General features: G+C 36.8%; 2 protein-coding genes and 2 long non-coding RNA genes across 5 annotated transcripts in view; 2 read left to right on the plus strand and 2 right to left on the minus strand.

Moving 5' to 3' along the window:
* Nucleotides 1–18853: 18853 nt before the first annotated feature.
* Nucleotides 18854–22259, plus strand: irf2bp2a (interferon regulatory factor 2 binding protein 2a). The gene is made up of 2 exons (XM_084391671.1): nucleotides 18854–20393; nucleotides 21107–22259. The coding sequence occupies exons 1-2, from the start codon at nucleotides 19604–19606 to the stop codon at nucleotides 21820–21822; spliced, it is 1506 nt and encodes a 501-aa protein (XP_084247797.1). The 5' UTR covers nucleotides 18854–19603; the 3' UTR covers nucleotides 21823–22259.
* A 31416-nt stretch (nucleotides 22260–53675) lies between these two features.
* On the plus strand, nucleotides 53676–112522 carry LOC311279658. 2 transcript variants are annotated; one of them, XR_014625574.1, is made up of 6 exons: nucleotides 53676–57706; nucleotides 76109–76203; nucleotides 77316–77405; nucleotides 79517–79641; nucleotides 91696–92728; nucleotides 111863–112522. It is a non-coding gene; the product is annotated as an uncharacterized lncRNA (long non-coding RNA). The 2 variants fall into 2 exon arrangements; XR_014625575.1 differs by lacking the exon at nucleotides 111863–112522 and having other exon boundaries at nucleotides 91696–93111.
* A 15545-nt stretch (nucleotides 112523–128067) lies between these two features.
* Nucleotides 128068–138340, minus strand: LOC311279659. The gene is made up of 3 exons (XR_014625576.1): nucleotides 137919–138340; nucleotides 137045–137223; nucleotides 128068–128403 (listed from the first exon to the last, which is right to left on the minus strand). It is a non-coding gene; the product is annotated as an uncharacterized lncRNA (long non-coding RNA).
* A 2235-nt stretch (nucleotides 138341–140575) lies between these two features.
* The window catches only part of egln1a (egl-9 family hypoxia-inducible factor 1a), a 29145-nt gene continuing 25541 nt past the window's right edge, over nucleotides 140576–144179 (minus strand). Inside the window, exons 3-5 of the mRNA XM_084391291.1 lie at nucleotides 143868–144004; nucleotides 143697–143764; nucleotides 140576–141215 (exon numbers count right to left, since the gene is read on the minus strand). Of these exons, the coding sequence (XP_084247417.1) occupies nucleotides 141160–141215; nucleotides 143697–143764; nucleotides 143868–144004 (261 nt within the window). The 3' untranslated portion in view covers nucleotides 140576–141159. The remainder of the gene's footprint in view (nucleotides 141216–143696; nucleotides 143765–143867; nucleotides 144005–144179) is intronic.

The following is a 144179-nucleotide window of genomic DNA, read 5'->3' on the forward strand; positions in this document are numbered from 1 at the left end:
TCCAAATTTTTATATAATTTTTGAGAGCCTGAATACAAAAACAAAAGTCTCACCATTAAAATTCATGTCCCAAAACACACAATTATAATGTTCTATAAAAACCGATATGACCGCACATGTTGCACTTAACCGTATTTTACTTCTTGAATCATATTTCAAGCAGTTTAAACCTATCATGTGATCAGTGCGCATCTGAAGAGGAAATAATCCATTATTTATCGGCTTTAATATATCGGCCACATTTTCTTATCGGGCCGATAACGATAACATTAAAAATGAAACGATACGGTGGCCGATATATTGTGCATCCCAAATGGCTTTATATATGATAAAAGACTTGTCATTATTCACACTTTACCAAAATCAAGCCCAAATGATGTTAGGAAGTTTTTGTCCAGTGAATGTCGTGTTTTTCCGTCAGCAGAACGGCTGCATGAGGCAGTCAGTCCAACACAATATTTTAATTTGTATTCATTTATAAAGTAATTGTCTTACATAGTTTTAGCATTAGAGTGAAATAATAATAATAATTTTTAAATATTCTTTCTCTCCATTGTATTTGGTCCCCCCCCCGGACGTGCCTATGCATAAATCCAGGCCTGATCCCGGACCAGTGCCAAATCCCACCGACTGAGTGTCATGTTCTGCTGATACTGAGGCCGTTATTTACTTTCACTTCCCGTTTCCTCTTTATCACCATGAAGCATCAGCAGAGTTTATTCCTGCCCTGCAGAGAGAGAGAGAGAGAGAGAGAGAGAGAGAGAGAGAGAGAGAGAGAGAGAGAGAGAGAGAGAGAGAGAGAGAGAGAGAGAGAGAGAGAGAGAGAGAGAGGAGAGAGAGAGAGAGGAGAGAGAGAGAGAGAGAGAGAGGAGAGAGAGAGGGAGGAGAGAGAGGCAGAGAGAGAGAGAGAGAGAGAGAGATTGTTCAGGCCAAACCTTTCAGTCTTGAACCCCTTCCTTTGTTAAATATTTAATATTAAGTTAGTATTTCAATAACTTAACATGTTCTCGGTTCTCTGATGCAGGGTTATCATAATTAACTAAAACTTAAAGCATAAAAAACATTTGTTACTCGAAATAAAATAAACTTCATCTAACATGAAATGAAATGTATATAAAAAATATTTTATTTCAGTTAGTTGCTATGGAAACCTTTCTCATTTCCATTTAGTTATTTCATTTGTGCTAAAATAACTAAACCTGAAATAATAAAATTATGATTGTAGACATTACTGTATGGACATGTTTTTAGAAAATGACAAAAAAACACAACAAAATACTAACATTTTAACTCAAATTCAAATGAAAACAGAAAGAAATGTTATATTAACAAAGATTATACTAAAATAATTGCTCTGATGTCAGTGAATTGTCACATAACATGCAGGTAAACAAATAAAATACTGCTTTCTTTAATAAGTGTTTCATTTTGATTATGATTTTAGTTAAGTGAACATGAAAGGCATTCTTTTAAATAATTGCACTATTTATTAATAGCAGATATTGTCATTTTTGTCATGCCTGTCGTGGTAATTCTAACATGAGACACTGAAAAACAAATAATTTACAACACAAAGTTTGGAATAGAGATTTTTACTGTTTTTGAAAGAAGTAAAACTACAGTAAAAACAGTGAATATTGTGAAATAATATTGAAAATTTCCCCTTTTTTAAATTCAGCCCATAATCTCTCAAACTAAATGTTTTCTTTGGATCATTACTGTAGTTTATGATCGTTTTCTAGGTTCTGTTGAAGCCAGTTTCCCTCATGACATCATCATTCTCCAGGAAGTATCTCGTTTTGCAAGGAAAACAACAGCATTGAACGTCAGGATGACTTGTACGATTGTGCTCAATGACTACTACTGTTTAAAAATCCTGAATGCAACCCTCGACTCTGCTTTCAGGTCACAAATGTGATTGTTCGAGGTAAATATTTGACATGCTCTTGCTTTAGTGTGTGTGTGTGTGTGTGTGTGTGTGTGTGTGTGTGTGTGTGTGTGTGTGTGTGTGTGTGTGTGTGTGTGTGTGTGTGTGTGTGTGTGTGTGTGTGTGTGTGTGTGTGTGTGTGGTCATTGATCTCACTGGCACAGAGCAGATGAATGTCTCTCTTTAGGCGTATTCATCTCAGATCTGGTCCACATGCTGTCAGCTGATTCAGCCTCTTGTTGACATGCTGGAAATGCTGAACGAACATTACTGACGTGAAAGAGTCCTTGAACAGCTTTGTTGAGGAAAGGTGCGGTCATTTATCTCCATGGCTTGTGTGAGATGTTACAGCTGTTCACAGATTGTCGGTCATCGGCCTTTATGAGCACACACTGTCCTCATGACACAGGATAATTAGTCTGGGACTGATAATCTAAAACAGCGTTCAATATTCAGAAGGGCGTCGCTTCCACGTTAAAGAGCAAAGCATTGAGCGTCGAAATACAATTCAGTTAAAATGCAATTTTTATCAGAAAAATCGCCATAATTGTTGTGATTATGTATCAATATGACTATAATAAAAATAATAATAATAAGAAGAAATATTACTAATACAATATTATACTGTAAAATAAAAAAATAAAGTACTGTATAAAAATTATATTTCAATATGAATATAATAACAACAAAATGCTGCTACTACTAGGCTACTACTACTACTAATTATTATTATTATTAAATAAAACATGAAACGAAATAAGAATAAATACTATTGCAATATTATTACTATTATTATTATTAAATAAAAAATGCGGTTTGATTACTAAGCCAACAATTACATATCAATATGAATATAATAACAACAATAAACATGCTACTATTACTACTACTAATTTATCTTATTTGTTTTACTATTTTATTAAATAGTAAAAAAAATAAGATAAATTACTATTGCAATATTACTATTATTATTAAATAAAATAGTAAACAAAATAAGATAAATTACTATTGCAATATTACTATTATTATTATTAAATAAAATTATTTAAACAAAATAAGAAATATTACTATTGCAATATTTCACTGTAAAATTTAAAAGTTAAGTATTTAAGACGAATTAAACTTGCAGCCTTTGCGATTTGATAGTCGCACTATTGCCATTCTGCCATATTGCAATTTCAGTTTGATTTGGATGAGTCATGCAGCCCTAATATTAAATGATGCCGAAGGGGAAACTGGTGTTGTGTTTAGTGTGTGTTCTGGCTGTGGAGGAGGACAGATCACAGCGCTAATGTCAACCTCATGACTAACCTAAAGCCGCGTTTCCATTCGGCTGCTTTAGACCCAGAGTGGAAAGCAGAGACTTCCCCTTTAAGAAGCCAGCCGTGGGGTTATGAGGTCAGGAGAGAAGGTGTTCACGCTCTGAGTCACCAGTCATCCTGTGCGTGTGTGTGTGTGTGTGTGTGTGTGTGTGTGTGTGTGTGTGTGTGTGTGTGTGATGCATGCATGCTCGCTTGACTAATGCGCTCGGGTAAAGTAAACAAGTGCATGCTTGCTGTACCGTACTGGGCTATATGAGTCTGCAGGGAGGCGTGGCTGCTATGCATGCTGAGGGTTTTCTGGCCACACTGTGAATCGATTGGGCTGCTCACTAGACTGAATGGAAATGAACCCTGAGGGGGAAGTGTGTGTGTGTGTGTTTGTGTGAGTGGGCATCAGCAGAAGGGAGAAGTCTGACGTGTTGCCAGCGGTCGGGACTGAGCATGCTCAGAAGGGCTCAGAGAAATTCAGTGGAAAACACGTCAACCTTTCCGATCCGAATGTAAATATAGACTGGTTTCACAGACAGGGCTTAGATTAAGCCAGGATTAGGCCTCAGTACAGTAGCTTTTATAAACATGCTGTGCTGTGAAAAACAATGGCACTGATATATTTTAAGATACGTTGCTTTCGTGTAAGACAGTATAAACATGCACTTTGTCTGTAAGACCGGAGGTAGACGTGCTGTTCCTCTTCTATAATGTGTTTTCATTTGCATGTTTATTGCATTGGTAACACTTTACATTAAGGTTCATTAGTTAACTACCTTAGTTAACATGAACTAAGAGTGAACAATACTGTAACAGCATTTATTAATCTTAGCAACAGCATCTATTTACTTATAATTAAATATTTAACATTTACTTATATAACATTTACTAATACATTATTAAAATCAAAGGTTGTATTTGTTAACATTAGGTAATGCACTGTGAACTAACATGAACAAACAATGAACAGCTGTGTTTTTATTAACTAACATTAACAAAGATGAATAAATACTGTAACAAATGTACTGCTCATTGTTAGTTCATGTTAGTTAGAAAGTGTTGAATTTTGCATGAGTTGCACATATAACCCATCATCTGTATAAACAAATGATCTGTATTTATATTCCGTGTCTGAAACACCGTTTTGAATGAGAATCTTGTATTCAAAAAATATATTGGAAGTACGTGGTTGCCATGGTTTCCAAACCTTTAAGGGGGTTATTTCTCCCTAAAATTAAAAATAAGTAATTTACTCACCCTAATGCGGTATGCCATTCTTTCTTATTTTTTTTTTTGGGGACTACAAAAGGATAATTAAAAAAATATTGTCCGGTTCGCGCTCCTCCATATAATGGCAGTGATTTAGCTTTTAAAAAAAGACGCAAAAGTATCACAGAATTATCCCATGCGTATGTTCCAACGATAGGGTTTGGTGAAAAGGGTCTTGCTGTAGTAAATATTTTTATCCCTTAAAACTCATGTTTGATTACCAAAATGACGATATTTAAACGTTTTTTCCTTTGCTTTAAAATATCTTGAATGTAACTCGACACCCTTGCCTCATTTAGTATGCGCGGTTCTATGAATATGCAAATGAGCCCCGCCTCCACTCACTCACTCAGCTCCGAGATCCACTGGTTGACGATCACACGTTGATCTGATTGGTTACAAGGTAGTTTGTGACGTCAGAAACACCAGCGATTTCAAAGCGTGTTTTTGAGACTGTCTTTGGTTCACTGCAGTTTTAAGGAGGAAATACTCAGCAATGGTGTCGACTTACGAACTTACACATGGTTTGTCTTAAAGCATATTAAAAACACCACATAGACACATAAACAACATTAAAAGCTGGATTTTTCACCACAGGGGGACTTCAACGAAAATCCTGACCTTGGCCGGTGGTCTTCTGTGCGTTCATTTTCGTCAAATAATACATTCAATTTCGGTTTCTTTTTGACCAAACCCTATCATAAACCCCCAGAGCACGTGGGATATATACGGCACGTGTCGCATGGGATCATTCTGTGATGCTTTTTTAAAAAGCTTGATGCTGGTCGCTATTCACTGCCATTATATGCCTTTTTTTATTTTTTATGTGGTCTGAAAAAGGAAGAACAGCATTACTAGGGTGAGTAAACGATGACTTAATTTTCATTTTAATTTCCCTTTAAGTTGTGACTTTCAAAATGCTTGGCTTAATAACAGAAGCGAAACTCTACGGCTATTAGCTGGAAAATGATGCCTTTTAAAGCGTGATATTTAGTGATGTTTTCTAAAAACAAATGACCTATGTGGCCTTCCACTTTCCACAGCCTTGGTTTTGGAAGTGTATTTCCCTTAGGGACTTTAAAGAGTCTTCGTTTAAGAGTTAAAAGCCATGAAGCAAACCAACCAGCTACGAGGTGAATCACAGCATTGCAAACTTTGTTTAGATGGAAGTATTTGAAAATTGAACAAAAAGATTAAGATTCAAGACTGTGGGCTTACTGTAAAAGCCTTAGTGAGGGAAAGAGCGCACGTATATGAAGAATTGCGGATTACATAAATTGTCAAAACAAGTTGGAGATTTATAAAACGATTGATTTAAGGATGTTTATTATGTACGTAGAAACTATATTTCACGTTTTTGGGTTAGGAACATGACTTTAATATGTCATTCGCAGTGCATCATGGGAGTTTTTTTTGCGTGTTTCAATTCTCTGATGATTTCTCTGCAGAATCATGGCTGATATAACTGTAAAAAAAAGAATCAGTTAAATTTACGGTAAAATACCGGCAGCTGTGGTTGCCAGAAATTTACCGTAAAAAATACGGTAGCAACATTTTAGATTTTACAGACTTTACTTAAATTTACAGTAATAAACCGTATTTAATTATCTGATATAATGTTAATTTACTGACCTATTGAAGTATTTATATCTGTTTTGTACCATAGTAATACACTGACAACCACCAATCACGGTGGAGATGAGAGTCACATGATGAATTAAAGATCATCACAAGCAGCTTTTCCACAAGAAAGTTAATTCTAATATATAGAAGCTGCACAGTGTCATTCATACAAACACTAAACACCATCATGGTAACACACGTGAAATTTTAAAAATGCAATAAACATTCATTTATACATAAAACCCTAATTTCATAACTGATTAGAAAAAATAAGAAAACTATGAAGAAACATAGTTATTTCAACAAAAATACATCAAATGTGAAGCGTCACGCATGGAATTGTGGGAATGTCAATTTACGTTTTTTCACTTTAAATTATACAATGACTTCCAAAAACTGTAAATTTAACGGTATTTTACAGTAAATGTACATTAAATGTACCGTTAGATCTATCACAGTTGTTTACCGTATATAGTAAGGAAACTTTCTCTTAACCAATTAACAGTTTTTTAATGTAGCATTTGACCGTTAAAATCACAATAATTTTTTACAGTGTTTTTCACCAGGAACTTTTGAGCATGATTATTTAGAAAAACAGGTTGAATTAATGCGGGCCAATGGCTGTAACAAAAGTATATACAATCGATCAACAGCCTCGTAAGCTCACAGTAGGTCTGGTTTAAAAGGTTATCGTTCAAAATCAATTCCTCTATGGAGAAAATGAATGGGATTTTTACTTCCGAAACCAGACTGGTGCACTCTATACTTAGTGCTTTAAGGGTTTGTTCAATCCATTATCCTGATTAACATGTCTGAGCTTATGAAATAGACAATGACTAGCGTATGTAAAGGGTTAATATCGAGACACAGTCAGGAAACTGAGGGTTAACATTTTTACACCAATAATAAGCACTGGTTTTCTAGGTCAGTTGTGCTTTGGGAGTGAAGGGCGTCTCCCAACATATTTCTACCACTGCTTTTATCAGATTCCCGGACTCGCTCTATTCCCGTCTAGCATCTAATGAGCTGATGGAAATATTAATCTGCATGCAGCACCACCGCTCTGTTTGAGAGACGAGAGAGAACAGCACTTAGGAGTAATTGATCATAAATTACGTTCTCTTTAACATCTCAGTTGCTTCTCAGATCAAAAGTTTCAAGAGATCTCAGAGTGTTCTCAGATTATCTACATTACACAGCAATATTAACTCAAAACAACTCTCAAAGTGCTTGACAATACAAGTTCAACCGCAACATAATATACCCAAAGTGTAACATGTAAAAAAAATTTAATCGATTCAAAAGCTAAAGAATAAAAATGTGTTTTTATAGAAGAATAACTCTCGCCAAAATGCAACCTAGGCTCTTTTTGTTAATCTACCCGAGGCAAACTTTCGTTTAAAAGCATAATTACAATGGAAACGCCACTTTTAAGTTTGACCGTATTTTCGTTTTCGGTCAAAATGCTTTGTGAATGGGAGTGCTTGGGGCACGACTATGATAGCATCAAAAATAGCTATTTTTAAAACACTAAGAAGGCTCGACACAACATGAAACTTTGCTGGAAGTATCACCAGAGGCTCGACACATGAACTCCAGCATTGAGAACATTGTGTGTGAACACAGAGCTTACTAAAAAAGAAAGATTTTGAACAACTCACTGTATCTGTGTGTCCGCCGGTGTTTTGTCAGTCAAAAGTAGTCAAACTCCGAATGCAACGTAACAGGGAGGAGAGTAAAGATGGAAAGCTCCTAAAGCTCAGTTCCATATAAATTCACGGATAATTTGTTGTTTTGTCGTTAGTGTAAAACAATATTGACCTTGTATTTGAGAAAGGATCCTCATATAAGAAGCAATACTAAAATTCAGAGTCAGTTCATTCACATTCGGAGATCGACTATTTTTGACTGTCAAAACACCGGCGGACACAGAGCTGCAGTGAGTTGATCAAAACCTTTCTTTTTAGTAAACTCTGTGTACACACACAATGTTCTCAGTGCTGGAGTTTATGTGTAGAGCCCCTGGTGATACTTCCAGCAAAGTTTTATGTTATGTCGAGCCTTCTTAGTGTTTTAAAAATAGCGATTTTTGATGCTATCATAGTCGTGCCCCAAGCACTCCCATTCAAAAGGCAATTTGACCGAAAACGAAAATACGGTGAAACTAGGTTGAAACTAAACGACCCTAGGTTGCATTTTGGCGAGAGTTACCCTTTAAACATCAAACGACGAGGCCGATCTGACATGAAACGAAAGCTTGTTCCAAAAATTTATTTTATAGCTTTATTTTCTTACTGTATGATAATCATTGACTCATTGGCTGCACAATACATCGAAATCAAAATATCGCAAATGTACATGTCGTACATATGGCTTGCGATATAATATGATTTTAATACGCCAAAAGATTACAAAAAGTCCAAGTTTTAGGTCAACACAGACAGCAGAGAGTGGACTGTTACTGGACACATGATACATGTGACACACTTAATGTTATTAAATGCAATAAGCAAAGTACTCGTGCGCACAGAAAGGACAGCGTGTGATCCCGAATTCAGTTCTCTTCCGTAGCTTATATGCACACAACATTATGTGAATATGCCCGTCTTGGTGAGTATTCGCATAAACACGGTCAGTTGTGTCTTAGACTAAACAGTTGAGAAATAAAACGCATGTGTAACGGTATATTGGATCCGTGCATCAGCTCTTAAAGTGACAGGAGCCTAATATTCCTGCAGCCGTCTGTGTCATTAATGTTAATCAACTAAAGACAAAGAGAAAATCACTCACTGCTCTCGGCCGAATAACTTTTGTAGCTTTAATAAGAATCAGTATTTAATTCATTCAGTGAAGACTAAGCAGTGTTTTGATTGTTCTGTAACACTTTACAATAAGGTTCATTAGTTAGCATTAGTTAACTACCTTAGTTAACATGAACTAAGAATGAACAATACTTCCACAGCATTTATTAATCTTAGTTAATATTAATTTCAACATGCTGTATTTTTATTATACTAACATTAACAAAGATGAATAAAAACTGTAAGAAATGTATTGCTCATTGTTAGTTATAATACATTAACTAATGTTAACTAATGAACCTTATTGTAAAGTGTTAGCGATTATTCAATTGCTGTTGTTAAATAAACCTAATGTAGGCCTACCTGAAACCCTAACCCACCCCTGGTTTACACTGAGGGTAAAATTACACTTACTTTACACCGCTGTTCACTTTCAGGAGTCGTAGGGATGCTTTCTTCTCACAAAAAGAATGTGAAACATGTATGTTCATTTTCAGTTTAAAAATTTATTTTACACACTTAAAGCATTATCGTATCGCATATTGATTTAACGCGTCATCGCATTTTCCTTCAATATTGTGCAGCCTAATGAATTTCAGGAGAACATTTGAGATGAAGTTGATGTGATGTAGAAGTGTTAAAGGCGTCTGCCATTTAAACGTGTCTTTATTGCGACCATGCATGTCTTTTGTTTATTTTCTGTTTCAACAGTCACTTGACACCCTTCGGCGGTTTGTTTGTGTGTGTGTGTGTGTGTGTGTGTTTGAGGGGGAGGGGAATGTGCTGCTTTGAATGTTTGAGCGATAACAAAGCAATGCTTCCATGAGGTCATGTGTTGCTGACAAGGCCTGTGGTTTAACTGGGTGGGGATTTTTCTTTTGGACTTCCCTTAATGTGCTCATATATCTACTGCTGGCCCAGTTTTTCTGGCTCTCTCACTTTCTCCCTTTCACAGCAACTGTAAAAGCTGTGGTTAAGCTACAACGACCAGGCGTTACTGAGACATGAATGCCGCCCATAACTGTTCCTTTATCAGAGATGAAACTGCAAAGATAAACATGTATTTATAGCACCAAAAACTTTGTGGACACTTAAAGGAATCGTTCACCCAAAAATGAAATTCCCATTATGTATATATATATATATGTGTGTGTGTGAGAGAAAGTGAATGACGCAGACATGCAAATAAACGATGCTTTCAGCAGGTGTAAAACACTCATGGTGAATTCTCTGGTTTTATTCATGTCAGAAATGTTATTTAATATTGCTGAATCAACCTAAATGCATTCATTTATACCAATAACATTATTTTAAGGGTTAAATCAAGTTTAAAAAAAAACATGCTTTTTAATGTAGGAATTGCAGGTTACCACTTTTTACAGTGTACAGTGAATGTCTAATGCAATAATGTTCATGCATTCGGCTGTGTGAGTTCCAGTAGCATCGATGCTGTTCGGGACTGAATGAACTGTGACATTTATCTCTCATAAGTCTTTTCTCTGTCAGTGTCTTCCTGTGGATTTCACACACTTTGCATTTTAACAGCTTCCTCGTGATGAGAGCTGGAGTGTTGTTACGGTGGCCAACGTGTGTTTGGGACATTTTACTATTGTATACTGCAATACTATTGTTTGTGCTTCCTTACATCCACACACATCATTTCCCTCTCCCGTAGAGATCGAGATAAGCCCCCCGTCCCACACAGAAAGTGCATGTGGGTCGCATGAATAATGGATATGCGGCTTGAACTCCCGCTGAACTCCAGCTTTGTCAAATGGAGATCTACAGCAAACCTGCAAACGCCCATCATACATCCTCGGTTGTGCTGATGTGGCCGTTCATTCATCCTCTGTTCTGCGTCTCTGTCGTGTCTGGGTGTGCCGATCCGCTGACACACTCACACAAGAGCTGCTTTGTTCAACCTCGTGGCCTTTGTGGTCAAATGACTTGCATGTATATCTAATGAGGTTAGATAAACCAACGGAGACCTGGGAGAAAGATGACTGTAGTTAATGCTTAACACGGTTAATGCTTCATGTTTACATGTTCTTTGACTTCGACCTCTGAGACCATGAGACCATTTCTTTTGGGACATGCCATGTCACATGACCTCCTCCAATGGCATACTTATTTATTTTAAGTAGGGCTGTGCAACGATAATAATAAGATCATTATTTTGTATATATAAATACACATATATGCATGTATATATTTCTGATTTTTATTTTATTTTCATATATAATATAAATTATATATAAATATATATATACATGCAAATATTTCTTAAATATATACATGCATGTGTGTGTTTTTAGATCAACAAAAAAAGTATGCACAGTACACACACATAAACACAAACTTTTATTTGGGATGCGATTAATCGTTGCACGGCCCTAATTTTAAGGTGATAGTATGACAGGACGTACATTAGACTTTGAATTGTTGCTCGAAATTAGTCTCTTCTGCTCACCAAGCTTGCATTTATTTGATCCCAAAAAAACACAGTAAAAACAGGAATAATGTGAGAAATTATTACCGTTTTAAAAAACTGTTTTCTATTTCAATTTATTTTAAAACACAATTTATTTCTGTGATGCAAAGCTGAATTTTCAGTTTCATTACTCCAGTCTTCAGTCACATGATCAGATATTATTCTAATATGCTGATTTTCTGCTCAAGAATCATTTGATTAATCACCTTCTGTTGAATGAAATTAATTTACACCTTAAGACCATAGAGTTGGATTAGAAATGACCATTGATGGTGACAGAACAGACATTTCTCCTCCCTGTTTTGCCATATACGGCTAGTTGTATTTTATCATTTGCATTCAGCGTAACTTCTCCCTAACAACGTAACAAGGAGTGTGTCTTCATCAGGTTAAAAGCAACATGATAAGTTGCGATTACGTTTATGGTTTTATTGGTAGCAATAGTCTGACTATTGCAGCACATGTAAACAGATACGCAGTGTTTTTGTGACATCAAATCATAATAACTTGATCATATTTTAGCTTCATGTAGATCATAATCGTGCATGACAGTTCTTGGCCGCAGAATACGCTCTGAAGTCTGGCTTTATATCTTTACGACTTATTGCATTCCTTATATGGCAGATTATCAAAGTTTCTCATGTGTCTGATCTTTAATCTACCATCTTACCTCACTGTCGATCAGACGATACTGTGCTGCAGGTCCAAAGTCTGACCATATAAGATCACATTTGGCATTTTAATCAAAACATTTATTACCAGCTCTTTAAAAACCCCCTTGGTAAAGTGTGTTAACGCTAGCTAGCGCCGCTAACATGGGTAATGACAGCCATGTCTGCAGATGAAAGCCATGATTCAAAGAGCTCAAGCACGTATCGTACACACCATAACATTCCCTTTCAAGTGCCTCCCTCATTTTCATTCTGTCACTCGCTTTTGAGAGGAATCTGGTTTGAGAAAATCCACACTTTGAAGTCTACATGCAAGAAGGCCGAAGCTAACAGCCGTGTATCCGCTGCGCTGCGGATGCTTCTGACATCTCAATTTCTTTCTCAAGACGTGTCAGTCATTTCGGTCGCTGGTGCCACAGTGATTTCCAGTGACCAGTGTTGGGGAAAGTTACTTTTAAAAGTAATGCATTGCAATATTGCATTAAATATTGGAATATTCCCCCAAAAAGTAACTAATAAATAACCACCATGTTTACACAGCGCACATAACACGTCCTCACTTTATTTCTCTCAACATGGGGACAGGAGAGCTGTCAGTCAATAAATGTGAAAAAGTAACTAGTGTTACTCATATGAAAAAGTAACTTGTAAATTGAAAAAGTAATGCGTTACTTTACTAGTTGCTTGAAAAAGTAATCTGATTACGTAACTCAAGTTACTTGTAATGAGTAACCCCCAACACGGCCAGTGACACAATTAAAAGGATAATCAGGAAAAAGTGGGATAATTAATGCCATACTGATGCCCTCTCACACACTCTCACTTTATGGATGATTGAAGGTAATTTTGATAATCGGCCATCCAGGAATTCAATAAGTCATAAAGATGATGATGTGTAATGTTGTAGTATGTGGTGAGATTTGTGACCTGCGGTGTAAAGTGTGTTTCCTTTTTAGCCTGTTTAAAGTTATTGACATTTCAGACTTACAAAAAAATCTTTTCACGGGTCAAAAATGACCCGAAGTGGGAATATTACACTTTCAATTTCATTTTATGGAATTTTGCAGCATTTATTATAAATGATTTATCCGTGCACATCATTATTATACTATTTAAGTTCATGTGACTCATAATCTTTCATCTTAATAACTTCCCCTCCCTCTTGCAGTGACATTTCTTCTCTGATGATGTGGGCGGGGCTGTCACTCAAATGAGATCCACCAATAGCAAATCACGTATATCCACCATCCAATCAATTCCGCAAAGACAAAATCAAGCCGTTTCACACGGATATACGTCACAATAGGGAAGAAAAGACGAGCGCAACTTCTGTCTCATGTCAACTTTAATTCTGATAAAATATAAACATATATTTATGCAATTTTTGGGGGTATTTTTTTATTTATTCACCTCTAAATTCTCGTTTTTACTAGTAATTTTAATGTAAAATAAGCACATTCCTCACATTCTTTCACTTTTGCACTGTCGGGATAAACTACTTATATCATGACTTTATGCATAAACCAAAATGTGGTCATATCATAACCGATAATGAAAGTGTTTTTCAGTAGAGGTAAATGAACATTATTCACAGCATAACAATACGCTGATAAATATCAAAAGTCAACGGAAAAGCCAGACATGAGAACAAAAACCTGTTTGCATGACCTGACACATTGTGTAAAATAAATGCACTCATTCATCCAGTAATTTGAGGCTGAGTAATTAGTAACATTTGGAAAGTGTGAGAGCTATATAAAAAAAAAAAAGCCCTGATATTATTACGACATTTACGATTATGCGAGTGCACATTACAGAATGTCCCTGCAATTTAATGGGCAAAAAACACTGAACTGGTTTCTAGTGATTCATTCGCTGAAAACAGGCTTGTTCCATTAATGCATGTGAAACCAAAAGTGTGAAGAGACGACAGCGCCCACACTTCATTTACATAGAGCTGTAGATGTCATCACACACACACACACACACACACACACACACACACACACACACACACACACACACACACACACACACACACACACACACACACACACACACACACACACACACACACACACACACACACACACACACACCTGCCAACTCACAGACCTCATGTGATGTTAGATGTGCAAGTAAGAGTCATGTGACATACAGATCAACAGTTCATGATTAGGTCTGATGCACTTCTCTAAAATGTGCGCAAAATCATATTGCTGCTTCTTGTTTCATACAAGTTTGTAAATATATGTGTGTAATTGCATATGTACACACACACATATTATATATTTACAAACTTTTATGTTAGATGCGCTTAATTAATCTGACAGCACTAAGGCTATGAATCCAAATCCGATTTGAAATCTGATCAGATTTAGCAAGTGTGAACGGACGAAAATCACATGAAATGCAATTGATATTGAAACCAACGTTACAGTGTGAACATCAATAGTTTTAGATCAGATTCCAATCGGATACACAAATAACGTTAATGGGATTTGGACCGACAGTCTGAACACGTAGCCTAATATAAAACTCACAAGAGTTTACTATCACAAAGAAATCTGAGTGGATTCATTTTAAATAGCAAATGTTATGGTTTAACAGCTGACCACCGAAATCTTGGCCTATTTCAGTCTGCGTCAATTCTAATATTCAAATGTGAGTTTTTCAGAAGGTATGTCATGCTGTATGTGCAAATGACTGGGGATTTTGACAGGAAACCACATCTCTTCTCATCTGTCAATGACAGCATGCTTTCCATGAGCTACAGCAAAGACGACGTGAGATCCTTTATTACGCTAGAGCTGTTTTTAAGAAGAAAATTCACTTACATTTTGATATTTCCCAGATAAGCTCATTTTAACGGCGTCTGCTTAAGCATGCATCACTAAAAGTAGATATTTAAATGTATCTTTTTGAGGAAAGATGTGCTGTTACAAAGTATCCAGATTTGGAATGTTCACATTCTAACTGATCCTTAAACAATGTAGCAATCGAGTTTAGTTCCGTATTCTATTTTGCTTTGATTTAACTGCATTTCCTAGCAAGCACAATTACCAGACTAGACTAGACCAGCCTTTGCTACTTCATCATGCTTTTTTTTCTTTTTTTATAACTGTTGCACATGTGGCACATCTGGCGCTCTGCCTGAATCATTACTTACTTTTTCATGTTGGGCTGGCCGTCGCCATGGAAACTGCTGCATGTTTGGCAGCGAGCCCTTTGAAGGAGCGCGAGAGGATTGCGAGCTCTCAGGAATTGGCCTACACCCAGTGTAATCATGGCGGGGAACTGAAATGAGGCTTTTGGCAGCGCACCAGGTTTCAGAGAACAAAGATGTGAGCCACTAATGTTGGCTGCAGAGCCGGCTTGGCATCCTTTACCATTTCCCAGCAGCCCCTGCCAATCCTCCCGCCCCCCACCACCCCTGCTGGGACTGCAAAGAGGATCTGAATAAAGAAAGAGACTTGTTTTTCTCCCAGATCCTCTGCTCCAATGACATCACCTCTGCAGCCTCCAGCCCCCAGATTCCAGACGCCGAGCACATTTTTTCTGCTCCTCTCTCAGGCCCTCCATTTTGACTAAATTCCTCCATTTTATAATTGCTCTTCTACCTCCCCGATGTCACGAAATGTTTGCCGTTTGCACCGACACACGGAGAGCGCTCTGGTGTTTTTTTGTCGGTATAACGTACATGGTTCATTACAACCAGATGAATATATGCCTTACTGTTTTGAGAATGTGCAGAATGTAGTCATTTATTAGTATTTAATTGGTAATTTATCAAAACAAATCAGTTTCAAGTTGGAGTATTTGTGTGTGTGTGTGTGTGTATGTGTATATATATATATATATATATATATATATATATATATATATTGTATAATAGTGCTTTCATCTAACATAAAAGTTTGTAAATATACTGTATATGTATATATACTGTATGTGTGTATGTGTGTGTATGTATATATATATATATTAGAGCTGTCGAATCGATTAATCACGATTAATCGCATAAGTTTGTACATATATAAGTGTGTATATGTGTTTGTATGTACGTGTGTGTGTTATATATATATACACACACACACACACACACACACATATATATATATATATATATATATATATAGTATATATTTACAAACTTGCGTTAGATGCAATTAATCTATTTGACAGGACTAAGATGTGTGTGTGTATATATATATATATCTCAAAATAATAAAGTACATATCAATATACAAAATATGTATGGATTGCTTTTGTTCTTCTGTTGTAAGTCACTTAAAGCATCTGCTAAATGCATGTAATACAATACACACTACAGTAGTGGTCTAGTATGCAAATAATTCAGGCTATTTCTGGCTGCTTCGTATATGCATATATATATAAACGTGTGCAATAAACACTTTATGTACAACGTGCACGGTTTGCAATCGCTAAATTGAGGTTGTTGCACAACAGACTCGCAATAAAAACATTCTCGGTTGAATTTGTGAGCTGGAGGGAAAAAATAGCAACACAGTAAACAGGATGTTGCTTGTCAGTGGGGCTATCCTGGTGAGCACAGGGGTTGCCATGGTTACCATTTCCTGAGAAATTAACAGCCAATCACGAGCAGGAACAGAGATTTTACAGACCGCCTGCACTCGGAAACGCAGGGTAGAGAATGACATTGTGTCAGTGGGTTTAGCTTGACACACTTCAGTGAACCCAAAAGCACGGCACATGTTTTAGCACGCACTCGTTTTATAGCCGAGGCCGATGTTGTTTTATGCCGTCTGCGTCTCTGTAAATGTGTCTGGGTCGACTTCCCAGAACTTGAAAATGACCACACAAGTAGCAGCTTTAATTATGCTTCAGTCATTTTATATAAGAGAACGAGAGCTTGTGATATTTGTGTTTGTGACCTTATATAACAATATCAATATTTCATTTGTGTTGTTTTCATGTACAGCACCACGTCCTTGAACATCTGTAGCAGATGTAGTTGTGTAACAGAGAAAATGGGCCATGAAAAAACCCAAAAGCACATGAGAGGTAAATGCACGACACTGATGAATAAAGCACAGACTATCTTAAACACAAACAAAACCACTGATGGGATATGATATCTGTATCAAATCTGACGTCTAAAACTCACTTGGATCACATTATTATTATTTTTTTAGCCTTGCAATGTTCCTGACGTGTTATTTTAATGAGGCATTGCTTAAGAAGTGCTGAGTCATGATCATGTAGATCAGTGTTTCTCAACTGGTTTTTGCTTCAGGACGTGGAATTTTATAGTGTGGTGAACAAAACCGCAACTCATACAAATGTGAACCAAACAATGAAATGTATTAATATCACCTGGATTATTGATGGAATCAAAAAAGGCAGATTGAAGCAAAATCATTTGCAAGAGCCTGGTCAAATTACAAAGTTTATTAGTTTTAAATGGTATATTTCATAATGGTTGTGGTGACCCAATACAACACCAAAATTGAAAGTCATATTCAGCTGTATATTTTGAATAATTCACCTCACAAAACACATTGTGGTCGACACAAACCATATTTAGCCTTGTTTGAAAAGTTGTCTTTTTTTCAGTATATTTTGCTTTCCCAACTATGCATGATTTTATATATTATAAAAAAAATTGGACTGAACCGATCTGTGTCCCATTTTTCGGTCACAACCCACTGATAAAGAAAACAAAATGACCTTGAGTGACACGTTCATGTGAAATCTGACCGGCCTGCTCAGAATGCAAAGGTTAGTGCGGGAGGAATTAGTTGTCAGGCCGGAAAGAAAAGCCGATATTTACAGTTTCTCGGGTACAAAAACACGCCCTAATGCTGCAATTCCTTTAGGAGGGTTTGATCACACGCCCTGGCTGCAGGCCAACAGATTTGATGTTCGTTGAGAAGGGCGAGGCGAGCTGTGGGTACGTGACTAAACATCTTACTTCCTCTTTCCAACGTCACGAGGGCTTGCACAAACACATCCGGCCTTGTGTCTGCAGATTTCAGACGCATTGCTTCACCCAAAGAGCCCTGAAGCTGCACTCATTTGGAACGAGTCCAAAACAAAAGGGAAGGACCTCTAAAGCTATTTGTTGGTTCTTCTCACACTGTGGACATTATGTACCCAGTGACCAGACACGATCCGATAACGTGTGCAACCATCAAAACTAGAGGGAAAAAAGTGGGATTTGAGGTCAAGTTTGTGTGTATAAATGAAAGTTTAAATCTGTCATTTCATGAGCATGACAAATATAACTAAGATTGGGAAAATCTGTAGATTGTTAATATTGTGAGTTGATGGATTGGGACTTGTTTACACAACTGAAGGCTGTAGGAAAGAGTCACGGATCAGAAGTGGAATGTAGGGGATCTCCAGAAAAAGCGGAACACCAGACATATTTTATTGCTATTTTAATGCTTAGATTCTCATTTTAGTTGCATCATCCAGCCTCTGAATTTATAAACTCAGTGTATAATAATAGTAATTTAAATAACAATAATTACAAATCTAAAATATTATTAAATTAAAAATAACATTTAATTTTATGTATGTATTCATTATACATTTTAAATGTTTTTTTAATTGAGTTATAAATTAAAATAAATCCTCAACAAGGGCTTAGTCGACAATAAAAAAAAAAAAAATAATAAAAAAAAAAATTATTACATGCCAATCAGGCAATGTATAACAAATAAATAATACATAAATAAATAAATAACCACACCTTTTCCATGTTTTTTCTCAGTCATGTGAGATTTAATGGCTATTTTTTAGAGCAGTTTCTAGCAGATAACAAAAAAAATATGCAAATCCGCTACAAACGACTCTTTAAACATTTAATTAGTTTCCACATTCGCATGCCCGTAAATCACATTTCCCTCATATTTCCATTGATCGTGGGAACCAAATTCACTTGGAAAAAAATGTAAAGGGTGACAGACAGCTCACCAGAACTTGCCAGATTAGCATATATCGTCCTCGTACGTCAGCGAGCGTAAACACACATTTCGACTTCGAATCGTTTCCAACGCGTCGATGATCTCGAAAGCGCTCTTTCGCCTATTTATTTCCTACTTCTCGTCGTCGTTCGTCGCAGATCTGGCCTCGATTCAAGTATAGTTGAATAAAGGATTCAAGGAAAAAGAAAGAAAGGGCGGGAGGAGGGGGTGCGCGAGAGAGAGCGCCGTCAGCGCGCATGCGCCGGAGGGTCTGTTCTATCGAAGAATCAAGTAAATAGAAGTGGAGAGTCAGAGCGGGGCGGTGACGTCACTGCTCCACATTGAGCTCGAGCCTGGCCGCGGTAGTAGTGAGTGAGATAGATCGCGCGCACGTCGTAGTAAAGCGCACGGCTACTATGAAGTTCTGTTTGTAACTTAATTATTACTTTGTGTGAGCGCGAGAGGAGCTTATTCCCCCCCCCCCCATCACTTCATCCGCAGACGTTTCAAAGAGGATTGTGCTCGATTTTCGGAGTGTTTTTTCCAGCTAAAAGAGCGATGTCGTCCGCGGCGGTTGCTGCTTCGAGGAGGCAGTCGTGTTATTTATGTGACTTGCCCCGCATGCCGTGGGCTATGATCTGGGATTTTACCGAACCCGTTTGCAGAGGATGTGTGAACTACGAAGGAGCAGACAGGATCGAGTTTGTAATTGAAACCGCTCGGCAGCTCAAAAGAGCTCATGGATTTCAGGACGGTAGACCGGCAGGACCGGGAAAACAACAGTTGTCGGGGAAAGACATCCAGGCGTTGAATCACACGCCCGGAGACCCAGGTTCGCGTCCGCCGCAACCCCTAGACCGTTACCCGCTCTCCTCCGAGCGTCCACCGAGGCTAGGACCCGAATATCAGTCTGCACGGCACGCCAATGGCATCCCGGTGCCGAACGGATTCTCAAAACCGGACGATCCACCGGAGCTCAACCGCCAGAGTCCGAACCCGCGGAGGACTAGTGGCGTGCCGCCCAATCTAGTGCCTTTGGTGAACGGCAGCATGGCGCATGCGATTAACGGGAGACCGGGACAACACTTGGGTCTCAGCCCTGCGGACCTCGGTGGGAATAAACGCCCAGCCTCGGTCTCCAGCACGGAGCACGACAAGGACAAACACCAGCACCGACCGGACAGCATGACGCCGGAGATCAGCGACAACCACAAGACCCGGGCGGACGACTGGATCAACAAGAACAAGACCAGTCTAATGGCGCTCAACCCGTACGACAACAGATTTAAGAAGGAGCACATGCAGCAGAGAGTCGTGTACGATACTAATGCTCCTGCATCCAAATCAGGTATGATTAATATGACCTTTTTTCAATCTTTTTGTATAGTGAAATGTGTGTATAAATGTGTAATAAACACATATGAGTATATACAATTTGAATATTTATACATATATATATAATATCTAGATGCATTCAAGAAATGTCATATTTTCAATCTTGTGTAGGAAAGTGTGTGTGTGTGTGTGTGTGTGTGTGTGTGTGTGAATATGCTGTGTTGTTTCAACACTCAAATATGGACAAACCTAACCGTTGGGTTTAAAATTTTACAGTTGAAATTAAAATTTAATTTAAAAATGAAACCAACGGTTGACATACTCAACCGTTTGGTTTAAAATTTGAATTAAAAAACTTAAACCAACAGTTAGTTTTGTCAACTGTAAAATTTTAAACCCAACGGTTAGTTTGTCCATATTTGACCGTTGAAACAACCCAGCATTTTTTATTGTGTGTGTGTGTGTGTGTGTGTAATATCTAGATGCATACAGTAGAATGCCTCTATAGTCTCTTAAATGGCCTGCTTTGAATGAGAGCACTATGGCATGAGTCAGCTGCAAGAAAATTTCCGCTGATCAAAGCTCAACGTGTATTTGCATGTGGTGCATTTGCAGTCAAGCCTCATTGTTATGTCTGGCACTACAATGCATCACCGCGTCGTTGCATAAAGCCGCTTTGTGCTAGTATAGTGCAGTCCATTCATGCACACTCATGCTTTTTTGCAGATAGAGGCAAACATCCCAAGAATCTGAAGAGAAAAGCCTCCCCGGAGCCGGAAGGGGAGGGCAGCGCCGGGAAGATCAACGGAGAAGGACAGTGGCTCCCAGCGCCGGCGGATGGTGGATTGAAGATGCCACCGGTGCAAACGTCTAGCTTCGCCTCCCCGCCATCCACGATATCCCCACACCCCCGCACGACCCCACCGGAGCCCGTCTCGGCCGCCGCCGCCTCTCAGAACGGACATTCTCCAATGGCGGCGCTCATAATGGCGGCAGACAACGCCGGCGGAAACAGCTCGCCTAAAGACGCCAACCAAGTCCACTCAACGACGCGCAGAAACAGCAGTAGCCCCCTATCGCCCAACCAACGGCGGCTGGCGCAGGGTTCGGGAACGCCTCACGTGCCGGGAATGGATCCGGTTCATCCTCAAAGCATCCCGGACTCGTCGGTTCCCAATAGCATCCCGCTGTGCTGCACGCTTTGCCACGAGAGGCTGGAGGACACACACTTTGTGCAGTGCCCTTCGGTGCCGTCACACAAGTTCTGCTTCCCGTGTTCCCGGGAAAGCATCAAACAGCAGGGCGCCACCGGAGAAGTGTACTGTCCGAGCGGAGAGAAATGCCCTCTGGTGGGATCCAACGTACCCTGGGCTTTCATGCAAGGCGAAATAGCCACCATTCTCGCCGGAGACGTCAAAGTAAAAAAGGAGAGGGACCCTTGATTTCCTTTTTTGGTTTGTTTTGTTTTTCCTTCCCCTTTTTTGAAAATATTCAAAAATATTGGTCTATATAAATATATAAATATGAATACCACATGCATACATCCAGACAGAAACTAATGGACTTGTATATAATGGACATAAGGGACATGCATACTTCGTAAACATTGCTGTACATTTTTTGATTTTTTGAATACATTGTGTTTCTATATTTTTTGAAGATAAAAGGTATGTACTCATTATTATAACGGACTACGTTCTTCTTTGTCGATGTTTAACGATTTCTTGATGTACTTTTAGGTATGGTGGCAGTTCCTGTTAAACGTAGAATGTGACTAATGCAACTCTACGAGCACTTGGCAAACATTGGAAAACGCTTCTAGCTGTACTTGTATGCACTTGTTTAAAATTGCCAAATACATTTTCTGATCTTGTATTAACGGAGAGTCTCTGCTTGCTTCTTCTGAGGATCTGAGCTTTTTTGATTTGACGAGACAACTGGGGGCAAATGTCCTCTCGGATGTGTTGATCAATTATTCATTTTGACCAGGTCGCACTTTACGTTCCGGTGTTCATGTTACAGTGCGTTTAGTAAACCAAGCACTAAAAATCAGAATGCAGCCTAGTTAATATATAAAAGTGTGTGTGAGACATGTAATACGGGCACTGACATGTAAATCATTACCTTAACCAGTTATCTGGGTCGTGTTTGGGTACGTTAGGTAGGAGGGCTTTGTGCATTGTGTGTTGCAGGAAATTGCCTTGTCAGACATGGGTGGAGTTGGATGAAAATGAGTGTGTGTGTGTGTGTGTGTGTGTGACTAATACTGAATAACCCTAACGTATGTGTACGTCACCTCAGTTCCTCATTTGACTTTTCCACTTAAATCTTCTACACTTGTTTCAGCATGCATGCATTATATTTTGCTGCGCAATATCAATGCAAAGAGTTACATAACAAGAGTATGTAACAGCATGAGCATCAACACGTGCAGAGCCTCAAAAGAAATGCGATGAATTACAGCGTGTAAAACAGCACACGGTCACATGCTCAACTGGAATTCCCGAGTCACTGTCTCTAGTTTACTCTTGTTTGTTATCTTGACTATGGCGTTTTAACATGGCATGCATGTTATGTTTAAGTTTTGCATATAGGGTGTTTATTTATTTTTTAAATCAACCAATGCAATTATTTATAGCAGTTGGCATGCATTAATTTAGCTGCAAAATATCAATGCAAACTGTTACACAACAATAGCAGTGCAACAGTGCAATGAAGGGGACACACATGCACGGAGCCTCAAGAAATGCGATGAATGCGGTAGCTTGTAAAAGCTGTTGCTTGTTATCTTGACTATAGGATTTCAACATGGCATGTATCTTATCCGTTTAAATTTTGCATTAGCATGTCAAAATATCAACCAGTGCATTCATTTATAGCAGTTTTAAATGCATGCATGCAAGCATCATATTTTAGTGTACAAAATCAATGCAAGCAGTTACATAACAGGAGCATTTTGTTGGAGTGCATGAATATAAATCTCTCCTTACACATGCACAGAGCCTCGAAAGAAACGCAATGAGCGCGGTAGCTTATTTAACCTAATGCATCATATGTTATCGAGTTAAGTTTTGCATATGGGGTGATTTATGTGTGAATTAGAAATATCCACCAATGCATTCATGCTTTTAATGCATGCACGTCATATTTTGCTGTACAACATCAATGCAAACAGTTACGCAACAATGCAATGAAGTGGGTTGCAGTGCATGAATGTAAATCTCTCCCAACATGTGCAGAGCCTAAAACGAAATGCGATGAATGCGGTAACTTGTAAAACAACACATGGTCACATGCTCAACTCTGGAATAGCCGAGTCACTGTGCTTTAGTTTGCTCTTGTGTCATGCGTGTTATCTGTAGGGTGTTTTCTGCTTGAATTAGCATCTGAGCCTTCATAGCATAAAGGGTTGCAAAAGCATATTCCTTTTAACAGCAACATCTCTCGACCCGAACCAAACCGTAAGGTTCATTCAGAGATGCATCAGCACCATTAGTGGTTTGAGCAGGGGCTGTTACTGGAAATGCACACTCGAATAACAAACCGCTCATTATTTAGAGCAGGATTATTAGGAATGCGTAGATGAAGCCACACAGTCTCCACCGCAGATGGATATTGTAATTGGAAGGCCAAAGGGAAGATCACGCAACCCTGACTCGTCGAGGCATGACAATGCCGAATTAGGAAGATGAGAAATAGGGAGCGTGAAGCATTGGGAAAGTCTCAAAATAACTTGTGGCGCTCTCAGCTGCCGTCTGGCCAACGGAAATATTTTCCACGGCTTGCGAGTTTGAAAGATAAACAGCTGGTTATGCCTTTGATCAGCGTCTTGCGTGAGTGTTGACGTGACCTTTGCCCTCCTCCCTCCCGACATCAGGCCGTGCTTTGAGTTTCCTTCCACTGATGTTGCTTCATTATTACTGCTGTTCTTTGTGTAAGTAAGCAGGGCTAAAGTGCATGCATAAATCTAATCAACTTTTAATCCAATTAGCATGTTGGGGTTGTTTCTTCTACAGTGATATTTTAATGTATTTGTTCAAAAATCTCAACTCATACATAGTTTCTTTTTTGCTTGGGCTTTTTTGGGAGTTTTACTTACTTCCAAAAAGATGATATTTTGTCAGTTTATCCTTTTCTTTTTTACATTTTCAAATGTAACTTTTTTTAATTTTTTTACATTTTCAAATGTTACTTTTTTTTTTTTTTACATTTTCAAAAGTTTTTTTTTTTTTTTACATTTTCAAATGTTACTTTTTTTTTACATTTTCAAATTTTTTGACGAATTTTTTTTTTTTTTACAATGTGCAACACAGATCTAGTTTTTTTTTATTTTTATTTTTAAATAGAAGTAGACAAACAAAACAAGCAAACTATGCCAGCTGTTAATGGCGTTTGCTTAGGCAAGCATTACTTTTACAACTGCTTTAGACAAAGCCCTGACACTATTAAATGTTGGTAAACTACCCAGAATGCCCTAGTAACTCCAAAGCAACAAAACATAATGGTGCAAAAGCAAAAAGCATCATGGTGGCCGAGTTTTGCACAAGCACATAATAATGCATTTTCTTTTAAAAACAGGTTTTGCATGAATATCTGCTGTTGAAGTCTGTTGTGTTTGCAGCGGCCTTTATGATCGTGTTTATGAGTCCTGCGTGAAACCCGGGAGCTCGTTGCTTGGTTTCACAGGCGTCTAGTAAACACAAGGTATCTTGGTGCTCTGAGGCATTTTCAAATACGGTTGAACATCAATCCTCTGAGCCTTTACTGCCTCTCGACAGAAAAAAGAAAGCCCCGCAAACACAATCATGCGAACGGATACGGCTTCAGCTCTGGGATTGCTGTATTTTTATCCAGGACCTAAAATGCTTAGCCACAGATTTCCTTGCCTAAATGTTGCACTGTAATGTTACACTGTAAAAAAAAAAAAAAAAACTTTACATTTACAGTAAAAAAACCGGGAGCTGTGGTTGCCAGAAATTTACCGTAAAATATACGGTAGCAACATTTTAGGTTTTACAGACTTAACTTAAATTTAAACTAAAAAAAAGTTCATTAATTGATATAATATTCATTTACCGACTCTGTTTTGTTCCATTGTAATACACTGACAACCACCAATCACAGTGGTGAAGAGAATCACATGATCAATCAAAGCTCATCACAAGCAGCTTTTCAAGTCAAGTCAAGTCATCTTCATTTATATAGCGCTTTTAACAATGTAGATTGTCTCAAAGCAGCTTCACAGAGATAAATGTATAATATAACGTAAGATTGTTTTGGCTTTATAGCGGTTCTTTAATAAAGTTATTTTCCAGCTAAAGTTAGTTTTGATTGATTCGCTTCCGTCGCAACGATCATTTGTTTTTAAATTAGGGCCGCCAAGACGACACCATTCTCTCTACACAGACTTTAAACGCGAACCTGTGAGAAACGCTGATGGCGTTCAGATGCGCATTAAGAACGGGTTCTATAGTTATGTGCGTTTGAATATATGTGTGCAGGTTTGGAATTCCCTACAAACCAAACCTAAACAAATTACTGGTGTTTCCTTATAGTTTTGATTCAGAATTTTATTTTATTTTATCAATTCGGGGTAGATACGCAAATTGAGTTTTCCCGACGACGCGTTATCTGTAGAGTGGGAAAGGGATCCTCCATAGGGAGAGACTAGTTGGCCCTTCAGCACTGCATTGACATCGGGTCCAGGCGAAGGTCCTTCATCAGATCTGGAAACGGCCTGGATCCGGCAAAACCTTGGGATAAACAAAGACACTAAAATTAGCGTAGATGCCATTCTTCTCATGATGTAACAAGTACATCAGGATTTATGGGAAGTGTTCCCGGTTCCAGCTGACCTAATCTATGCAGCCTAATATTGAATTATAGAAGTCTATAATGTATTATGTGAACGCTATGTCAAAGAGATGTGTCTTTAATCTAGATTTGAACTGACAGAGTGTGTCTGCTTCCCGGACAATGGTAGGAAGGCTGTTCCAAAGTTTTGGTGCTAAATAGGAAAAGGATCTACCGCCAGCAGTCGATTTAGATATTCTAGGTATTATCAACTGGCCGGAATTTTGAGATCGCAATAGACGTGAAGGAGTATAATGCGTTAAGAGCTCGCTCAAGTACCGCGGAGCTAAACCATTTAGTGCTTTGTAAGTAATCAGCAATATTTTAAAATTGATGCGATGTTTAATAGGGAGCCAGTGCAGTTTTGACAGAACCGGGCTAATATGGTCATACTTCCTGGTTCTGGTAAGAACTCGAGCTGCTGCGTTTTGGACCAGCTGTAGTTTGTTTATTAAGCGTGCAGGGCAACCACCCAGTAGAGCATTACAATAATCTAGCCTTGAGGTCATGAACGCATGGACTAATTGTTCCGCATTTGTCAATGAGAGCATATGACGTAATTTAGATATATTTTTAAGATGGAAAAATGCGGTTTTACAGATACTAGACACGTGACTTTCAAATGAAAGATTGGTATCAAAGAGCACACCCAGGTTCCTAACCGACGACGAAGACTTAACAGAGCAGCCATCAAGTGTTAGACAGTATTCTAGGTTATTACGTGAGGAAGTTTTTTGTCCAATAATTAGAATCTCTGTTTTTTCAGAATTTAGAAGTAGGAAATTACGAGTCATCCAGTTTTTTATATCAGCTATGCATTCTGTTAATTTAGTGAATTGGTAAGTTTCGTTAGGTTTTGAAGAAATATAGAGCTGAGTATCGTCGGCATAACAGTGGAAGCTAATTCCATGTTTCCTAATAATATCTCCTAATGGCAGCATGTACAGAGTGAACAGCAGCGGTCCTAGTACTGAGCCCTGTGGTACGCCATACTGAACTTGTGATTGATAAGACATCTCTTCATTTACTGCTACAAACTGATAACGGTCAGATAAGTATGATTTAAACCATGCTAGTGCAATTCCACTAATGCCAACATAGTTTTCTAGTCTATTTAAAAGAATGTCGTGGTCAATGGTGTCAAACGCAGCACTAAGATCGAGTAACACTAATAGAGAGACACAACCACGATCGGATGATAAGAGCAAATCATTTGTTACTCTAACGAGAGCAGTCTCAGTACTATGGTATGGTCTAAATCCGGACTGAAAATCCTCGCAGATATCATTTCTTTCTAGAAAGGAACATAGTTGTGAAGATACTGCCTTTTCTAGTATCTTTGACAGAAAGGGTAGATTCGAGATCGGCCTGTAATTGACTAATTCTGAAGGATCAAGTTGCATTTTTTTAACAAGCGGTTTAATCATAGCCAGCTTAAAGTTTTTTGGTACGTATCCTAGAGACAAAGAGGAATTAATGATATTAAGAAGAGGATCTATGACCTCTGGAAGCATCTCTTTCAGTAGCTTAGTCGGTATAGGGTCTAACATACATGTTGTAGATTTAGATGATTTAACGAGTTTAGTAAATTCTTCCTCTCCTATAGCAATGAATGAATCAAATTTTTCCTCAGGGAGACTACAATGCACTGCCTGATGCGATACTGTAGTAGACGGTTGCATAGTTATAATTTTCTCCCTGATATTATCAATCTTATAAGTGAAGAAGTTCATAAAGTCATTACTGCTGTGCTGCTTGGAACCTTCTGTGTTTGAAGCTTTATTTTTCGTTAGTTTAGCCACTGTTTCAAATAAATACCTAGGATTATGTTTATTTTCTTCTAATAGGTTTGAAAAATAAGCAGATCTAGCAGCTTTTAAAGCCTCTCTGTAAGCAATCGAGCTCTCTTTCCATGAAATGCGAAATACCTCTAATTTTGTTTTCTTCCAGTTGCGCTCCATTTTTCTGGCTGCTCTCTTAAGGGCCCGAGTGTGCTCGTTGTACCACGGCGTTGGATTATTTTCTTTAATCTTCTTTAAGCGCAAAGGAGCAACTGTGTCTAAAGTGCTGGAAAAGAGAGAGTTAAAAGTTTCTGTTGCAATATCAAGTTTTTCTAAGCTATCCGGGATGCTAAAATGATGAAACTGATCAGGAAGATTATTAATAAAGCAATCTTTAGTAGCAGAAGTGATAGGTCTAACATATTTGTAACACGGAGTCGGCTTTGCAGCCTTGGCTAAATGTAATTTACACGAGACTAGATAATGATCTGAGATGTCATCGCTCTGCTGCAGAATTTCAACGGCATCAACATCTATTCCATGTGATATTATTAGATCTAGAGTATGATTACGACGATGAGTAGGTCCTGACACGTGTTGTCTAACTCCAATTGAGTTTACAATGTCTTTAAATGCCAATCCCAATGCATCTTTTTCATTATCGATGTGTATATTAAAATCACCAACAATTAGTACTTTATCTGCAGCCAATACTAACTCTGATAGAAAGTCCGCAAATTCTTTGATAAAGTCTGTATGGTGCCCTGGTGGCCTGTATACAGTAGCCAGCACAAATCTCAAACGTGATTTATCATTTTTACTATATATTTTTACATTAAAGGGATACTCCACTTTTTTCGGAAATAAGCTCATTTTACATCTCCCCCAGAGTTAAACAGTTGAGTTTTACCGTTTTAGAATCCATTCAGCCGAACTCCGGGTCTGACGGTACCACTTTTAGCATAGCTTAGCACAGATCATTGATTCTGATGAGTCCAGTAGCATTTCTTTCAAAATGACCAAAGAGTTTCAATATTTTTCCTATTTAAAACTTGACTCTTCTGTAGTTAAACCGAGTACTAAGATCGACGGAAAATGAAAAGTTGCGATTTTCTAAGCCTATATGGCTAGGAACTATACTCTCATTCCAGCGTAATAATCAAGGAATCAAGGAAGTGTGCGGCTGTACCATGGGTGCAGCAGGCGTAATGATATGACGCAGCGCCTGAAAATAGTCCCCAGCTCGGTAACTTCTTCCAACGTGACCGGGACTAAGTTTGTCTAACCTATTAGACCTATTTTCAGGCGCTGCGTCATATCATTACGCCTGCTGCACCCATGGTACAGCCGCACAGTTCCTTGATTATTACGCCGGAATGAGAGTAGTTCCTAGCCATATCAGCCTAGAAAATCGCAACTTTTCATTTTCCGTCGATCTTAGTACACGGTTTAACTACAGAAGAGTCAAGTTTTAAATAGGAAAAATATTGAAACTCTTTAGTCATTTTGAAAGAAATGCTACTGGACTCATCAGAATCAATGATCTGTGCTAAGCTATGCTAAAAGTGGTACCGTCAGACCCGGAGTTCGGCTGAATGGATTCTAAAACGGTAAAACTCAACTGTTTAACTCTGGGGGAGATGTAAAATGAGCATATTTCCGAAAAAAGTGGAGTATCCCTTTAAGCACTAACACTTCAAAAGAATTATATTCGAAACTTGATTTCTTAGTGGTTTTGAAAATATTACTATAAATTACAGCAACACCACCCCCTTTGCGTTTCAGACGGGGTTCATGTTTATAACAGTAATCTTGCGGGGTGGACTCATTTAAAGTAATGTAATCGTTTGGTTTTAGCCAGGTTTCTGTCAAACACAGCACATCTAGGTTATTATCTGAAATCATATCATTAACAATGAGTGCTTTTGAAGTAAGCGATCGAATATTCAGCAACCCAAGCTTTATCATTTGCTCATCTGTATTATAGCTGTTTTTTATTTGTTGAACATCAATTAAATTTTTAACCTTAGATAGAAAGGTAATATTAATATATAGAGTCATTCACTCAAACACTGAACACCATCATGGTAACACACATGAAATTTAAAAAATGCAATAAACATTAATTTAACAATATTAAATGTAACATAAAACCCTAATGTACATAGGCCTAACTGATTAGAAAAAACTATAAAGAAACATAGTTATTTCAACAAAAATACATCAAATGTGAAGTGTCACGCAGGGAATTGTGGGAATGTCAATTTACTTTTTTTTCACTGTAAATTATACAATTTCTTGTTCTTTTTCACTTCCAAAAACTGTAAATTTAACGGTATTTTACTGTAATACTTAATGTACAGTTAAATCTATCACAGTTATTCACCGGGTTTTTTTTAACCTTAAAATCACAAACATTTTTATACAGTGTAGCTGTGAAATAAAGCAGTTCGTCAGCGCCTTGAGCTTCCTAATGGTCATTCATTAGGCAGATAAGGTTCTGTGTTCGCTGGTTAATCAGTGTCCGGTTTCCGAAAGCACGCTGTAACGAGGAAAGCACACTCATGTCTACTATTAAACCAGACTTGGCCTCTGAACCCGGATGCTGTGCTCTTATCTGCTCAGAACGGCTCTCAGATGCAATAAATCATTGATATTTTAGACGAACTCAAAGCAGTGGAAAGGTTAACCGTGAGTGACCTGATGCAACTGGTTAACACAAACATCTAAGATATAGATCTGATTGTTGACATATAACATATGATGACAGTATGTGGGTATTTTTGTCATAACAGCTTAAAAATAGTCAACTGACTAACTGTGTTTCCGTAACTGATGCATCGCCACAAATAATCGGAATGTTGTTTTCCTGAACAGCCGATGTTTTTTGTGTCACCCTGCAAGACGTATTTTACAAACCAATTTAAATTTCGCAACTCAGCACAAAAGTGACGCCCTCCTCTTTGGCCTTGTGCCCGTCACACACTCCCAGCATGCATCTGTCTGTTGTGTTGTGCAACACCTTCGCTTGCTGGCTTCAATAATCCCTGTATTGGTGCTGGTTTGGGATGTTGTTGCAATTAAACTGTGAGATTAAATCAAGACAGTGTTTATTGAGTTGCAGTTGCGTCTGCGCTGCGGTGGATGAGTGATGTTAGCATGCAAATACATTCTTTGTATGTCGAAATTGTTGTATGATGCAATTGCAAACCAATGAGATTGGCCTGGATAGGGCTGTGCAATGATTAATCGCGATTAATCGCATCCTAAAAAGTTTGTTTACATATGTGTGTGTACTGTGTATAATTATTTTGTATATATAAATACATGTATATATTTAAATATTTCTCAAATATATACATGCGTGTGTGTATTTATATATACAAAATAATTATACACAGTACACACACATATTATGTAAACACAAAGTTTTATTTTGGATGTGATTAATCGTTGCACAGCCTTATTTCAATGCATGGAAAAGAGCAGAATGGACATTTGTCAAAACATCTTTTGAGTTGTACCGGGAAAAAAAATCATATAGCTTTGGAATGAATAAGTGATCAAATTGACATTTTGGGTGAATATTCCTCTTTTGGTTTGTAGTCTCAGAAAGACCAGTGTCATGCAAAACTGCACAGTAACTCAAGAAATTGTCATTTGAACACACACAGCAAGACAAAGAAGTGCTGAGACCATCAGCAGCTTCAGCATACACACATGACGGCAGTGACGTGTGGACGAGTGCGGAGCCAATCGACAGATAAAACGCTTTAAAACTTGTCTTATCCCTCGTTTTTCCCAAACACACACACACACACACACACACGTAAGCAGCGCCCTGCCCTCCTGTCTGCACGGTTGCTGGAGATAACAAATATTCATTCTCTTATAGGAAACTGCACTCCAACCCACATTTAAAGGCCATAAAATGTTTATAGCTGTAAATGCATGTTATAGTGACGTGAGTTTAGTGCATTTATCAGGCCCATAACACCTGCACTGCACTGCTCATACTGGGAAATAAGTGGCACTTTTACTAAAGATTTGAACTGTAGAGCAAATAGAGTGTTTTATTATAATTACATTTGAAAAAATGTAAATTATTTTTAAATTAAATAAAAAAATACATATAATTAAAAATATAAATTGTACAAATGAACAGTTCAAACTGGAATTAGAATTTATATATACTGTATATACTGTATATATATGTGTGTGTGTAATCATAAATGTTTCTTGATCATCAAATCATCATATTAGAGTGATTTCTGAAGGGTCATGTGACACTGAAGAGTCATGTGACACTGAAGACTGGAGTAATGATGCTGAAAATTCAGCTTTGATCACAGGAATAAATTACACTTTACTATATATTCACATAATTTTAATAATATTTCACAATATTACTGTTTTTACTGTATTTCTGATCATAAATGCAGCCTTGATAAGCAGAAGAGACTTCTTTCAAAAACGTACAGACTTTTTGGACGGTATATAATTATTTAAATAATATAATAAAATAATCATTACAATATCAAATATATATATGTATGTGTGTGTTTGTGTGTGTGTGTGTGTGTGTAAAAGTGTACAGTCCTGGATGCTGATTGGTCAATATGGAGTTCCAGTCATAAATTACATCATATTATAAATGATTCTAGTGAAAGAATGGAACTTAATGAATACGCTTAATGAAATAATGTTGTAATGACAAATTGTGCCCTTGATATTAAGAATTATTGTTTAAAAGCACTACAGGTCGTGACAGCTTTGACTAAATTCCCAATTAGCATGGCCTTTTCTAAATTAATACTACAGATATATTATATACATTAGGGCTGTGCAACGATTAATCGCATCCTAAAAAGTTTGTGTTTACATAATATGTGTGTGCACTGTGTATAATTATTTTGTATATATAAATACACACACGTGCATGTATATATTTAAAGAAAAATGTGTTATTTATATATAAAAAAAATTTATATTTATATATAATATTAATTATATATACTGTGAAAACATGCAAATATTTCTCAAATATGCAACTTTATAGTTTCAATTATTGAAACCATAAAATCACTTTTAAACTCTAAGCATGCATAAAACTACCATAACAGTGTACAGTCAATATGACTCGTTTAACGCTTTCTGTGAGGAATAGACTGAAGTTGTTCAAATATTCTTTGAAAACATTCGTGTTCCTCCGAAGAACAAAAATGGTTTGAATCAACATGAGTGAGTAAATGACAGAATTTTAATTTTTTGCATGAACTTTTCCTTTGATATACAGTTTGCTTGTCATTAACCTTTAAATTGAGGTTATCTTTGTTTTCAGACGATAGACAGCAGGAAGCGTCTGAAGCGTTGAACTTTAGATCCTGGAAAATCCCCACAAAGTCTGTGAAACCGAACATCAGACGCATCTGATCTCAGTCCTGTTTACGCTGCTCAGGTAATGATTACAACAATCACTGCAGAAGTCCACAAACGCAGATGTGAATTCTTAGCCAGGGTGGCGCGAGTGTGTGTTTCCGTTGCATGTTTATCGTGTTCAGTGCACAAAAGAACGTTTTACACACTTTAAATTGCTCAGTGCAATTCTATTCAAAACAAATCTGATGGCAGAAGACAAACGTTTATGCAAATGCTCGCGATCTGCCTTATGTTTCAAGTCAAGCCAGCTTTATTTCTATAGCGCTTTATACAATGCAGATTGTTTCAAAGCAGTGATAACAGGAAAATAATTGAATCAATGATGCAAACTTCATCAAATATGAGAGAAATTCTAATTCTGCTGTAAAGCGTCTCAAGTCAGTTTGATATTGATTCAGTTCAGTTCAATAACTGTGTCGATGTTGCAAAGCAAGTCGATTCCTCTATAAAGCAACTGTGTGGAAAGCAATAATGTTTACTCCAAAATAAAGCATTTTCAAGAAAACTGTAACACTTTATTTTACAGTATCCTTGTTATATTACATGTACGCCTACTTACCATAGTAATAACAGTAAATTATGCAACTAACCCGCAACTAAAGTCGGTTACACTTTATTTTAAGGTGTCATTGTTACAGTGTAATTATACATTTAAGTACTGAGAAATATTAATTACCTAATAGAGTAAGGGTAGAGGGTTAGTTGCATGTAGTTATGCATAATTTACTGTTATTACTACGGTAAGTACATGTAACATATGTAACAAGGACACTGTAAAATAAAGTGTTACCCTAAAGTCTAGTCCTACCTTAACTTGTTATTAATGAATATCACTCAGTACTTAAATGTAAAATTACACTGTAACACTGACACCTTAAAATAAAGTGTAACCAAACACTATTTACCCCACAAACTAGTGTGTTTATGATTACGATAAGAAATTACGGTTACACTTTATGCATTGTTACAGTGTAATTATACATTTAAGTACTGAGTAATATTAGTTACCTAATAGAGTTAGGGTAGGATTTGGTTGAGGGTTAGTTGCATGTAATTATGCATAATTTACTGTTATTACTACGGTAAGTACATGTAACATATGTAACAAGGACACTGTAAGATAAAGTGTTACCGAAATTACGATAAGCATAGCGTTTTGTTTTTTATAAGTGTCCCTTTTGGCAATGCTGACACACACTTGCATTCTGATATTGGAAATATGTGCATTTGCAAACATGCACTTTTAGGCCTCACTGTCAAAATCAGCGCTTAAAACCGCGAGTGCATGTGAATGCATGTCTTTCTGTCTGCACTCATTCACCTACTTTCCCTGTTAACATCCATTTAGCTAATTCTAGGCCACCTATTCGGTCCAATCTAGGCCATTATAGAGTTATTTTTATATAAAAGAGAGCGCAGCTATTGCACACGTCGAGCGGCAGTCAGCGGACGTGTATGTGACAGTATGATAAATCCAACAACTGCGCCAAAAATAAAATCTGGTCCACATCCACCAAATCCCAGTATAGATGATGCATTGGTTAATTTAGGAGTGCAAGGGAAAAACAAGGTCAATCCCGAATCGAGGACACCTTGGAATCCGTCTCTTTTCATCCCTTTATGGTTCGGCCCACTTCTGCACGACGACGAGCTCCAGTGAAGTCTTTTCCTCCCGGATTTAACTGCCAATTAGGTTGTGTGGGCTGAGATCCGGGCGTATGTAAGAAATCCCGCTTTGATGGCAGGCTTGGACAGGGATATTGAGCTGGGTTGGTCCTTCCCGGGTATTTAGCCGCTCTGCCACATAAGGCGGAATAGCTGAAGCCCCAAATCAGTAATTTAGCAAAACATTAAAGAAGAGCGCAGATGAAAGAGCGCTGGGGTTTTCCTTCTCTCTTCCTAAACATACGCTGTCTGCACTCAGAGGCTGCTAGGAAAAGCTGGAATTAAACAGGCATTAAAAACAATTTTTTTTTTTTTTTTACTAATTCACAACTTTTTTTAACAGTTTTCCCGTCATTTATAAAGTTTTTATATGATTCATTAACAAAGTATATTGAAATTTCACTCAGGAGTTATAGTAAATTTCACAAATAATTACAAAGAAATGGGAAGTAACACTGAATTAAACAGACATTTTTAAATAATATTTCCTTGAAAAAAAATCTCTTATAATAATCTTTATTTACAACTTTACAGTTGTTTTTATTTACTAATTTACAATTTTTGTTTGTTTGTTGGCATTTGCTTTTGTTTGAAGACGTCAGCCCAAATTATTTCAAAAAGTTTCAAAATAATTTAAAATAACTGAATTCTTGGTGAAAACTACATTACCCATAATGCTTTACAGAGAATTTCATCAATCAGAGAGACAAAACGAGCAAAACGCGGCACCAGTGAAGCAACACAAGTGATGTTATCAAGTCGGTCTTAAAATACACTGTTTTTATATAAATAACATTTTTATTGTTTTTAATTGGATTATGCTGTTTGCAATGCTTCATGGGATTGTAGTTCTTCAGTTCTGTTATAGTTTCAGGCAGCCGAAACAGTGAAAATCTGTTTATTCTTGTCAACCTGAAGTGCTTTTACTCACTCTGTTTTACAAACGTTGATTGTAACTGTTGTGAGCCCTCAGTTGTGTTTTCTATTTCTGTAATAAGGATTGACCTCTAATGCTGTGTCAGTCCTTCTATAACCACATTAGAAAAGCAGGCCTTTAAAAATAGAAATTGGAGCTCAGTCTTCCAGCCCATCCATACACGCCACACTTCTTTTTGTGGACATCAAAAGCGCTTCCACTGTTTCCATTTTAAATCTCAAAGCTGCTGCCAAATCAAAGCCCAAACCCGTCCTGTACAGAACAGCTGTTATCAGCATCACTGCTTGATTTGAGCTGAAGTTTCATACAGACTTTGGATAAGAGAGTGCAGATGAGGATTTGCTCAAAAACTGGAAGAGGGAGAAAATGGTCCAAGTTAACTTTTTGCAACACCAGCCCCAATGGAGGGTGAATGGAGACGATTTCCAAGTGAATTTGATTTTTTTATCAGCCATATATTTTTTTTTATAATTGTATTTTTCTTATTTTTGGTAGATATAAATATGTAATAATAATAATTTAAATGTAACAATAATATATATATATATATATATATATATATATATATATATATATATATATATATATATATATATATATATATATATAAAATGCAAATAAAAATATTGTATTTGTATTATTTTTATATATATATATATATATATTGTTACAGAAATGTGGTTTTTATTGTTTGTTTTTTTAAATAAAAAATAAAGATTATTTTAATAGGCTTATTTAATTTTTTTTATATTTTAGCCTATTTTACTTTAACCATTTTGGAAAAGAATGCACAGACTTTAGATTAAAAAAAAAATTTTTTTTTTATTATTATTATTTATTTATTTATGTTTTTATTTATTTTGATTATAGACTGAATATGATTTCCAGTTCTGCTGGACCATGTGAGTACAGATCTTGGGAATGTGAGTTTTGATATGAATATACTGTTTCTGTCAGTGAAAAACAGAAATGAAAACATCTGATAATGCAAATAGCCTCTTTAATTCTGCTTATTAGTGCTTGAAATCTGACTGGTGTCACACACTCGCTCTTCTGTTAGACCAAAACTGATGTCACAAATTCTGTCTTCTCAATTTAGGACAGATTTGACAAGATAACACTTAAGAATGTGGCTTAAAATATCTGCGGGACGTTTGCAGTGGGGCGGTTGTTGATGTCAGATAACACTGCAGTGAAGGAGCCTGGGATCTGAGACGAGCTATTCCTGTCCATCAGCTCCGGGACACACTGCAACCTAAGAGAAGGTACGGATATACAGGAGAGATTATATCATGTATAATAACACTGACTTTTATTCAACCCTCCAGCCAAGTATTTCATTCTGGCACAGTGACAGCTTAAATGCTTAAAAACAGGGTTAAAAAAAAGGATCAAAAGACAAAAAAAGAATGAAATGTTGAACAAAAAAGACTCTTCTTACCAGAATTGTATTATATAAACCACTAGGATCGACTGACTAAATGTAAAAAAAAATATATATACTCTGAAGAAGACGCATGGGCGTCGAAACGTTAGTCGTTTTGTACCAGTAAAAATCATTTAAAACGTTGTGTGCTCCGGTCCTGCTCCTTGGTCCTAGCTAGACCTTGGGTCTCCTCTTTTAATTATATATATATATATATATATATATATATATATATATAAAACACACATTTGTTAAGGAGAGTTGTGCTGTTATTAAAAAAAAAAAACTGTAAAATTATATCTATTAAAATGATTTGTCATATGGATATATTTAATTTGAATAAAATAATAAGTTATGACAAAATAGCTTTAATAAATATATTAATATTAATATGATATCTTAAAAAAAAAAAAAAAAAAATCAAGTCAAATCAAATCAAGTTTTTTCCAAAATGGTTAAATTAAAATACAAGAATTTATTTTTAATTATTAAAACTATATATTTTTTAATACTATATATATATATATATATATATAATTATAATTATTTTATTATTTTGTTACAAATATGTGCTTTTTTGTTTTATTAAAATTAAATATATCCATATGACAAATAATTTTAATAGATAGAATTTTACAGGTTTTTTTATTTTTATAACAGCACAACTGTCCTTAACAAGTGTGTTGCTCAGATCAGACAATCAGGTGCAGTTATGCTTTAAAAAAGGATCAAAAGGCAGAGTAAAGAATGAAATGCAGACCAGAAAAAGACTCTTCTTGCCAGGATTGTATTATGTAACCCACTATGATCAACTGAGCAAGATATCAAAGACGTTACATCTGCGTTCCTCCCTTCAGGGTCTCCGGGGTTCGGCTGTGTGTTTCCCCTCTCTCTCTCTCTCTCTCTGTTGAACCCGGCTCAGTTTTCAGAGCAGAAATAGGCCCTCGTCGAGCTCTGTCATCACATGCCACTAACAGGTGTGCTCTCAAAAGAAGCCTCAAGAGCATTACACAACCACGAGGCGTGAGGAGAACCCGAAATAGCTTCAGCCTCGCAGGTGTTACGGGTTCAGAGACCAGAAATGCAACTCGTCAGTGGTTTCACTGGGAGGAAAGTGCATAATTGGTTGAGTCACTTCTTCAGAGTTTCGTAACTTTGAAATGAGAAAACCTAGAACAATCAGTGAGAAGCATTATTAAAGGAATGCTTTACCCAAAATTCATTTTAAACCTGTTTGCTGTTTGAATAGAGTTTTTTTTCCCTAGTGCTTTATACAGTACAGATCGTTTCAAAGCAGCTTTACTGTAATAAACCGGAAAATAACATGATGCAAAATCGATAATATTACTGAACACTACTAGAACAGGTTTTCCTGCTTCAATGTTGATTATTTCCCCCATATATTAGTTTAGTTCCTGTCTCTATGAAGCCCCTCCTTCTGAAAAGCACACTGTGCTCTGATTGGTCGGCTGGAGCAGTGAGTTGTGATTGGTCAAGCGCTTCGAGTGTGTTTGGGAAATGTCCCGCCCCTTACCGTAACCACCAGTTTCAACCAAGTGGCAATCTTCCGATCTCTCTCGTGAATCCAGCACAGAAGTGACTTAAACTGCAATTCATCGACTGGCCACTAGAGACCGGCTGCAAAAGACAGTCAGTCCCATAGACCCGCATGTTAAAATGCCCAACTTTACAGCAGAAAAAAACATGTTTACAGCCTGGTGCAAAAAGTGTTTTTGGTCTATATAGCTAATTTTGCCCTTCATGTAAACTGAGGGGGGTGATTTTTTTTTTTTTATAACTCATCCGTCTAAATTATATTAAGCCTTAAAATTCTGCATAATTAAGGGCGTGGCCACTTGAGTGACAGGTGGATTGCCGCTGATGTCACTACTAGCCGTTTATCTGCTGTCTGTTAGCGTCACGTCGCCTCAGATAATCCACATCTTTGCCCATTTTCGTTTATCCGGGAGTGACGCGCTCCCAAGATGGCGACGGCCGGCTCCGCCCACTTTGAGCTTCAAAAAAGCTCTTCAGAAACCTAGAGGTGACGCCACAGACACTGCGTCCATATTGTTTTACAGTCTATGGTTTCAACACACTACTAACTAACTCAACCAGGCCCCGCCCCTTTATTCTGCACATTAATTATTTAAATGAGGAATATTGTGACGTGTTCGTTCCCGGGAAGAAACTCAAGACTACAATGGAGGCGTTTCAGGGAGTTCAGAAACACTGACACTGATATAGAGAAGAACTTTGAAACCTTTTTCATGTTTGGAGTTTGAATTTTGAAATTAGAATCTTAAATTGAAATGTTTCCTTTAGAATTTTGGTGTTGGACAGGACAACTGCGCACAGGTTTGGAATGATGAGTCGAATGTGATGGAATTCTCCCTCCTCTCTCTCTGAGTAACATGATCTAGGCCGAGCGCTCGGGGATCAGGCGTGTTGGGTCAGATGAGGGTGTGTGTTGAGAGATGGCTGGTGTCATCGGGTCTGGACGAGTTTTGCTCTAGTAAGCCTCGGCTCAATGCCAGCAATGCAGTGGAAGAGGAGAAGAGGAGTGAGAGAATCCCAGTGTGCTGCTGCTTTCATGGAAAACTGCTCCCTGTCCCAGTGTGCATGACACGCATTACAAGAGCCGACACCACTGTATCAGACGCCGGATTTACACGCTCTCCAGTGCTGATGCCAGGGCATGCTGGGAAATTATGGGTGCATTTTTATCCCCCCCCCAAAAAAAATTTGGATGAGAATGTTTGTCCGGACAAAATTAAGTAGATTTAATAGCTTTAGGTTTTAATTTTAATAAAAAAAAATTGGTAACACTTAACAATAAGATTCACTAACATTAACTAAGCATGTGCAATCCATGTTACTGTATTTGTTCATCTTTGTTAACATTAGTTCATAAAAATACAGCTGTTCATTATTTGTTCATGTTAGTTCACAGTGCATTAACTAATGTTAACATGAATTAAATAAAGTATTAGTAAATGTTGAAATTAACATTAACAAAGATGAATAAATGCTGTATAAGTGCAGTTCATTATTAGTTCAGGCTAACTAAGGCAGTTAACTAATGTTAACTAACGAACCTTATTGTAAAGTGTTACCAGTTTTTCATATTAAAAGTTCATATTAATGTTGTGGGGGTGAAACTGTTTCTCAGCAGGTCTCATTAGATTCTCTCTGATGAAGGTTATTCTTTTCTAATTCTATAAATAACAATGTAATCCTATTCTAAGGCTCTTTTCTGGCACACCGTGTGCATTTCTCCTCTGCGTTTATTGGATTTGTAAAAATACTCCGAGCCATTTTTAACAGATCGATGTCTCCCTGAGCTGTGTCAGATGAGTCAGATGTTTGGGGATCCAGATGACCACGTTTACAGCGATTTTAGTTATTTATAGACATGCAACTTGGACACTTTGTTAGTCTAATAATGCACTTTAACCGCTGACAAACTAGTACATTTATCTGTTATGAAAAATATATTTTGTTGTGATATTCACATTCAAATGTGGATTTGGGAGTGGATTTTCTTTTTCATGTTTTAAACAACTTTATTTTATAGTTTAATATACTATACTATATTCTAAATACACATAAAAACAAAACTTCTTATCTTACATAATTTGCTTCTTGAGTAAATGCATCTTGTTTGAAGGATATGTTTTTTTAAATCGGAAAACAAGATAAACATGGTGAAGAAAAAATATATAAATTGAGGAAATATTACAATATATAACGCAAATATAACGCAAACACAAAAGCATTGAAATATATTCCTCCCATCTCATACTTTTTCCATCATCGTGTCTCTTTAAGGGCTCTGTAATATTCTGACAGTTACACATCCTACATGATTTAAGTTTATGAGGTCATATCCAGGTTCATCTGAGGGAGAAACTCTAGACGAGAGCTGCTTTACCGCGGTAACTGTGGTATTTTCCAGCCTGCGAGTGAAGCAACAGCTGCTGTGATGTCTAAACTTGCCAAGCGACTCGGATAAACTGCTGATGCGGCCTGAAATCTGAAAGGAGGAGGATCGTGAACAGAATATTGGCCCTGAGATGCTCTTTACTCCTGGATTACCAGATCTGTGTCTCTGTCTGAATTCCTCTCGGCATTCTCGGAGCGGTGGGAATACTTTCCATGTCAGTCTGTGGGATGGATCGGCATGCTGGAAAACTGACGCCATGGCAGGGAAAGAGATCAGCGTTGGGTCATGGATGCCAAGAAATACTCGAGTTGAGCTTTGGAAATGTCACTGTGTTTAGTAGAAGGGTTGTGCAAAATTCAGATTAGAAGAATTGGCTCCTTTTCAGTTCATCAGAGTGAGTTCGAGTTGAATTGGTCACAATCCACAGGAAGTTGGATTGGAGTTTGAATCAAAATGACAGGAAGTGGGATTTACTCAATAGCATTTCTATCTATATATCTATCTATCCATCCATTCATCCATCCGTCAGTCTATCTGTCAGTCTATCCATCCATCCATCCATCCATCCATCCATCCATCCATCCATCCATCTGTCAGTCTATCTGTCAGTCTATCTGTCAGTCTATCCATCAGTCCATCCATCTGTCAGTCTATCTATCTATCTATCTATCTATCTATCTATCTATCTATCTATCTATCTATCTATCTATCTATCTATCTATCTATCTATCTATCTATCTATCCATCAATCCATCCATCTGTCAGTCTATCCATCCATCCATCCATCTGTCAGTCTATCTGTCAGTCTATCCATCAGTCCATCCATCTGTCAGTCTATCTATCCATCCATCCATCCATCCATCCATCCATCCATCCATCCATCCATCCATCCATCCATCCATCCATCCATCCATCCATCCATCCATCCATCCATCCATCCATCCATCCATCCATCCATCCATCCATCCATCCATCCATCCATTCATTGCTTAAAATTCTGAATGGCACACAACTAAGTTGAGTAATACTGAAATCTAGGATATTTTAATTAAAGATGCGGATTCTTGACTGCATAATCACACCTGTGCAAAACCACAGCATTATATAGTGACAGAAACTAACTTTTTATGTACATATGACAGAAATCTCTCATTGTTGGTTAGCAGAAACTCATCATCATCCATTAATTTGTCATCTGAGAAATTATCTCACCCGCATTCTTATGTGAGCAGGGCGTGACGTTAAATAATTAATAAAAATGATTGAGTTCCACCGTTAATTATTTTCCTGCGCTTTGTTATTCATGGTCTGAATAACAATGTTTTGTCTTATAAGCTTCTCAATTACAAGTAATCAACCCTGAAGCCTGGGAAAGCTTGCTGGAGATGACATGTTCAGCCTTGTTGTCGTATCATTCTCTCGAGGTGTTCAGACAACTTTGTTCATTACTGAAATCGGTGAGTCTTGAGTTCAGTAAAGTGGTGTCATTGATTTAGTTAACACCCAAAACCCTGGAGTGCTTGACATTGTGTAAGAAATGCAAATGCAATCAGCCAGATTTAATTAAAAGGAATGGTGTGTGTGTGGCGGGGAAGGTGATGCAACTATATGCTTTTGTTATTTTATGCATGTTATGCAATTAGATATTGGTTTGGTCAAATGTAGCATTTCCCCCACTCATAACTGAACAGAGATGGGTTGTTTACTGCGAAACAAAGAGCGGTTTTGAATTACAAATGCACAAACACGCACACAAAAAACAACCCCCTTTGTTCGGGGCAGGACAGAACGCTGTTGTTCTGAAACTCATCATGGTGATGTCAGCACAAGCGTGACCATGTTTTTGCCATCATCGGTCTAATCTTGAGGGTTTAGAGTAGTTTAGTATTGGTACGGATGCTGTTGTTGATCTGAACGTGTGTCAGTCGCATTGAAGGGTCGAAGGCCGAATGCAACAGATTGAGGTTCTCAGTTCAGAGGAGGATCACCTGTTCATAATAATGATGATATCCAGCCTGATCTCATGAATATACATCTCTATAGCACGCGTTTTTTATCGTGCAATTTATACGCGGAAATTAGTGATATGCAGGTTTGGCATGCATATGATACGCACTTTATTGCATGTAACCACACCACTACTAAACCTACCCATGCATGTCATATGCACGTAAAAACTAATTTTCGCATATAAATTGCATAATAAACACATTGCATGCCATAGAGACGCATTTAGTGTGACCGGTTTGTGATATCAGTGTAATGATGCAGCCAAACTATTCCCACCAAACAACTCTATCAGTGAAGAGCAGTGAGAGACAGATTTCCATCCATCCATCCATCCATCCATCCATCCATCCATCCATCCATCCATCCATCCATCCATCCATCCATCCATCCATCCATCCATCCATCCATCCATCCATCCATCCATCCATCCATCCATCCATCCATCCATCCATCCATCCATCCATCCTACTTTAATTCTACTTTCTCTCTTACTTGCTTCCTGTTTGCAACAGACATTCATTTTGACATTTCACGATTTCATTTTGACTGTCATTTGACCCTGATATGTATATGCTTTTCCATATTTTTCTATTTGGTGAATATTTTTGTCTAAATCCGCATGTAGTCGGCAGTGTTTACATTTTTTTATTTTGGCACAATCATTGATCGACAAAGTCTAAAAACGTGCTATGAATCTGAAGCATCTTTCCTGTTATCTGATAGTCCAGTTTGGATGGTTTTAAGATTGAAATACTGTCTGAGCTCCACAACCACCTCCAGAATTACACAAATAGATGCTCAAAATGATGCTGAAGGTCTGGCAGGGGTCGTTTATGTGGGCAGCGTGTCAGGAGGAGATTGTGGAGGTGTGACACTGTCAGAACATTACCCAGAATACACCACTGTGAGTGGCAGAGACAGATACTACAGAAGAGCTTCTGGATTTCCTGAGAGCATCGCTTCTACACTGCAAAAAGCATTTTCTTCCTCAGTGTTTTAGTCCTGTTTTCCTGTAGAAATATCTAAATGTTCTTAAATCAAGATGCATTTACAAGTCTTGTTTTCTGATAAACTGATCAAAATGAAGTGAGTTTATGCTTAAAACGAGAAAAAATATCTGCCAGTTTGATCAGAAAAATAAACTTAAAGGGGTGATTGAATATGATTTGACTTTTCTAACTTTAGTTAGTGTGTAATGTTGCTGTTTGAGCATAAACAACATCTGCAAAGTTACAGCGCTCAAAGCTCAAAGCAAAGGGGATATTTGCTTTTAAAGAAATCGCTTTTTAAGGACTACAACAAACGGCTGGTAGAGACTACACCACATTCCTCCTGGGTTAGTGACATCACCAACCCTAGAATTTACATAAACCCCGCCCCCTGAATACGATTTATAGATTATCAAGACAGAATATGCTAATCAATGACTAGAAGATACTAAACATAAACTACATAAATTCATCAACTAACCATTCAGAAATGTCCTGTTGCTTCTACATGTTGTCACTTCTTCCTGAGTCTCATCTTTCTGACTCCGGTTTGAACATAAAAGGCTAAACGTTTTTTAAATTTCCAGTGCACGTCTGTGTGAGGTAAAAGGACACAAGCTGTTGAAGCTCCGCCCCCTGTGCCGGGAGCAGCAGCTCATTTGCATTTAAAGGAACAGACACAAAACTATTTCAACATGCTAAAAAAATATCTGTGGGGTATTTTGATCTAAAACTTCACACACACACTGAGGACATCAGAGACTTATTTTACATCTTGTGAAAATGGCATTATACCACCCCTTTAAAGCAAGTGTAGACTAGTTTCACAGAAAACAACACTTGTTATCTAATGTCATTTTGTTTCTAATGCAAACATATCTTGATTTAAGAGGGTTTACTGTAAAATGAGACAAAAATACTGAGGAAGAACATCATTTTTTTGCAATGTAAAATGTGTTATATACGTGTATATGAAGTATATGACTGGCCTTACAGCAAGAATCTGGTGTAAGTCCGTTTCCTCTTGTGTTTATCTCACTCGCAGGCTTTCAGCTGAGCTCTTGGTATGTGGGATATGATTTATCGCTGACAGAAGCTTCAAAGGAAACAACAAACGCCAGGTTGCTTTGAAACGAAGGTGTCGTCTACCAGAAATAGCGCAGAGCTTCACTTCAGTGTGTTTTAGCAACCTCGCTCTGTGTCAGACCAGCTCCGTGTGTTTTAGCAACCTTGTTTTGTTGTTTGTAATGCGCTGGTTGCTCAGAGACCTTTATTCTCTCGTGTCTCGCTGTTTGAGACACACATACGCCACGCAAACACTCATACCATGCCTTTATGTCACTGTCCCTGAATTTAATAAGCCACATGAGAACCAGCAAAATCAGATTCATATGAGTGAAGCCAGATACTGTAACGGGACGTGAGATCTTTGTCGAATTAAATCACAGTTGTGTCCTGACAGATCCAATGAATCGCTTTCCGATGTCCTGATGTTATGAGGAATCACGCTTTCCTCATCTTTTGAGATGAAAGAGACTCGTGATCATATCCGTCTGATCTGTGAGCATTTGCAGCATCTCTGCAGACAATTTGCTATCAGATGCATGACTTTTCGAAGTTGTAAATAAAAGATTTTTTGAGTGCGTTTTACATGAAAATATAATCATTGACTTAAAGCCTTTATGTATAATGCATTCATGATGTATGTTATAATGCATTATATCATTTCAAATTATATCATTCTAACAAATAGTTGTAACCAAAGTTATGAATGAATAGATAAGTATTATAATGGTGGTTACAATTACTCATGAGACCATACAATGCATTACATAGAAGGTGCATTACAAGGCATAATTAATGCATTAAATATATAATTTAGTATTAGATTCTGATTGGTTGAGGCGCGTTCATACGCCTGTGACCTCATGACATCAGAATTGTGTGGCTTGACAACCCTTCTGTAAAAAATGCAGTATTACTTTGTTTAAAAATGTCTGACAGAGAAATAAGATGAAAAAACAAAGCAGACACACTGAAACTGATGAGAGAGACACCGAAGAGCTGGGAAAGTGAAGAAATGAAGCCGGGACTGTTAAACCGGGGAGTGTTTTCTTTGCCGTTTCTTTGTAATTATTCATCAGAATGACTGTGTGAGTGTGTGATACTGTGATTTCAGTAGTATAGTCAGGAAAGGAGGTGTAAAAGAATCACAGATGGGTGAATTGTGTGATAAATCTGCAGGATTCACATGAGATGTCGTAACTGATAGATGATTCATCCAAACGCAACATATGTGCGGCCGATGAAGCAGAAACACTTCGAGGAGGATTGGGTTTGTCTGGATCAGCTCACGCTCGGAGAGATTTCTTTCATCCCAGCGCTCTGGTCAAGGTTATCATGGTTATGCATCTTCAGTTTTAATGCTATTTTTAAATGTTGCTACTTTTAATTTGCAAAGGTCATGGGTTTAATTCCCAGGCAATGCATGCATTTGGAAAACAAAAAAATGTATGCAATGTTCGTAGGCATCAAAAATCACAGCAAAGTCGTTGATCATATCATTTCCCAGGGAATGCATGAACACAAATACATTCAATGCGAGTCGCTTTGTATAAAAGTATGTTGTCGGTTTCCTTGGTTACTGATTATGTTCCGCACCTGTTTCCGTTTCTGTTGATTAGCTTCCCTGTGTTAAGCCTTCAGTTCTCACAGTTCTTGGTTCGCTCGTCAATACATTGGATTTATTAAAAACTGTTTGTGTGTTTGATACTCTCCTGCGTTGTGCGATTACTACAACAATGTTGTGACACATTTAGTTGATTTTGCATTAATTTATTCATCCCTGCTAGCATTTTAAGGTTTATTTTTACAATAATATTTACCTTTAACAAAGGATTTGACACTTATAGTTTAGTTAAATTATAAACTATTTATTTATTAGCCACTCTTAATTTTTTGTTTGTTTTGCATTCATATATTTATGCCAGCTAGCATTTTTTTTAGGTTTATTTAACAATAATGTTTACGTTTACCAAAGGAATTGATACTTATAGTTTCGTAAACTATTTATTTATTTAGCCACTCTTAATTTTTTTTTTACATTTTGCATTCATTTATTTATGCAAGCTAGCTTTTCTTTTTATTTCTTTTAGATTTATTAATATTTTACAATAACAGTTACTTTTACCAAAGGATTTGTTAAAGTTCAGGTAAATTTTAAACTATTTATTTATTTATTCAACCACTCTTCATTTTGTTTATTTTGCATTCATTTATTTATGCCAGCCCAAAAAAATAAAAAAATAATAATTTTACAATAATAACCCTTGTACTGATGACATCTAGCATCATAGTTTTTCTTTTCATTTAGTCAACAATTCCCCCTGTTTCAGTTATTAATAATCTCACAAAACCTCAGATGATGTTTGGGCGTCTTTCTTGGCTTGTCTGGTGGGAATGTTTAGTATTCTTACAGTAGATTTAATTTGATGTCTTCAATCACTTAATTTCTTGTTTATTTTGCATTCATTTATTTATTCCAGCATGTTTTTGATGTATTCTACAATAATAACCCTTGTGCTGATGACATCAAGCAGTTATTTCAGACACGCATTGCAACATCTTCTGTTTTCTTCAGATATATGAGTGTGAATATGACAGTATTATTCTGAAAGACTGCATGTGGAGAGACTGTCAGTGTGGAGGGGAAGAGATTCATCTTGACCTAAAATAAGGACATGAAACAGTCGCGACATCGCCTAAATAATTTACCGCCCGATAAAGTCTCACTTTAAAGCAGAAGCAGGAGCTAAAAAGTTGTTCTGAATGCTGTTTTATGTGGTGGCGGTGAACTCACTTACTCAACAGTGTGTGTGTGTGTGTGTGTGTGTTTGTTTATTCACCAGATTTCTCTGAACTCTTCCAGCCCGTCCTCAGAGTCTCACACATCTGATAGACTGAGCAGAGTCATTTAACGCTTGAAGGATACAGACAGCTCCTTTAAACAGCAAACCTCTTCAGGGACACACACACACACACACACACACACACACACACACACACACACACACACACACACACACACACACACACACACACACACACACACACACACACACACACACACACACACACACACACACAAGCATGTGAGTATGAAGTGTCCCAAAATCTCCCTCTTTGCATTTTAATGGAAATGCATGTTTGAAAAACTAGTTTGTGTTAGTCAATACATTAACTAATGCTTAATAAATTAACCTTATTGTACCAAAAAAAAAAAATATATATATATATATTCTGTTTTTTTATTTGGAATAATATGCACTGCATGGTGAGATTCACTCTCAGATCAGAAGCATGTATAAGAAGGTAAACAGAGTCAGTTGTTTCAGGTCATGTTGATTTCTCTGTTTTTAATCTGTCTCTGAGAGGCCGTCCGGTGGGCTGAGGTCAAAGGTCATCCCTCTCTTCTCTCCGTCGTTTACATGCATCCGCTTCCTCAGCTTTACTCGACCCATCAGACGGTCTCTAATCTGCTGATCTGGAGCTTCGAGAAGAGACGGATAAGCCGTGATCGGACCCTGACAGCGCCTGAAATAACTGCTGTTAACACACTGTGACACGCCAGCACTACCTTTAATCTGTGTGTGTGTGTGTGTGTGTGTGTGTGTGTGTCCGTTTCTAATGGCTTCTTGACTCCCAGCAGGGTTGTGCACCATTCAAAACACAATTGAAGATGCGTTTTAATTTCTGATTCAGTTCCAGAAGTTGCAGACAGGATTCTGAATTGTCATTTGAAATCAAGAAATCAACAAATTAAGTATTTCCAGAAATAGTCAATTCAATTAAATGCACAAATTAATTTGTTTGTTAGTTAGTTAGTTTGTTTATTATAATAATATCTAATTCAATTATTTAATTTAAAAATTAAGTTAAATATATAAATGTATTTCTTTTTAAATATACAATTGTATTTATTTATTTATTTATTTAAATAATTGGAATAATAATATTGAATCTAATTTTAAAATTAAGTTAAATATACAAATATACAATTGTATTGTGTTTATTTATTTATTTAAATAATTAGAATAATATTTAATCAAATTTAATGTAGGTATTAAAAGTTATTGTTGTTAGTGTAATAATTATAATTATAATTAATTCATTACAAGTTGTTGTTGTTGATTAAAAAAGAACAACAACAGCAATAATTGAAATGGCTCCTACACACATTTGTGTTTAAATTATAAAATAAAATATAGAGTAACAAAATATTTCATAATAATCCCTAAATTAACCTTTGTTTTATGGAATGTGGCAACTCATCTTTTATTAGTAATACACCTGTGTGGTGATGTCATTATATTACATCATCAACAGATTCATATTATTATAATTGTTGATATATACACTCTACAAACATTCTGGTGCTGTTTGTCAAAATGTAAAGGTTTTGATTGGTTAACTTTGTATAATTAGGCATGATTAATGATTGAGTTGAATTTCATTGTCTTGCAATTCAGTAAATTCCTCTTCCTGTCATTCCAATTCAAATTCAACATCCCGTTTGGCCGATTCACTTCAGATTCACACTCGCGTGCGTAACATCCGGGTTAAAGGTCGCGTGAGGTAATGTTCTCGGGAGCGAGCGTTTACACGTGATTTCTGCTGAAGGCTTACGTTTAAGCCATAGGTGGATTAACCATATGGGCAATTGGGCAAGTGCCATGGGGCAACACGCAAAGATTTTTGGTCCCACTTTATATTAAGTGTCTTTAAGTACTATGTACTTATTGTGTTCATGTTGTACTGTAAAACACTTGTGCTGCTATTGAGGTGTGATACGGGTAAGGTTAGGGACAGGTGTGGTGGATGGGGTGGGTTTAAGGTGTAAAGGAAGGGTCAACAGTGTAATTACTTAAGTGAATTACAGCTGTAATTACTGCTGTACATGGAGGTATTTTTAAATATAAGTACAATGTAAAAACATGTATGTACACTAAGTCCATTGTATCAAATTATTAATTTCAATGTAAGTACATAGTACTTTAAGCCACTTAATATAAAGTGGGACCATATTTTTTCTCTTTTAAAACAAGCAATTGATTCTCAAACGTATTTCTAGCCTATAGGCCTATACAGTATATAACCTTTCATCAGAACGTTCTAAATTCCCTAAATGTTTTGTTGAAAGTTTATTATTTTCATTATTTTCTAAGTAGCACGTCCACTGGGAAGTTGAGCGTGAAGCTAAACTTCTGTCTGAACTGAAAACGCTCGCTGTGCTGCGCGCTAGGCTAGTGGAAACGCACCGTACAGACTCTGGGAGTGCGCTGTGCGGTTTCACGCCCTTTCAATCGGAACGAAACCGCCCGGCGACGCTCATGTATGTGTGAATCCACTACAGAGCATCAGTCTTGCACTTTCATGTTGTACTTTGCAAAAAACGTTGTGAATGTGTAAACGTTTTTAAATTCTATTTTCAGATCAAAACCTCACACAACCATGTAGCTATAGAGATGTTATTGCAAGACCGGTCTAAAACCTTGACATGTTTGCATTTCATTTTTCAATTGTCTAGATTTAGTTTAGTTTAGTTTTTTTTAAATAATATTTTGCAGCATGCTTTGTTCAAATTTATATCATATCTTAAAGTGAAACAGAAACTGACACTCTAGGTGTCAGTGCCGAAAGTTGGGTTGACATCAGAACCCAACAAGATGTTGGATTTTGGTTGGAAATTAAAGTTGTAATAATAATAGTAATAATAATAATAATAACTGAATGTATTATAGGCACTCTAGGGGCCCTATCTTGCACCCAGCGCAATTGCCTTTGTACACCGACGCATGTATCATTCCTATTTTGCACCCGACACACAGCGGACTTTTCCCTCCACAGACGCACGTCGGTAAATTAGGGAATGAACTTTCGCTCCCGGGGGCGGTTCAGCGAAAAGAGGAGGCGTGTTCCGGCGCAAACGTTCCCTGGTGCTATTTTGCAGTTCCAGAAAACAATTCCTCCACAGACCAGGAGAAACCTCGTCTAAAGTCAGTGGCACGTTATTCTGATGCTATTTTACGGGCGCATGCTTGGCCATAATCAATGTAGTGTGTTCACAACGCGCATACACTTTGCTTCTCTCATCTACACAGACAGTCGCCATTTTTGCAAACCATACATAATTACAAGGAAAAATATTACCACACGAGGGAAATCATTGTGGTGTCCATGAAGATGTGAAAAAATAGGCATTAATCTAGTTTACCCAAATTATCATACGCCTGTTTAACCAAAGCTAATTTGGGTGTGTTTCTCCAATCCCCAATGTCACTTCTCTGTGTTTTACGGCCCTGACGAGAACGTCGGTCTCCTCGGCTGTGAACCGCTCCTGCAAATCCGCCGTTATAATAGCAATCCGCCATGGAACAAGCGTGCCTGCTTTTAAAGGGAATGTGAGATGTCGCTCTGATTGGTTTATTTCACGTTACGGCCAAACCACACCTATGAGTAATGAAGCTGCTTCAGACCAACACATTTTAGATTTGCGTCGGGAGCAAGAGTCATTTATCCCGCCGGGATCCGCCCACAAAGTTACTTGCGTTTCGCGCTTGACACTTGCGTTTCAGATCGTTAAAATAGGGCCCTAGGTGTCAGTGCCCATGGACACCAAAGAGTCTTAATCCACCACTGTTTTTTTAAACCTCGTCTATTATGATGGAGTGTTCTTCTCTTTTCTGCGCTGATTACTTTGCTCTGAACCTCATTGAGATAAGAGGACAGTAAACCGGCATTTGTTCCTGCAAAGGATCAAACCGATTGAACACGGGAGACTTTGAGCCAGAAGTCGTTCCCGCAATCAAATCCTATTGACTTTCCTCCCTCTAAAAACAGAACAGGGAGATAAACGAGAGAGAGATTACGGGAGCGAGCCATTGCAGAGAGTGTGTTTATCGCCGTTTCCTGGTAATGTGTGTGTGTGTGTGTGTAATCATTGGCCAGGACTTATCAGTAACGCCTCACGTTAGTCTCCGTCTCCTTCTGTTGAACACACTCTGGACTTTGACCAGATCAATGCCTCTAAACGCTTGTCTCATTGAGTTTAGCTAGAATGCAACTTTTACTTTCTCAGTTTCTTGGCCGAACCCTCACTCCTGAATGATGTGCCGAGAAGAACAAACATAAAACGGCTTGTAATGCAAGTCTGTTTTCCCCAGATTATTCTCCTGCCATATGTTTTCTTCAACTTCTCAGCTTCCTTGACAAACTAATGCAAAGCTTCTTGGCCTTCGTTCCTTCTGTTTTCATTTTTAAGTCTAGTGTTACTCTTGCATCTTAAACCCCCCCCCCCCCCCCCATGAGACAAAAAAACAGGCTTCCCACAATGCAACTGGCTACAAAAACACAGTGAGCTCCACTTTTCTCATCTTGAGTTTTTTTGGTTGCATGCATTGAAGTCCTCTGTTCTTCTCTCCAGTCTTGGGAGTTTAATTAAAGAAGAGAAGGACCCGCTGTGGATATTCAGGGTATTTTTGCGTGACACCATTATGTCAAACTGTCACTATTTAGCATGTGGACATACTGAATTTAGCTCTATATTAAAAAAAGAGTTTGTGGTAAATGAATATATATATATATATTCGTGCTGTGCAATCGATTAATCATGATTAATCGCATCTAACATAAAAGTTTATATATATATATATATATATATATATATATATACACACACATACATGTATATACACACACATATATATACACACACATACATATATTCACACATACACATATATATATATATATATATATATATATATATACACACATATATATACACACACATACATATATTCACACATACACATATATATATATATATATATATATATACACACATATATATACACACACATACATATATTCACACATATATAAACACAAAGTTTTATGTTAGATGTCATTAATCACGATTAATTAATTTAACAGAACTAATATATATACACACATTTTATTTTATTTTAAATTTGTATATATAACAATATAATAAAATAATATTATGTATATAAAATATGATATATATATAAAATAAAATGGCTGTCACTCCAATAAACCATGTGTTATTTTAGTATCATTAATGCGCTATTATATATATATATTTTTAAATAGTTTTTATTTTTATATTTCCTGATTTAATTTTAATAAAAAAACAAACATATTTTTGGTTTTAGAAATTTCGTGGTATGATATTTTTAAAATATGTCTTTATAGTGTTTATTATTTTGATTTCCATTCCATTTTTTTTTTGTACGGTAAGTACAGTTTAATTTTTTGTAAAGATTTTAGTACGTCTAAAAATAAAAGAAACTAACTGTATATAACTGAATTAAAATAAGTTTTTGTTTTAAGTTTTTATTGTTAAATTGTTTTACAATTAAAAAGAAAGTTTTTGTGTATTTAATTTAATATTTTTTTTTAGATTCTAGTACGTCTACTTAAACTAAATGAACATTTCAAATGAATCTAACTGAATTAAAATAAGTTTTTGTTTAAAGTCTTTAGTTTTAAATTGTTTAAAGATTTTATTTCAATTACCGTTTATGTTATTTTAAGTAACAAAAATGTTTGTTTTAGTTGTAGTTGACAATACAAACCCTGCCGTAAACAAACTAACTCTGTAAACAGACGGAATAGGAGACATAATATTAACTCTGTTCTTAGTAAGTTCATCGTCTTTACTTTCTCCAGAAAAAGTTGTGCAAATACGCTGCCAAAGTCTGTTGTGAAAAACTGTAAGAGTTGCTCTCAATGGGACACGCGGTGATATGATGAAATGGTTTCCACAGATCTGTTTTCTTTTCCAGCGGGGATGCTTATCTGTAATGGAGAGTGAGATATGGCTGGAGTCCCGCTGAGCACAAACTCACATTACAGAAGCAAAGCAGCGTGGGAAACCTGGGGTTAAGCGTTGCACAATGCAATGTGGGACGTCGTCCATCTGTTTTGTGTCAACTCGCCCCAACGGTATACACACTGTAGGCCAAAACATTTACATTGAGAAAAATATGACGGGATTAAACATGTCATTGTAATAATACTTGGCACTTCAGATTTGATTCAGCCACATTTAACATTTGAAATGACTTTGCATTTTCTGATTTAAAAATATACAATTCGTTACAACCTGTTCACACATTGGCAATACAAAAAGCGATTAATACATGAAAATTATTACATATAGCTTTAAATGTATGCAGGCTTTGGGTTTAGGTTTGGATTCGCTTCCTAACACATTATATGTTCCCCTGTAGTGAAAATCCAGCTTTTAATGTTGTTTATGTGTCTATGTGGTGTTTTTAATATACTTTAACACAAACCATGTGTAAGTTCATAAGTCGACTCCATTGCTGAGTATTTCCTCCTTAAAACTGCAGTGAACCAAAGACAGTCTCAAACACACGCTTTGAAATCGCTGGTGTTTCTGACGTCACAAACTACCTTGTAACCAATCAGATCAACGTGTGATCGTCAACGAGTGGCTCTCTGAGCTGAGTGAGTGAGTGGAGGCGGGGCTCATTTGCATATTCATAGAACCGCGTATACTAAATGAGGCAAGGGTGTCGAGTTACATTCAAGATATTTTAAGGCATGAAGAACATTTTTTTCAAGGAAAAAACTTTTAAATATGTCATTGTGGTGATCAAAGATGAGTTTTAAGGGATAAAATTATTAACTACAAGGAGATTTTAAATGTATTCCAACTTTGAGCATTTGATGTGTCTCAGGGCTAAATTAATTTTCAAAGTCAAGGTTCACAAGTGACTGATTCTGCTGAAAGCAGAGCGAATTACATATTCATCAGAGAAGTGGGTTTCAGTTCGTTTGGTTTTCATGCCCAACAGAAGTCAACATGTGGATTAATGATGTGCACTAGATGGAGGCTCCCATTAGACAAATAATGGCTCTGTAGTGTGCAGTATGCAGTCAAACAAGTGATCTCACCATTTATATTTGTTATGCTAAACAATTCCTCGGTACAGGGCCGCATTAACATTTAATTTGATCATATGATTGGGACAAATATGTGATCTTAAATTTGAATCTTAAAGGGGTCATATAATGCCATTTTTGTACAAGCTAATATGATTCTTTAGGGTTTAAATTTAAAGTTTGTAATATACTTTAATTAAAAATTCTCATTAGTATTGTAAGAAAACACTCATTTTACCTGGTCTAAAACAGCTCTGTTTTCAGCACGCCGTTTAAGTGCATGTGTCTTTAAATGATAATGAGCTTTGCTCACCCCGCCCCTCTGTTCTGTGCGTACATCATAACACAATAACTATAACGCGTTGTTCATTATAAATGTGGGATTATGAATTATATTGAGAACGTCGTACATAGAAAACATGCCGTAATGTACCCTGAGTGTAAACAGCCGCATTCATCGTGAAGCGTGCAGCTAGCGATTTGCAAAGATTAATATAAATATTAATATAAAGGTTAATAAAACGATACACTCACTTCTTCTTCTGGAGGTGCAGCAGGAACACGAATAGTTGGTACCGATCCTTTTTTCAGGAGCAGCTTCTTAGCAAAACCAGCTTTATACTGACCCTCGTTTGTAAAGCAGTCTGGTGTGTGAAATGAATCGCGCAAACATGAAAGCATTGACGTTGATCGTGGGGAATATTCCCTTCGAAAACACACTCAGCCACTGCGTCTTCAGCGGTTCGGATTTAGGAACATCAAAACGATGCTGTGTTCCTTATTACACCCGAGAACAGAACACCACAATCGCTTAGATGGCATTCTGCTCATAGACAGTGCTCCAGCGTATCAACAGTGACCACGCCGGTCCGCGCGGACTATGATTGACAGCTCGCTCACGAGTGAGGGCGGGTCTGTGTTGAAACGCTGCTGTCAATCAACAATCGTGGGAGGGGCGTCGATTTTGTGACGTCACACGGTCGAACGGCTTGATTTGAGACGGGGAAAACATATAAAAAAAAACAAAAAAAAAACACTGGATGGATTTTTATCATTTTATGATGGTTGTGTACAGGCACTGCCAACACACATTTCAGTACAATCAACTTGTAAAAGTGCATGTACCATTATATGACCCCTTTAAACTACATACAGTCCCAGACAGCAACATCGTGTCAGCCCGGATCCGGGCCACATGTGGATTCCACATGAACCAGATGTGGGCCGGATCTATGTTGCTGTCTGGGGTATGTGCATTTACAAAGCCAAATCTGTTCCATACAGAAGCTTTTAAGGCCCAAAACATATTTCATAAGCACTTTAGCACATGATTCTGGCTACGCACAGTCAGTTTTTAAAATGTTTTTTGAAATGTAAACTCATTCTCAGCATCGGTTTTCACTTTCAGATCAACAACAGCATGAGTTAGAAGAGAATTTTGCTGAGTTACACTAAAAATAAATTGGTGTAATATTTACTTTGGAACAATTTTCATTTAGAAACTGCTAAATTTCACAAATAATTACAACGAAATGGCAAGAAACACATTGAATTAAACATGAAATATTGAAGTAAGAAAGACTGAAATTAATTATTTTCTTACTCAGTATTTTTGTCTTGTTTTCCAGTACGAATATCGAAACATTTTTAAATTGCAAGACTCAAAGCAAAATGCCAAGTAGCGCTTTTCGCAATACACATAAATAAAAAATTCTTCTGATAAATGTATCAAAATTAAGTGAGTTTATGCTTGCAAAAAAAGAAAAAGAAAATATCTGCCAATTGGGTAAAAAACAAACAAAAAAACATTCAAAAGGAAAACAAGTTTATTTTTCCTCATTTTAGGCATAAATTCGCTCAACTTTGCTACATTTGTGATAAAACAAGACTTCTAATCTGATGTAATGTTGCGTCTCCAGCAACTGTATCCTGGTTTAGGAATGACTAGATATTTGTACTGGCAAACAAGACAAAAATACTGATGAAGTACGCCGGTTTTTGCCCCAGTATAGCGGAAGAGCTGTGTTTGTGTGCGATTGCATGTTTTCTGGCCTAAGTTGTGTTATTGCTTAACACCTAACCTTTGTTTTTCAGATAAGTGCCGTGCTGAATAAGTGCCAAACTGTTAAACAAGTCTGTCCGCATTTGTTGACACAACGCTTCTCTTGCCAGCACTTGCAGGTCACGTCCTCGGCTCACAGATTATCAGGGATTCGCATCTGAACTCGCTCTGTATCTTCCCGTCAGTACACCGGGGGCCAAACACACACACCTCTGACATTCATGTAAGAAATACCATTTAGTTGAAGTCATGTTGGCTGTTGTGTAACTCTGCAACTCTAGCGAAGACAGTGAACGTCACAGCAGGTCAAAGAATGTGAAGCAGCTCACGGTTAACCCTTCGGCAGATTCTTCTTTGTTTCTACTGTGGCATCTACAAACTAACTTTGACAATCCTCGACTGGCAGAAAGTTACATTGACCTTGTTTGCAGACTCTGATTTGACTTGTTGCCAATGGTTTCATAACTGTGCCTTTGTTTAAAGTGAAACTAAATGAAACAGTTTGAGTAGTTGAGCGTTTAACAAGATCGATATCACTCTCTTCTGAAGAAATAAAATGCTATGAACTAATCTGGTTTGCTGGCTAATTTTAGAGTTTTGGACACTTAAAAATAGTTGCATCTAAATGAACTGGTTTATTCAAGTCCAAAAAACATTTTTAGGGGTTAAATCAGGTAGAAATGACAATTGCTGGTTACCATTTTTTACAGTGTAATATGAACAAGCTAAAGACCAGCAAACCAGCTTAGCTTTGAGTTTTTTTTATTTTTTATCAGGGATCCAAAATAACTAGTTGGGAGACGCAGATGAACGGCCTCTTTAAAAACTGCCCATTTGATTTCCCAAATGTGCCTTTGTTTGAAATGAAACTAAATTAGGTAGCTTATGATTAACCCATTAACAATATAAATCACTTCCTGCTGAAAGAAAGATTAAACCAGCCATAGCTGGTTTTCTGGTCTCAGTTTGCTGGTTTTTGAGGGTTTTTTGGCACTCTTTATCTGATGAAGACCCATAAACCATCTTAGGCTGGTTCAGGTTTGGGTTTCCAGCAGGTCTTAGCAAGAAAATAACAAGAATCCAATGAAAGGCCTCTATAACCTGGTTTCCACATTCAGTTTTGACTTGTTGCCAAAGTCTTTGTGTGGTTTCCCAAATGTGCCTTTCTTTGAAATGAAACTAAATCATGTGCATTAACAATATAAATCACTTCCTACAGAAAGAAAGATTAAACCAGCCTTCGCTGGTTTTCTGGTTTCAGCATGCTGGTTTTAGAGTGGTTTTGGCCACTTTTTAGCTGGTCACACTAGGAGACCAGCTTTGTAGACTGGAAAACCATCTTAGGCTAGTGTACAATTGGGTTTCCAGCAGGTCTTGGCAAGAAACCCAACAAAATAACTAGAAACCAATGAAAGGCCTCGATAACCTGGATTCCACATTCAGTTTTGACTTGTTGCCAAAGTGTTTGTTTGGTGTCCCAAATGTGCCTTTCTTTGAAATGAAACTAAATTAGGTAGCTTATGATTAACCCATTAACAATATAAATCACTTCCTACTGAAAGAAAGATTAAACCAGCCTTCGCTAGTTTTCTGGTCTCAGTTTGCTGGTTTTCAAGGGTTTTTTGGCATTTTTTTATCTGATGAAGACCCATAAACCATCTTAGGCTAGTGTACAATTGGGTTTCCAGCAGGTCTTGGCAAGAAACCCAACAAAATAACTAGAAACCAATGAAAGGCCTCGATAACCTGGATTCCACATTCAGTTTTGACTTGTTGCCAAAGTGTTTTTTTGGTTTCCCAAATGTGCCTTTCTTTGAAATGAAACTAAATCATGTGCATTAACAATATAAATCACTTCCTACAGAAAGAAAGATTAAACCAGCCTTTGCTAGTTTTCTGGTCTCTGTTTGCTGGTTTTCGAGTGGTTTTAGCCACTTTTTAGCTGGTCACACTGGGAGACCAGCTTTGTAGACTGGAAAACCATCTTAGGCTAGTGTACAATTGGGTTTCCAGCAGGTCTTGGCAAGAAACCCAACAAAATAACTAGAAACCAATGAAAGGCCTCGATAACCTGGATTCCACATTCAGTTTTGACTTGTTGCCAAAGTGTTTGTTTGGTTTCCCAAATGTGCCTTTCTTTGAAATGAAACTAAATCATGTGCATTAACAATATAAATCACTTCCTACTGAAAGAAAGATTAAACCAGCCTTTGCTAGTTTTCTGGTCTCCGTTTGCTGGTTTTCGAGTGGTTTTGGGCAGCCACAAACCATCTTAGCCTGGTTAATGTTTGGGTTTTTCCACCATGATCTCTATCAAGAAAATAACTAGCAACCAAGCTTGTTTCCACAAACACTTTTGGCTTGTTGCCAAAGCGTTTGTTTGGTTTCACAACCGGCCCTTTGTTTGAAACTCAACAATGTCATGGTTAACTTCCTGGTATGACCAAGACCAGTTGGTTGACTAAGAGTTTACAAAGGTGTGCGGGCCAAAGGCGGTTAAAGGAGAGTGCTATGAGAACCAGCGTATCCGTACATTCACACAAACGTCACCTTCTCAGAAGTGTTTGTCTCCTAGAAGCTTGTATATTTAGTCACGCCTGTGTCACGGTGCATTCCTGCGCGCTTAATCATCCAGTACAGTGATTGGCAACAATACACACATTGCATCCTTTAACCAGGTTAACTATTAGCAGATAGCTCACTCGAGCACGGAAACGAAAAGCAGAAACACACACGCAGAGATACACATGAAGGGAAGTCTGAACACAGAAGGGTTTGACAGCTTTGAACATAAACCACCACTTCCCTCCATGTCATATGACTATCGTTAGCAGAACATTTGTCACGCTGTGGTTTTCTAACTGTCTTGTTTATTTTCTCTCCGTTTCTCGAGTTCCTGAGGTCGTAGTAAGACTGACACATGCCGTACAGAGAGAAGCACGTGGTGTCTGTCTCATCCAGACCTCAGAATCTGGTTTGCACTTCAGTACGCACGTGTTTTCTAACTCCAAAGGAATCTTTGGCTCTGTTCCAGATCCTAGTGAGTCAGTGTTTTAAGTCATCACAAATTCTAAGGCCCTTGATGCATTGAAGCACAATGACACCACAAAAGACAGTGGACAATGCATGATAGATGTCAAGTTAAAGTGTAATGTGTACTATGCTTATGTAAAGCGTGATATAAAGTCGCAATTCTGACTTTGTAACACGCAGTTGGGAGATATAAAGTCGCGATTGCATGTTATAAAGTCCGAATTGTGAGATATAGTCAGAATTTCCAGATGTAAACTCACAATTGTGAGATAAAAAGTCGTAATTATCTTTTAAAATGTTGTATTCTGTGGCGGAAACAAGCTTCCATACGTACACTGTAAAAAAAATATGAACAATAAGTTATGACAACGTGTTTTTACATTGCTTTAACTCATCATAACACAAGATTAAACAACTTTTTGAAGTCAGTTTAATGTAATTTAAGTTAAAATGACTTAAACATCCTAGTTGATTGTACTTAAAAATTTAAGGCAGCAATTTTTATTAGTGTAGCGTGTTCTCAAATTGTTCACTTATTAGGGGTCATTTCAGTGATGCTGCCTAGACAGCAAGGCTTCAGGTGGTGTGTTGTCAACATCAACAGATGTGCGTTTGCTGCCGAACTGCAGTTTGATGGGAGGACTGGTTGTGTTGTCGAGTTGAGGTTTGTCATCCTCACGATGGACAGTGGAGGAAGGAACGGGAGGGGTAGAATGAAAGTGTGTGTTATTTGTAATGTCACCTTGGGACCGCCGGGCATCTGCTCCACCACGGTTAGCCACCGCTTAATTGCCAGGGAAACGATCCCGACCTTGGCTGATGGAAACGTGGGCGGCACACGAATGTCCTCATCCGCTGCTCCCACTGACATTGTTTTAATTCCATCCGAGCGGGAACGACTCGCGCTGAATTTATCATGAGGATTCAGAGCCCGCTCGCTCCACTTATGTAAGTCGCCGTAACGATCTCCATGACAACCAGCTCCACGGCAACACATGCCCGCCTCCCTGTAGTGAGCTGTTTCCATGGCAACTGGGGGAATCGGAGCAGCATCCTTTTGATGATGCTCTTCAGAGATGACACCCTTTGCACATCTTTTATGTGTCAGAAAATAAGAAGCATCTGAAAGTAGGTTACGTAGGAGAAATCTACAGCTCCGGGGCTCAGAAGTGACTGATGGTTCTCACAAATAGACTTGCAGCGCAGTGATTTATAATGCATTCGGGTTCGGCGAGTGGAGGGAATTCACTAAGAATAATGTTGTTTATTATTCTGAATATGATTCTAGCCAACACTAAAACTTTGAATGTTTGCTGTAAATGTGTGTTTTTTCGACTGATGGGTCACGATCAGTGTTATTTTAGATGCTATTATAGTTTTTATTTTCATTTTTTAATACATTTGTTATTTTTATATATCTACATCATTTCTCCCCCCCCATTTTTATTTCAGTTTTAGATTTAGTTATACCATGGTCTGTCTGATAATGTAAAATATTTAACCAGTATTTACAATAAATATATAAAATTAATAAATATTATAGTTAAATATTTAATATTATACTAAATATGTATGTAATAATATAAATTTTTATATTTGTTTCAGGATATTTCCATTTAAGCAATTGATGCGAACCCATTTGCGAACCTAAATGACTTCACGTTGTGATGTGATTAATTTGAATAATTGCTTCAGTCACTGTCACACTCTCGGCTCCATGTGTCCGTCATCCTCTGATCCGACACTCGACAGACAAACGTCCCCCTCCAGGGCTCGTTCTCCACCAGCGAGAGTCTGCTAACACACACACACACACACACGCACACACAGAAGCATTCATCTCATTGCATCAGCACTGAACAGTTTGTGGGTTTTGGCAGTGGTTTTTTCATTAACCTTGTGCAACTTCCTATCAGTGTGTAACTGTAACACCGTGTGGCCTGATTCCCAACCGAAAGAGAGAAACGAAACACTAGTGTCTCACTCACTGCGTTTGTGCTGGAGAGGGTTGTGGATGATGTTTGTGTTTTATCTGTGTGTGATTATGTGCACAAACTGCTGAACGGATGTTTACTTGAGGTTTTGAAATGACATCTTGACATCAAAAATTGTTGTCGTTAACTAAAACTCAGACCAGAAAAATACATTTTCGATTCTTGAAATAAAATAAAAATTTCAGCAACATTTCTCATTTTCATTTAGTTTAACTTGATGCACTAAAATAAATAAAACTAAAAGTCTAGCACACGGTTTTATCATCCTGACGTTTTTTTTTTTTTTTTACGGGTTAAATGCCTGAAATAAGGTCTCAACACAAGCTCAAGATATTTTCACCTTTTATTCTACGACATAAAATACATCAGTAATAATACCCACACAAACAACCGACTACAGATGTTTTCAGTGCCATTAAACGCCAGAAAGACTCGTGTTTATAGTCACACTTTTGAGACTAGTTTTTAGATAACGTCTGAAAGAGTCGTTATGGGCGACCTTGTTTAGCTTTTGATTGTATTTAGGCTTCAAAAGTTGAGTTCCATTGTGAAGATTATCATGATGATGAACAAAACGTGTAAGAATCATAAACTTTTGTTGTTCACAGTGCTTATTTTCTGCAATAAATCAAAGGTTTTTGTCGAACGAAGCAGGGTGATGCAATCTTTCGGTTTGGCCTACAAAGATACGTCATCAGTGCGGCGCTCAATATATGGCATTTTCACTTTCATTGTGATAAATTACTTTCACCAGAAACTTTGCATTGTATGTTTAGGATGCTGAGTTTAGTGTAATCAGTTCAAGATCATGCACATAAATGTACTCATATGCTGCCTGTGAACGACATCATCTTTGCCCTGCCTTCAAACACTGTAGTTGTATCTGAGACTGGAAGAGTTTAGTTTGTGTTGTTCATGTCGAGAACATGCTGTGAATCCACTTTACTGCACTTTCAAAGGATGAGGACTTACGCTGGAATTGATATGGAAAAACCAAAGCCAAACCAAAGACGCTGTAAACAGTCGGCCAGTCACAACAGAATGGGCCGTCTGACCAATCAGAACGGAGTAGCTCACGGAAAGGAGATTGACTCTTCCGAACCGGTTTCAGACTCTTTGGTCGGATTTACACTGCAGGTCTTGATATTCAGTTCTGATTTGCGGACCATATCCGATTTTGTTGTTGTTTTGATGACCAGCTTACATCTTCTTTTAAAAGTGACCCTAAACCGATATCTGCATTTACACTATAAACTTGGTGAAACCACCCAAAGTAGACGTACTGACCCGGAAAACCTTAGGCCGATTTGCAATGGACGCCGATTAAATGATAATACACGCTTTTGCTTTCCGCACCATCTTTAAAGTTCAGAAAAACATCGGGTTGAGCTTTCGTCCGCCATGTGATCGGGGTGAGTTGCATCATTCGCTTTTTCAATGTCGTTAGACTCGCATTGACGGAAATATCCGGTTACGTGTCAGACACAAATGCACGGATCAGATTTATTTCCGCATATGAATGAGGCCTGAAACCGATCTGGGAATATCGGAATCCATGTGCTTTTTTCCTGCTTGCATATCCGATCTGTGCCACATGGGAGGAAAAAATTGGAATTGGGTCACTTGAACAATGTAATGTAAATGCAGCCTTTGAGAAAACGAGGCGATGTGCAATGTTTATTATGAGATGTGATTTTTGACCTCGGATGGATGCATGTAAACCGATAGGAGTGGCGTAATGCTGCACTTTAAAACGAAGAAATGTTCCTATTGCATCTGTGCCTTTGTTGTGCATTGAGCTTCTGTTTTGGTGCATTTAATGAGCAGCAGAAAATATCCCTGGCAGCATCGCGCACATCAAAGCCATCAGACACGTAATCCCCCATGAGTCACAGCACCGCAGACACACACACACACACACACACACACACACACACATTCTGCTCACAGGCACATATCAGAGATTTGATTGGCTGGCTGAAATTGTAGCATGCACAGGTTTTAAAGTGAAATTGTAGCATGCATCTGCTGTGCTGGAGCTGGAACTGGGTCACGGCGCGGGCTTGTCCGCTGCTTTACGTAACGGGTCTCTTTGAAAGCCTAATCTGTGAGCTTTGTTTTACACCGAGGGGAATTCTGTGACTGCCGGAGCAAAATAACAATGTTAAAAGGTCTTTGCATCACTTAATGAGGTCATTGAAATGAGGTATTTTACAGTAGTGGGTTGAGACTGAGATGGGGGTTTTAAACCAGTGGGTGGCCAATGGCATAATGATATAATACTGATATGCATACAGTTTAATTACTTTTTTTTTTTATGTAGTTTTTCATGATTATATTAAAACATTTTTCCTCCATTATCTTCCAGCTTAACATAATTATTTTTTGTCAATTTAGCAATTTTGTCAAGTTTTTTCATCAATAATTAAATTCAAAGTGGTCAAAAAGATGCACTGCAATTTTTACACCACTTTTATTTTACGTAATTATTAAACATATGTTTTCTTTTATTTAGCCTATTTATTTGTTGTTTTTTTCATTTTTTATCTATAAACTTAACACAATCCCATTTGCCGAATCTAGTCAATTTTTTGGAGTTTCATTTTCTTAATTAATAATTAAATTCAAAGTGGTCAACAAGATGCACTGCAACTTTGGCACCACTTTTATTTTATTTAGCTATTAAATGCAAGGGTTTTTTTGTACTTTTTTTTATTTTTATCACTATATTACAACCATATTTTTCATCCATTAAACTTAACACAATCATTTTGGTCGTTTACGGAGTTAAATTTCTTAATTAATAATTAATATCAAAGTGGTCAACAAGATTGCACTGCAACTTTGGCACCACTTTTATTTTACTTGGTCATTAAACGTTTTTAATGTTATACTTTGATAAAAAAGTATCATGTGACAAATATCTATACTGGCTGACATACAATATCAATGCTGCAGTTTATTGCAAAAGCAGTGCTGTGTTTACTTACTGTATATTAATAACCTCCACTTTTCTAAAAGTTTTCTCTGCTGAGGTTGGGCTTTGATGGCCGTGACCTTTCAGATCTCATCAGCGCAGCTTTTCAGAAAATCCTCATGGGGACTTTTTACTTGAATGACTGGCAACGTGAACGAACACTTTCATCTGAGGCGCTAAAACAACCTAATCATCTCCAACTAATCTCTTCATCATTTTCTGTAAATTCTCGGCCTTTATCTGATGTAAGAATCTGCTCTCAGAAATTTCCAAAATGTCAAATTCTTATTTCAGATAATTGGACTATTTAAAGCATCTAAGGCGTCAAAATACTGATGAATTGTGGCAACGGTATATGATGTAGTTATTTTTGATAATTAATAATGAATGCGTCAGAAAGTGCAAAAACAGCACATTATAAAACACTTTAATTCAAAAGTAATATTATAATACAAATATTAAATTGGATGAGAAACATGTGAAACCCTGAAGATATGTGTACCGTTGCACACTATATATCCTCATACAAAACAACTCAAGCCTCATCACTACTTTTATATATTTCACAGTATTTAGATGTATATTGTGGCTTTAAGCACTTTTTGTCTCTGAGCTTCTGTGGCAATCAGGTGTTGAAATCAAAAACATGCATGATAACACACACACATTTTTTCGAGAAGTTTACGGTGATAAAAGAGGTCGGGAGTTTCCACCACTAACAATGATAATTATTGACTATTTACTCTGTTTTCCATGAGGTCGCTTCACTAGCAGACGCTGAACGATGATGCATCTGTGTGCTGAGCTTTCTCTGCTCACTTGTGCAAGATTAAAAAAATGTGCATCAAATTGTGATGCATAATAGGTTCAAAAAGTTGGTAATTGTCATGCATTCTCTAGGAACAGAAAAACACAACTTTTATCTCAACTTTTATGTTGCATTGCATTTAACTCAGGACTTCTTCCTTGCAAAAGTGCAATAGAAAAAAGTTTTTCCTTTTCTCGATTGAGAAATTCAGCATGACGTTTCATGTGTGCATCATTAGACATGCGCTTTTGAGTGTAAGAATGTGTTTTTTTTAATGCATTGTGCGACCTTACAGTATGTAAGAAATACAGTGACTCTATGCCTGTTTCACATTTGTCATGATTAATGGGGTTTGAACCTGCATGAGAAAAGAAGCAATTTGAGTCATTGAATTATTTTTCTGAAAGAGCTCGAGGCAAAACTCGCTTCACTCTCTCAGACACTCTTACGTGGAAATCTGCCATGATCATGTCAACAATTAAATGACACATTAAAATAATATTCCGGGTTCAAAACAATTTAAGCTCAATTGCATTTGTGGCGTAATGTTGATTCCCACAAAAAATACTTTTTGACTCATTCCTTGTTTTCATTTCATAATAAAATCAAGGTTATGGTTTTTTCATTTTATGGTTTATTATAGTATTATATTAACATGGCGACATAAAATGTGTATTTTACAGCGATAAAAGTTGTGTTTTTCTGAGAATGCACGACAATTAGCAACTTTTTGAACCTATTATGCATCACAAATTTGCACAAATTGATGCACATTTTTTTAATCTTGCACAAGTGAGCAGAGAAAGCTCAGCACACAGATGCATCATCGTTCAGCGTCTGCTAGTGAGCGACCTCATGGAAAACAGAGTAAATAGTCAATAATTATCATTGTTAGTGGTGGAAACTCCCTACCTCTTTTATCACCGTAAACTTCTCGAAAAAGTGAGTCTGTGTTATCATGCATGTTTTTGATTTCAACACCTGATCGCCACAGAAGCTCAGAGAAAGAAGTGCTTAAAGCCGATGCATTGAGCCTCCAGTTGTTGAATGTATTTCTGTGTTGACTGGACTACAGGCTGGTCTACTGTGGACTCGTGTGGTTTTCACAGATCTCACATCTGGGTAAACAGGAGAAAGAAAGAGACGCCGGTGTGTTTGTTTGCAGAAAAAACTGCTAATGGAAGACGAGCCATGGAGGCATTAGTCCAGACACTGACAGCAGGATAATGAGATTAAGAAGAGAGCTAAAGGAAGGTAGGGAACATCTTTGTGTTTGAGCATTAGTGTTTTCAAAGACTAATGGCCTGAAATGCCTTCAAAGAGACTGTTATTGTGTTGAATGTTAGGAGAGGTGTGCTGTTTCTTTTCTGAGTGACTGGATGAATGATTTCCACTGATAAAATGAGTAGAGTACTGAAGGATGGACCTGAGCCATATCTAGAGACCAGAATATCATAAGGACTTTAACAAAGAACAGCCTAGCAATGCCCTTGCTACCAAGGACATTTTAGCAACCACATAGCAATGCCCTAGCAACAATCAAGAACATCTTAGCAACGCCCTGGCAACCACCTAGGACATATTAGCAACCACCAAGAACTTCTTAGCAACCACATAGTAATGCCCTAGCAACCATCAAGAACATATTGGCAACGCCCTGGCAACCACCTAGGACGTATTAGCAACCACATAGCAACGCCCTAACAACAATCAAGAACATCTTAGCAACGCCCTGGCAACCACCTAGGACATATTAGCAACCACCAAGAACTTCTTAGCAACCACATAGTAACGCCCTAGCAACCATCAAGAACATCTTGGCAACGCCCTGGCAACCACCTAGGACATATTAGCAACCACCAAGAACTTCTTAGCAACCACATAGTAACGCCCTAGCAACCATCAAGAACATCTTAGCAACCACATAGTAACACCCTAGCAACCATCAAGAACGTCTTGGCAACATATGTTGTCCCTGGCAACCACCTAGGACATATTAGCAACCACCAAGAACTTCTTAGCAACCACATAGTAACGCCCTAGCAACCATCAAGAACATCTTAGCAACCACATAGCAACGCCATGGCAACAATCAAGAACATCTTGGCAACGCCCTGGCAACCACCTAGGACATATTAGCAACCACCAAGAATTTCTTAGCAACCACATAGTAACGCTCTAGCAACCATCAAGAACATCTTAGCAACCACATAGCAATGCCATGGCAACCACCAAGTAACCACATACTGTAGCAACACCCTAGCAACCACAAACTGCACCCTGTCATTGTGGCAGTGAGTTTAAACATCACTCACATTTTATTCAGGCGACGTAAAAGTCTATTCAGAATTTATTTCTTGTCTTTTAAATATCCCAGTAAAACTGAATGGCCCTCAAATGTCTAGCACACGTAGGCCTGTTGTTGGTGGATCTGTTTTAGTCTCCTGTGTGTGTGTGTTCAGGATTCACAGCACTCCAAAGTATTTTTGCACTTGCGTTCTTCCCGTAAAAGCAGGCAGGCTGCCACATGCTTGCACAACCGTGCACATAATCTGAGAGAGAGAGAGAGAGAGGGAGGGAGGAGGGGGAGAGAGACACAGAGACAGAGAGAGGAGGGGGAGAGAGACACAGAGAGAGAGAGAGAGAGAGAGAGAGGGAGGCTCTTCATGCAGTGAGTCAGCATTACAGACTCCATTTCATCTCTGTCCTGACCGGAGAATTACTGATTAACCCTTTCCCTCCTCTGCTCATTTGGAGGCTTTTTAATTACCTTAATACAGGCTTTGGAGATTTAGATCTTTCTTTCTTTATTCAAAGCCTGTCTTATGTGTCTCAATGGAAACTCAAGAAGCCATGCATTATATATACAAACGAAAGTTTGGTATTTTAATTTTTTAAATAGATTAGTACTTATAACAATTTTTTTTTTTTGCTATTGGCCTGTATCTTTATCCTGTTAATATTGTAAAAGTTCAATGAACAGATCAAGCAAAAATAACAATAATAATAAAAATGATAATAATATTGAGAAATAATCGTGCATTAAATCATTAAATGTGACAGTAAAGACATTCATGTTACAAAAGACTTGAACTTTCTATATATCAAAGAATCCTGTAAAAAAAAAGTATCACAGTTTCCTCAGAAATATGAAGCAGCACAACTGTTTTCAGCATTGATCATAATCATAAATGTTTCTTGAGTAGCAAGGGTGTGTGCGGGGTGGGTGTGTGTGTGTCTGTCTCTGTCTGTGTGTGCAATCTTTGTGACTCACTTGAAAAATAGGCTGATAAATGGCTGAGAGAGTATGAATGACTCTCTCTCTCTCTCTCTCTCTCTCTCTCTCTCTCTGAAATTAATCAAAAGGCATTTTTCAAATAAATGCTGTTCTTTTGAACTTTCTATTCATCAAAGAATCCAGCAAAATCAAATGTATCACTGCTTCCACAGAAATATGAAGCAGCGCAACTGTTTTCAACATTGATAATAATCATAAACGTTTCTAAAGCATCAGCATATTAGAATGATTTCTGAAGGATCATGTGACATGATATATGACATATTCACATTGAAAACAGATATTTTAATTTATAATAATATTTCAAAATGTTAGTTTTGATCAAATAAATGTAGCCTTTCAGACTTCTTTCAAAAACATTACAAAAATCAATACATATATGACAAAACAAGATGCATGGAAAGTGACCTAAGCAAATATGTTGTCCCCACATGTTTCTAAATTTCGAAATAATGTTAAGCTGTTTGTTGAACACTATTCTAACATTATTTAGAAATGTCTAACAACATATTTAATATTCCTTTCCCTTTCTGTGAAATGATCGGTGTGTGTTTGAGTCTCGATGCAAATCTCGACTGCAGATTGTGTGAAATCCAGCTTTCAGAAGCACGTTATACTGCGGTGAGCGTGTGTTTACTGCGCTGGAACACAATGAGAGGGAGGGAGAATGTAGGTCACATTCCTGAGCTGAAGCTTTCAGAGCCACACAATCACAGCAGGATTTCCTGCATTTCACTGAAGGCCGTCGACCAGCGCATTTCCCCCGTGTTTCCCCCAAACACAGACTCACAGGCCACGGGATCAAATCTAAATCTGCCCACGAGAGTGTGTGTGTGTGTGAGTTACCCGTAGATGTTTCACTGAGGCTTTCTTATACATTCGGAAGACAAAGCATTCGACACACACACAAAATCTAATGCAGATTGGCTGCTGTGTCACCTGACTTCTCACACACACACACACACACACACACGTTTACTTATCTAAATGGGGACATTGCATACACTCTAAAAATGCTGGGTTGTTTCAACCCAAAATTGGGTCAGATATTGACAACCCAACCGTTGGGTTAAAGTTTTAAGGGTTAAGTTTGTCCCACATTTTTATATAAAACTGCATTTTTACAAAACTTTTATTTTATACTATTTTTGAAAATAAGAACATCCCCAAAAGGGAGCTTTTGAGTGCAAATATCTCCCCAAAATATGGTTAATTCTCCCCCCAATGTGATGCATTAAATCGTCTTCAGCTGGCACTCAATTATGCATCTCATTCAGAACTGATTGTGCTTCTAAAAACATGCTGGAGATAATTGTTCTTCATCTAATATTTATTAGGGATGCACCGATATGAAAATTTTGGCCGATACCGATATCCGATAATTCTTTATATATTTGAAAGCCGATAACCGATATATTGGCCGATAAATCTAAATCCAAATTTTTATATAATTTTTGAGAGCCTGATTACAAAAACAAAAGTCTCACCATCAAAAGCCATGTGCCAAGCACACAATTATAATGTTCTCATTATAATTTTATGTAGCCGATATGACTTGCGCCGCACATGTTGCACTCAACCATATTTTCCTTTTTTGAAGTGATTCCAATCATATTTCAAGCAATTCAAAAACATCATTGCGATCATCTGAAGTGTCTCAGCTGGAGGAAATAATCTTTATTTATCAGCCAAAATTTCTTATCAGGCCGATAACATTAAAAATGAACATATGTCAACCGATATATCGTGCATCACTTACATTTATATTTTATTTCAGCTTTTTTTTGAGTTAACTGATTTTCATAAAAAGTGATCAATAACAAAGCTGGACGCTGCTACAGCGGTAATGCAATTAAACTTATGATTTGTCTAAACTTCATGAACTTGAACATGAGTCAAACTCATGATCAAACTTTTATTGAGTCAGTTGGTTTTGATGAATCATTCAAAAGAATCATTAATCAATTGAACCAAATCGGGTGGAGCGATTCATGACTGATTCACTGAGCTGAAGGTCATTTCATTCATAAACTCGAATTGGACTGGAGAAGGGTGACTCAATGATGATTGAATTTTATGTTTTGGGAGAACAATCCCTTTAAGTATTTAAGTTTGGATCAGTTATTTTTTTAAGTACTAAAGTGGAACCAAAACAGTTATGAACCAGAATGATTAAATTTCCCATTCTCCTGATTCCCATCGCTATTGGGAACGAGTGACATCATTGTCTCAGATCTCGCTCTCTCTCTCTCTTTCTCTCTCTCTGCCCATCTTTGTGTTGAATCCCAGCTGCTCTATAATACTGGTGTGTGTGTGTGTGTGTTTGGTCCAGACATGTCGGCTGCTGAAATGATCTCCCGCAGCCTGTAATAAAGCACCACTATCCCTTCCCTCCACAATCCTGTCACTCCTGATCTCCATCCTCTCCTCCCTCTGGATCTGTGCCACTCGACGCATTCTTCCAGCCAACCGTGTCCCATTCTGAGGAGAGAGAAAGAAAAAACCGGGAGTCAAAACAGAGGTGTGATTCACAGGCCTGATATAGGCTATCATCATCTGAGCAGCTGCTTCCTGGAATTAGAGCTGCGGGGTGTGTGTATGTGTATGTGTGTGTGTGTGTGTGTGTGTGTGTGTGTGTGTGTGTGTGTCTGTCTCTGTCTGTGTGTGAGCAACCATTCTTTGTGACTCACTTGAAAAACAGGCTGACAAATGTATGGCTGAGAGATTATGAATGACTGAAGCCTTTAACTGGAGGAAACAGGATTTTTCCTCCCGCCTTATATTTAGTCTCTCTCTCTCTCTCTCTCTCTCTCTCTCTCTCTCGCTCTCTCTCTCTCTCTCTCTCTCTCTCTCTCTCTCTCTTTAAATTACTTTGTATTTTTATATTTTCTGTTTATCATTTTAATTTTAGTTATTTAAAAAAAAACTATGTTTGTTTTAGTCTTTAATGATTTTTACTTTAGTTTTAATTTGATCAATCGCAGTTGTTCAACTTTAAATGAAAATTCGTTGATTTGACAACTAACTGAAATAAAATATGCATATGTTTTTAATACTTTATTTCAGTTAACGTTTGTTTCAATTATTTTTTAGTTTTTAGTTAAAAATAACTACACCGATTCAAATCCATCGCATGTTTCGTTCAAGCACACAATCTCACAAACCTGTGGTTCATTTACAGATATTTTATTCAGTGAAGAACTGAAATTAGCCGTCTTGTTTCATGCTAATCGTATTAATAGACAATGCAGATGACGCTGGCTGGCTTAAAGAAAAGAGGCTGGTTTAGTCAGTGGGGTGTGAGTGCCCTTAACCCACTTAAAATAGTGTGTCAACTAATTCGTCTCTGTGGCGTTTCCCGTCTGAACAATGACACTGGAGAGTAGAAGAATAGCGAGCGAGACGAACTTCATTTAGGAAACCGTGTCAATGTGAACTCACACTGCAGGCTCAGAATAGCCACTGTTCCCTTGGTGGGCTTTTTTATCCTGTGCAGGATCACTTCCACGAGGACGGCGTGCTGTTGCTATATGCTTCGGCTGATTGCTTAAGTAGGCAAATGTGTTATGCACACTTCATTGATAATGTAGTTCACGGGCAAGTGAACGTGCATTAAAATTGGCGAATGGAGAGCCATGAGATGGTGCCACTCCTGATTCTTTTAAGTGCATTTAATATATTCCACTGGTAAATCCATCTGGTGCCACGATGAAGTGAGTTTCCTACAGTGTCTGATGTTTCCAGACAGGAGCTGACCTAATGGACTGGGGTGTGTTTCCCGAAAGCATCGTTAGCCAACTATAGTCGCACGTTCTGTCGTTATCAGCAGAGTTTAACGAGTCTGAGTTTCCTGAAACTATAGTGGTCAGACATTTCTTGTTTGCATGACATGTGGACTCAATAAATCCTTATCTTGAGGAAACTAAGCTGGCATTCAGTACAATCTACATCTTTTACTTTGTATATATATATATAAATGTCTTTTACGTCTTTTAGTTTATCAAGACAATGTAAGTGTCGTTTTTGAAGAGTGCGCATGCGCGAATGTGCTCTAATACGTAAGCTCGAGTCTATGATTGAATCTGGAAATAAAGCAAAATAACTTAGAAAAACGAGAATTAGTCCTTAGATACCATGTCTGAAAATTATAGCAAAAAATCAATCTCAAACGGATTCATTAAAATAAGGTATTACACACCAACGTTGTTAAACGACAAATTTGCGACAGTATGGTTTCGGGAAACAGTCGTGACTAGCTAGTTGATTTCTTCAACGATGTATCGGACTATGGCGTTGTATGAGAAACACGACCCTTGAACAACTTGTTAAAGATGGGATGGCATTAGATCACTCCATTTAATGAGAAAAACTGTAAGATCTGACTGATATGACTCCAATCTGATTGGCTGGCGCTGTGCAACTTCCAGGAATCGGGATAGCTAGGCACCAGGAAATGAAGTGATATTTCACTTCAAGTTGTATTTGACCAAGTTTGCATTAAGTTTTGAGTTTTGTCTCTGACATAAACAGTATTTATTCACCAGTTACAGATCAAATGTGCCCAAAATGGCACATAAAAACGTAATAATGTATGAGATGGTTGCAAAGGCCTCAAAATTAATTCAAAATATATTTTGCATTTACCTAAAATGTGTTGTAAGATCAGAAATGTTTTATAATATGACATTTGAAGGTTTAAATTCAAATTTATTTTCAACTTGAAAACTATATTTCCTTAAGGCCGGAAAAACTTTGCTGTATGAGCACGCATGACTGTGTTCATGAATCATATGCATAATATGCAGAACTGAGTCGAAAACTGAGGCGACCAGATCTTGTTGAATGGCAATCGCTTCTAAGAAAAATATTCAAATTTAACACGTTACAAAGTAAAATAAATAAGGCCTTTATTAACCCCCCAGAGCCATGTGGAGCACTTATATGATGATAGATGCACTTTTATCATGGATAGATGCACTTTTATGATGGATGAATGCACTTTTATGATGGATGGATGCACTTTTATGATGGATGGATGCACTTTTATGATGGATAGATGCACTTTTATCATGGATAGATGCACTTTTATGATGGATAGATGCACTTTTATGATGGATAGATGCACTTTTATCATGGATAGATGCACTTTTATGATGGATAGATGCACTTTGATGGACTTCAAAACAGAAACAGCCATTCACTGCCATTATAAAGCTTGGAAGCCAGGACATTTTTTTTATATAACTCCGATTGTATTCGTCTGAAAGAAGAATGTCATATACACCTAGGATGACTTGAGGATGAGTAAATCATGGGCTAATTTTCATTTTTGGGTGAACTATCCCTTTAAACTCAAGAGCACAGGATGTGCATCACTGTTTTGTAGTTTTGTGAAGAGTTTTAAATCAGGAATAACGCTGATACTGAGTCAGTGTTGCGCTCGGTTGCAGACCGGATTGCAGGATGGCGCCTGCGTTTGAAGTGTGGGTTAAATAACTGAGTCCACAGATTAAAGTAGGAGTTTCAGCCCATTGCCACGAGGCTCTCGGGATGAAGGAGAGGTGGGAACGTCTGCGAGTGAATGGGGGGAATAAAGTGTGACTCATTTCCTGACCGGAGAAACCCTAGATCTGACTCTCGTACTTCCATCGGGAAGTTCATCCGTGTGCTTCTGAGTCAGGGAGCTGTATGGCTTTCAGGAATCCTTGCGTCAATGCCAAGAGCTCTCAGACAAAGCATACCCGCCGAGATCTGCCTCTCACATATGGAAGCCATTTGAGAGGCCTGGCTTAGAAACCGAGCCAAATACTCTCTAAATGACAGACTGTATTTGTGTCATGTGTGCTGTTTCTTACAGATTTTCCATGTTCCCTTACTGTAAAAAGACTAGTCATACAAAAGGCCTTCTCTCTCATTACTACAGACAGAAAGGCCCTACTTTATTGGGTTTTCTCATACAAGAAAAAAATAACTGCATTGGATGTGTAAGCATGACTGTGTTTATGAATCATATGCATGCAAATGCAGCAAAAAAGACTAGTCATGCATTGGGTTTCGTACTGGTAAAAATGGGACATTAATGGAAAAGGTTGTCTTTTTCTTTCACTCTCATTACACTAAAAAAGAGTAATTGAGCATTTCTCACTAGTAAGTCGTAAAGGTTTGGAGGGTGAGTGAAGGATGACAATTTTGGATTAATTATTTGGTCATACTTTAGGTTCCAATTCTCACTATAACTATGACTTTTTCCTCAATAAACTCCTAATTACTGCTTATTAATAGTTAGTAAGAGAGTTGTTAAGTTTAGGTATTAGGTGGATTAAGGGATGCAGAATATGATCATGCAGAATAAGGCATTAATATGTGCTTTATAAGTACTAATAAAAAGACAATATTCTAGTAATATGCATGATAATGAGCAATTGGTTAGTAGTGAGAATTGGACCCTAAACTAAAGGTAACAATTATTCTCTTTAAACATGCACTGTATGTTCATGCAATGACACCTTGTGTAGTTTCAGCCTCAGACGCCGCGTTCACAGTCCTTTCACTCGCCATCGGATGCAAATCAGGGGTTTTGAGAAGAAACTGATTCACCAAAGTTCTCAAGGTTAGTGGGATCAAATCTTTGAAAAGACTGAATGTTATATATTCTAACCCTAACCCATGTCTGTAGCTTTAAGAGGCTTTCGTTACATTAGTGGACTCGCTGACACAAGTCGACAGATAAATCTTATGGAAAAACAGACCAAGAATATTGATGACATCATCTTGCACTCAAAGGCGTGTCCCAAGTTTTGTCCAATAGAATGTTCTCGAACATGAGAATACAGTCGTGATCTAAAGACTGTTCAACCTGAGTTTTTATGAATGTTTTATGAATGAGATTGTACAAATTCATACGAAGTAGCCACCGAAATATAAGATAGTTATGAATTGCAATGAGAGCGTGTTGGACTATTGGGTGTTTAAAAGAGGATACAAGCCCTTCCATATCCTATTTTTGTTTAAAAGTTGGAAACATGTCAAAACGGGATAGAAAAATGCTTATCAAGCCATTTGGATCTTTTAGAGTCAAATTAGGTAAAAACACTAGAATAGAACAGAATAGAATAGAATAGAATTCACTATTGCTTCTATTCACCTTTACACTGTAAAAAATAAATAATAATAATAATATTTGAAATGGTAAAAAACTGGCAGTTGTGGTTTCCAGAACATTTAAAGTTTTACAGATTTAACTAATTTTTTAACTGATATTATGTTAATATATCAAATAAAAAAAAAGTATCTTTATAATATACTGACAGTCACCTAAAGAGAAAGGCACACGATGAATCAAAGTTCATCACAAGTAGCTTTTCCACAAGCTGAACTTAATACTAAATATATAGACACAATCATGATAATACACGGCACTAAAATAATGCAATAAACATTCATTTAACAACAAAAGATATAACATATAACCCTAATGTACATAACTAAAAAGAAAAAACAAAAACACTTTTATTTCAATGATAAACCATATCACACAGAGAATTCTGTGAATGTCAGTTTATGGTGTAAATTATAGAATTATACATCCGAAAAATATACAGTATTTTACTATAAAATCACGTGAAATATTTCATTAGATCTACCACAGTTTTTCACCTTATATAGAGTAAGTGAGCACACCGCATCATTTTGTCCTCCTGTGTTTGACAATATGTTTTACAGCGTGCTCAGACGGTGTGGTGTTGCTGTGGTCGTGTGGGATCTACTGTTTCTGTGCTCGACGGAGACCCGCGTCGCTACGCTACACAGCAGGTTCGTGAGGCTCTCGCGGCCCAAACCCCTGTGGCTCCTTCTGTTTCTGAGGGACGGAGAGACTCTGTTTGTTTGGCACATGAACACCGAAACCACTGAACCTGTGAGGATCAAATGTTAAACGTTTAAGAAAAAAAAACATATTTATTAACCACTAATCTGAATCATGAGGGTGTATGATTTTAAATATGTGTGCTATGTAGATTAGACCGTGTTTGAAATGTTTTTTTTAAAGGGCTCCTATTTTACATGTTCAACTTTCTTTAGTGTGAACTCCTCCAGCAGTTCTTCTCTATATCTGAGTCAGTGTTTCTGAACTCATCCTGAAACGCCTCCATTGTAGTCTTGAGTTTCTTCCGGGAACGAACACGTCACAATATTCCTCATTTAAATAATTCATACGCAGAATAAAGGGGCGGGGCCTGGTTGAGTTAGTTAGTAGTGTGTTAAACTGGTGGTTATGGTAAGGGGCGGGACTTTTCCCAAACACACTCGAAGCGCTCGACCGATCACAACACACTGCTCAATCCGACCAATCAGAGCACAGTGTGCTTTTCAGAAGGAGGGGCTTCATAGAGACAGGAAGTAAACAACGCTACTGACAGACTGGGAAGAGAGGAGCCGCAACAATGGAGAATATGGGGAAAATAAGTGTTTTTCAAGCATTAAAACCTTCTCTAGTAGAGCCTAAAAACTAAATCAAGACTTTGCAAAAGGGCATAATAGATCTGTTTTAAAAATTGCACATAACTATACATAATACACATGTCAAACTTGTTCTAAAATTGTCTCAAAATAGCAAACACGTTTGATATCATCTGGCTGGATGGAGTCAGAGACAAAAACAAATTAATACACTACACACACTTCTGCGGATCGAATCCCCTCAGACTGCAAATCTGGGCAGAAATCTCTACAAAAGTCAGGTCGTTTTTGTCATTTTTTTTATGTTGCGCTGATATATGATGTATATGATTGTATGATAACCATCTGTGAATTATATTGAAACTTTGTGGCTCGGATGCATCATTATGCAAAAACAATCGTTTTCGATTCCGTTTCAGAAATACAGTATCAACAATCAGCAATTATTTTACTACAAGTGAGAAAGTGAAAGTATTCAGCTGATCATGTGATCTCTAAACGAGACTGCTTTAATTAGGAAACTAATGTAATGTCTGCATCACATATGAGTACATGAATTTAAACCTATTTCTCAAAAGCATTATTTACATTAGTGAACCAAACGAAAACCAATAATGAACAATATACAGCATTTGCTAATCTTATGTTCATTTCAACATTAACTAAAACATTTTTTAAATCAAATCTGTGAACATTAATGCACTGACATGAACAAACAATGAAGCATATTCTTCTTACCTAACATTAAAGATTAATAAATGCTGTAAAAAATCTATTGTTCATTGCTAATGCGTTACAAACAGGACCTTATTGTGAAGCGTTTCCATAAAGTACTAATTTCTTCCAGGTTAAAACTTTTTTATTATTTACATTACAGTATTATTTAAAATCCTATACAGTTATGATCAAAAATATTCTGCAATGCAATATAAAGATACATGTATTATGAATATGCAAGTTTCCTCATACAATCCATCATCAAAATATAGCATTTGATATTGTTTCAGCGTTTGCTTTGTGCATCGAGGTCATTTAAGGTGTTTAAATGATAAAACAACACAGTAAATTACAGTAACGGGAACATTGCAAAATCGTTCCAGGGAGTGGACAAAAGCAAGTGAAAATATATACATATTATTACCACCAAAATGACGATGAGAGAGATAAATAGAGTCTGAGCCCTCCAGAGCGAGCCACGTCTCTTCTTTTCAGCATCTTGCCCTTTTCTCTTCATAATCCCACCTGTAGGTTTACAGTATCCAGTGAAAATAGCCCACGGCTTGGGTTTTTGTCCCCGCAACTGTTGCAAACAATCGGCTCCACCTTCGTTTCAGGCCTGGGCGATGTTTTAACAAGCCCTCGGGGAGAGACGGGACGAGAAAAGAAAGAAAATATGTATGTGTGTGAGAAATAAAAGACAGGTTTTGTCCGAGACTCTTTGTGTGGTGTGTGTGGTGTGTGTGCAGGCTCTAGATGTGGTGTGATGGGGTTGAATGGGTCGTGATGGAGCAGGTGCTTCTCCGCCCTCGGGACCCTGATGAAACCTCACAGGTGCGGACAGGTCTGGAGTCAGCAGCCGAACAACGCTTTTGTGAGTTTGGTTTTGTTTATTCTTTGTCTGGTTTGTTCACATGACCTTTTAAACGTGGCCCATATTATTTACATTTAGTCATTCAATAGACTCTTTTATTCAAAGCATATCAGACACTGATCTGACACTCCTAAACAATCTAGTGTATTCTTGTCATTATATTTTAATGTATTTATTATAATTTAATGTAATTCACATAAATTATTAACAACATATATAATGTTGTTATTATATTTTATTTATTATAATTTATTTAATTTAAGTAATTAACATTTATAAACATATTTTTATATTATACAATATTTAATACATTCATTTATTAATTTGAATATTTGAATATTCTTATTTTAATATTATTTATCCTAGTATTGTGTACAATATACTAGTATTGTTAGTAGTATTCTTTTTTTATATATATATTTTCTTTAGTAGTAGTTTTATTGTTTGTTATTATATTTAATTTATTATAATGTGTCATTTATTAGTTTAAATATCATAAATAATTATCAATCATTTATTAATTTTATTTATTACAGAGTCTATAAATTATTTTCGGTGTTATTGTAGTAATATTTATACCAGTATTGTGCACAATATTAGTGTTTTGAATTGGCTTTTATTTGTATGTTTGATTATATTTTAATTAAAAAATATATTTTATATTATTTTCATTTAATTAATTCATTTTAGTACTTCTGCTTCACTTACTTTGTCAGTTAGTTGCCAAGGCAAAATTTATAATTTTAATTTAAGTTGTGTATTTATTTATTTTTTCATCTTAGCTTTCTTTCAATGAACAAATGATTTTAATAGTTTTAGTTTTAGTTATTTATTTGCTAATTCACTATTTTGGAGGCCATTTTTGCTGTCCATCTTCTTTATGCTAAATGTAAATCAACATAATTACAGCAAATGTTGAGCTAGAATGATGTAAAAATAGCATTAATGCTTGAATTAAACAGGAGGCTTGAGCTTTTCTAGGGCGTTTCCAGTGAACCACAGAAGTCATTGCCATGTGGAATAATTTCTTTGTTCCTTTTTTTTTCCGCAATGACCTTGTTTAATCTCATCGCTCCAGGTCTTTCAGCTCTCTGCCACAAATCGAGAGTTTCAGATGCATTTTGGGGTTTATTTGAGCTCAATCACAGTCTGTTTTTCTGGTCAACTCAAATGAATAGAAACGAGGAGTTTTCTGTGCCTGTTGTTGGATGTGGTCTGTCCTAGATAACTGGAGAAGGCCTTTGAAGAAATCTAGGCCAGAGCCGCAGCAGAGATTGGCTTTGACAGGGGAAAAAATTAAAGAGCTATTGAAACTAGTTCATGTCACATGGAGCTCACTTAATATAAAACCTTCTGAAGTGGGCATGCCTTTGAGTTCCTCTGAAGAATAACATCCGCGTTTATATTTAAACTGATTCTGTCATTATTCACTCGCCCTCATGTTGTTCCAAACATATTTTTTTTCATGCAACACGAACAGAATGTTAAGTTTATCTTCACATGGCTCATTTCTAGACAGTAATCACAATTATGGCGATGTGAGACATACCAGAAGTTACACTTTTGAATGCACGTACTTTAGCTAATATAGTGTTTCTTTGGAGCAGCATTTGCACCCATTATGCTTTAAAGGGGTGGTATAATGCCCTTTTCACAAGATGTAAAATAAGTCTCTGATGTCCCCAGAGTGTGTATGTGAAGTTTTAGATCAAAATACCACACAGATATTTTTATATAGCATGTTACAACTTTTTAAGGGTGAGCAAAAACGCACCGTTTTGTGTGTGTTCCTTTAAATGCAAATGAGCTGCTGCTCCCGGCACAGGGGGCGGAGCTTTAACAGCTTGCACTCACACAGACATGCACTGAAAATTTCAAAAACTTTTAGCCTTTTATGTTCAAATCAGATTCAGACAAAGATGGAGAGACTCATGAAGAAGTGACAACATGTAGAAGCAACAGGACATTTCTGAATGGTTAGTTGTTGAATTTATGTAGCTGATGTGTAGTATCTTCTAGTCATTGATTAGCATATTCCGTCTTGATAATCTATAAATCGTGTTCAGGGGTGGGGTTTATGTAAATTTTAAGTTGTTGATGTCACTAACCCGGGAGGAATGTGGTGTAGTCTCTACCAGCCGTTTGTTGTAGTTCTTAAAAAGCCATTTCTTTAAAAGCAAATATCTCCCTTTGCTTTGAACTTTGAGCGTCGTAACTTTGCAGATGTTGTTTATGCTCAAACAGCAACATTACACACTAACTAAAGTTAAAAAAGTGAAATCATAATCAACCACCCCTTTAAAATCTGAAGTATTGCAACAGATCTTGTCTATTATGGCTTCTTGTGGCTTTAAAATGTATTTGATATATTGCATCAGATCTTGTAGGCTGTTTGTGGTCAAAGGGCAGATTCTCTATAATAGTGTAATGTATGTGTTTAAGAGTAGGCCAATAGTTAAATATCACACCGTTTATTGGTGTGATATTATTGGTATATTGGCTTTGTTGGTACATAATTGGTACATTGGTACATTATTGGTATATTATTGGTACATTGGTACATTATTGGTACCTTATTGGTACATTATTGATACATTTTTGGTACATTGGTACATTATTGATACATTTTTGGTACATTGGTACATTATTGGTACATTTTTGGTACATTGGTACATTATTGGTATATTATTGGTACATTGGTACATTATTGGTACCTTATTGGTACATTATTGGTACATTATTGATACATTTTTGGTACATTGGTACATTATTGGCACATTTTTGGTACATTGGTACATTATTGATACATTTTTGGTACATTGGTACATTATTGGTACATTTTTGGTACATTGGTACATTATTGGTACAATGGTACATTATTGGTACCTTATTGGTACATTATTGATACATTTTTGGTACATTGGTACATTATTGATACATTGGTACATTATTGGTACCTTATTGGTACCTTATTGGTACATTATTGATACATTTTTGGTACATTGGTACATTATTGGTACAATGGTACATTATTGGTACCTTATTGGTACATTATTGATACATTTTTGGTACATTGGTACATTTTTGGTACATTGGTACATTATTGGTACATTTTTGGTACATTGGTACATTATTGGTACATTTTTGGTACATTGGTACATTATTGGTACATTTTTGGTACATTGGTACATTATTGGTACAATGGTACATTATTGGTACCTTATTGGTACATTATTGATACATTTTTGGTACATTGGTACATTTTTGGTACATTGGTACATTATTGGTACATTTTTGGTACATTGGTACCTTATTGGTACATTATTGATACATTTTTGGTACATTGGTACATTATTGATACATTTTTGGTACATTGGTACATTATTGGTACAATGGTACATTATTGGTACCTTATTGGTACATTATTGATACATTTTTGGTACATTGGTACATTATTGGTACATTATTGGTACATTGGTACATTATTGGTACATTGGTACATTATTGGTACATTGGTACATTATTGGTACATTATTGGTACATTATTGATACATTTTTGGTACATTATTGGTACATTATTGGTACATTATTGGTACCTTGTTGGTGCATTATTGATACCTTATTGGTACATTGGTACATTATTGGTACCCTCATGATCATCTTGATATGATATATTTCTTGTTATCTGCTTGTCCCTTGCAGTGAAGTAGGCTATACTGTGTCCAATAATATATGTCCGAACATATAAATATACTTCTTGACAGACAGGCAGAAAATGACTCAGAACATAGGCGACGCTGTCATAAGCCATCATATTTTAATAAGGGTAAAACCCGAGGATGGGCGGGTGAGGAGAGCCTGTTTTCTCATTTCCACTTTTAGCTCGCGCAGACGAGTTCACACAAGCGCACACACACACACGGAATGACTCATGTCTCGAGAGCCACTCACACACTTTTTCCCTTCAGAAATGAATGTCTGTTTATATTTGATCTCTTTTCCTTTGTCCCTGTTCCTCCTCACATGAACACATAGCGTTATATAGATATATAATATAATGATAGCTCGACTGAACGAAGTGATGCGTTGATACGAGGCTAGAGTAGATATAGCATATTTTGGAAATGAATGTTGCATTAACGTCACATCTCTATTACAGTCAGTAATTATCTTTTGAGTTTTAAGTTTCAATAGTTTTTTAGTAGTGAAAACGTGCAGATCTTGTTGAACTCCCAAGTACAAGTTGGAAATTGTGATTTTTAAGGAATGTTCACTTGATTGCATGTGTAATGATGTAATTTAGTTGTTATGCCCCGTCGGATGGATGAAAGACTCGGAAAAACGCAGTCAATTTGAACAATGATAGATTTACTGACTAGTTTTGATTCAGGAGCTGACTAGGCCAAAATAACAAACACAACTTCCTTATTTTTAAACCTCTTCCCTAAACCCTAACCCAAAAAGAAAAGAAAAGGAAAATACAATATATACAAACCTAACTCCCTATCCAAAAACAGAGATTGAAACTAATGGTGTAACGTAGGCCAGTAAGAGCTGTGCGTGTAAACCTCACTCCCCTGGCCTCAAGAAGTGCGCTAGCGACTGATGCTAGCGCTGCGGTCCTTGTTAGCGCACCCGCCTCCCACGCCGGAGACCCCGGTCCGAATCCCAAACTCGGAGTGGATCATGTAGGACCGGTGTGGTGAAGAGATGAGTCCCACATTAGGACCCCGGTTGTATGCCTGATCTAAATGTTTTTGGATTGCATGTGGAAGCTTCCATATTCATATTACGTGTATCTTTATATTGCAATGCAGAATATTTTTTATCATAAGTATGCCTGTTCTCGTGTTGAGTCGTGAGCTGTTTTAGCTTGATGTGGTAGCTTTATGTATAGCATGCTAAATCCCACTGCTGTGCACATGTGTATCATGCATGCTGCTCATATGGCTGAGTAGTATAATAGCATGATGTTGCAAACATAGGCAGTGTGTCAGAGCGTGTGGATCACGTGGTGATGAAGGTAAACAACACACACACACACACTGTACGCAGCAGAACTGAAAGCCTGGCCTCGGTTTCCTGGAATTGTTATTGTGCTAAAGCCGCATCAGCAATCAGTCTCTCTCTCTCTCTCTCTCTCTCTCTCTCTCTCTTCAGGGGTTTGCCCTCGCACGCCCCTCCCCGACCGTCTGCACACTGCAGGCTTTTCACGGTCACATGGGTGTCCTCTCGTCTATCTCTCTCTTTCTCTGCTCTCATTCGAGTCACGAACGCCCCCCCTCCCCCCTCCCCCGTGTACTGTCAGGTCACCCGCTTGTTTGCTCAGATGGAAATGTAGAGGAAATGAAACGAATGCACTGAGCCAGGCTTAACCCTTCGCTGGGATGAGCCGTCTGCCCAACAAAATAACCCACATCTGATAATATAACATAAAACGCATCCCCCACTGCGCTGCTCTGTCAACATGAAATGCAGTTGACCCTGTTTACTTTCTTAGTCTTATTGAGAGCTGATGGTATGTTATTGTAAAGGAAAATAATAGTTTCATCAAAATAACATAATGCAATAATGTCCTGCAACTACTTTCCAGTTTAGCTGACAGCATCATGATGGCATTGGTGGGGGGAAAGTCAAGCTTGTTTGACCCAGGGGTCGAGGTTTAGCTGGTTAGTTTGGTCCAGTTTGCCCCTGCTGGCAGATGCTGGAACTGCAACTAATGGGGCAAAAAGGAAATCTTGCATTTTTCTGCAAGCAACATATAAATGGAAATTATTATTTTTTTTTTTATGTTTTAGTGACCAATTTTTTAAGAACACTTGGTTGAGGAATTTTTATTCATTTATTCTTTCATTAATTCATTCATGTATTTATTCATTGTAAAAGGTCTGCAAAGTTTTAAAGATCAAAGTGCACGACAAATAAAGTTATTGTCTCCTAAAAGAAAGAATCGATTCTGAACTGCTAAAACGAGTCGTCAGTAATTCCAGGCTCATTTCCTGTTACATTTGTTCCAACAAACTATTTTCAGACTCTTAGGTAAATTGGGAAATTAGGTAAATTGCAGTCCCTCAGTTTTTCGCGATTCCGCGATCACTGAATACAACGCAAAATCAACAAAATGCATTTTTTTAGCAATCCTGCATAATTCCTAATTTAACCGCAAAATAATCACAAAAATGAAAAAGACCTCACAAAACATTAAATTATAATCACCCAATTGAAATATCTCTAGTTTAATTAAAGTTTCAATGCATTTTTATGTGGATACAGATGTTGCAGGAAAAGGGTAAACTCCTTTTAAAAAAAAACCTGCCATTTTAGCAGGTTTAACGACTGAAGCGACAACTTGCCAGGCCGACTACGCAATACTCGTTCCCTACTCTCGGGGAACTGAGGTTACGATAGTAACCGAGTAGTTCCCTTTCGAACGGTCACTTCGTATTGCGTAGCTATACGCAGTGGGGACGCCATGCAAAACGCAGCACTATAAGTAACTGGTTGCCTACTGCAGCTCAGGACCCCTCAACTCAGGATTTACACACAGTTCTACAGTATCAATTACTACACCTGCTGTTAATATTTAGAAAAATTGCCCATAGGTTTTAAAAGTTAATTTGATGTGAATTTGATTAGACCAAAATAAAATTTTATTGTGATTTGTGTCATGTACGACTATTGTGCATCTGACATAATACTATTATGGTAAATGTGATGTCCTAATTATAAAATCGCAAATTTTTTCACAAATTTCTGGAAATTACCACCACAAAATCAGTCATTTTGATCGCAAAAATCACACAAAAAAATTGTGAAAATCGGAGGGACTGAAATTGCCATTTGTATTATGAGAAAATTAAAGTGTTTTTTTTTTTACCTTGGATGCATGTAAAAAAAAAAAAAAAACCAACACCCTTGCCTCATTTAGTATACGCAGTTCTATGAATATGCAAATGAGCCCCGCCTCCACTCACTCAGCTCAGAGATCCACTGGTTGACGATCACACGTTGATCTGATTGGTTACAAGGTAGTTTGTGACGTCAGAAACACCAGCGATTTCAAAGCGTGTGTTTGAGACTGTCTTTGGTTCACTGCAGTTTTAAGGAGGAAATACTCAGCAATGGTGTCGACTTATGAATTTACACATGGTTTGTGTTAAAGTATATTAAAAACACCACATAGACATATAAACAACATTAAAAGCTGGATTTTCACCACAGGGGGACTTAGTGGCTATTAATTCAATTGGTCGCTGGTCTTAGAAAAATAGAAATGGATTTAAATTTCTGCAAAAGAAACACAGTTTGTCTTTGAAACCTCCTTAAACAGGCTTTGAATGGAGCTCAACTCAGTATCACACTAAGCAAATGTTAGAGTAATATGAAGCATCTGGGTGCAGAATTGCGGTTTAAGCTTTTCTGTTTCTTCTGGATTTTTTTCAGAGCTGCATAAACATGACAAGTTCTAGAACGAGATTAGAATAGTTTGAAGATTTCTGTGCGCTCAAATGTATTTGGTTGACCTGTCTTGGAATCCGCTGTCTGTTGTGTTCATAACTGTATCCCTTAAAACTCATCTTTGATCACCAAAATGAATGTTTTTTTCCTTGAATACCGTGTCTTTAGGCCTTAAAATATCTTGAATGTAACTCGACACCCTTGCCTCATTTAGTAGGCGTGGTTATATGAATATGTAAATGAGCCCCGCCTCCACTCACTCACTCAGCTCAGAGATCCACTGGTTGACGATCACACGTTGATCTGATTGGTTACAAGGTAGTTTGTGACGTCAGAAACACCAGCGATTTCAAAGCGTGTGTTTGAGACTGTCTTTGGTTCACTGCAGTTTTAAGGAGGAAATACTCAGCAATGGTGTCGACTTATGAATTTACACATGGTTTGTGTTAAAGTATATTAAAAACACCACATAGACATATAAACAACATTAAAAGCTGGATTTTCACCACAGGGGGACTTAGTGGCTATTAATTCAATTGGTCGCTGGTCTTAGAAAAATAGAAATGGATTTAAATTTCTGCAAAAGAAACACAGTTTGTCTTTGAAACCTCCTTAAACAGGCTTTGAATGGAGCTCAACTCAGTATCACACTAAGCAAATGTTAGAGTAATATGAAGCATCTGGGTGCAGAATTGCGGTTTAAGCTTTTCTGTTTCTTCTGGATTTTTTTCAGAGCTGCATAAACATGACAAGTTCTAGAACGAGATTAGAATAGTTTGAAGATTTCTGTGCGCTCAAATGTATTTGGTTGACCTGTCTTGGAATCCGCTATCTGTTGTGTTCATAATTGTATCCCTTAAAACTCATCTTTGATCACCAAAATGAATGTTTTTTCCTTGAATACCGTGTCTTTAGGCCTTAAAATATCTTGAATGTAACTCGACACCCTTGCCTCATTTAGTATGCGCGGTTATATGAATATGTAAATGAGCCCCGCCTCCACTCACTCACTCAGCTCAGAGATCCACTGGTTGACGATCACACGTTGATCTGATTGGTTACAAGGTAGTTTGTGACGTCAGAAACACCAGCGATTTCAAAGCGTGTGTTTGAGACTGTCTTTGGTTCACTGCAGTTTAAAGGAGGAAATACTCAGCAATGCTGTCGACTTATGAATTTACACATGGTTTGTCTTAAAGCATATTAAAAACAACACATACGCATATAAACAACATTAAAAGGGGGACATTATTATCTTCATGCCTTATAGTCGCATTTAGGGCGATACTATTGTTTACATTTTGCGACAATACTAGCAATCAAGCAGTTAAAATTTGCTATATAATATGTATAATGTTATGTGCATGTACTGCATGTATGCGGATAAAGTTGGACATACTCATATACAGTGCAATGCATAAGTTAATACACCCATGCTAAAGTTGACTAAAAAGAGGAATAAAAAATCATATTTTGGAAATTGAACTTAATGCCTTAATTTAAAAAATTAGGAAAAATCCAACCTTTAAGGACACCAATTTTCTTTGTGAATGAATAATGTATCGTAAATAAATAAATGTTCTTCCTTAAAATACATGGTGCATAAGTTAGTACACCCCTATGTTAAATTCCCATAGAGGCAGGCAGATTTTTATTTTTAAAGGCCAGTTACTTCATGGATCCAGGATACTATGCATCCTGATAAAGTTCCCTTGGCCTTTGGAATTAAAATAGCCCCACATCATCACATAGCCTTCACCATACCTAGAGATTGGCATGATTTTATTTCAGTTAGCCTAAAAGCTAGTTTGATTTGCATTGCTGAAATGCAAAATTGGTGTCCTTAAAGGTTGGATTTTTCCTAATTTTTTAAATTAAGGCATTAAGTTCAATTTCCAAAATATGATTTTTTATTCCTCTTTTTAGTCAACTTTAGCATGGGTGTATTAACTTATGCATTGCACTGTATATCCAACTTTATATTAAGTCAAGTCACCTTTATTTATATAGCGCTTTTTACAATACAGATTTGTATCAAAGCAGCTTCACAGTGATAACATGAAAATAATACAACAAAGTTTGTTTCTAGAAGAAAATTGCCTCATTGTCCACCGAAAGGCAGATCAGTAATATTGTTGAGTGTTAAATGTTCCCAACTAAGCAAGCCAAAAGCCAAGGCAACTGGGTTAAGAGCTGGGTGATAATATAGGTACATTTTGCGCCGATATAAACAATCAAGCAGTTGATCATCATAAATGAAGTATCATTTGAAAGCTTAAAATTGGAAACAGTGTTACATTTTTGTGATATCAACTTCAAATTTGAAACACAACTTGGTTAAACACATGGCTTTAATTTTAGAGTCCAAATGATTTCGCACAATATCATGGATGCACCGATATGAACATTTTGGCCGATACCGATAACCGATTATTCTTTATATTTGAAAGCCGATAACCGATATATTGGCCGATTAATCTAAATCCAAATTATTAGATCATTTTTGAGAGCCTGAATACAAAAACAAAAGTCTCACCCTTAAAATCCATGTCCCAAACGCACAATTATAATGTTCACATTATAATTTTATGTAGCCTATATGACAGACTTGCGTTGCACTTAACTATATTTTCCTTTTTGAAGTGATTCCAATCATATTTCAAGCAATTAAAAACCATCATGTGATCAGTGCGCATCTAAAGAGTCTCAACTGAAGGAAATAATACATTATTTATCGACTTTAATATATCAGCCAAATTTTCTTATTGGGCCGATAACGATAACATTAAAAATGAACATTTATCGGCTGATACCGATTTGGTGGCCGATATATCGTGCATCCCCACACAATATATACTTTGTTGTATAAAATAAAAGTTCCTTTAAAGTAAACTTAAACTTCTATAACTTTTTATTCACACAAAAATAGCTTTATTGCAATATATGAGTGATATAAATGACCTTCAGCCCTAGTGAGAAACATGGACTTTTCCGAATGTGAGTGTGAGAAGCTTGTAGACGAAGACATGTTTTGTTTGGATTTCTGTGCAGGGCCACTGATCCACTTTATCTTCAGATTATTTGTGTATCTCTGCAATAAATGTCTCGCAGACTCAAACTCTTGCGTGTCTATCCTTACATGGTCTGACAAACATTGCCCTCGTTTTCAATCATGCTTTCCAAGCCAGAGTCGTCCGAATGACCTTATATGATCTGAACTCATCGTGGCTACGTGGTCAGCTACAGAAAAATACAGGAATATCAACTATTTACAGTATATAGTTAAATTCATGAAGGAGTTGCTGACTGACTCACTTTACAGCTTCTTTCCAAATAGATAAATGGACATGATTTGAAAGTAGAATTTAAAAGAGAGTGTGTTTAATCCAAACACGGATTCAGTCCCCTGAGAGTAAACAAAAGCAGGAGGGTGTGTAGATTTATGATGACACAACAACACAGAATCTGCATGTTACACAATAAGCAGGAGAAAACTATGAGCCACAGCTCACAGGTCAAAGCAAAGGTCACTGATTCACATGATGACACACACACACACACACCCTCAGTTACATCAGCAGATTTGGACAGTCACTTTTAAAAGCTAATATGCATTTCTGCACACGAAATGTAGTTCAAATAGTAGTGCAATGTCAAGGTCAGTGGAGGGAATGCATGAACTAATAAATATAATCCATATACATTTAATGCAATGTTAGTCACGCTGCAAAAAATGATAAATAAAGATTATTGGGTAACACTTTATTTTAGTGTCCTTGTTACATGTACTTACCATAGTAATAACAGTAAATTATGCATAATTACATGCAACTAACCCTCAACCAAACCCTAATCTTACCCTAACCCTATAGTAAGCACATGTTAATTAATATTACAATGACACCTTAAAATAAAGTGTAACCGATTATTGTATAAAAATACTGTTTTTCTATTTAATTCAAAGTGTTACTTGCCGTTTCTTTGTAATTGTTTGTGAAATTTAGAGTGAAAATTTCTTTCTACACCATTTTTTTTTCAGTGCACATTACATAAGGATACAAATGCATATATTTATATAAAAGAAATATAAAAATGAATTGCGAATAAGAGTTTTACAGAGTTATGCTCTGTGCTGTCACGTCTCTTCGCGTGACACTAGTGAAACCAGACTTCATTCACCTCAATGGAAAGCATGTTTACACTGTCTGAATCGTTCCCTCTTCCCTATATAGTGCACTATGTGCCGTTCACCGTGCAGAAAACAGTAAACGTGACCGATTTTAGCTGCAGCTTCTATTTAAAATGTAGGGGGCGGAGCTTCAGATTCTAGAGAGCATTTGATTGGACAGAAAATCTGATGAGAAGTTGAAGTGCAGAGTGATGTCATCAAAATCATTGATCCAGAGACTGTACGTTTTCGATGCAAATATCTTCTAAATGCGATTTTTTTTTGTCATTGTTTTGGAGCACACCAGCTTATAGATAACAGTAAAACATATTCATACTAAAAGTCAAAAAGCTTTGATTTCATGGGGACTTTAAAAGGTGTCATTTCTAAATGGGTTTGTAAAAATAATGATTGTTTTTCTGTCACAGACTCTCCCTGTCTGAGCGACCTGCCTATAGGCTATTGTGAGCGGTTGGTCTCCCTGGACGTCAGGGGTCGGCAGAGGTCACAGGGGTCGTCAGGGGTCGTCAGGGGCGCAGGACCCCGAGGAAACTTCATCTCGTGCTTCCCCTCGAGCAGTTCCTGTGCGTGTCTCTCCAGATCCCGGCTCGTGTCTCTGATCGAAGGCCAGAAACAGGAGAAGACAACAGGGTTGACAGTAGCCGCGTTTCCATTACCCTTCAAATTGCGCAAATTGAAATTGCGAATTGAAAATACGCCCAATGGAAACACGTACATTTTGCAAAAACTCCCATTTATCGCACAAAAAAGTTTTTCCGCTCGCATGAGGAGGTTTTTCAGGCAATTCGAAAAATAAATATTTCGCGAAACTGCAATGGAAACAGTTTTTGCGCATTTACAGGTCACCTGACGTAGACGACGCGGTGTGATTGGACAGAATACGAGACTGAGCTCTTTATTAAATTCATAAAAGACAAAAGAATTACAGGAATACTGGATTCTAAACCTCAAAGAAATGCCACAATCAAGAGATCGAAGCAGGAATGAGTGAGAAACACCCAGAAACACCTCATATGTGCCGCTCACAGTATAAGGGTCAGTGATTGGATAACACACACATACGACCTTTGATTAATAATAATGGCCAGAGCGGTGGCTGGGATATACATAAACCTACCAACGTTTGTTGCCATGATTTTTGGAAGGACTTATCACGAGAGGAAAAAATAAATTAGTCGCATAACATCGGTTAATGGAAACAAAATAGTTTTTTGTCGACATTTAGAAAAAATCGCAAAAGTTTTGCCCAAATCTGTAATGGAAACGCGCCCACAGACACTGACACGTGTGCCGGCTGAAGGATGTCCTGAACGCGATGGGCTGATGTTTGGCTTCTCAGAAACCCTTGCATCCTCAACCCGGCAACCCTGCGGCATACTGACCGTCACCATGGCAACTCGCTCCCGGGGCTCATGGGAAGGATGGAGGACAGTAGTGGAGGTTTGTGGATAAAGAAAAGATTCCTACGTCAAGCATCAATATTGCTGTAATGCTTACGACTGGGATCTCTAAGTTTTAATTTCAGTGTGTGACTCGTCCTGCTGCGCTTGTGCTCTAGATGAATGATTCCTTTATAGGAGAATTAATAATAATAATAATAATAATAATAATAAAGAATTGTGTTGTTACATCACTATGTGAGATCAGACTGACAATTTTACCTTTTGCCTGAAGACTTTTGCATTGTGGCCTTCACATTATTGCTTTCAATGATTAAATAATTATTTTAATTATAATATATTTTTTAAAATAAATTAAATATAAATGTATAAATGAAATATAAATATGTTAAATATATTTTGTAATATTGTATTATACATGTTATGCGCTATTCTATTCTATGATCATTATTGTTATTGTATGTATTATTCGTATAGATTAATCACAATTAAATGCATCTAACATAAAAGTTTGTAAATATATTATGTGTGTGTTTTTATATATATGTATATATATACATATACACACACACATACTATATATTTACAAACTTTTATGTTAGATGCATTTAATTGTGATTAATCGATTTTACAGCACTTATATAATCACACTTAATGGCATCTAGCAAACATTTGTATATGTGTGTGTGTGTATATATATCTGTGTATATATATATATATATATATGTATGTATGTGTGTGTGTGTGTATATTTATATTTATGTGTGTGTGTGTGTGTGTGTGTGTGTGTATATATTTATATTCATGTGTGTGTGTATATCTATCTATATATAAATAACTTTTTTAATTCACTTTTACTGCAAAATATATATTTTTTTCCCTTTGATTTTTGTGGTGATGAAATGTTACCTTGACATTTATCATGCAATTCATATATATTTGCACATATATTTAATTTTGCATGACCGGCGTCTGTGTAAAGCAACGACTTAAGCATGACGCAGGGACTTCAGTGAACAGCGTGTGTGTGCTAAACGAATGAATACGATATTCTCCTCAAACCCCATGAAAACTCTAAATCTGTGTGTGTTATGAGTCTATTTCCATACACACTTTGATTCCTGAACTTGATGTTCTAGCTATAGCCTGTTAGCATAATCATATTCTGTTTGATGTCTGCGGTCTGTGTCTGTATAATGAAGCCAATTACGGACAGCTCTTCTGTTGCTCACTGCACTTCCAGATCAGTTCTGTTGTTAAAGGGGCAAACGCGGTGGTAAACACCATGGCATCTCTTCAAGGTTAATAGATGTCTACAAGGCGAACACACGTTAGCAGCTCCACATTTAGCCTCCAGTGTTCATATGTTTATTGATCCAGTGTTTTATTTCAGCAGATCATCATATTTTAGCGACTGAGCTCTTTGCAGCAGTGGGTAATTGCCGACATCTTTGTGTTAAGATTGTGTTGTTTTCTGTTTGGATGCTAGTTTTGTGAATAAGACACTCAATTAGTGGAGCTTATTATTTTTCATGGAGATAAAAGTTATAAGATTAGAAAGGTGGCTAATGGCTGAAAGTCAGTATGGATGTGATTATAGTAGGGCTGGGAAAAAATTAATCGCGATTAATCGCATCCAAAATAAAAGTTTGTGTTTGCATATTATATGTGTGTGTACTGTGTATAATTATTTTGTATATATAAATACACACATATGCATGTATTTATTTTAGAAATATTTGCATGTATATACTGTATATAAATTTATACATAATTTATATTATATATAAATATAAATAATTTATATATAAATAAAAAAAAATCTTAAATATATACATGCATATGTGTGTATTTATATATACAAAATAATTATACACAGTACACACACATATATTATGCAAACACAAACTTTTATTTTGGATGCGATTAATCGCGATTAATTTTTTCCCAGCCCAAGATTATAGATAGCAAGTGTTTACATATTTTCATACACAATGTTTTCTCAAAATTCAGGGTTATAATAGTTCATTAAAAATAAAACCATAAAATGTGTCACTTGAAATAAAATAAACTTAACTGACATAAAATAAACTTTTTAGTTTATTTTGTTTGTTAATAAAAAATTACACAACAAAATTAACTTAAATTAAACCAAAATAAAAACTAATTAAAATTATTAGTGACTATAATAGTATTTCAGTGATACTAAAATAACACTGTCAAAATTCAGTAAACATATTTGCAGCAGTGATATTTTAGAATTATTTATATACTATTTTAATACTTATGAATATTTTGAATTAGCTTTTAAATGTATATTTTTGATTTTTATGTGCTTTTGTCAATTTTATTCTTTTTTTATATTTCTATTTAGCTTTAAATTCATTTTATTTTAGTAATTTTAGTACTCCAACATTAGCTTATTTTATTTGTTACAGTTTTTAATCTTACATTTCTTTTTATTTCTATATATTACTTTATTTCAATTACCGTAAACAATTTTGATAGTTTTAGTGTTCATTTTAGGTAATAATGATGACAACACTATTTTGAATACATAAATGAAGCGCCATCCAGTGAGAGTAAAGCTTCTGTTTAGCATATGATGCAAATAATCTATCAAATGAAACCTATCTCTCAGTCGTCTGGTGCTCTTTCACTTTCCCTCATTTATCCTGCTTGTCTTCTTCTGCCACATTTCTAATCTTTGCAGTTTCCACTCATCTTGATTTATGTAATCTAGCCCGTCACATCAGCCCACAACATGTTCTAACTACGCCCTGTTCTTCAATATCATGAGTGATTCTTTGCAGGAAAGGGTCGGAAAACTCAGCTCAGCCTCTAGTAACAGAAGCCCACAGTGCAGTGTGTTTGTTTGTGGGCAGATGTAGTAACGTAGTAAGTTGCATAAGCGTTCGGGTCTCTGGAAAACTTTTCACACTTACATAATCAAGAGCTCTCGAAGCAGCACTATCAATTTTACATGGAGCTCATGCATCATTCAGGAAAACTGCTTTTCCTGTTTATCTCCTGATTTCTCAAGGCGAACCGGGAGCTTCTTCAGATGCATCCTTCAACAGATCGTAGATTAAGATCGACCCGACGCTCTCTTGAGAACAACTTCCATGAGAATACTGTAGCTATGTTTCCATCCACCTATTTTTATGCAAATTTGGGGATATTGAAAAGAAAACACTGGATGCAAATGCCATAAATTCTAAAAATGTGCATATAAAACTTATGGATATGTTTTTAAATCTGATAAGAAGTCATGTGCTTAAAGTCCCGAATTCCCAGCAGAAAGCCGAGGATGTGACTGGATAACTGATTAACCGTCAGATCTCTCATTTACGCAAAAAGCTCCTGATTGGAGCAACTTCCAATTTTACACTGCTTTATTGCTTTATTCGCAGATGTTTTATGCGATATTCCAAGTTAAATTTGCAACCTGGGATGGAAACAGCTAATGATAGAGTCGTATGTTTTATCTTGATGTTTATTGCGTCATGCCCCATTTTGTTGGTGATATAGGCTAATAGTATGAATATAATAGTATGAAAATACATATTTTTTGTGCACAAATTTTCCTCAAAATGTATTAAACATATTTGGAACAATGTTATTCCAGTAGCACTGTTAGTCTGTTAAGTGAACGTAAAGAGTTGAGAAAGAAACCGGATGCGTATCATTATATTGGATCCGTGCATTCGCTCTTAAAGTGACAGTAGCCTATAAATCCCTGCTGCCGTCTGTCATTAACGTTAATCAAACAACAAAACACAGCTTTAACAAAGATTAATCTGTACAGTGAACGCTATAGTGTTATTTAATATCATTAAAAAGTCTGATATTAATACAATTATAACCTGCTTTTTCTCAAGGCGAACCGGGAGCTTCTTCAGATCCTTCAACAGACGAAAGATCGTAGATTAATCTAAGAGACGTAGATGCTCTCCTGAGAACAACTTCCATGAGAATACTATAGCTATGTTTCCATCCACCTATTTTCATGCAGATTTGGGGATATTACATGAGAAAACACTGGATGCTCTTGAACACATGCGATGGAAACTGCTTTATTCGCAGATGTTTTATGCGATATTCCAATATTGCGTACAAGTTAAATTCACAACCTCAGATGAAAACAGCTAATGATAGACTAGTATGTTTTATCTTGATGTTTATTTGGTCGTGCCCCATTTTGCTGGCGTTCCTACATTTATTTATCAGTTATTATATACTTCCCATTTAATGTTGTAAAAATCAGTTTCATCTGTAAAGCAGCTCTACAGAAGACAGAAGCTTTGTTATTCAGCTCAAGTCAGTTTCGGATTGATTCAGTTCAGTCGTCGATGTCATTATCCAGCTCAGATCGGTTCAAATTGAACAGATTAACTAATAGTATTAGAGACCTACACAACTGCCTCTTATTTGCATCACTAATTCAATGATTTACAGTCGCTGAGTGCAAACATTACTGTATATGTGAACGTCCCTTCAGTCACCGAACTCATTCTGACAAGATTTACTGGTGTGTTTTGTGTATGTATTTAGTATATTTTATTTAAGGCAAGGCAACATTACTCATTTTCATTTAGTTTAACTTGTACTATAATAGCTAAAACTTAAATAAAAAAATAAAACTATATAGACATATTTAAAAAAAACAAAAAGCTAATAAATAATTACATAACAAAATTAACTAAAATTAAAACTAAATTATTAGTGACTATAATAGTATTTCAGTGATACTAAAATAACAGTCAAAATTCAGTAAACATATTTGCAGCAGTGATATTTTAGAATTATTTATATACTATTTTAATACTTATGAATATTTTGAATTAGCTTTTAAATTTATATTTTTAAAGGTTTTAGTAATTATGTGCTTTTGTCAATTTTATTAGTTTAAAAAAAAAATCTGTAGCTTTCATTTATTTTTATTTGAGTAATTTTAGTACTCCAACATTAGCTTATTTTATTTGTTAAAGTTTTAATCTTACATTTTATAAATTATTTTATTTAAGCTTTATTTCAATCACTGTAAACAATTTAAATAGTTTTAGTGTTAATTTTAGGTAATAATGATGACAACACTATTTTGAATACATAAATTAAGCGCCGTCCAGTGAGAGTAAAGCTTCTGTTTTGCATATGATGCAAATAATAATTCAATTTTTGTGTTTTGTCTCTATCCATCTGAATCTCCACCCTCGGATATTTCTGTTCCCGTTTCAGGAGTTTTTGCCTGGGTTCATATGGAGTTTGCGTTTTTCTCTCTTCGGCTCTGTATGGTTTCGCTCATCCAGACTCTTCACACTCAGTGTTGCAGACAGAAGGCGTCTCGCAGCGGGAGTCTCTCACACACACGTCGCTGTTGTTGTTGTTGTTGTTGTTGTTGTTATATACACCAGGGACGGAGCCAGCGATGACGATTACATGTTTCTCCTGCTAATGTTCTCTCTCAGCACACAGAGCCGATTCGAGTCAACATGAGTTGTAAGGGTTAAAAGGTTATTGGCTGATAGTCAGTATGGATGTGATAATAACGACAGCATGTTCTGTATATGCAGTTGTGGTCAGAATGATTGGCACCCCTGGTAAATATGATCAAAGATGGCTGTAAAACTAAATCTGCATTGTTTATCCTTTTGATCTTTCGTTAATATTTTTTTTGCAAAACTCCAACCTTTTATTGAAGTAAATGAATTAAAAGTGGGGGGGAAATCATATTATGAAATAGGCAAGGCAAGTGTATTTATATAGCACATTTCATACACTAATTAAAAGTGCTTTACAGAAAGGAATTAAAATAATCACAAAATAAGAAATTAAAAGAGATATATGATACAGTTATAAAATTAATTAAGATTAAAAAAAAAGTACAAAGATTATACATAGATCAATTTCTCATCTGGCAAAAAAATGCCTATCATATATGCCTATCGTATATCATATTTTTCACAACTCCCAGTTTTACTCTGAGATTTTTCCAAAATAAATGTTTTCTCCAAAACACGTGTGCCATAATTATTGGCACCCTTTTATTAATTATTGCCTTTTTGCAACCTCCTTTTCCCAAGATAACAGCTCTGTTTTCTCCTATAATGCCGGATGAGTTTGGAGAACACCTGACCAGAGATCAGAGATCATTCCTCCATACAGAATCTCTCCAGATCCTCCATTCCTCCATACAGAATCTCTCCAGATCCTCCATTCCTCCATACAGAATCTCTCCAGATCCTTCATTCCTCCATACAGAATCTCTCCAGATCCTCCATTCCTCCATACAGAATCTCTCCAGACCCTTCATTCATACAGAATCTCTCCAGATCCTCCATTCCTCCATACAGAATCTCTCCAGACCCTTCATTCCTCCATACAGAATCTCTCCAGATCCTCCATTCCTCCATACAGAATCTCTCCAGACCCTTCATTCATACAGAATCTCTCCAGATCCTCCATTCCTCCACACAGAATCTCTCCAGACCCTTCATTCCTCCATACAGAATCTCTCCAGACCCTTCATTCATACAGAATCTCTCCAGATCCTCCATTCCTCCATACAGAATCTCTCCAGATCCTTCATTCATACAGAATCTCTCCAGATCCTTCATTCATACAGAATCTCTCCAGATCCTCCATTCCTCCATACAGAATCTCTCCAGATCCTTCATTCCTCCATATAGAATCTCTCCAGACCCTTCATTCATACAGAATCTCTCCATATCCTCCATTCCTCCATACAGAATCTCTCCAGATCCTCCATTCCTCCATACAGAATCTCTCCAGATCCTTCATTCCTCCATACAGAATCTCTCCAGACCCTCCATTCCTCCATACAGAATCTCTCCAGATCCTCCATTCCTCCACACAGAATCTCTCCAGATCCTTCATTCCTCCATACAGAATCTCTCCAGATCCTCCATTCCTCCATACAGAATCTCTCCAGATCCTCCATTCCTCCACACAGAATCTCTCCAGATCCTCCATTCATACAGAATCTCTCCAGACCCTTCATTCCTCCACACAGAATCTCTCCAGATCCTTCATTCCTCCATACAGAATCTCTCCAGATCCTCCATTCCTCCATACAGAATCTCTCCAGATCCTCCATTCCTCCACACAGAATCTCTCCAGATCCTCCATTCATACAGAATCTCTCCATATCCTCCATTCCTCCATACAGAATCTCTCCAGATCCTCCATTCCTCCATACAGAATCTCTCCAGATCCTTCATTCCTCCACACAGAATCTCTCCAGATCCTTCATTCATACATACAGAATCTCTCCAGATCCTCCATTCCTCCACACAGAATCTCTCCAGATCCTCCATTCCTCCACACAGAATCTCTCCAGATCCTTCATTCCTCCACACAGAATCTCTCCAGATCCTTCATTCATACAGAATCTCTCCAGATCCTCCATTCCTCCATACAGAATCTCTCCAGATCCTCCATTCCTCCACACAGAATCTCTCCAGATCCTTCATTCATAGAGAATCTCTCCAGATCCTCCATTCCTCCACACAGAATCTCTCCAGATCCTTCATTCATACAGAATCTCTCCAGATCCTTCATTCCTCCATACAGAATCTCTCCAGATCCTTCATTCATACAGAATCTCTCCAGATCCTCCATTCCTCCATACAGAATCTCTCCAGATCCTCCATTCCTCCATACAGAATCTCTCCAGATCCTTCATTCCTCCATACAGAATCTCTCCAGACCCTTCATTCATACAGAATCTCTCCAGATCCTCCATTCCTCCATACAGAATCTCTCCAGATCCTTCATTCATACAGAATCTCTCCAGATCCTCCATTCCTCCATACAGAATCTCTCCAGATCCTTCATTCATACAGAATCTCTCCAGATCCTCCATTCCTCCATACAGAATCTCTCCAGATCCTCCATTCCTCCATACAGAATCTCTCCAGATCCTCCATCCCTCCATACAGAATCTCTCCAGATCCTTCATTCATACAGAATCTCTCCAGACCCTTCATTCATACAGAATCTCTCCAGATCCTCCATTCCTCCATACAGAATCTCTCCAGATCCTTCATTCATACAGAATCTCTCCAGATCCTCCATTCCTCCATACAGAATCTCTCCAGATCCTTCATTCATACAGAATCTCTCCAGATCCTTCATTCCTCCATACAGAATCTCTGCAGATCCTTCATTCCTCCATACAGAATCTCTCCAGACCCTTCATTCATACAGAATCTCTCCATATCCTCCATTCCTCCATACAGAATCTCTCCAGATCCTCCATTCCTCCATACAGAATCTCTCCAGATCCTTCATTCCTCCATACAGAATCTCTCCAGACCCTTCATTCATACAGAATCTCTCCAGATCCTCCATTCCTCCACACAGAATCTCTCCAGATCCTTCATTCATACAGAATCTCTCCAGATCCTCCATTCCTCCATACAGAATCTGTTTAGATGTTTTATCTGTTGATATTTGCTACAATCCATGATACCATGTATCTGAACAAGATGTCCAGGACCTCCAGCAAAAAAAATAGGCCCACAACATTAAAGATCCAGCAGTATATTTAACCGTAGACATGGGGTGCTTTTTATCCCTGTTTGCACCAAACACATCTGCTGGGTTTGCTGCCAAAAAGCCCTTTTTTTAGTTTCATCTGACCACAGAACCTCATCCCAGTTGAAGTCCCAGTTGTGTCTGACCACTGAATATGCTGGAGTTTGTTTTTGGAGGAGTGAGGAGGACACTCTTTTTGTTTTCTTGAAACCTTCCCAAACAACATGTGGGGATGTAGAGTTTTTTTTTTTTTTTTTTTTAAGGCTTTCTGACCCCAAGACTCAAGTAATCTCTGCAATTCTCCATCTGGGATCCTTAGAGAGTCTTTGGCCACTCAAACTTCCCTCCTTATCATGCATTAAGACAATATAGACACACGTCCTCTTCCTGGCAGATTCATAACATCTTTAGTTGATTGGAAGTTCCTAATTTTTGCCCTGATGGTCAAAATGGGGATTTTCAATGCTTTATCTATTTTCTTACAGCCACTTTCTATTTTGTGAAGCTCAATAATCTTTTGATGCACATCAGAACTATATTCTTTGGTTTTACTCATTGTGGTAAAACCAAAGTTTTTTTTTACTCAAACAAGAAGTCATAGCTAGACAATTTCATGTTTAGTCACCCTGGTGTGATAAAAATGTTAAATATTCATGAAAATATACTTCTGAAAATATAAAAAATTCTAGGGGTGCCAATAATTGTGGTCAACGTGTTTTGGAGAAAAACATTTATTTCATAATGTGATTCCCCCACTTTCAATTTTTTTACTGCACTGAAAGCTTGGAGTTTTGTGAATTTTTTGAATGAAAGATCAAAAGAATTCATATTTTTACAGCCATTTTTGATCATATTTACCAGGGGTGCCAATAAAACTGTACATCATTTTGTACACAATTTTTCCAGTAGCACTGTTAGTCTGTTAAGTGAACGTAAAGAGTTGAGAGAGAAACCGGATGCGTATCATTATATTGGATCTGTGCATTCGCTCTTAAAGTGACAGTAGCCTATAAATCCCTGCTGCCGTCTGTCATTAACGTTAATCAAACAACAAAACACAGCTTTAACGAAGATTAATCTGTATCTAATCTACAGTGTTATTTAATTTCATTAAAAAGTCTAATATTTAAAAAAAATCATTTAAAAAAAATGTAATAATAATTTTTAAAAAACATTTTCGGTTTCAGTTTTTGTTTCGGTATGCTCTATGTAAAAGTATATAAATATATATACAAATATACATGGTGGTCGTTTAAAAAATTCACATTAGTTGAAGGATGAAAGCAACCTGGAACACAGAACAAAGAAACCCGTAACTATTTATCATTTATCATCATCTTACAGTCTTTCAACTTGTCCTTCAGCTGCCAACCCATAATCAGAGGACAGAGTCTTTCTCACAATGGGCCGTTGATCTCTTTACCGGGGTAGAGTGATGTTTATGATGGTGTAAGCACTCCAGTTCACTCATTCACCCTCAAAGAACACGCTTCTGTTTTCCATTTCAAAGAGGCAGGGTTTTCCACAGCGAGGCTGATTAGAGAATTAGCCGAATTACCTTGATACGAGAGGCTTCATTACGGATTCAAGATGCACATCAAAGCCGTGCTGTTATTGTGCTTACCTCATCAAAACTGATGAATTAGGGATCTTTTTATCCTGCTTTACACCTCACATTTATCTTAAAGGGATAGGCCACCCTCAAAAATATTTATATTTGGTGCACTATTGCTTTAAAGAATAGCTTTATTTTTAGAATATGTAGAATTTACATTTTTGCGTGAATTATTGCTATACATTTTTGTCCAAGTATACTATTTATTATTATATACGAAAATATATATGAAACAAAATTACTTGCATTGTGAAATAAGATTTTGGTCATATCGCCCAACCCTATTATTATTGGGTTAGAGATATTGATTTTTAATTAGTTTTTGTGACAAGATATACAAGAAAACACCCAAGTCTGTTATCAAGAACTCTTGGGTGTTGGGCAGCAAGACTTTAACTAATAAACTCACTATTATTAAGAATGGACACTCTCTTATTAAACATATTTGTGTTTAATATTGCGTTTATTGAACTCTCTCTCTCTCTCTCTCTCTCTCTCTCTCTCTCTCTCTCTCTCTCTCTCTCTCTCACACACTCACACACACACACACACACACATACACACTCACACACACACACACACACACACATACACACACACACACACACACACACACACACACACACACACACACACACACACACACACTCGAACACACACCACATACACAAACACACTCTCTTTCTCAAACACACACACACTATGTCTCACACACAGATACACACATTCTCTTAAACACACACTCACACTCTCACTCACACACACACACACACACTCACACTCACACTCACACACATTCACACTCACATACACATTCACACACAGACACACTGTCACACACACACACACACACACACACACACACACACACACACACACACACACACACACACACACACACACACACACACAGTTGTGCGGTCGCTGTATTCACTTTCATGCTGTTGTGTGTTGTGGAGCCGCATCACTCGTGTCGTCACCATAGCAACAATCAGCAGAGGATGGACAAGCAGCCTTGAGGATTAGACACTTGAAAAACAGCCTTTCAAACTCGATGTGTTTTACACAGTGTGAGTCAAAGTGAATAACATGTTGTGTGTGTGTATATAGTCCATATACAAATACAAACTTGTATGTTAGATGCGATTAATCAGTTTGACAGCACTAATATACAGTATATATAATAGAATATCTGTTTGTTACCTCTGTTCATTTAAACATAATGCACCCAAAAAAGGGCAAAAACTGACTGAAATAAACAGTTTTGTTGTGATATCATCTGTTTCAGATCAGTTTCCCCCGACGGCATGTAAACAACAAACCAGACTGTGATTTAGTGGATTATCATGTTGGTCAGTGTTTTCCTGGGCCGTTCTTGTCCAGAATAGACTGCAAAAGGATATATCAGGAATATATAATAAGCACCATGATAATGTCAGTATGTTATTTATTAACTAAAATAAAGACATTCAGCAGCATTACTGAACATCTGAACCAGTCTCCAAAAGGGATGTTTGAGACCGAGATGAAATTAAATTTGTTGTAAAAGGGCACTGTCCGCTTCACGACGACTGAACGACTTACATCTTAATGAATGGAGAATGACGTCTCGACTGACTAAAGTACAAACTGATTAGTAGAAAATTGGCATCTTCACCGCCTCACATTCACATCACAGTTGCACAAGTAAACTTTGTAACGCAAGTTAATAAATGTGAAGAATTACTGATTAGTGCCACGTCTGTATTATAATTCCCTTTGGTTGTTAATTGACGTCTATGTAAAATGTTTAATCACAAGCCAAGATCAAGGCTGCCTTTGATTTTTTTGACCAATTTCTCCTTTATAATCATGTTATATTTCGTAAATGGAAAAGTCTTTGTCATTCAAAATATGGAAGTACTGTGCAAAAAAGATTTACAATAGATAGATGGATGGATGGATAGAATGATAGATGGATGGAATGATAGATGGAAGGATGGATAGATAGAATGATGGATGGTTAGAATGATAGATAGAATGATGGATGGATGGATGGATAGATAGAATGATGGATGGATAGAATGATAGATGGATGGATAGAATGATAGATTGAATGATGGATGGATGGATAGAATGATAGATGGTTAGAATGATAGATAGAACGATGGATGGATGGATGGATAGAATGATAGATAGATGGATGGATGGATGGATGGATAGATAGAATGATAGATAGAATGATGGATGGATGGATAGATAGATAGAATGATAGATAGAATGATGGATGGATAGAATGATAGATGGATGGATAGAATGATAGATTGAATGATGGATGGATGGATAGAATGATAGATGGTTAGAATGATAGATAGAACGATGGATGGATGGATGGATGGATAGAATGATAGATAGATGGATGGATGGATGGATGGATGGATGGATGGATAGAATGATAGATGGATGGATGGATGATAGAGAACGATGGATGGATGGATGGATGATAGAACGATAGATGTAAAGATGGATGGATGGATGATAGATAGAACAATGGATGGATGGATGCTAGAACGATGGATGGATGGATGGATGATAGAGCGATGGATGGATGGATAGAATGATAGAACGATGGATGGATGGATGATAGAACGATAGATGTAAAGATGGATGGATGGATGATAGATAGAACAATGGATGGATGGATGCTAGAACGATGGATGGATTGATGGATGATAGAGCGATGGATGGATGGATAGAATGATAGAACGATAGATGTATGACTGAGAAATAAACATGCATGTTAAAACTGTAACCCAAATGAATGAATTCAAACACATAAATCTCACATTCTGACCTAAATCTGGAGTCTCTCAGTGTGAAGGCCGACTCAGAACCTCTTGTGTTTGTGCCGTTGTGTTTTCCTACAGCAGGAACAGCATCACTGAAGCTTCTACACACACACACACACACACACACACACACGAGGTCAGCGGCGGCCAGATGCTCAGTTACCATGGCAACCGTTCCACAGCGAAAAGCATCGCTTTATATCCTCCTGGAACATCAGTGCAAACGTGTCTCACTCGACCAGACGCTCAACGTCCTTCAGATAGAGCTGTTGAGGAGAGCATTGAGATTTGGTGAATTATATATTAATGCTCATGTTTTATGTTTCAGATCCCAGAGATCTCAACATGGTGTGTGTCAAATAATCATTTAGAAGCCTTTAATTATGCTTTGAATCAGATGTTCGTATCATTGAAGATTTAGCCCTCATAAAGTGAGAATATAGATGATTATAATGAAAATATCATACTTTTGTTAAAATGGTGGTTGATTATGATTTGACTTTTTTAACTTTAGTTAGTGTGTAATGTTGCTGTTTGAGCATAAACAACATCTGCAAAGTTATGACGCTCAAAGTTCAAAGCAAAGGGAGATATTTGCTTTTAAAGAAATCGCTTTTTAAGGACTACAACAAACGGCTGGTAGAGACTACACCACATTCCTCCCGGGTTAGTGACATCACCAACCCTAAAATTTACATAAACCCCGCCCCCCGAACACGATTTATAGATTATCAAGACAGAATATGCTAATCAATGACTAGAAGATACTACACATAAACTACATAAATTCACCAACTATCCATTCAGAAACGTCCTGTTGCTTCTACATGTTGTCACTTCTTCTAGAGTCTCTCCATCTTTCTGACTCCGGTTTGAACATAAACATTGACATTTTCAGTGCATACAAACTGTTGTAGCTCCGCCCCCTGTGTCGGGATCAGCAGCTCATTTGCATTTAAAGGGACAGACACAAAACGGTGCGTTTTTGCTCACCCTCAAAAAGTGACAACTTTAACATGCTATATAAAAATATCTGTGGGGTGTTTTGAGCTAAAACTTCACACACACACTCTGGGGACGTCAGAGACTTATTTTACATCTTGTGAAATAAAGCACAGTTCATTATAACTATACAATAAAGATGGATGGATGGATAGTTAGACGGATGGAGGAAGATTTAACCATTATAAAGTGAGAATACAAATAATTATATTGAAAAATCATACTTTTGTTACTGGTATTAATTTTCGTGCCGTATTGTGAATAAAGTCTCTAAGTCTGCTGTGTATTGTGTATGACGACGACCTTTAGCTCTGACTGTTTGCACAATATTGCATAATCACTCAATTGTTGTTCATGAGTTTAGATAAGCAAATGTTGCAAAGTATCATCAAATCTCCTCTGTGTTTCAATGCCTCTGTTATATACTGTATTATATTATATATATATATATTATATATCACATGTATCTTCCATGTCCAGATCTCTCTCTCTCTCTCTCTCTCTGCTGACGAATTGCATCATCGTGTCTCTGTGTATGCAGTACTGTTACTCATCCGAGTGACGTGTGTGTGTGTGTGTATGTGTTGAGTCTGCTCATCTGAACAGATCGCCTAGGAAACACAACAGAGTGTGTTCAGAGATCAGCAGAACAATGATGTCATTCGCTCCGGGTGGGAATGTGCCAGTCTTTCCGCATTTAAAAGACTCGGAATTGGGTTTCCATCACATCACCAATGCTTGAGCGATGCAGGAAGGGGAATGGTGTGTGTGTGTGTGTGTGTGTGTGTGTGTGACACGCTTACAGGGAAATGAATGATGATGCACTGTCATGATTGCATCAGGAATGGTGGACGGGTTTTTAGTGCACCTACAAAATATGTAACGCAGTCTGCATTTAATGAATTGGATTTCTGTAAGTCACACACATGTATTTTTATAACCTACACTGTTGTAATTTAATGTAAAAGTGCCTCTGTCCTCTTGAACTTTATACACTTCCTTAAACACATGCTTTTTTTGTCCACACAGCTGCATGACAAAGCTGATACTGATGGCTGATATAATGCCCATATGTATTTTTATATTTATATTTTATAAATGTTGTATAGTTTTTATATAGAAAAAGCTAATAAAAAAGAATCCAAATTAAATATGTAAGTTCTGATTTTTTTATTATTATTATTTTTGAATTGTACAGTTATGCTGTTTTGTATTTTATCATTTTTATATTTAATATATTTAATTTTTAAATGTTAAATTATTTTTTTTAATGTATAAAAATATAGTCATTTTTTACAAATATTGTTCAGTTATTGTAATAATAAAATATTACATTAAATATAAAAAATAATACAATACAGTACACTGTACAATACTTATATTCGAAATCAAAAAATATATTCTTTATATTTTACAGTTGTTATACAGAAAAATCAAATAAATAATAATAAATCATAATTTTATATGTTTTATATTTAATATATTTAATTTTCAATATTAAAAAAAGAATGTAAAATTAAATATTGCATTAAAAAACAGAGACAACAAAAAAATCTACATTATATATATATATATATATATATATATGCAGGTGAAACTCGAAAAATTAGAATATTGTGCAAAAGTTCATGTATTTCAGTAATTCAAATTAAAAGGTGAAACTATATACATATGCATGATTATACTTTTCAGAGGGCCGACATTTCTGTATTTAAAATCCTTTTTTTTACTGATTTCATGTAATATTCTAATTTTCTGAGATTTAGAATTTGGGGTTTTCATAAGCTGTAAGCCATAATCATCACAATTCTAACTTCTGCACGATATTCAAATTTTTCGAGTTCCACCTGTATATAGGCCTATATATAGGCTATATATACATTTTATAGTTCTCTATAATTTATATTTATATATGATTTTCTTTGTTTTAAATGTACCGTTGTGGTACAAAAAATAGCTAATAAACATTACTTTCACTTCTCAGAAATAGTATGTACTCCTTTAGCATAGTGATCTTTGTCATGCTTTCCTCTCTGGCACTCAGAGATTTCCCAAGCAGAAGATATTTGCTGAAAACTAGTTTTGTGCGTGTCACATGTTTAGTGTCGCCGTTGGCTACAGTTGCCGGGGTGCAGTCGTCATGCAGGGGCATGTTTGACCGGGAACAAAAGGATCTGCCTGTCCAACCTGAAGAACAGCCAGGGCTCTTGTTTATGTGTGTGTGTGTGCGTGTGTGTTTGTGTGTGTGTGTGTGTGTGTGTGTGTGTGTGTGTGACGTATGAACACATGTCATGACTCACAGCTTTCACCTAATTGTTATGATGAAGTGATGAAGTGGTAGAGCAGGTTTATGGGAGGTTTAATGGAGGGTGTGTGTCGTTCTCAGCTTTCCAAGAAAAAAGGGCTGGATGATTTCTGTCATCTAGAGTGATGAAAAGACTTTATACACTTCTGTGTTAAAGGACTGTTTCATCACGGTTCTCACCACAAACAGCACAGCTCAACTTTTACAATTTACAAACAAGCCATCAAGACTTTTGAATTACAGCTGAGCCCAGACTTGAACGACAAGAGATATAATATATTAAATATAAGTGCAATGTATGAAGAAAATTGTGATGTTTTCCCATAGAGAAACTGCCAGACATAAGATTTCAGAAGTTAAAAAAGCGACTTTATATGAGCGTGGTAAACATCCACTCATTATATGGTAAACAGCAGATTGGAGATCGTTTAAAACCTGTTCTTTTGTGTTTCAGTGCAGAAGGAAGGTTTACAACAACACGAGACTGAGTTTGGCAGCTGTTCCTCTTCCATATACGTGATTCCTGCTAAATTCATTCAGATAGCACATGCTTTGTATATAAAAAAAAAAAGCCTAGCAATTGTTTTTTCCATCTCTATTGTTCCTGCAAGCAGGTTTCCATTATTCAGAGGGGCTTATAAACACACCTGAGCTTTGAAGTATGAGAAATAATGCATACTAATTATATCCCAAACACAGCAGATTCCGAATGCAGGGTATTGAACTGGTTGAAAACACTTGTTCATCTGCACACACACACACACACACACACACACACATCTCCTCCGGTGTCCTGCTGCTGTGAAGGTGACCGTCACTCAGGATCACACTCATACATATATCAGGAGGGTTCAGCTGAGTGGCTTGTTGTTTTCATGTGAAAGGTGAAGCCTGTCATTTATGAGTCACCAGCGACACCAGATGGAATCGCTATATTTCAAAAGTTGCTTCGCTGCTGTGATGTTTGTTTATGCAAATGTTGCATATTCAAGGCATTACTAATGTATTCTGAGTTGTGTTTAGCATGTTTCTATGGGGTTGTTAGGGTGTTATAAGTGGTTGCCAGGGCATTACTATTCTGAGTTGGTTTTAGCACGTTGCTATGGGGTTGCTAGGGTGTTATAAGTGGTTGCCAAGGCATTACTATTCTGAGTTGGTTTTAGCAGGTTGTTGTGGGGTTGCTAGTATGTCCTGAGTTGTGTGATCTGGGTTGTTGCTAGGGCATTACTATTCTGAGTTGTTTTTAGCAGGTTGTTGTGGGGTTGCTAGTATGTCCTGAGTTGTGTGATCTGGGTTGTTGCTAGGGCATTACTATTCTGAGTTGTTTTTAGCAGGTTGTTGTGGGGTTGCTAGTATGTCCTGAGTTGTGTGATCTGGGTTGTTGTTAGGGCATTACTATTCTGAGTTGTTTTTAGCAGGTTGTTGTGGGGTTGCTAGTATGTCCTGAGTTGTGTGATCTGGGTTGTTGCTAGGGCATTACTATTCTGAGTTGTTTTTAGCAGGTTGTTGTGGGGTTGCTAGTATGTCCTGAGTTGTGTGATCTGGGTTGTTGCTAGGGCATTACTATTCTGAGTTGTTTTTAGCAGGTTGTTGTGGGGTTGCTAGTATGTCCTGAGTTGTGTGATCTGGGTTGTTGTTAGGGCATTACTATTCTGAGTTGTTTTTAGCACATTGCAATGGGGTTGCTAGGGTGTCATAAGTGGTTTCCAAGGCATTACTATTCTGAGTTATTTTAGCACATTGTTATGGGGTTGCTAGGATGTCATAAGTGGTTTCCAAGGTTTTACTATTCTGAGTTGTTTTTAGCACGTTGCTATGGGGTTGCTAGTGTGTTCTAGGTTGTTGCTAGGGCATTACAATTCTGAGCCGGTTTTAGCACATTGCTATGGAGTTGCTAAGGTGTTATAAGGGGTTGCCAAGGCATTGCTATTACGAGATATTTTTAGCACGTTGCTATGGGGTACTATGGTCTTCTTGGTTGTTGCTAGGAGATTACTATTCCTGAGTTGTTTTTAGCACATTGCTATGGGGTTGCTAGGGTGTTCTAGGTGGTTGCTAAGGCATTTCTAATGTATTCCAAGTTGTCTTTAGCATGTTACTATGGGGTTGCTAGTGTGTTCTGGGTTGTTGCTAGGGCATTACTATTCTGAGTTGTTTTTAGCACATTGCTATAGGGTTGCTAGGGTCTTCTAGGTTGTTGCTAGGAGATTACTATTCCTGAGTAGTTTTTAGCATGTTGCTATGGGGTTGCTAGGGTGTTCTAGGTTGTTGTCAGGGCATTTTTAATCTGAGTTGTTTTCAGCATGTTCTTATGGTGTTGCTAGGGGGTTCTGGGTTGTTGCCAGGTCATTTCTAACATATTCCAAGTTGTTTTTAGCACATTGCTATGTAGTTGCTATAGGGTGTTCTTGGTGGGTTGTAGGCCATTACTATTCTGAATTGTTTTTAGCACGTTGCTATGGGGTTGCTAGAGTGTTCTAGGTGGCTGCCAGGGCATTACTAACATACTCAGAGTGATTTTTAACATGTTTCTATGGGGTCCTTTTAATGTTTGTAAATTGTTTTATATTAAGCTTTATTTTATTTCTATTTCAGTTTTAGTTTTAATAATTTTGATACTTCAACTTGCAACTTAGTTTAAGTTAAGCTTTAATTAAATTAGAAAAACAATATTTTACAGTTTACAGTTAACAATAATAATTTCAGCCGAGTAATAAGAGAGAACAAAATATTCTACAATTTCCAAAAATAAACATAGCATATTCACCATATTCTGCAGTGCATTTGTGTTGTTTTCTAAAATAGACCATTTAAAGCTTTTCTTTTCTTTCCTTTGCTGGCGATTCCAATATTCCTTCATCCGAGATGTGTCTCCTGAAACACGCACACCTGTCAGATGGGAAGAGATTTCATCAAAGAGAGAGACATGTGTGCCACAGCATACCGAACAATGCTTCTTATTATCTGTGATTGACAGGACTCGCAGCCAACGGCCGAGAAGCCCAGAGTTTTCCGAAGCCTTTGAACGAGCGTTCCCACAATGCTGCAACATTCCTCTCGCATTTAAAGCCTCTTTTAGCTCAAGAACTCGAGGCTTGACAGGACACAAACTCTCTGACGGGTGCATGAGCAAAACCCTCGGAAAGTTCCCGAATGTTCCCAGATTTGTGAAGCTCTCACATGTGTTTACAGAAGGGCCTGGGTTAGTATGATGAAGCGTGCAGCGTTGATCAAACAATGGCTGATTGCAATATGTGACTCACAACAAAAACATGCCGATTTCAGAAGCGAAGGAACCGACTTGTGCAAAGCAATGCATGTGATATAAATCCCAAACTCAAAGTTGTTTCAAGTTTGATTAATGTGAAGCAAACATCTAAAATTTGGGGTTTCTTGTGAATGTAACAAAGAGCAGACAACATAAGACAGCATTTTACTTCTGTTATATAATGCATTTCTCAATTAATTCTTTTCAGTTTGTCCTTTCACTTTAGTTTTTTTGGTAGTTTTTGCTCTTTGCGACTAGTTTTAGTTCCTTTATTCAGTGTTTGATAGTTTCAGTATTATAGTTTTACTATTTCTGTGCTCAGTCTCAGAGTTTTTGAAAGAAGTCTTTTCTGCTCACCAATGCTGCATTTATTTGATTAAAATACACACACAAAATTTTGAAATATTATTTCAATTTAAAATATCTGTTTTCTATGTGAATATACAGTAAAGTGTAATTTATTCCTGTGATCAAAGCTGAATTTTCAGCATCATTACTCCAGTCTTCAGTGTCACATGATCCTTCAGAAATATGATGATTTGATGATCAAGAAACATTTATGATTATTATCAATGTTGAAAACAGTTGTGCTGCTTCATATTTGTGTGGAAACTGTGATGCATTTTATTTTTCAGGGTTCTTTGATTAATAGAAAGTTCAAACAGCATTTTTTTTTATAGAAATCTTTCTATTTATTTAAAATAGAAAAAAAATCTATAATTCAGCAATTAAATTGATCAAAAGTGACATTTATAATGTCACTTTTGATCAATTTAATTGCTGAATTATATATATTTTTTAATATATTTTTTTTAAATAACTAGTGTATGGTTGGTTAACTATACACACAATAATTTATGGAACATATTTGAAAAAAAGATTTAAAAAAATGGAACATATTTAAAAAATATATTAAAAAAATCTATAATTCAGCAATTAAATTGATCAAAAGTGACATTTTTTAATTGCTGAATTATAGATTTTTTTTTACTATATTTTTTAAATAACTAGTGTATGGTTGGTTAACTATACACACAATAATTAATTGAACATATTTAATCAACATTCCACAAGTGTTCATTTCACATTAACAGTCAGAGTAGTTCAACGAGGCCTGTCAGTTGTGGTGAAGCATATCAGATATACATTTCTAGACGTTTTGGCACATACGGCCCCGTTTAAAACCATGTTTCTCAAACTCAACAGCTGCTTCCAATCCAGTGGCATTTCTTCCCCGAGCCTCGTTTCCAAACGCTGAACGGGGCGGGCGGGTTCACACAGGCCTCTCTATTCAAAGCCGTCCTGCTCTCTGTCAAACACTTCAAACGCTCAGAGATTTCTGCTGTTTTTTAGCAGCTTTGTGGGAGGATAATTGGGGGCAGGCCTTTGCAAAGCTGGCGGATGTGTGGAGAGTAAAACACACGAGAGCTTCTCCTCTCAGTCATTCGGCAGCCAAACTGGGCCTCGGTAACAAACATCACACTGACACGTGATATCTGGACCCTGCCTGTTGAATTTTGTGTGTTTTGGTGGGATCAACAACAGCATCACAGCCTCAAACACACACACACACACACACACACACAAGTCCTGCCCTCTCTGAGCTTCTCAAAACACATTCTCATCGGTTTGGCCGGAGCTCAGAGAATCTCACATGTGGAGATGTGATGGAAAAGTAAGGAAAAGGAGTCTGAAGGCGTTTTATACTTTACATAGCAAATTCTTTTACAAATACATAAATTAATATACACTGTAAATGATCCATAAGTCATGACAACATATGATTTTACATTACTTCAATTCATTAAAATAAGTTAAGCCATTTTAAACTACTTTTTTTAATGTTTCGACTGATTTTGAAAATGAATGAAAACTAAAACTAAATGAAAACTGTGCAACCCAATGTCACAAAAAAGACTTGTAAATATGTATTATAGTTCATTTTTCAACTTTAAAGTGTTATTTTCTTTCGTTCATGATTTTTTCTGTTTGTTTTTTTTCTAAATAAAAATCAGTAAAAAAAATTTTGTCTATTTAAATTCTATTTACAAACTCACCAAACACAATAATGGTCAATAACTGTAATTTGTTGAAAACTAATCTTTTTCTGAAAAAGATGAAACCTTGCACATGAAGATAGCACATTGTTTTAGAATTGTACAGTCAAAAAATCTAAATATTTTAGTTTTCTAAAGGGTTAAAGTCTTTTAAGGTAGCAAGTTTTTTTTTTTACAGTGTACTATTATATATTTTTTATATTTATATAATATTATTATTAATATGTTAATATATTATATATTTTGAATTAGTTATTTTTACATTTTCTGTTTTCAATTTAATTTTAGTTAAAGTTTTAGAAATTTTGTTGTGTTTTTGTAATTTTAGTTCTTTTTTTAAATGTCTATTTTTATATATATGTCTGTATTTTTATGTTTCAGTTAGCATCAATTTTAGTTATTATAGTACATCAAGTTAAACTAAATTAAAGTGAGAATTTTTTTTTTTTTAAGTTTAAAAACAATTACACTTAAATAATTTTTAATGGTTTTAGTTAAACATAATAACCCTCCTACAAATATATAAAAAATCTTAAATCAAGATACATTTACTTGCAAGGAACATTACTTAAGATATTATATAGTTTTCTGAAAAATGTATAAAAATGAAGTCTTATTAAGTTTATGCTTAAAACAAGAAAAAATATGTCAGTGGGTAAGAAAAAAATCTCCATTTTCCCCATTTAATTAAGTTTTTTTCTAACTCTCCTGACAGATATTTTTTCTTGTACTCCATATAAACACTTCATTTTTTATCCATTTTTCAGAAGCAAGATTGAATATGAAAAGGCTTGTTATTTTGCTTGTCAAAGTAAATGAATCTTGATTAAGAATGTACTAGAAAACAAGACAAAAATACCGAGTAAGGTCAGTTTTGCAGTGTGTAAACCCTCCTTTTTTTGATTGGAACAATATCATCTGTTCATGGTTGTTTTTGTGTCTCGTGGTTCTCTCGGGCCCGTGCCAGTGCTTTTGTTTTTCCAGAGCTCCATCTCTCCGACAGGAGGGTCATCAGCCGGTCAGGTCCAAATGAGGAATAGTTTGGCTGGCTGCGCTGGCGGCCGCTCAAGTCCAGTCCTTTACTGTTTCTGTTTCTGCTGCCGCTCCTGTGAGCCAAATCTGCAGAGCTGAAGAATCCAGGCTTTTCATTTCTGCTCGCCGGACACATTCCCTCATGATCTTGCTCTCAGTTTCTCTCCAACAATCACACTGAATCGTCTGGGGTCAAAGTTTGTCTGTGTTAAAGCATTGTTTTGAACTCTGGTACTGCAAAAATCTATATTTTCATCTTTGTTTTGAGATACTGTAATGCATCTGCATGTCATTTTTGATTCTGAACACAAAATGCAAAACTTTTACCTTTAGGGATTACAACAGCTTGTCACTGGGGCAGAGCCCTTAAAAGGACGTCTTTGTACCTCATCTACCCTTAAAAGGTGCAGTTTAGTAACTTAGACTAGTTATATACCCTTAAAGGTACTACTATATTAACTTTTACAGGTAAATAAGGTACAAATATATCGTTTTAAACCTCCTCTCGTAGTGGTAAAAAAATAATTTATTAAATGAATGTACTATATTTTAGTTAGATAATGTTTTTTATTTAATATTTTGCATTTTTAGGTACTAAATTATATTTATGCATTAATTATAATCCATTTATTCACTTTTTGAGCATGTAGACTTGCAATGAAATTGCCCACTTAAACTGTCGTAAATCTTGAATGCTTCACAGACTGAAGTTTGGTCTCTTTTTAAAGACGACACATGGCAGATTATTGCTGAAGTGAAAAAAAATGTATTAATAGAAGTCGAGGTTGCACTTTATTTTACTGTATGTGAACTTATGTGTGCTTACAGTTTACTTACCTAAGAATACTGGTAATATAAGGTAACTACATGGGTTGAGATTAGGTTAGGTTCAGGGTTAGAACCTAGTTATTGTAATTACTATAATAAGTATTGTATGTACAAGGGGAACAGGACTGTAAAATAAAGTGCTATCAAAGTTTCAATTATGAAAAACGCACAAAAATGCTATTTTAAATTTTAAATGAAATATATATTTTCCAAAACACGTTTTACTCTAAAAATGCAGGAAAATCAAAGCCATAAACCTAAACAAGTTGTGTTCCAAATTTGAGGTTGATATCTCAAAAAATGAGCTTCCAGTACGATTTAATTTGGGCGCAGTACCGAACGCTTCCACTAGATGAAACTCGCTTCACATTCATTTCCGACGCGCTCATTTTGACTGTGAAAAATACAAGTGTGACTCTCTTTTTCAGGGCCATTTAAAGGTGCAGTAAGCGATTTCTGAGAAACTTGAAATCACCAAAACAAACACGCCCCTACCCTAAAGGATCACAGCCCTATCTATATCGCTCCGCCCCCAATCCATGAACACGCTCTGCAGCACAGGCCCCTCCCCCCTCATGAGTGGACACACCCCTTACTGCTGATTGGCTACAAGCGTTTTGGTGCTCAACAGTGTTTCTCAGAAATCGCTTACTAACCTTTAACCTTTTTGAATAATTTCCATGATTTTGTTGTGCCAAAATCTTTACCAAGTTTTATTTTGATGGCCGATGGAGTCATGTCAGACATATAAATGTAAAATAAAACATGAGATTGTGATATCCGTCGATTCACACTAGAACAGCGATTCCCAATTTTTTGTCAGCCAAACTTCTTGAAGTTCCCTTGAGATTTTAAGCTAATATTTCAATAATCTAACAACACATTTGCATGTTCACTTACATGCAGGTAAACAAATACAACATTTCAAGTGTTTTATTAATTTTTTTTACGATTTAATTAATTATACATTTAATAAATGTTTATTTTTTTATCTTTCCTATAATTTTTCACATTCGTAGTCGACCGATTTTGGTTTTTAAAGGGCTGATACCAATACAGAGAGTGTCATGTCAGAAAATAAATAAAACAATAACAATAAAACAAAAATAAAACTTGAGATATATATGTGATCTCTCATCCATTCACACTTTTATCAGCTGAACTCCTTTTGTAAATATTTACTTTAAGTCCCCCTGAGATTTGTTAATAGTTAATTAGTGGAAAAAAGTGAATATAATAATATGCATATATAATTGTTAATATTTCACTAATTTAACAACACATTTGCATGTTCACTGATGTCACATTACATGCAGGTAAACAAATAAAACATTTCATATTTTTTCAGTAAATGTTTTATTTATTTATTAACAACTTTTCATGATTTATTTAATAATTCTAATTTGAATCTAAACACAAACAAGAAAGCTTTCTATAATTATGCACATTTACAGCGAGCCAATTTCTGTTTTTTTAAAACTGCTGATAAACTAAAGCGCATGGTGTCAGATATGTTTGAGATGGCTCAAAATCAGGTTTGTAAATAAGCATAAGCTGTAAAATAACAGGGTTGACCTGCACTGAATCCACCCCTTTATTCTGCATTTCAGCCCGTTTCATTCCTCTCACGGCCCCCGACCCATATAGATTCATGACACAGTCCCGCTTCTCGTGGGCTAGTAGTTTATTTATCCTCCCGAATCCCGAAGGCCTGTGAGCAGCGAGTGAGTGATGGATGTGGAGGTGAAGCTGCTTTAGTCTGATAGGCTGGACGCCGTGAAGCCCCTGTAAGCCGAGGCGATAAAGGCCATTGTGTGTGTTATTGTGCGAGCCCCAGACGATGGGGAATGAGGTGCAGGACTCCAGCACCTCCACCTGTCACTATTAATACTGTCTCCACGCTAGTCGAGCCAAACACATTCACCTTCAGTAATGCTTCACTCCAGAGACCTAACAGAGAAAAAGCCTTGCCTATTTGGCAGTCGTTTCACATCCCTGAGTGCCATTTCTCCACAGATATCTGTTCAAATGAAGATATCCAGCTGATTTCTGCCTGAAATAAGACCTTGTAGGTGCTTTATAAAACGTACAACCTCCAACATGAAAGAAATATAAAGTTGACTCCTCATGAAACAGAGTTCAACTCATTTTTCTTCTGGGAAACAGAATATATTTGATGCTTTTATTGCATTTGCATTTTGATTAAAGATAGAAGAGCAGGAATATGCATTAAAGAAGAGTAATTTCTTGTTTCTCTACAGGTTTCTGTGATGTTGTGATTGGAGGACTTTGAGATTCTCTGGACTAATTGCATCATGCACTCAAACATGAGTTATTTTTTCCCCGACAACAACAGATGCAGTGTGCCAAGTAAGCAGGACACTTACATAACGGGATTTCGCAAAACAGACCTCGCTTACTCCCTTACAAAAAAAGTGTTTCAAGTGTGCTGTTAGTGTACTCCTTTTACACACTAACTCAGAAATATACTTAAAATTACACTTAAGTATACTTGACTTATAAGTATATTTGGCCCATACTTTGTACTTGTACTTTTGATTGAGATATTCTTAAAAGTATATTTAACTCTTTATTTGTATTATTACAAAAATGATACCTGTTTCGTTTATGCATGACTGACATGCATCACGTTAAGTTTTTTAGTTTGTTAAAAACTGTGGAATTTTGCATGCAATTCAAAAGCATTGCATATTGCCAATTAAAATAATGTCAGATGTTATCATAACACATAAAACACCAGAAAAAGACATTGGGATCAGAGTTTCAATGGTCTAAAGTCATATCATGGCTGTAGAGAAAAGTATTAAATATGAAGACATGGCCAAAAGAGTTTGCATGAGAAATGGAGCCTGTCGCTTGTCACTGGTTCTCTGTTGGCCGCGCTGAACCCTTCCTCGACTCCCACCGCCGTTCACGAACTGGTGAGCTGGCAGGTTTAACAATGAGCCCAGTGTGGACGGACAGACAGACGGACAGTGACCCTGTAGACCCCCGTCACACCAAGACCTCATTCAGACCGTGATATAATGACTCGATTCACACGTAAACACACATGAGCTGCAGAAACTAAAGCCGATAGCCTTACAATAACCTTGCGTTTTATACATGACACTGAAATATTATTGCATTGAGATTAGAGTTCTTTGTGTCAGAGTCAATCAATATTAAAGCAGCTTTACAGGAGACAACAGATATCTGCTGATGAAGTTCATTTTTCTATGGAAGAATGTTTCCGCCACAGAATAAAAAAGGGAATTACGACGTTTTATCTCACAATCGTGAGTTTACATCCCGCATTTCTGACTTGCGAGATCAGAATACTTTTTTTTTCTTAGAATTGCATGTTTATATCTCACAATTCTGACTTTATAACACGCTAAAGGGAGATATAAAGTCAGATTTGCATGCTATAAAGTTAAAATTGTGAGATATAAACTCGCAATTCTGAGGAAAATTGGATTTTATATCTCTCAATTCTGAGAAAAGATGTCAGAATTGAGATGTAAACTCATAATTGCGTGTTATGAAGTCAGAATTGCGAGAAAAAAAGTCAGAATTGCGAGTTTATTTCTTGCAATTGTGAGTTTATATCTCGCAATTCTGACTTTACAACAGGCAATCCTGAAAAAGTCGCAATTATCCTTTAAAATGTTTTATTCTGTGGCGGAAACAAGCTTCCATATTTTTTTGACCCCATTGGCAGATATTTGTTCTTGTTTTAATCATGAAGTCCCTTAATTTTGATCAATTTTTCAGAAAACAAGGTAAATGCATCTCGATTTAGGAATGTTTAGATATTTGTACTGGAAAACAAGAACGTTTTTTTTCTAGAACGACAGGATCTCTTCCCATCCGGACTCTTCCGGCCTGATGGTCTGATGTGTTTGACCCACTGTCACTAACTCTCGCTGTCAGAGGAGGTTATGAAACACATGAGTCATTTTTGGGTCAGCTGTGTGAAACTACTAATCACATCAGTGTGATTGAGACTGTTATGCAAATACGCTCTGAATTCTTCCAAATCTGGTTTGTGTGTTTGAATAGTTGATAATCTCACTGTTTGCCTTTGGTCCGCCCTCGAGGCAGAAAGTGCACGAGAGGTCAGCAAACACCACAGTACAAAGTTTTAGCGTATTACTTTTTAATCAAAATGAGAGCACAGAGATAGTTTTCCATGCAGAGTTCATTGCATCTGGCTGGATTTTCTGGCATTTCAAATTTTGTTAAAAGCATTGTTTTTTAAAACACGTCCTGCAAATTTAGTCATATTTTCATAGAGTTTGATACAGAGGATTTTTGAAGCTGCGCAGATTAAATATTATTAGAGATTTTATTATATGCCAGACTGTTCGCATGCATGAAACTCAGATGAAGCTGATAGTGGTTAGCTGTAGGTCATTGTTGTAACCAAGCTAACAGAAACATGTTCAAAGAATGTTCTCATTAAAGTCCTCATACAGGCAATAATTGTATCCCTTAAAACTCATCTTTGATCACTAAAATGACATATTTGAATGTTTTTTATTTGAAAATAATTCTTCATGCCTTAAAATATCTTGAATGTAACTCGACACCCTTGCCTCATTTAGTATGCGCGGTTCTATGAATATGCAAATGAGCCCCGCCTCCACTCACTCACTCAGCTCAGAGATCCACTGGTTGACGATCACACGTTGATCTGATTGGTTACAAGGTAGTTTGTGACGTCAGAAACACCAGCGATTTCAAAGCGTGTGTTTGAGACTGTCTTTGGTTCACTGCAGTTTTAAGGAGGAAACACTCAGCAATGGTGTCGACTTATGAATTTACACATGGTTTGTCTTAAAGCATATTAAAAACACCACATAGACACATAAACAACATTAAAAGCTGGATTTTCACCACAGGGGGACTTTAAGTTATGAAAACGTTATTTCTAAATGTTTTCTGAATGTTTAAAATGTTTTTTTCTTGGTTGTGTGAACGCTTAGAGAACATTCCATTTTGCAAACACTATGGAATTGTTACTTTTGAATTTGAATGTTCTCTGAACATTCTGAAACTTAAAATTGAAACATGAACATTCTGTATTTAGAAATGTTAGATTAACGTCCAACTAAAACGTTTCAGATTTATTTTATTTTTTTACATGAACAATGTATAGATAACGTTTTTGAGCTAATGTTTTGAGAACATTATTAAAGGCTAGATAACTTTGAATGAACATTCTATAGAGTGCAACAGTCGAATTCCGGAACTAAAAACTCTATTCATTTTCTCCTTAAAGGTACACTGTGTAGGAATTTCTCCCATCTAGCAGTGAAATTGTATTTTGCATTCAAACGAATAGTGCTCTCTAGCGCCTCGCTTTTTCAAATGCGTGTTGCAACTACGGTAGCCGTTATGTACCAAGAAGCTATGACAACATGTCTTCCAATACCACTTCTTCGTACATTGTACACCGTAGCATTGACTTACCTGTCGTCCCTTTCAAAGTCTTTCTCTTTCAATAGCTCTTTCCACCTGGGAAAAGCTATCCCGATATTTACCCCGATATCAAGGTCAATTTGCCGGGACAGTGACCAGCGCCTCTGATCTCCTTGTCCGTTTCAGCTGGTTTCAGTCACGTGACGCTGGCTCTGAACGAAAACGCGTTGTGGAAACGCGATGAGGTTGGCTAGTGCTTTTTGTCCCTCTCTGCTATTATAGTTTTTCAAAATGGCGGAACGACATTGAAGCCTCCTTGGACTTACCCGTCCAATGTAAATAAAGATAAGAAATTCTTCGCTTACGAGGATAAGTCAGATCATTGGCAGAGGTAATTGTACACCAATGAGGACATATTTATAAATAAAGACATTGATTTAAGCTAATAAAATACTTTAAAAAAACTACACAGTGTACCTTTAAGGAAATTGATTTTGAACAATAACTTTTAAACCTTTAAAGAGAACCTTACTGTGAGCTACGAGGTTGTTAACCGATGACATTTGCTTCTGCTGAATCCGTCAGCCACATAATTTCAGCTTATTTTTTTAAATAGAACTTAATAGTGGAGTTCCTGGTAAAACTACATTACCCATGATTCTATACAGAAAATTACACCAATCAGAGTCAACACATCGCTTTAGCCCCGCCCACTCCCACGAAGAACTGCGAATTACGTAATCGAGTAGATCTCTCTACGCTCTTAAAATACTTAAATGTTTGTATATGTATATATATATATATATGCATATTTTGCAATAAACTTAAAATAAATTGTTTACATGAGGATATAATAAAAAATATAGAATTGTGACAATGATGCATATAAAGACTTAATATTTCACATCAAAAAATCAAGTTTCTTATCAATATTTAAAACCATTTCCACAGTTTGGTGTGTGTGCCGGTGACTTTATGAAGATGTTTTGGAAAATACCCATCATTAATTGTCATGAGGTTCAAATCAAATGCACTTAGATGTTTCTTAATGACCTTTTATCAACACCATAATTTGACCACCGCTTTTATCGTGTATTATTTCTACACGAATCCATAGCAGAGTAAATTGTACATATGAATCCCACAGCAGAATCTGTAGTGGTTTATACAATATATTCCAGTGGCTTTGCTCTTTGGCCTCTTCATTATTGCACAAGCAATTGTTCAATCCTGCGACAAATCTGCTGAACTGACATAAACGGCGCTTGATCATATTCATATGTGTGTCACACACCCATCGTTTACTGTAGTCGTGCTTAATAACAGCTGATTTCAGACAAAGGAAATCCCTGTTATCAGTCACGTCCTCGGATTGGCGGGTGGATCGATGGCTCCTGAAATCAATAGGCTTATTAAACCCGCAGTTGAGTGAGGAGCAAAGCTGATTATCCCGAATCCCAAAACTCCCGTCTCAGATCCGCCTGAGGTCACGAGGTCATAGAGAGAGAGAGAGAGAGAGAGAGAAGCAAAAATCCAATAAACACACACTCACTCACAGCCCAAAAACACACACCATCAGACATACACACATGTATATAATGTTCAGTTTCTAAGTTCAGTTGATGCATGATTTCTGTATTATAATATTTTATTTATTTATTTATTATTATTATTTATTTATTTTATTATTATTGTTTTATGTTATTATTTTTTTGCTATATCTAACCATGAATATGTATAATATTGTCTTTTATTTAGTTTTATTATTACTTTACTAAATGTTCTAAATCATTTTCTATGTTGTTTTAATGCTTTGGCAATACAAAATGTTTTTTTGTTTTTTTTTTGTAATGCCAACGAGAGAGAGAGTCATGTGACCCAGCAGAAAAATTCAATTAAAGCCCTGCTTGGGCTGCAAGTTCTTGGAAACGTCGACTCGGAGTCAGAGAGGGATGTGAGTCACAGTGTGAAGTGCAAAAACCCTGGAAAATGCTTTTAATCACAGATTTGAAGCTCCTGCAAGTCTAGCCAAGAAAAGGCATATTTGGTTCCAATTAAATGTCTGTTTTTCCTGCCAGAAATACATCAGTCAGCGTGTTGATACTCGGTCCCTGATGAGGCCTGTTCTCTTTTCTTCACAATTTCTCTTTTCTTTTTTCTCTCCAAACTCTGCCAAACCCATTTGACCCTAAATATTGACCTCATTGAGATTTACTCATCTTTTTAGTAGCATAAGTGTGTTGATTGATTTCTTTTTGTTAAAATGTTTTTTTTTCATGTATTTTATTAATTATTAATGATTAATATTACTATCAATATTTATGAAAATGATGAAATATTTCTAATTACAAATTTATAAAAATGTATACCTATAAACCTACTTCAAGGCTTTTTACACTTTTCATTAAGTTTTTTTTTAAATTGTTAATTGTTTTCTTTTTTTCCCCTTTTTTTAAAATTGATGTAGCCTATTTTAATTTCAGATTTGTATTATTTTAAGTATTAATTATTAGCTTGTCATCAAATTACGAACCCCAGTTTGTAAAACCCTAGATATTATTTTTTATTATTAATATATATATTTTTTTTTTCTTTATTTTTTTATGTGTTTTTAATGGATGTATTTTTATGATTTATTTATTTATTAGCTTTTAATCAACAAAATTATTTCAACAATTATTACAAACCCCAGTTTGGGAAGCACTATGGAAGCACTATTTATTGTTTTGATTATTCATATTAATATGAAATATATCATTAATGGATCTATCTCTTGTTCTCTCTTTCTGTAAGGCCTCTAACCCTTCAAACTTCAAGTCTCTTAAAGCAGTTTTTCTGTGTGTGTGTTTTTCTGTGGTCCGGGTGTTTGTGTGTTCATAATCTTTAGCGCCACTGAGTAAATCGGTGGCATTATCGGCGTGTGTTTGAGCCGGGACTCGTTTCTCTCGCTCAACCCAGTCGACCATATATATCAGATCTCATTTCTTTCCTGAGCACTTTTCCAATTGTTCTTGAGTGTTTATTGGTACACCAGGAAATTGTATCTATTTTGTCATCATTTCGTACCCTCCAGACATGCTGGTATTTGGTTTGTGGTTTTTGGTCCCCTTGGACAGATTTTATTACCTCAGAGTTGGCCTAAAATTGGAAAGGCAGTGTTATTAAACATCCCGAAGGCTTCATGGATAACATTTCTCCTGCTGAACACAAGACATGCCTGTTTGTCACAGAGACCTCCCGCTTCAGAAGCTCAGGACTGCAGGAGACGCTCATATTTATAAAGCACTGCGATAGAAGGCCAAAATGTGGAGCTAAATGTGTTGCTTTTGGAAAACTGCATGAGTATGTCTTAGAGAAATACATTTTAACTGTTCAAATAATCAGCAGATCAGCATGGAGCCAACAATAGGACATGAAAATGGTGGTGGTGGAAAATAAGTCAATGCTTTTGCGTTTCCCAGAGAAACTTTGCGTTCTCTCGCAAAACTTTTGAGCTCTTTGGGAGCGAACTCAAAGTATCTCTAGTGAATGCAAAGGTTTTGCGAGCGAATGCAACTTTTCTCTGGCCTTGAGGGAACGCAAAACTTTAGCGAGTGCGCAAAAGCATTGAAATATTTTCCCCCTCCAATGCATCTCATATTTTTTTCCCATCACAATGTCCCTTTAGATGAGCCACTCCAGCAAGCAGAGCCGTTTTTTTTTTTCTTTTATCAATTTGACCAAATTTTATTTGTGAATTTGAATTGAATTGGTTACAACACACAGGAAGTGGAATTGGAATGACAGGAAAAGGAATTTACTACATAGCAATTCACAGAAATTCAACACAGTAGATGATTTATGGGAAATGAAGCATGTTTTACCCTGTAAGTCAACGATCCCCAAAGCTTATGTCAGCCAAACCTCTTTGACTTAAAATAATTTCATAACTTAATAATTTTAACTTAAATATTTCAATGTTTTGAGCAACTGTGATTTTTTTCTATTAGTTTTTTAATTGATTTGTTTTAATTGTACCTTTTTAAGTTTTTTTATTTATTGTTAAATTTGTTAAATCTAGTTCCTGTTCCAGATCTAATTCAAATCAAATTCGCAGTTGAATTGGAATTCAGAAAGCATTCTTAATTTCAAACATTCAGGCAAAAATTTTGCTTTGATTGATCATTGCTGCCATTATATAGTAAATGTAAGAATTCATTAGTATTCAGTGATTTATTTATTTTTATCATGTTTTATTTCTATTTATTGAATATATACTGTACATTAATCATATATTATACATGACAAAACATGAATAAAATGAATAGTTTTAGTGAAAATCATGCATACTTTTTAAATACAAATCGTTCATTTTCATATGAATTGCATCATTAGACAACGCTATCTCATGACCATTTCGTACGAGTGATTAAAAGGTGGTTATTTCGTTCGACCTCACTCGTACGAATTCGTACGATTTGTCTAAACACACGTGATGGTTAGGTTTAGGCGCGGAGTTCATACGAATTCATACGAATTGGGCAACTCGAAAAATATGAACGATTTAGCAAAAATGAGTGAGGTCGAATGAATTCGTATGAATTAGCCACCTCGTAAAATTCGCACGAATTGCGTGAGATCAGGTTGGCAGATTCAGCACTGAAGGCACGTCTTTCTCTAAACTGACTCTTTGTTTTTATTGTACATGTACGCTTCTCTGATCTCAGGCCAAACAAGTTGATTCTCTTCCAGTTTGGCGTGTCTTATGGATGTTTTCTGTGTCCAGAGGTTGAAGTTCCTGCGTCACACGTGAAGGACGGCGTGAGTCTGTGGCGTTGAGCGACAGAAAGCTGAGATTGGACGAGAGAACGGGTCACCCTGAGTTTAAAAACAGCCGACACACACGTCAGGTTATTAAAGGCCTTTATACCACACTATGAAAGAGCTATTCATTAACCCTGATGTTTACATGGTGACTCAGGCTGAAGGAATCTGTCAATTCAACTCAACCTGCTGGAGCTCAATGAAACTCACCGCTGGTTTGGCAGCGTAAACCGTAAAAGCCATTAATGCTTTACAACAGTGATGAACTAAAATAAGCTCTCTGGTTATTCTGATGTGATGAAATAATTCAACCCCAAAATGTACTACTAGTCCTCATGTCGTTTTGTTGCCATTGCATAGAAGAAGAAAAAAAGCTGTTTTAGAAGTTCTCCTTTTGTGTTTAATGTAACTTCAGGTTTGGATTGTTAGTGAGTAAATAATTTTAAAGAAACTGAATGAAATCGGTCGAGTCTGTGGAGGGGCTTGCATGATATTGGATTGGTTTTGTGAGTTGGCATGTGGGACATACAGAAGGAGATGAAACACAGCAAATAAACCATGACTGATGGTAAAAGCTCTTGTTTGCACATAATTATGATCATTCCTGCCCAGTTTGACAGTCTGGGGCCGTTTATACAACACCGTTTTCCACTAAAAACCGAAAACTTTTTATGCGTTTTGGCCGTTCATTTACACGACAACAGCGGTTTGAGGGACTGAACAGTCGTTTTTTCGCTGATCTATGTGAACGGGATCGTTTTGACAATGTTGTCGTCTGTACGAAAAAAAAAAAAGTACATAGTTGTTGTGAAATGTACCCTATATCTTTCGGCTTAACCCTTTTTCACTCTTTTGGTGACTAATGGGTTAATTAATATGGGTTGATTAATCAGTGAAGATTGGTGGTAAGCTACTGGTTACCGAGAGCCTTTAAATGTGGAATTATGAGGGGGAAAAAAATGAGGAATTGCAGTAAAGACAAAAGCAAGAGTGTGTGAGTGAGAGAGTGTGAAAATCGAGTGCTATAATGTTGAAGGAATAGTGTGATTATTGAGAGTGATCGTGTGTTAAAAGAAGTGTGGGAAAAGTTCATTTGGGGGTTTATTTTCTTTAAATACAAAGAAGTAGAGGGGTTTATTTGTCTTTTTTGAGGAGTCAGGACATGTGTGTGAAGGAAAATGTTTTTCTATTAGAGTTGAGTTTCGAGATCTTTGAGTCTTCGCTTCTGCAACTCCTGCCTTTCATGCACTTTTTATGCGTTTGAAAACGGAAAACGTTTGAAAACGGGTTTCAAAGTGCAAGTTTTTGAAACCGACTCCGTGAAAAATATCGTGACATCACGTGTTCAGTCTATAGGGGTTTAATATTTCTTTATAAAGTGACATCGCCAACTACTGGCCTGGCATGTATAATACAGAAGAAAAAAAAGAAAAGAAAAAAACATGCACCCTTAAACTAACCTAGTTTAACCACTGAATTAGACTATATGTTCACATGTGCACAAACTCCATTTGAAGGCCTTTATGATTATAATTGGTGGTTTTTCTATCACAAACAGCAACATAGTGTCGGCCCGGACACAGGCCACATCTGGTACATGTGGATCCCACGCATGATATGGGCCGGATCTGGGCCGACACTATGTTGCTGTCTGGGATAATAACACCGATTTGCACCAACAACAACAAAAAAATTCTGATGTGCTAATTTTCTTCTGGTGAAAATCACGTTTCAAGCTCATAAGAACTACCAATCGTCATAATTCACTGAAGCTTGCAGATAGTTAAAAATCAAGTAACCATTCTTCTCAGGCCGGTGTTGAGTTAAAGTAACAAATATCATGCCGACAGGAAATACTATTATTATGCCAATGACCTTTTGAGTTCCAACAGCTTCTCTGTGTAAATGACTGGAATCATTCGGTGACTTTCATCCAGAGGCGAAAACTGATGAGTCATAGCGGCTCGTAATTTCAGTATTGCTCTATCCTGCTGGAAGAAAAGGAAGAGGAAAAAAACAGCGTGAAGAGCATTAATGAAATAATTATGAAGCTCATTATCACTTTCACAAGGATTTGGGTTTCACTCTCGCCTCCTCAGCTGATCTCCGAAACTCATCACTTTATATTTAGATGCATTTGTGAAGCGCATATAGCAAAAGATATAAAGCACTTTTTAGTTTATTTTAAGGGATCTTCAAAACGTCTTGATCATGTTACAATCCTAAATGATTGATTTTCTGTCATAATTTGGATCCAATCGTAAAATAATAAAATTTAGAATGTTACAGTATCACTTTAAGGTTCCATTAGGTTTATGTACAGTAGTCAACATTTGAAGTGGATCAAAACCTTTCATCAAAATGAAACATGAATTTTGAACAATACTCGTTCTTGTCTTAGGAAAAGATCCTTTTTTGATCCACTTCAACTGTATTTACTAACGTTTAACCTTATTGTAAAGTGTTCCCAATGTCACTATATCCAGTAGCAGGATTATATTCTTCTGGATCCAAATTACAATCATTCCCATTTAATGGAATTAAGTAAACCATTTAACATGAAAACGGAAGATTCCAGGTGTATCCACAGGACAGAGTGGGAATGTTCGTATCATGTGTTTCCAGGAATCAATCCCTCTGAAGTCATTCCTCAGTCTGCGGGAGGTTATTGAGGTAATTAAAGGAGGGCGGTGAAAGGCAGATCCTTCACCTTTCAGCTTTCCCAATAAGAGCCTTCTTTCATCCGTCAGACCGGAGAACATTCCCAAGCACAAAGACCTTTGCTGATCCTGGAGACCGGCTCGCACAATCAGACCCTCCTGTGAAATGTCACGCGTTTCCATGGCAGAAACCAACGCATGAAGCACAGAAGCCAGTGTTCACGGCTGATTCTGGCTATGGGTCGTTCAGAAGAACATGTGCTGAAATGGAGCAGATGCATAAAGCCCTTCTCTTGTCTCAAATAGATAGATAGATTACCTTTATTTTCATTATAAACATGCATAACGAAATTAGGAAGTGCTTCCCTTAGTGCCGGATTATACAACAACACAAACCTAATTTCGTTATACATGTTTATAATGACAATAAAGGTTATCTATCTCACAAAAAAGTACACTTTTAGACATTTATGAAAAGGCCAACGACGACTCTGTTTTGCTAAGATTCATTTTAAAGCTAGCATTGTGCATAATATTCATTTAACTGTATTAGAGGCGAAATATTTGCAAAAAGAAAATGATGCCCGTGATGTAATGCATATAAAAATCAAACCAAAAACAGATATGTTTTATATTTTTTTACTATTGTGTGCAGGACACTATAGTTCATCTATGCAAGTGCGGATAGCAAAATAAACTAAATTCTGACATATTATACCCAAAAAGTCTTCATACACAGTGACTACCAGTAAAATTTGAAAAAATTTGGGACCAAAAAATATGTTTTGCTAAAGTGTTTTTTCTTTAATTGCTAATGCTCTTTTTACACACAGACTGAACAAAATGAAGCATTGCTTGGTAATTGGTTGAGCTAAACTGGTATTATCTAATTGTTTAGTTAAATTTAACAGCTGACAGATATTCATCTGTGAGACAGTCTAACAAAAGGACGGACAAAACCAGTGAAATATCAACTGAGTTCTGGTCATATTTTATTACCATTTTCTAAACTATAGCGAATAAACTGTGATAATGTGAGAAATGTTGAAGGTGTCTGAATACATTTTGGTTTGACTGTATATGCAAACGCTGAAATATTGCACTAATTTAGATTATCAAGCATGCAATAACAAGATTTTTGGAACAGCATCAAACAATCATTGAAATCAAAGACCTGTGGTTTAGTTGCACGTATTATTTGTATAGTATTGTTTCTGTGAGGCATCAGAACAGACCTGCGACCCGCCGGTTCAGATTCACAGTGGCAGTTTAATATGCATGAATCATTGGTTCTGTCAGCCGGCAGGGTATTTTTAGAAAAGTACTTATTAACACATTAAGCAGATTTCCCATGAACGCTCAGTGAGGACCGATGGAAGCCGCTGACCCGGTGAGGAGAAGTTCTCACTTACACGGCATTTCCAGTGAATGTGCTGCTTTATGAGCACGCCGGTGTGTGTGTTTTTAGGATCTGTCTGTTACTTCAGAGCAGTTCAAGCAGAGGAACTCAGCGTGCCTAAAACACAGGAATCTGCTCAATATTTGCACACGGTTGTCCTTCACATTTGTCACTGTGGGTTCAAACAGGTCAAAGCTCTCTTACAAAACACTATGGGCCTCATTTATAACGTGCATACGCTAAAATCCATGCCAAAGTTACAGATAATGTAGTATTTATTAACTAAAACACCACTGAAAGTCCCCCAATAATTGTATCCCTTAAAACTCATCTTTGATCACCAAAATGACATATTTAAACTTTTTTTTTCCTTGAAATAAATTCTTCATGCTTTAAAATATCTTGAATGTAATTCGACGACACCCTTGCCTCATTTAGTATACGCGGTTCTATGAGTATTCAATTGAGCCCCGCCTCCACTCACTCACTCACTCAGCTCAGAGATCCACTCGTTGACGATCACACGTTGATCAAATTGGATTTTGATTCTCAGCTTTTAATGTTGCTTATATGTCTATGTGGTGTTTTTAATATGTTTTATTAAATTCATTAATTCATAAGTCGACACCATTGATGAGTATTTCCTCCTTAAAACTGCAGTGAACCAAAGACAGTCTCAAAAACACGGTTTGAAATCGCTGGTGTTTCTGACGTCACAAACTACCTTGTAACCAATCAGATCAGCGTGTGATCGTCAACGAGTGGATCTCTGAGCTGCGTTCAGCCCCGACAAAATGTTTTTAAAACGGAAACGGTGGTGCGTTGAACACCCTGTTCTGATGACGCAAGAGTTGCAACTACGGCAGCTGAGAAGGCCATTATTTGTGCTCTTTTTGAAGAAGTTTTGGAGCGTGATGAAATCGGTATAAATACGTGTTTAATATTGCAAAATACGCTCGATGTTACAGTCACTGACCTTGCCGTCCAGAATCAAAGAGAACATCCCAATCGAGTGAAGGGATTTGTGGAAAATTGTGGTTCCTAATTATTGTGATCCAACATTTGCCTCGCATTTCAGGAAGAAAAGACAAACATCTCAGGTGAAGGATAATCCACTTCTTACCTCTGAGACTGTGTTATGATCTATATGACCTTATTGTTTTTATTGTGAGTATTAGGCTTATCATTATTGCCAATCACTGTTGATATGCTATATTTTTACCATAAAACTCTTACGACAAACATGTCTTCTAATATCTTCAATTGTTGCGTATACCTGTAAACGACTTTACTTGGACCCATTGTCTCTTTAATACCGCGTGGTTTAGCTTATATACATGTTGCTGCTGATTGCCCACCAAATAAAGAGAAAATGTATCTCAAACCCAATTGCACACCTTTCTAGGAAACATGTCGTTCAACCCGGGAACTGTAGAAAAACGTTGCGCACCGGTTTGAGCTTGAACGTGCCCCTGGTGTGAGTGAGTGGAGGCAGGGCTCATTTGCATATTCATAGCACCGCGTATAATAAATGAGGCAAGGGTGTCGAGTTACATTCAAGCTATTTTAAGGCATGAAGGATTTTTTTTCAAGGAAAAAACATTTAAATATGTCATTTTGGTGATCAAAGATGAGTTTTAAGGGATAAAATTATTTTAGGATAAAACTACAAGGGGCAAATTCCTACACATCCAGCAAATATCTCCTCGCTATCCACTAGCTGCCTGTCCCCTGAACACACTGTAAAAAAACGTGGTCTCTGAAGACAGCCCAGGCTCCACAAACGGTAAGAAAAACAAACTGGCCCAGCCTGGACCACGAAACATAACAAACAGTGTTCCAGCCAATAACCGACAAGAATGATTTGGGGGTGGGGGTGGGGGGGTTAGTGCGTGTGCACATGAAGGGGGGTGTGGGGTGTGGAGGAGAGAGAAGCATGAAGAGGGAAGTTAGCTAGAGGAGAGATGTCCTAGACAACGACAGCGACTAACGTTAAAATAGTATATTCTTGAGAATTTTGATATGGCCGACACACGACCAAAGAGACGACGTTCCGATGAACAAATAACAAAGAATAGGGAAAAGGAGAAGGAACGCGAAGTCCCGAATTTACATCGGAAAAGCGTTCAAAAGGTGGTGAGAACTCCGACTGGCAAAAAGGCTTCCAATCCGACATTCAGCTGGCTCTGTTTTTGCTGGACGTGTGTAAATCCATTTTGTTTTTTTCTAAATGGTTCATGACTGTTTCAGGATGCACGAGGGGGAGGGGATGAGGAGGAGGAGGGAGGGTCGAGCTAGCCTCCGTTTTGTTTGACAATACTTCGAACGTCAACAAGAAGTGACGTCACCCAATATCGCTTAGAGCACCTTTAATTGCAACTAACATGCAATAAAGTGTCGGAAAACATTAGATTCAGTTTGCACTAAAGGTTATTCTTTTAAAGTATATTATTTCCATTCATATTTACTTCTTTTTCACAAGGCAGATCGCGGGAACAGAGCGCGATCGTTCATTCATGTCTTACTGCTGTGCATTGCAACCTTCAGACCAGAGCAATGCATCATGGAGCCATTTCCATCATCATCTCTTCTGAAGCCGTCAGAGGTAATTACAACTGCTGATCACTGGATTCTGACCATGCAAGCAATAATTGACCAGAGCCCAATGAATTATGGAAAATGCTCACTCATGATAAACACCTTAACGTCTGCCACCCAGATGCATTCAAGAGTTCAATGCTGCACATATGAGTGAAACCCAATGAAACGCATAAACTTTTTCACTGTGTTTTGGTTTTAGAGGACATTTGTAGCATAAGCTATCTGTACTAACATCTTAAATTCAGGGTTTCTTGAGTTGGTCAGAAATCTAAATGATATATAGGCTACGAGAAAATATTCCAAATCTAACTGAAACTGAAAGAGGATTTACTTGATGTTATCGTCGCTATTTCCCAGGTCTGATATTGATTTTAAACGCTAGATCAACATTGCCCCCCTGTGTCCAATTCTGGTGCACTTGAAATAAAAAGCTGACTGTGCAACCTAACATTAAATGTCAGTTTAGGCTGTTGCTGCAAACTACTTAGGTGAAGTCACATCTCATCCTGAAATTGGATATGTTTTGCATAAAGATATTTATGCATGTTTTTGAGAACACGTGGAGAGGAAAATATATGTCTGAATATGGTCTTGAAAATAAACGTGCACAAAATACTTCTATAGAAAACCTGCCCAGTGACATCTGGATTTGACCTCATATTTCTAAACTAGCACTATTGAATTGATGGACATTTGCAGTTTTACATCTTTACCTTTTATGGGTCAGTTCTTTTGAGATACAGTAATGTTGTTAACCCTCCTCACTCAGTCCCGTGTGAAACTCACTTTGACATTGATTTTCTTCTAGAGCTTTCAGACATAATGGACAGCTCTCGGACTGTGAACAATGAAAATCAATAGTGGCGTCTGAGGTCTGAAGCGGATGCGATCATCATCATCAGTGATTCTCTTCTACACACACTCAAACTTCACACACAGGTTCATGATGCTTCAGAAGCAAATATAAATACTGACAATTCTATGTCGAATAATTCCAATTATTGTGATTTAATTAAAGCACTTGACTTGAATCTATAGATATATTAAATATTAACAATGTGTTTGCAATGATTTTTGATTCTGCTGGCAATATTAAAGAAGCAGTAAATCTGCTTTTACTTTCTATTTGGCGTTAAGTGCTTTTGCTAATACACGTTGCTATAATAATAATATGCATTATTATGCAAATGTAATGTGAATGCATCATTGCTCAAATGTTCACAGACATCTCTGCGTTTTTCTTATAGAACACAAATAGAGTGATGAACATAAAAGGTTAAAAAAAATAAAATAAAAAAAGATCTTTGAGGTTTTCACTTTGATAAATTCACTTTGAAAATCATTCATAAAATGCTGTTTTGTAACCGTTCTGAAGAGAATAAACCAAACCAAGAGATGATTCCAGGCGTATTTCAGTATTTACCCACCAGTGGCACATTTTTGACTTATTTAGGAGCTTGTAAACAGCGCTTGTCGCCAACAAGACAACAAATATGAATACAGAGAATTTTCTCTCAATCAAAAAATAACATTTATTATTGTGATTTAAGTCACCGGGTTAGAAACGGAATTCATAAAGAAATGCATTCCCCTTGTTACCGTATATTAGCATAAAGGCATAAATTACTGATGTGACACAACAGAACCCAACAATACAATGCAAATGAAGCTCATTTTCTAGTAAAATGTATTGTATTAATAGAGGCCAAGCACTGAAAGTACGTACACAACTATTGCATTGTATCTATTGTTTTTTTTTTATTATTCAACATTTATAAATGTGAGTCTATGTCAAAATATAACCTGTATATATTTGTGTGAGTTTCAATGAAAATATTCTTGTTTGTTATGTTAGTTTATGTGCATCTCATTGACTAATCCAAAATCCTTTCTGAGAGGTTCACAAGGTTTTCTAATGGGAGGAATGAGGTTATTTAAAAGGTTTCAGATTGATCTGCAGTTCAGCAGCGCCACCTGCTGGTGACACCACAAACATGCAGTGGTTATGATAATAAACACAATGTTGTCATCATCTATAAATACTTTTAACTCTTAACCCTCAGTTGCATGACTAATAACATTCTTTGATGAAAATTTCTAGTTACAATAGAAGATAATGTTAAATACTCAAAATTTTCATGATGCATACGGAAGTAAAATAATGACAAATGTATTTGAAACAAAAACAACAAAAAAGCCCATTGCATTAACAGTGCTTGCATTTTTAGGGGGAACATTTGACATTATTTTTCTTCCATAGCTGCATCATCACATTTGTTAGCTTTGTTGAATTTGTCATAAGGAACAAAGATCTGGCTTGTTAATACATTAAAACGACAGATTTCTATTTATTATGCTTTTTTTTTCTTACTCCGCTTCCTTATGATACTGTTAGAGAAGATAAGATAATGTTACTATAAACTCTGACAGTATATCATACAGTAAAACTGTGAATAAGCCTCACCCTGCATTCGAGAAGATATAAACCTTCCAGCAGAGAGAAATAGAAACTAAACTGTTCTGTAAAATGGCAGATTTCAGTATTTCAGTGTTTGAGGACCAGTTCATCTGTCCGGTGTGTCTTAACAATTTGTTAAGATGAATTATCATCTCGCTAACAGATTGCTAATATGAGTTAACACATTGCTAGCACGAATTAGCATGTTTTAGTCTTCAATTCTAGCTCCTGCATTTCATGCACAGCTGAAACTGAATTTTACAACATTAAATGGGAAGTATATAATAACTGATAAATAAATGTAGGAACGCCAGCAAAATGGGGCACGACCAAATAAACATCAAGATAAAACATACTAGTCTATCATTAGCTGTTTTCATCTGAGGTTGTGAATTTAACTTGTACGCAATATTGGAATATCGCATAAAACATCTGCGAATAAAGCAGTTTCCATCGCATGTGTTCAAGAACATCCAGTGTTTTCTCATGTAATATCCCAAAATCTGCATGAAAATAGGTGGATGGAAACATAGCTATAGTATTCTCATGGAAGTTGTTCTCAGGAGAGCGTCTACGTCTCTTAGATTAATCTACGATCTTTCGCCTGTTGAAGGATCTGAAGAAGCTCCCGGTTTGCCTTGAGAAAAGCAGTTTATAACTGTATTAATATTAGACTTTTTAATGATATTAAATAACACTATAGCGTTCACTGTACAGATTAATCTTTGTTAAAGCTGTGTTTTGTTGTTTGATTAACGTTAATGACAGACGGCAGCAGGGATTTATAGGCTACTGTCACTTTAAGAGCGAATGCACAGATCCAATATAATGATACGCATCCGGTTTCTTTCTCAACTCTTTACGTTCACTTAACAGACTAACAGTGTTACTGAAATAACATTGTTCCAAATATGTTTAATACATTTTGAGGAAAATTTGTGCACAAAAAATATGTATTTTCATACTATTATATTCATACTATTAGCCTATATCACCAACAAAATGGGGCATGACGCAATAAACATCAAGATAAAACATACGACTCTATCATTAGCTGTTTCCATCCCAGGTTGCAAATTTAACTTGGAATATCGCATAAAACATCAGCGAATAAAGCAGTGTTTCCATCGCATGTGTTCAAGAGAACAAAATCAACACTTCATGGGAAACTGACGCAAAAATATCTGTAATAAAAATGGAAGTTGCTCCAATCAGGAGCTTTTTGCGTAAATGCTCCTTTTCCTCCTGCTTTGGACAATATTCTGTCCCGAGGGTCTGTATATTTGATATCATCACTCTAAAATATATGTACTATATCTATCTATCAATCATTAAAGGGATAGAGATAGTTAACCCAAACATTTATTCTTCAAAATTTCTTTTTTCAGTTCAGCAGAAGAAAATAAGTTTTTGACAGATTTTCCATTTTTAGGTGAACTATCCCTTCAAGCACTAAGGCTCAGTTTCATTTCCTCAAAGCCTCCAAGTTACTAAAAGACAAAAATTGTATTTACAGTGCATGCATTTGTTCTTTAGATTTCCGTCGGTTCACTCTGGATCCAAACCCGACGCATAACGCCCTCCTTCTGTCTGATGGGAACACAGTGATTACCAGCACTCATACGGGACCGCCGGATCCCGATCATCCGCACCAATTGGATCGGTGGGTTCAGGTGTTGTGTAGAGAGCAGAGCTGGACAAAGTACACAACTTCCTTACTTGAGTGAAAGTACAGATACTACTGGTCAAATATTACTCCGTTACAAGCAGAGTTGTAAAGACCGATTTTTACAGAAGTACTCGTTTTTAAAAGTACTTAAGTATCAAAAGTAAAAAGTAAATGTCAATGCATTGTTTTATTATTGTATGTAATACTTACAGTACCTTATGCCTCTGAATCTATGCCTGCATACCCTCATATCAATATCACATGTATTTCCAGTAGTGGGATTGAATGTGAGATTGAATAAGTCACTCAATAACGTCCACAATGGTTTCGACACCCAAATGGCTGTTCCCTCAAATAGTGCCCTACTTAAAGTTTCTTGGCTTTTAGTATGAATATTGTTAGCATTACTGTTATCTATAAGCTAGTGTGCTCCAAAACAATGACAAAATTCGCATTTAGAAGACCAAACCCAACGTTGAAAATAAAAATCGGGTTGATGTCAGAATCCACCGTCAGATTGACGTCAATCCGACTTTCATTTCCAACCAAAATCATCCACTGACTGACGTTACCACTTTCCACTCAAGGACCTTGACCGAATTGTAGTGGAGTAAAAAGTATGATATTTGTAGTGAAGTTAAAGTAAAAAATAATACTCAAGTAAAGTACAGATACTCAAAGAGTGTACTTAAGTACAGTACTCAAGTAAATGTACTTACTGTCCACCTCTGGTAGAGAGAGTGTTACTGGGAGGTGGACTGGGGTCGTAGTGCTGGTGTGTCCGTATCTCCGGAAGAAACACGCTGAGGAGTCTGATCAGTCCTGGACATGATTCTGCTCTCCCTCCAGATGTTTATTCAGGAACAAAAGCGTGGAGATGAATCTCCCGGGAGTGTCCAGCTCTAGAATAGGAGTGTGTGTGGATCAGAGTCCACGCTACATTCACTCAACCTCTCTATCCTGGGCTTTTACTAAGTAAATACACAGATACAGTGAAATTGTGTCACCTCAGAGATTCAGGAAAATACTGCCAAATATAAGCTCTCTGTATAGCGTAAGAGAACCATATTGATAATTTTGGTTTATTATGGATAGTTATGGAAACAATTGGTAAATGAATAGCCTACATAATAATGTACTGTCCAGGATTATTTCTGTTTTATCATTTAATTATCAGTATCTGAATCTAAACTGAAGAAATATAATAGATAAATTACATTTTTCTTCCTGGCAGAGCTCATTAAAGCTACAATATGTAAATTTTTTTCCGCCGCTAGGGGTCGCTAACCTCTTACAATAACAAAGACGTCGGTTGATGACGCATAAGCGGAATTATGGAACTTGTCGTGATGCCGATGATAATAATGTTTATGGATGAGTGAATACATTGATGTTTTTAACATGACTGGTATGAAGCAGGGCGCGAGTGCTAATGAGAGACAGATCTCAGCGCCACACGCGAGTCCCGCGGATATAAAGGAATGAGGACATTTCATTCCACCGAACTAACTTACCCACAAGTGCTGAATAACACTCACACAGGGCAGTTTATTAGACGAATGAAACTTGTGAGGGAACGCAGCGCTGTTTCACTTGCTCTACACTATCACACTAAACTGCATTTGAGTGTGTTGAATGTTATTGTATGTGTTAGTTTGTTGGCTGAATGAGACTAGCATTAAGCTAGATCAACATTAGAATAACATACTGATCATATTCTAGCATTTCATCATGTTGAGCTATATAACACTGATTAGTTTTATGTACATTTGCTCACCTGTCTAATAAAGTACATGCAAGAGTGGCGTCCCTGTCAAGTCGAAGTTAGCCGCGGACGCTAGCTCTCGGCATCTCGAAAACGCCACGCTGGTATTGATCCTCGTTTTAGTTCTCCTTTTGTCCCAAAGTCTGCTTGCCATGATCCATAATGTTTGAACGAAACAACAGCGCGAGCGCGCCGCTAGACAGTAACGCAGTTGTCCACGTCTGTCGCCATGGTTACTATGACAGTACGAGCGGAAACCAGGGATAATAAAAATCTTACATATTATTGCTTTAATCTGAATTGTAAAAAAGAAAATAAATTATTTTTCAGACATCCAATTGTGATGGAATGATTTGTTTTACAATCGATGACTTTATTCATGTAATATTTTTACCTGAATATTACTGTTAGATAGACTGCATTTGTTCAATGTTTAAGAATTCTTAAATTACTTACTATCTTTTATAACTAAAAGTACAAATTAAACCCTAGATATCTGTTTTCACGGGGTATTTTACCATGGTTGTAGATTTTCTCACCTGATTTATGAATGTACATACTGTATTTGCCACAAGGCGGCAGAGTTTAGCCATTTTCCATCTGTTGTTCCTTATTTCCCTAAAGAGCCGTAAAAGAGCCGAGATCAGATGAGGCATATAAAGTCAAAAATCACTGAAAACATTTCTGGTCACACTTTAGATTAGGGTCCAATTCTCACTATTAACTACGACTTTAACCTCAATAAACTCTTAATTACTGCTTATTAATAGTTAGAAAGGTAGTTGTTAAGTTTAGATATTGGGCGATTAAGGGATGTAGAATATGCTCATGCTATAATCTTTTTATTTAATATTTTGTATTTTTAGGGGATTTTATGGTAATAAATTATATTTATGCAGTAGTTATAATCCATTTATTCACTTTTTGAGAATAGACCTGAAAATGAAATTTCCAACTTAAACTGTCGTAAATCTTGAATGCTTTGGATCACAGACTGAAGTTTGGTCTCTTTTTAAAGACGACACTCGACAGATTATCGCTGAAGTGAAAAAAAGAGAACTTAAAGTTATATAATTTTATGTTTGTGATGAAAAATGCATACTATTTTTGTATTAAATATATATTTTCCAAAACATGTTTTACTCTAAAACTGCGAGAAAATCAAAGTCATAAACCCAAACAAGTTGTGTTCCAAATTTGAGATTGATTTCTGAAAAAAGTGAGCTTTCATTATGATTTTGTTAGGTCGCAGTACCAAACGCTTCCACTAGATGAAATGCGCTTATTTTTGACCACGAACAATACAAGTGTGACTAAGTCTCCTTGAATCTCACGTTTTTGTGTACATCAGCCTGTTAAATGCTGTAGATGGTTACAAAAACCAGTCCAGTTAATATTCTGTCATTTATTCCATATCTAAAACACCAACTTTGTTGATTTTGATCTGAAATGAATATTTTGTGTTTTGATTAGTAAAAGAGCTGTTATTGTGCAGCAGCTGATGGTGAAATATCAAATATTTAAGCGCTCAAGCACACGAGTATAACCGACAGCAGGAAAAATAAGCAAAATCACACCTTGTTTGAGAATATTTACAAATGCAACAATGTGTAAAATGCAAACAGGCTTTTATTTCAATGAATTTAAACAATAACTTGCAGGTCATGGCCCTGTGCATGTAACCAAGTTAAGCTGTAGGATTGCAGATGACATTCCCATGATGCATCTGCCAGAATACACATGCCGAAAGTCCACTACCTCGCTGGCATTGGGTGCGTTTCAGTACGAACAGACAATCTGATCAGTGGTTATGAGAAAGAACATGCATAGATGTGCGACTCGATTCATAACGATCAGGTCGAAATGCAGAAACTCGTCCCAGATCCAAAGGCAAAAAAAAAAAAGATTTCTCCTTTTAACTTTGAAACATTCCTCCGAAGCACTGTGACTCCAGTCACATGAGAATGAATCCAGAGTACTGTACCTTTTTTAAAAGTAAAATTCAATCGTCATATTCAAAGTTAGCTGGTTTTCCAGGAACTCTGGTTGAATTCTGCAGTTTTAAAACTCTATTAATTCAATCCTCCTCTCCTTCTCTTGCTTCGTCACGGACACCCGCTGCCTTTTCCGAATCCCTCTTCTTCTTTTTCCACGCAGCGTGTAACCAGGAAAAGTCCGGATTAATGGCACTTTGATTAGCTTGGTTCAGACGGCTTGTTTAGCTCCACCTTCACTCCTTTTTCACCAGCACCTGCACAAAAAGAAAACCAGGAGGAAAGAATTTACCCTTTACATTCATCCTCAGAGTTTGACACAATTTCTATTTTAAAGGGGTGGTTGATTATGATTTGACTTTTTTAACTTTAGTTAGTGTGTAATGTTGCTGTTTGAGCATAAACAACATCTGCAAAGTTACGACGCTCAAAGTTCAAAGCAAAGGGAGATATTTGCTTTTAAAGAAATGGCTTTTTAAGGACTACAACAAACGGCTGGTAGAGACTACACCACATTCCTCCCGGGTTAGTGACATCACCAACCCTAAATTTACATAAACCCCGCCCCCTGAACACGATTTATAGATTATCAAGACAGAATATGCTAATCAATGACAAGAAGATACTACACATCAGCTACATAAATTCATCAACTAACCATTCAGAAATGTCCTGTTGCTTCTACATGTTGTCACTTCTTCTTGAGTCTCTCCATCTTTCTGACTCCGGTTTGAACATAAACATTGAAATTTTCAGTGCATGTGTGTGTGATGTAAAAGGACACAAGCTATTGAAGCTCCGCCCCCTGTGCCGGGAGCAGCAGCTCATTTGCATTTAAAGGGACACACATAAAACGGTGAGTTTTTGCTCACCCTCAGAAAGTGACCATTTTAACATGCTATATACAAATATCTGTGGGGTATTTTGAGCTAAAACTTCACATACACACTCTGGGGACATCAGAGACTTATTTTACATCTTGTGAAAAGGGCATTATACCACCCCTTTATCTTCAAACTAAATAAGCACATGACGCTTTCTGTGAGGAAGTTTAAGTAATTATTTCCTGATAATCTTCTATCCTCAAAGCTCTCAAATAACATACAGTAGTGGCTAAAAGTGACGTCCGGAGGGGATATTTGTTTTTAATGACTCTACAAGTTTGATTAAACCATCAAAATATGAGCAAATTATTTTAAATGAGGGAAGAACAAAACACTAAACTTGGTTAAGGTATTTATCTGACAAAATGATTTGGCAAAGAAGCCAGGTAGAGCTACAGGTTTTATTTTACTATGCAATGATAAGAAGAAGAAGAAAAGCAATAAAATAATGTAGATTTAAAAAAAAAAAAAGAAGCTCACAGGAAAAAGCATACATTGACTACAACATAATCAAATATTAATATTTCGTTGATTCTCTCTTGTTGTTGCATGTGTTCATAATTTCTTTGAATGACAGCCTGGCCAAAAATGATATCGGCACAATTTGTCATGTTTCATTACACGATTATTGCAAATAAAACAACTGACTCCAAACACAACTACGCAATACGCTTCAAAATATTCAACACATTTTTAACCCTCTGATGCTCTTCGCTTGGCGGTCAAAAGTCACTGAAAACATTTCTGGTCACACTTTAGATTAGGGTCCAATTCTCACTATTAACTACGACTTTTACCTCAATAAACTCTTAATTACTGCTTATTAATAGTTAGAAAGGTAGTTGTTAAGTTTAGATATTGGGTGATTAAGGGATGTAGAATATGCTCATGCTATAATCTTTATATTTAATATGTTGTATTTTTAAGGGATTTTATGGTAATAAATTATATTTATGCAGTAGTTATAATCCATTTATTCACTTTTTGAGAATAGACCTGAAAATGAAATTTCCAACTTAAACTGTCGTAAATCTTGAATGCTTTGGATCACAGACTGAAGTTTGGTCTCTTTTTAAAGACGACACTTGACAGATTATCGCTGAAGTGAAAAAAAGAGAACTTAAAGTTATATAATTGTATGTTTGTGATGAAAAATGCATAATATTTTCAATTTTTATATTAAATATATATTTTCCAAAACATGTTTTACTCTAAAACTGCGAGAAAATCAAAGCCATTTGTTTGGCCGCAGTACCAAACGCTTCCACTAGATGAAATGCACTTATTTTTGACCGCGAACAATACAAGTGTGACTATTTTTTTCAGGAATATTTAACCTTTTTGAATCATGACCATGATTTTTGTGTGTGTGATCAAACAGCAAGCGCCAAAGCCTTTACCAAGTTTCATACCATTCTGATCAAGTAAAAAATTAAATAAAAAGTTGCATTTTTCAGTCAAAAATTAACGAAGAGCACCAAAGGGTTATTAATATTAAAGAGTTATGGCACTTGAAATTGATTTTCACACCAAATCATGTTCTCATTTTGAATATTCAGGATAGAGAACAAGATTTGAAGGCGGAGAAGAAGATATTGTGAGAATAATGAATTCAATTTCAGTCTGTTCCTCACACAAATCTATCATATGACTTCAGAAGACTTTACAACTGTACAGACTCATTTTACAAAAACGATATGGTCCTTTTGGAGCTCGACAGACGTGCTGACTCTGAACTGTTGTTATATTTAAAAGATATGCTGCTCAAACATCCTCTTTAATAACAGCATACAGGTTTGGAACGACTTCAGGGTGAGCGAATAATTACAGTTTTTTATTTTTGGGTGAAATTACCTGTGAGGTACTTCTCTTTAGCTCTCGCCCGCTCATCAGCATCAAAATACCACACGGTAATGGCATATCTTTAAACACAGGAGAAGTTTATGAGTTATAAAGGGGAAAAAATGACTAGACAAAGATGAAACTGCATGATGTGTGTGTGTGTGTGTGTTTGTGCATGAATACCTTGTAGCGTACGCAGGCTGGACCTCGTGAGGGTTTCGTCTGTCAGACCAGAATAAAAGCAAGCGGTCAAATTTGGGTTCGATGTCCGCAAACTGAGCTTTTCCCTCTGGAAATATCCGCAGTATGCCTCCGTGATCCTAAAGACACAGAATAACATCAAACATGTATGAGCTACACAAAACAGCTTAAAAACTACACATTTTAACCACTGTTTTTCCTCCTACTATAATTCAAAACAAAGAGGAGTGTGCATATTATTAAACAAAAAATTACAATTTAACCACCATACAACCATTTCAGATCCTGAAGGCC

This window comes from Rutilus rutilus (assembly GCF_951802725.1).
Source record: "Rutilus rutilus genome assembly, chromosome: 20".
NCBI lineage: Eukaryota > Metazoa > Chordata > Actinopteri > Cypriniformes > Leuciscidae > Rutilus > Rutilus rutilus.

Coding starts and splice junctions, on each gene's coding strand:
- irf2bp2a (XM_084391671.1), top strand. CDS start 19,604: ATGTCGTCCGCGGCGGTTGCTGCTTCGAGGAGGCAGTCGTGTTATTTA. Junction 20,394..21,106: donor TGCTCCTGCATCCAAATCAG/GTATGATTAATA, acceptor GCTTTTTTGCAG/ATAGAGGCAAACATCCCAAG.